Below are 144,179 nucleotides of genomic sequence, written 5' to 3' on the forward strand. Positions count from 1 at the left end.
TTAGTCAAGGGGTACTCGGTTCAGCTCGGGTGCATTCTCCGGAGCACCGTCTCGATCAACACCGAGAACCTAAGGCATAAGGACCGAGGGAATTTGCGCAACCTCCTCTTCACAAAGCTGCACGAACGATACAAGTTCCCTGCTGACTTTGCAAACACACGCCTCTCAGGGAATAAAGTGAACAGTGCCGCCCTCACGAAGATGAGCACGGCCCTGTCTACTTGGAGAAGCGCGGTGAAGAGAATGATTAACAAAGGTGATAGTTATGAGAAGATCAAGGCGAAAAATCCTTCGATCAGCGAAGATGACTACAAGGAGTTCAAGATCAAGTGCGAGAGCGGCGCATCCGAGGAATCAAGTCAGTGGGGGAAAGAGATGCGGGACTTGAACTTAGGGGTCCACAAACTCGGTCCCGGCGGTTACAGAGTGGCAGAACCTATATGGGACAAGGAGGACGTGGAGCGTGCCGAGCAAGGCCTACCGCCCCGCTTCGAGAAATACCGTGACAAGCAGACCAGGAACTATGTCAGGGCCTGGTACAAGGAGGACCCGGTAACAAAGGAGCTTACCATGGATCCGAAGACCAAGGCGCTTGAGCATGTTCTGGTAAGGAATACACCCCCGCGTAATTAGCTCCATATGGTTGCATTCTAATTAATGAAGCCAAATTTCTAAATGGTTCACATTCCTTCCGCAGGAGACTGAAAGCAGTAGTGCGGGGTCGTCTCAGAGCTCCCCTTGGGACAACACTCTAAATAGGGCGTTGAACATAATGAAAAACAAGGATAAGCTCAGTATGCTGTCGTCAGCTGGTCGTGTGGCCGGCAAAGGCTTGTCCACAAAATGGTCGTCATACTATAACGCTGGTGGGCGAAAGGAGAAAAAGACCAGCTCGGAAAGCCAGTCGTGCGAGGTGGCGCGGATTCCGGAGATTGTCCAAGAGCAAGTGCAACAACAACTGGGAACGACGCTCACCGCCATTGTGCCTACCTTGATTCAGGGGCTGCAGACGTGGATTGCGGGCGGCCAACAGGGGCCGCCCCCGGTTCCCAGCTTCACGGCCAGCAACTCGCACAACGCGCAGGCGGCGCCATTGGTGTCTCCGGCGGAGGCGGTATTGGTGTCTCTGGCGCCGGCACGGGCATTGGAGCTTAATGCACCCGGGTGTATGCCGGCCGGCACCTCGGCAGCAAGCGGCCCCTCCGTCTGTGCACGCCCGCCGTTGGCGGTGCCTCGACATTAGCCGAGCTCGACGCCATCACGGTAACTAAGCCTCTCGGCCGATGACTTCATCTCCTTGCCTTTGACTGGGCATCCCTGGCGCCCTACATGTTTTTGCAGGGCGTCGCCGACGTTCCATGCACTCTCCTGCACTTCGTGGGCGGCGAGTTGATCGATGTCGCCAAGGGCAGAATCGTTCAACCGGGCAACCCCGTGTTCCACGGTAATCCGATGCCACCCACCGTGTATAGGGTTGAACTGGTTCGGGTGCTGCCAGGCTGCGATGAGTTGCTACCTCCGATTCGACCCGCTGGCACTACAAGAAATATGTCAACTTGTGACCCTCACTATTGGCTGCTGAAAGGTCATAGTTTTTCATTTGCGACCTTTTTGTGACCAAAAACAGAAGGTCAAAAGCTGGCAGTCGTAAACTGAAATTAACGACCTTCTGTAAAAGGTCGTTGGTTCTTCGACCAAAATTTTGGTCACTAGCAGCCTCCCCAGACCACGTAGGATCCAGCGTGGCAAGCTGACGTGGATAAGAATCAGCCCGGTCCAGTTCGGTGTTTTACATGGGCCAAGCCCAACAATTCAGCCCATTTAGTACATTTATTTCTGTTAATTTTTGTCAGCTACATGGGCCAAGCCCAACTATCCAGCCCATCAATTTTTATGCACGTTTGGCCTTCCAAGAATATAGGTACTATTTTGTGCAGCACATTTTCTCGTTTACATTCAGCCTTTTTATACAGTCAAATAATAATTCAATCTTGGGAGTTGGTCCAGTACACTTCTCAGCCCATTCACATATATGCGGCCCATATTCATACAAATGATTCTCCTTTTCGATAAATTTTGCAAATAATTTCATAATTCATCACTAAATATGTTTACATCACAGGCCATAAATCCCTACAAAATAGTATCACATGTTCCTATACAAAACTATCAAATCATATGTACAACAAACATAATACAAAAAAAATAGTTCAAAATAAATAAATTTTCTTCCTCTTCCATCTTCCAGAACACACAACACCTGGCATTGGAAGGATCAGCCATTAGAAGCATATAGAATACAAATGGAAACAATCAAAATAAAGAAATGAAAGGCACACACTATGAAAATTACGACAACACCAATATTTTTTTACTACCATAACAAACAGAAATGTAATCTGATTGCATAGGACATATGGCATTATCAACAAGACAAAGCAAAATTTATAGTGCCAGCTCATGAAGAAGGCAAAGCATATTTTACAGTGCAGGCTCAGGATGCCACCATGCACACTCCAACAAAAACTAAACGGAGGGCAAGAGAGCAGGACACAACTGTACCTGGAAATGCTGCTAGCCAGCGACAAAAGTAAGTTGGTCGGAGCCAAAGAGGGGTCTGCCAAAGGAGCCAACCATGCCGACGAGGATGAGGTAACCGGTGATCGTCTCCTGGTTCTCCTTGATCTTGCCCTCGAAGTTCTTCCGCTACAGGTTGTCCTGCTGCAGCTCATCCAACACCCCCCAGAAACAAACAATTCAGATCAACAACTGCATAGATCATACCTTGTTTGCTTATCTAGACCAGACACTACTACAGTACTTATTTGCTTATCTAGACCAGACACTACTACTATTTGTGAATATAGCAAATGTAAAAACAATGTAAATGGTAAACAACACTTGAGAATATAGCAACAGATTAAGAGCGTATTGTTTAGCATCACACAAAGAGTAGCACAATGCTACATGCAACTATTAGGATAAAGTAGAGCTTCTACATTACATAGTCAGATATGAAGGACCAAGCAAACCGTTCTGGAAAAGACAAATTACAGAGCAATCATGTATAGACCATTCTACTGGTAGCAAGGGCATAAAGATAATCACTTAACAAGCAGTACCAACATGAGTAAATCACATAAAGAAGTGCAATCTAATATCCCAGCTGCCAAAACACCATATCAAGATTCCGTACAGACCGAAAAAGAGCATGCGCTGCAGGACATATAAATATACCATGAGCATTATTTCTACAAGTAAAATCCCTGTAAATATTACAAACATGCCACTGGCCGGGTACTAATCAGCCAGAGTAGTGTCATGGCTACCCGAGGAATCACCTAAACACAGCCTCGAAGAGGATGGCCAACGATGCCTGTACTAGATTCACCATGTTGCCTATAATTCCATCAAGACAAATACAATCAGTATCAGGATCAGAGGTTCAGAGCAAGAATAGTGAAGGCATTTATGCTATAAACGACAAGGAGATGATGCAAACTATAACGAAGTAGGCATAGAGTAACAAAACAGCTCCATTACACTTAAGCTGCTACTACCTGCATATACTAAATGGAACCAGAAGTATGTCGACTACTAGACAGCCATGAATGATGCCCAGGAGTATTGATTTGGAAACAATCAATCCTCCAATAGTGATAAATTTTGGAGTATTAATTCAAAAGATGGCCTATATTACAGTACAGTGCAGTGCGTAAGAAGGAATGAATCCATTTCCACAATCTGAGGAAGAATAAGAAGGAACCAAGCATATGAAGGAGTATTCAGTTTACTCATGCTGCTGCTACAATACAGTACTGCTGCTATAGTACAGTGCTCCAAGAATAATATGATATGTGGACTAATCGGAATAATCTGGTCTAATGTTAGACAAATGTGGACTACCCTACTCCAAGATGCTACTCTAACTATCAGTACTGGAGTATAGACTGTTTAGTCTATTGGAGTACAACAATACTCCAAGATGCTAATCCAGTTTCAAACTTGCAAATACAACAAGACAAGAGATGTACCCATTTTACCTTTGATGTTAGATCTTGGGATAACAAAGAGTGCTCCCAGTACAAGAAGCACAACAAGTGAGATGAGAACTAGCAGTACTAGATAGTGTATTAACTGAAGTAGTGTTCTGGACAGCAAAATTGGCTGCAGTCAGGAAAATTTACAAAAATATAAGTATCTTCTGTCTAGAAATGATAGAAATCGAGCCGGAGCTTCCAAAACTACACCAAATTAATTGGGAACATCACTAATCCTCACTGTCAAACTACTCCACCAATGACAAGTACTGGCATGCTTTGTTGTAACTGGATTCACTATTTAGTCACAGGAATACAACACAGTTCAAGAAATACTCCACCAAAGACAAATCATAAATTAAACTACTGCAAGCAAGAAGATATAAGAACAGGGAACTACTGCTTGCAAGCACTACTGCTTGCAAGTCCCAACTTAACAACATCTATCATCAATTTAGTTAATCGAAGATGCTAGTCTAACTACTCCATTTTGCAAGATGCCACTGTAACTATCAGTACTGGTGTAATCGAATGTGTTGCAAGATGCTACTCTAACCAGATGCTCCAAGTTGATACTCCAAGATACTGCAAGCAAGTTCATACTCCCACAAGAAGAGAATTCAGACAAGAATCTGTTCCACACACACTGTTCATTCGAGCCTGTGCTCTCTTCAAAACTTGAAACAGTACCACACAGACGTCCAACCAGCGGCAGAGAGGTCAGCCACAACACAATAGACCTAGAGCTACAACCTGACAGTAACAATAACCGCACAACACAGCCATTCCTCACGCATGTGACTGAAAAAGTAACAGAAATTCGTTTAACGGTGCTCTGGTAGGCGTACCTCTCGCCTAAGCTCCTCATTTGTGTCATTGCCATCTGCCAACTGCTGGTTCGACAATGTGCTCTCTGCAAAACCTGAAACAACACCACACAGACATCCAACCAGCGGCAGAGAGGTCAACCACAGGTACACATCACACCAAACCAATAACGCGAAATCACAAATCTGACCGAGAAACCCAGGGCACCTTTCTCTTTGTCCGAGGCCGGGAGCACCTCCCCTGTCCAGTCCTTGGGCACAAGCGGATCCTGCACAAACACGAATGCACCAAAAAAATAAAAACATCACCGCCTGGGATCGAAGAACGAACAAACTGAGGAGCCGGACGCGAGGGAGAGGGAGAGGGAGAGGTAGGGTTGGCTTACCCGGTGGGCGGAGGCGGGGTTGTCGGGGCGGGGGCGGGGGCGGCGGAACCAGAAGAGGAAGCAGTCAACGAGGAAGGCGTCGAAGAAGGCCACCACCGCCCTCACGAGCGCCTCCGCACACCCGCACATAGAGCTCCTCGAAGGAGAGACTTCGACACGGTGCTTGACGGGCTAGATCTTGGGGATGCGCTTCCGCCGCCGCCCCTTCCCGTGTGCCCGCGCAGCGGCGATCCGCCCTCCCTGCCTAGGGTAGGGGCCGCGCCCGGTTGATCTGGCCGGAGAGGATGAAGGCCCGGAGCGAGGGGAGCGTCGGGGAGAGGAAGGCAGGGGGTTGGGGTGGCGATGCGGTGAGGAAGGGCGCGGGGGAGGCCATAGATGCTGATGGAAGGGCGCGGGGGATGCCATGGATGGGCGTGGGGGTGGCGATGCGGTGAGGAAGGGCTCGCCGGTGGAGCTGATGGGGAGGCGGCGGCGGCGATCTGGAAGGGGAAGGGAGGAGGGGTTTGCGTGGGGTGGAGACAAGTAGGGGTTTGCAGTGGGGAATGGATGGGTGGATGGATGGATGGATGTGGGATGAGGAGATGGATGGATGGATATGTGCCATGTCATCGATCCATGGCACAAACGTCTCCACCAATCAGAATTAAGCGCATGTAATTGTATTTCTTCTTTAGTTTCTCTTATATATTTTCTCATCAATGTAAAGAATCTATCAAATATTTACTGCAAAATGGCACCATTTCATTTTTCAAAAATAATAGACCATATTTATGTCCAATTAACCAGATGATTGTGTGTTAAAAACTTTTCATCAACCTCCCATCAAATTGACAAATTTTTGCCGATTCAGCAGGAAACGGGTCAAATTTGAACTACCCCCATCGCACAATTTGCTATTTATTTTTTCCAAAAATTATTTCTAGGTACATAAGTATCTATTTAATCAGAGAAACACAAAAAGTTTTCCAAGATTCAACCACTACCTAGGAACGGTCATGCCCGCCGTTTTGACCGCATTTTGAAACGGACATAAAAAATTCAAAAAATTCAAAAAATTTGAAAACCTTCGCATTGTGTCATTATATGTGACCAAGTTACCAGGAGAAATAATAAACTTGTAATACGGTAATTATTTTTAAAAAGTGTTCTCAGAAACGAGTTATCATGCGTGAAGATGCATGGCTTTCAAGCCAAATGATCAATCTTATGGCCACATTCATGGCATAGTTTGTTAAAATGATCTCATATTGTGCACAAGGGTGCATATTGGAATGGCAAACAATGTTGCCTAAGGAAGTTTTCATTTTCTTTGGACGAAAAAACCATTTTCCATTTTTCGAGTGCCCAAAAGGAGGTTTTTTTGTGAAGGACCTCCCAAATAATTGTTGCAAAATTGTAACAAATCAATTTTCTAAAATACTAGGACATATTTGATGCACAATTGACCAAATGGTTGGGTGTAAAAAGTTTTGATCCACCTCTCGTGAAAAAGACAAATTTCCGCCGATTCAGGTGGAAGCGGGTCAAATTTGAACTGTAGCTGCCTTGTAGTTTGCTATTTATTTTTTTCAAAAATCATTTCTAGGTACATAAGTATCTATTTAATCAGAGAAACACCAAAAAAATTCCAAGATTCAACCACTAGCTAGGAACGGTCATTCCCGCCGTTTTGCCCGCATTTTGAAACGGGCATAAAAAATTCAAAAAAAATCAAAAAATTGGAAAACCTTCGCATTGTGTCATTATATGTGGCAAAGTTACCAGGAAAAATAATAAACTTGTAATACGACAATTCTTTAAAAAAAAATGTTCTCAGAAATGAGCTATCGTGTGTGAAGATTCATGGCTTTCAACCCAAATGATCAATCTTATGGCCACATTCATGGCATAGTTTGTTAAAATGATCTCATATTGTGCACAAGGGTGCATATTGGAATGGCAAACAATGTTGCCTAAGGAAGTTTTCATTTTCTTTGGACGAAAAAACCATTTTCCATTTTTCGAGTGCCCAAAAGGAGGTTTTTTTGTGAAGGACCTCCCAAATAATTGTTGCAAAATTGTAACAAATCAATTTTCTAAAATACTAGGACATATTTGATGCACAATTGACCAAATGGTTGGGTGTAAAAAGTTTTGATCCACCTCTCGTGAAAAAGACAAATTTCCGCCGATTCAGGTGGAAGCGGGTCAAATTTGAACCGTAGCTGCCTTGTAGTTTGCTATTTATTTTTTTTCAAAAATCATTTCTAGGTACATAATTATCTATTTAATCAGAGAAACACCAAAAAAATTCCAAGATTCAACCACTAGCTAGGAACGGTCATTCCCGCCGTTTTGCCCGCATTTTGAAACAGGCATAAAAAATTCAAAAAAAATCAAAAAATTGGAAAACCTTCGCATTGTGTCATTATATGTGGCAAAGTTACCAGGAAAAATAATAAACTTGTAATACGACAATTCTTTAAAAAATGTTCTTAGAAATGAGCTATCATGTGTGAAGATTCATGGCTTTCAACCCAAATGATCAATCTTATGGCCACATTCACGGCATAGTTTGTTCAAATGATCTCATATTGTGCACAAGGGTGCATATTGGAATGGCAAACAATGTTGCCTAAGGAAGTTTTCATTTTCTTTGGACGAAAAAACCATTTTCCATTTTCTGAGTGCCCAAAAGGAGGTTTTTTTGTGAAGGACCTCCCAAATAATTGTTGCAAAATTGGACCAAATCAATTTTCTAAAATACTAGGACATATTTAATGCGCAATTGACAAAATGGTTGGGTGTAAAAAGTTTTGATCCACCTCTCGTGAAAAAGACAAATTTCCGCCGATTCAGTTGGAAGCGGGTCAAATTTGAACTGCGGCTGCCTCATAGTTTGCTATTTATTTTTTCCAAAAATCATTTCTAGTTACATAAGTACCTATTTAACCATAAATACATGGTTTGGTGGCGATACATCGAGGTTTGGGCGGTGGCCGAGGGCCCCAACTCTAGAGCGCGTAAACTCGCATGCCCGCCGCGTGGTCACCGCGTGACCGTGGCGTTGCCATGTGTTCTGGGCGACCTAGGCATGTCTAGTGGGTTGGGCACTCCCCAGGTAGGTGCTAGGAAGAAAATTACAACAAAATATTCTCACGAGGAGACCGATCGATGCTCAAACATGAATTAGCAGCCAAGTGTTTGATTAGCGGTACGGGAAATGTACATGGCTAATGGTCGTGAGTTTTGGCTGAGAATGATCAGTTACTAAGAAGACCGTCTTCACAAATTTTCAGCTCAAAAGGAGGAGCCTAGGTGGTACTTGCTTTGCAAAGTACCACACTGGACATAAATACGAATGTTGAAGCTGGGCTCAAAATAATGAATGGATTGAGCTGGCATTTGGTGGAGGATGGTTATTTGGGCATAGGAAAGCACTGTAGAAAATGGATACTATTTGGACATGCCAAAGTGGTACTTCCTTCACAAAGTGTTGTTTTGAACAGAATAGGAAAATGAATATTGTTGAATTATTTTTGAACTAGGCAGGGAAGGTTTTTTACATATTTGACGAAGATATGACCCAAAGAATTTATGAGATTTTTTTGGGAATTTTGGGATTGACAGAAATATAGGTTGCTTCACAACTTGGGGCAAAAAATGCCACATGGACATGACACATAGGCAAAACTGATGAGGTGGCGCCTAGTCATAGCAACCCACCACAATTTACAAGGTTATGACCACCTATATTGGTCGTGATCAGCTAGAAATAAGGCAGCGGACCAGTGCTATCTGCTTTATGACCATTTCATGTAAGGAAATTACGACCTTTCTAACCAAAATGGTCGTTATAGTTTAGGGTTTGGAGCCCCCCGAACAGCTTTTGACCAATTGGTATGAAATGGTCATAGATCTATGACCAATTCTTCCAGGGTCACTGACAGAAGGTCACTAGTTGACATATTTCTTGTAGTGTGGGGCCGACAAAGATGATGTGATGACCCTTAGCGCCTGCGTAAGCTGGCCCCTGCTTTGGCCGAAGAGCCAGATTCGTTTGGGGGCGGGGGACACCACGCCACAGACAACACTGCCAGTCGTGCCGACGCCAAGCCATGGCAAGACCGCCGCAACGCTACCGGACATGCCGGACATCCCTATGGCATAGGATCCGGACATGCATATGGCACAGGATCCGGACGACGACGACAAAGACGACTGTACATTTACCAACGTCGATAAGTACTTGCCGAACATGGGTACGGTGACGAATTCTTCGGGCCTCCTTCTCAAGAACCCAACCCTGAAAAAGACGACCGCGATCTAGCTGGTACTGTGGAGAAACCCAATTGCAACAGGCGTCGTCTGGCGTTTAGTTCTCAGGAGACGCCTCCAGCTGCCGCCTTCACCGAGCCTCAGATAGCCGAGGTGCGGAATATTATCAGCCCCAACACACTCAAGAAGGCGGTCTCTGAGCAGAACTCGATCCCATTACAGCAGATGAGGAAGAAGGGACGGAAACGAAAGAATAACAAGGGCGGTGCGAGCCAGCCGGCACCGAGTACGATCCGTGCTCAGGACGGGCCACCTTCACCTAAGGATATCTCGAGGAGGGTGCATGTGGCGGGTAGGCTGATGCTACCGACCTCAATGCTGCAACCGGTGCTATGCGGAGTCTGCATGACAGTGTTCTTTCTTTGGAGAAGCGGCGTCTCTCCGAGAATGATGTGGCATACCCGGTTTTCGTGGCCAAGGTGCCAGAGGGCAAGGGCTTTGTGGATAGCGCCATCGGGGGTACGATCATCCTGTGGTTTGATGACATCTTCGCTATGTTTAACCTTCATCCGCTGCACTACACCTTCGTTCGACTATTTTTGCTGAATATGGAGATGCGAATCATTAGAGACAAGACCCCAGACATCGTGATAGTCGACCCCTTCTACATGCGTGCCAAGATCTTGTGCAGCGCTAGGGACCGGCAAGTCACGAGTTCATACCTCGAAGGCGTTATTCGGGCAAACCCAGATAAGGATAACTTCCTCGTGCCTTAGTTTCCCGAGTAAGTCATCCCCTCACCGCCCAGTAACATATGATTTCTTAGATTTTGATCGTTCTTTTTTCTAACATTCCGTGTTTTGTGCAGTGACACACATTGCACACTCATCCTCTTAAGCCCGAAATATTCCATGGCCACGTATTTTGAGCCGGACCGTCAGTCGAAGAAAGACTACACAAATATCAAGAAAGTTCTTGATGATGTTCTCCCCGGCTACGCCAGATCTGGAGGCACCTTCAGCAGGCCAGTTCGTAGGTACGACAAGCACATGTTCACCCACAATACGACGTTCCCCTGCGTCAAGCAGCCGCCTGGCGGTCAGAAGGATGCCTACTACGCCCTCCATCACATGCGGGCGATCGTACGGGACCATAATTACCTTCTGCTACCAAATAATCTCAAAGATTGGGCCGCACGCTTGTCGGCAATCCAGGACGCGGACATCAGACAAGAATTCTTTCGCATCCAGTCGGAGTTTGCGGAAATCATCCATCAAGATGTCCTTCGTACCTCGGGGCAGTTCTATCTCAGATATCAACCGTCCAACAGTGAGATAGAAACAACGCTACAAATGCAGGCTGACAACGCCCGCGATTTCATGACCATCACGAAAGACGGCGGCTTCATCCACGCTCCGGTCCCTGAGTCGAGTCGAAAGTAGTGATGCTATGTAGTTCTAAAATGTCGATTGGCTCATGTTGTAATATTAAACTTTAATGAACTTGTATGTCTCTTTGGTTTGGACAGTCGTTCAACTTATATGTAATCGATGCTATTTATTAGTAGGACCATGAATCGTGCTATTAATGTGTTGCTTTTCTCTTCCGATCCTTTTGTTGCATACTTATATATTGCTTATGTATTGTCTGTGAATTGCTACTAACGTTTTGTTTGGCTAGTGCAGAGAGATGCCATCGTATGTCGTGTACAAGGGTAAGGTTTCCGGAGTCTACGACGACTGGGAGGAGTGTCGGAGACAGGTTCACCGTTTCAGCGGTAACATTTACAAAGTGTACACCACTAGGGCGGAGGCGGAAGCTAGATACGCGCGCTATCTAGCGGGAGAGAGGAGGGAGCGGAGGAGGAACCGAATGAAGACCAGTTTCATCGCGATGATGCTAATCGTGATGACCGCAACTCTCTTCTATGTGATGGTAGTTTAGATGATCGATATCGACTTGTAATGTGAAGACAAACTCGCTACTCGCAGTCTCGAGACTTGTAATGTTCTAACTTTGTTCGGTCTTTTGAATTCAGAGACTAATATGATGAATTGTATTCGGAGACTAATCTTCTATTGTATTCGATAAATCTGCTGTTTATATGTTGTGCTGTCTATATTCTGTGCAGTAATATGTTTTGTAACCTGTGCAAATATCAGAAAAGAAAAAAAACAATCCCTAATATTCATACTAGTGGCGCACCACCCAGCACTTTAGTGGCGCACTGCAAAATGCACAATAGTGGTGCATCATCAACAAGTGCGCCATTAGTAAGCCAGAGCACATGGTTAAATATGCCCCCCTGGGAGGCATACTAATGGCGCACCGTATGATATACTAATGGCGCACTCCCTGGTGCGCCATTAGTATCTGGTATACTAATGGCGCACCTGTGGTGCACCATTAGTAAAAAATTCTAATGGCGTGATGCTAGTGGCGCACCTATAGTGCACCATTAGTAGGCAAAACAGGTGCGCCACTAGCAGGCCTTTTCCTAGTAGTGAACCTTCTTCTTGTAGACGTTGTTAGGCCTCCAAGTGCAGAGGTTTGTAGGACAGTAGCAAATTTCCCTCAAGTGGATGACCTAAGGTTTATCAATCCGTGGGAGGCATAGGATGAAGATGGTCTCTCTCAAGCAACCCTACAACCAAATAACAAAGAGTCTCTTGTGTCCCCAACACACCCAATACAATGGTAAATTGTATAGGTGCACTAGTTTGGTGAAGAGATGGTGATACAAGTGCAATATGGATGGTAGATATAGGTTTTTGTAATCTGAAAATATAAAAATAGCAAGGTAACAAGTGGTAAAAGTGAGCGTAAACGGTATTGCAATGCTAGGAAACAAGGCCTAGGGTTCATACTTTCACTAGTGCAAGTTCTCTCAATAATAATAACATACTTGGATCATATAACTATCCCTCAAATCGCATGATGAACTTATCCACGGGCCATCTCTCGACGTACAACTTCCCACCCGGCACCTGAGCCGCGTAAAGCAGGTATCCTAGTTTTTCCGAGACGAGAAGGCTTTTCTCTCTGGCCAACACATCTTCATGAAGTCTCCTTAGATCATTGTTCAGTATGTGCTCTAGCGCTTTCGGAGGTAGGATCGGGTGGCCGACGACATGGAAACGCTCCGCACCTTCGACAGGTATTCTGTCTACCTCCCGGGGCTTCAGAGGCTGCTGGCTGCTTGAAGCAACTCTAGCATCTTTAGGGTCTTTCTTGTCCGGTCTCCTCCTTTACTTCTTGGAGGGTGGCAGTAGTGAGCCCACCATACCTTCCCTAAGCACCACCCCCAGTGTCATCGAGGTAATCAGTGGACAGCCCTCGGGTTGTTGCTGGGAGAGGCGACATCTGGAGGCGTCTCCTGCGAGGATCGCATGAAGAGAGACTTTTTGCATTCCGCCTTAGGACGTTCCGGCTCCGGCAAATCAGGCAGCATCAAGTCATCATCTTCACGCTCATAGCCTGAGTCATAGTCCCGAGCCACCAATCCTCCATCGTCATAGGCGGTATTGACATACTTGAGAGGGTCATCATCATCCTCCTCCATGAAATCATCAGCATTTGCTTCTTCGACGGGGGCGACGTCATCTGGCACTAATGGAGGCTCTTCCTCGCGTCGTCCGCTATCACCCGCCATGGCAGGTGCAGCAAATTTGGTAGGTGGGGTGGTGTTCATACCTTCTTGAGAAGCTGTCGTTGGTGTGATACTAGGCGCCTCGACACAAAGAAGAGTCTTCGGCCAAGGCAAGAACCAGCTCTTGCATGCGCCAATCTGTTTAGGGGTCTCCTCGTCATCGACTGGTACCGGAGGAGGCAAATCCTTGAAGCCCGCTAAGACACTGGCCACGTTAACCTTGAAGACGCCATGGGGCATCTCTCGGTTGTGGAACATGCTGTCCTTCGGCTTCACGATCGTTGCCTTTCCCACGGCCACCTTCTGGCCATTGATGTCGTACAGTAGGGTGCACGAGGTATCGTCGGCCTACGAAGACATGTTTGCGACGTCAAACATCCGAATGGCAACTGAAACGGAAGACTATAGACATGCTGGTGAAAAGGGTATGACACGTAATTACCGTGAGGGCGTCGAGCTTAGCCATAGACGAAGACGGAGGTCGGGCTGCTATGAACAGGAGCGAGACCTTTTGCGGTTGCTTGAGCAGGTGCTGGTGGTGTGATGTTCACCAAATTGTTCCCGACGTAGCTGGGAAGGGGAAAGTCCGCTGGCCCTTTATCTGGATTGCTCTTCGACCAATCGATAATTGCCGGAATCAAGCTGGTAATAATTGAATATTGGAAGTGAGCCGTGACGCCAGCCAGCGCTTCATTGACCGCTGCATTGACTACCCCGAGCAACTCTTCTTTGATCTCAGTTTTGGTCTTATTGAATGCAATCTCGACCTTCTCGTCGATGGTCTGTTGAGTAAGAAACCGTCTCTTCCTTCTTTCCTCGGGCTGCTCGTGGTACTACGTTTTCCATGAGGCGCCATCTCCGACGCCATGCACACGTCCATAGGACGGTGGTTTGTCCTCCGGGACCTTTTTCAGTATGTTCAGGGACCGGTTGAAAGGGGCCCCACTTGGGCCTCGTCGACGACCGTAACGACTCGTCGCTTTCGGTTGCCTTTTGGTGCTGCTCTTTCTGCAAAAGGAACGTGGATGGTTTACTAATGTGACAAAACTTGTAGTCGAATTGATTAGAAGCAAATATAATAAGGTGGGTGGTAACAGCGCTACTGCTAACTGTTCCAATTTTTAGTTTTTTTTAATTCTAAAATACACATAGAATCCAGCGCTATAGCTAACTTAGCTATAACACTGGTTCCCAATCCAGCGCTACCGCTATTTTTCTTTTCTTTTTATTATTTTCCTTTTCTAGTTTTTAGTTTTCTTTTCTTTTTATTATTTTCCTTTTCTTTTCTATTTACTTTCATTTTTGTTTTGTATTGCTTTCTCCCTTTTGTTTTTGTTTTTGTCCCGACGACGGCGTCTCCCTCCCACACTGCGCGAATATCACCGGAACCATGCATGTGGTGGTAATTGAAGGGGATATGATGTATACATCATTTGACCGATAACGGTTACTTAAGTGCGTACACAAAATAGACACACACACACACACACACACACACACACACACACATAAACGATGGTTTCTTAGCTGCGTCGACGACATTTCACATTGAGCTTCTTCCCTTTCTTGTTCATTGTCGAATAATTGAGCCCCTCCTTGTGACTTTTCCGACACCATGGAGTACGATCTTTCTTAGGTAATGTAGTATTGATTCTTCTTTTCACGCACGTATGCTTCATCGTCATTGTCATCTTCCCTCATCGGGTTGCCGTATTGGTCGTAGTCTTCCTCGTTGGCGACTCCATCCATTCCGACGATGCTCCTTTCGCCTCTCCTCACGAAAACACGGCTGGGATTGGTTGGGTCGGTTATGAAGAAGCATTGTGTCACGTGCTTAGCGTGTACCCATGGCTCAGTTTCGGCGATGACGTTAACGTTCATGGTAGCGCTCTTCGAGTCGGGTATAAACATGGTAGTGAAATACTTGTTTTCTCTAACGAGGGCGGCGGCGAGCATGGCTGGACGGCGGCTCGGGCGCGTCGTGGTGCTGCAGCGGCTACACGGGGTCCGGTGGGTGCATGGCAGCACTCGCACGGTCATCATCGCCACCCTGGATCCATGGTCGGGCGGTGGTGTGCAAGTGGGCTTCGACGGTGGTCTGGGGCGCTAGTGGCTCCCGTGCGCGCCCGTTTGGAGGGGGCCAGTTGCTGCCGCGGCGCAGCCGTGCGCCTGGCTACCTTGGGCAGCCCTCGCTTGATCTAGAGCTGCCAGATCTGGCGGACAACGACGGTTGACCCTCCAGCGGTGCTGGCCGGCGGCGGCCGGTGTTGTGGGCATGGACACCGGAGCTCCCTTGATGTGTGGCTGTCCCCGTGCACGCCGTGCTCGATGTTGGATTCCTCTTCCCCGTTGAGGTGGCCATTGGTGGTAGATGGGTGGAGGCATGTGGTTCGTGTGGTGGCGTTGAGGTCTGGCGGGGTGATGGCGCTCGCCGGCGAGGCGGCCACTACGGCTTGGGTGGCCGTGGTTGGCGTTCGGCGACAGGGTGCGAGTGGTGGTGCTCCTCTTTTCTCTTAGGTCCTGGTCGGCGGCGATGGACAGGACTTTAGGCTCATGCTCGGGCGGACCAGCTTGGGGCCCGGGGCGGGTCGGAGCTTTGGCTCCTGGTAGGCGGTGGTGGGCGCGGTCCGGGTGGTGCCCGCGAGCAGTAGGATCCCTCTCCTTGCGGGTACGGTGGTCGAGGGTGGTGGTCGGGACTACACTCTTCTGTCCGGCAGATCAGAGCCAGAGGCCACTGGCATGGCGTCGTGGGAGTTAGCTCGGCGACGGTCGTCGATAGCCAGAGGGTCCTGTCTTCCCAGGTCCACCGGGTCTAGTTGGGGACACATGCGCGCCCCCCTCCCATGCTGGAGGCGCCGACTTAGATTCCGTGGCTAATGCTGGGCTAGGAGTGAAAGCAGTCACCTTTCACTCTTCCTACCATGGTGGGTGCTCCGTGATGTGGATGGGGGCGGTGTCTGCGACATGGATGCTGGGGTGGCGGCCCCGGATGGCGGTCCGCATGTTGGCTCTTTGGAAGGCATCATGGCGGTAGTGATGGTTGTCCTCTTGGTCGTGTGTGCGGCAAGAGGTGTAGTGGCGGGTAGCTCGGCTGTGCTCTCTGTCATTGGCAGTGGGGACACCCCGATCCAGACCCCGGGGATCGGACCTCATTGCGCGCGCCCTGAAGACCTCATGGTGTCATGGTGGATCTGCCGAGCGAAAGCTCTGTGCTTTGTTGCCGACGACGGCGACGCCCGCGGGCCCCAATCTCTTCCCGAAGACGGCGTTGTGGTGCTCCTCTTCGTGCAGGGTTCCAGGTGAAAATCCTTGTCCATGGTGGACTCGGCAGCGGCGTCGCTTCGCATCGCTTTCCCTCCAGAAGGCGTTGTCGTGGAGCTTAGGTGTTTAGGGTGTTGCGTGGCATTGTACCCTGATCTTCCTGTGCTCTCTTTCGGTAGCTTACTTGCATGCGCCTTGCATGGACCGGTGATCCTGGGATTGGCATTTGAGGGTGATGTCTACTACACAACCTTCTTCTTGTAGACGTTGTTGGGCCTCCAAGTGCAGAGGTTTGTAGGACAGTAGCAAATTTCCCTCAAGTGGATGACCTAAGGTTTATCAATCCGTGGGAGGCGTAGGATGAAGATAGTCTCTCTCAAACAACCCTGCAATCAAATAACAAAGAGTCTCTTGTGTCCCCAACACACCCAATACAATGGTAAATCGTATAGGTGCACTAGTTCGGCGAAGAGATGGTGATACAAGTGCAATATGGATGGTAGATATAGGTTTTTGTAATCTGGAAATATAAAAACCGCAAGGTAACAAGTGGTAAAAGTGAGCACAAACGGTATTGCAATGCTAGGAAACAAGGCCTAGGGTTCATACTTTCACTAGTGCAAGTTCTCTCAACAATAATAACATATTTGGATCATATAACTATCCTTCAACATGCAACAAAGAGTCATGCCAAAGTCACTAATAGCAGAGAACAAACGAAGAGATTATGGTAGGGTACGAAACCACCTCAAAGTTATTCTTTCTGATCAATCCATTGGGTTATTCCTATAAGTGTCACAAACAGCCCTAGAGTTCGTAGTAAAATAACACCTTAAGACACACATCAACCAAAACCCTAATGTCACCTAGATACTCCAATGTCACCTCAAGTATCCGTGGGTATGATTATACAATATGCATCACACAATCTCAGATTCATCTATTCAACCAACACATAGAACCACAAAGAGTGCCCCAAAGTTTCTACCGGAGAGTCAAGACGAAAACGTGTGCCAACCCCTAGGCATAGGTTCATGGGCGGAACCCGCAAGTTGATCACCAAAACATAAATCAAGTGAATCAATAGAATAACCCATTGTCACCACGGTTATCCCACGCAAGACATACATCAGGTGTTCTCAAATCATTAAAGACTCAATCCAATAAGATAACTTCAAAGGGAAAACTCAATCCATTACAAGAGAGTAGAGGGGGGAGAAACATCATAAGATCCAACTATAATAGCAAAGCTCGCGATACATCAAGATCGTATCACCTGAAGAACACGAGAGAGAGATCAAACACATAGCTACTGGTACATACCCTCAGCCCCGAGGGTGAACTACTCCCTCCTCGTCATGGAGAGCGCCGGGATGATGAAGATGGCCACCGGTGAGGGATCCCCCCTCCGGCAGGGTGCCGGAACAGGGTCCCGATTGGTTTTTGGTGGCTACAGAGGCTTTCGGCGGCGGAACTCCCGATCTATTCTGTTCCCCGATGGTTTTAGGGTATATTGGTATATATAGGAGGAAGAAGTACGTCAGGGGAGCCACGAGGGGCCCACGAGGGTGGAGGGCGCCCAGGGGGGTGGGGGCGCCCCCCCTGCCTCGTGCCTTCCTCGTTGATTCCCTGACGTGCACTCCAAGTCCCCTGGATTGCTTCCGTTCCAAAAATAACTTCCCGAAGGTTTCATTCCGTTTGGACTCCGTTTGACATTCCTTTTCTGCGAAACACTGAAACAAGGGGAAAACAGAAACTGGCACTGGGCTCTGGGTTAATAGGTTAGTCCCAAAAATAATGTAAAAGTGTATAATAAAGCCCATAAACATCCAAAACAGATAATATAATAGCATGGAACAATCAAAAATTATAGATATGTTGGAGACGTATCAGCATCCCCAAGCTTAATTCCTGCTCGTCCTCGAGTAGGTAAATGATAAAAACAATTTTTTTGATGTGGAATGCTACTTGGCATAATTTCAATGTAATTCTTCTTAATTGTGGTATGAATATTCAGATCCCAAAGATTCAAGATAAAAGTTCATATTAACATAAAAGTAATAATACTTCAAGCATACTAACTAAGCAATTATGTCCTCTCAAAATAACATGACCAAAGAAAGTTCATCCCTACAAAATCATATAGTTCAGTCATGCTCCATTTTTGTCACACAAGAATGCTCTCATCATGCACAACCCCGATGACAAGCCAAGCAATTGTTTCATACTTTAGTAATCTCAAACTTTTTCAACCTTCACACAATACAGGAGCGTGAGCCATGGGCATAACACTATGGTTGGAATAGAATATAATGATGGGGGTTATGTGGAGAAGACAAAAAAGGAGAAAGTCTCACATCAACGCGGCTAATCAATGAGCTATGGAGATGCCCATCGATTGATGTTAATGCAAGGAGTAGGGATTGCCATGCAACGGATGCACTAGAGCTATACATGTATGAAAGCTCAACAAAAGAAACTAAGTGTGTGTGCATCCAACTTGCTTGCTCATGAAGACCTAGGGCATTTGAGGAAGCCCATTGTTGGAATATACAAGCCAAGTTCTATAATGAAAAAGTCCCACTAGTATATGAAAGTGACAAAACAAGAGACTCTCTATCATGAAGATTATGGTGCTACTTTGAAGCACAAGTGTGGTAAAAAAGGATAGTAACATTGTCCCTTCTCTCTTTTTCTCTCATTTTTTTGGGCCTTCTTCTTTTTTATGGCCTTTCTCTTTTTTTATTCCTCACTTGGGACAATGCTCTAGAAAATGATGATCATCACACTTCTATTTATTTACAACTCGATACTAGAACAAAGCATGACTCTATATGAATGCCTCCGGCGGTGTACCGGGATATGCAATTAACCAAGAGTGACATGTATGAAAAATTATGAACGGTGGCTTTGCCACAAATACTATGTCAACTACATGATCATGCAAAGCAATATGAGAATGATGAACGTGTCATGATAAACTAAACGGTGGAAAGTTGCATGACAATATATCTCGGAATGGCTATGGAAATGCCATAATAGGTAGGTATGGTGGCTGTTTTGAGGAAGATATAAGGAGGTTTATGTGTGAAAGAGCGTATCATATCACGGGGTTTGGATGCACCGGCGAAGTTTGCACCAACTCTCAATGTGAGAAAGGGCAATGCACGGTACCGAAGAGGCTAGCAATGATGGAAGGATAAGAGTGCGTATAATCCATGGAATCAACATTAGTCATAAAGAACTCACATACTTATTGCAAAAATCTACAAGTCATCAAAAACCAAGCACTACGCGCATGCTCCTAGGGGGATAGATTGGTAGGAAAAGACCATCGCTCGTCCCCGACCGCCACTCATAAGGAGGACAATCAAAGAACACCTCATGTTTCAAATTAGTTACATAAGTTTACCATACGTGCATGCTACGGGACTTGCAAACTTCAACACAAGTATTTCTCAAATTCACAACTACTCAACTAGCACAACTTTAATATCACTACCTCCATATCTCAAAACAATCATCAAGCATCAAACTTCTCTTAGTATTCAACACACTCATAAGAAAGTTTTTACTAGTCTTGAATACCTAGCACATTAGGATTATCTAAGCAAATCACCATGCTATTTAAGACTCTCAAAATAATCTAAGTGAAGCATGAGAGATCAATAGTTTCTTCAAAATAAAACCACCATTGTGCTCTAAAAGATATAAGTAAAGCACTAGAGCAAACAACAAACTACTCCAAAAGATATGAGTGAAGATCAATGAGTAGTTGTATAATTATGTAACTATGTGAAGACTCTCTAACATTTAAGAATTTCAGATCTTGGTATTTTATTCAAACAGCAAGCAAAACAAAATAAAATAAAATGACGCTCCAAGCAAAACACATATCATGTGGTGAATAAAAATATAGCTCGAAGTAAAGTTACCGATGGAAGTGGACGAAAGAGGGGATGCCATCCGGGGCATCCCCAAGCTTAGGCTCTTGGTTGTCCTTGAATATTACCTTGGGGTGCCTTGGGCATCCCCAAGCTTAGTCTCTTGCCACTCCTTATTCCATAGTCCATCGAATCTTTACCCAAAACTTGAAAACTTCACAACACAAAACTCAACAGAAAACTCGTAAGCTTCGTTAGCGAAAGAAAACAAAACACCACTTCAAGGTACTGTAATGAACTCATTCTTTATTTATATTGGTGTTAAACCTACTGTATTCCAACTTCTCTATGGTTTATAAACTATTTTACTAGGCATAGATTCATCAAAATAAGCAAGCAACACAATGAAAACAGAATCTGTCAAAAACAGAACAGTCTGTAGTAATCTGTAACTAACGCAAACTTCTGGAACTCCAAAAATTCAGACAAAATAGGACGACCTAGACAATTTTATTATTGATCTGCTGAAATTGGAATCAGCATTATATCACGTTCTGGTGATTTTAAACAATTGTTTTCGTGAACAGAAAGTTTCTGGAATTTTCAGCAAGATCAAATAACTATCATCCAAGAAGATCCTATAGGTCTTACTTGGCACAAACACTAATTAAAACATAAAACCACATCTAAACAGAAGCTAGATGGATTATTTATTCCTAAACAGAACCAAAAAGCAAGAAAGTAAAATAAAATTGGGTTGCCTCCCAACAAGCGCTAACGTTTAACGCCCCTAGCTAGGCATGATGATTTCAATGATGCTCACATAAAAGATAAGAATTGAAACATAAAGAGAGCATCATGAAGAATATGACTAGAACTTTTAAGTCTAACCCACTTCCTATGCATAGGGATTTTGTGAGCAAACAACTTATGGGAACAATAATCAACTAGCACAGGGAGGCAAAACAAACATAACTTCAAAACTTTAAGCACATAGGGAGGAAACTTGATATTATTGCTATTACTACAAGCGTATATTCCTCCCCCATAACAATTTTCAGTAGCATCATGAATGAATTCAACAGTATAACCAGCACATAAAGCATTCTTTTCATGATCTACAAGCATAGAAAATTTACTACTCTCCACACAAGCAAAATTCTTCTCATTCGGAATAGTGGGAGTATCATAAGAGACTTGAATACTATAATTTTTTTCCACATTAAAAGAGTAATGCTCAGAAAAAGGGTAATCATAATCATGACAAGTTTTATAAATATAATCATCACTACTTTTTATAGCATAAGTTTCATCACAATAATCATCATAAGTAGGAACTTTGTTCTCATCATAATCAATTGAAACCTCTTCCGAAATAGTGGATACATCACTAAATAAAGTCATGACCTCTCCAAATCCACTTTCAGAAATATTATAAGATTCAACATCCTCCAAAATAGTGGGATCATTACTTCCTAAAGTTGACACTCTTCCAAACCCACTTTCATCAATATAATCATCATAAGTAGGAGGCATGCTATCATCATTATAAATTTGCATATCAAAACTTGAGAGGCTAAAAATATCATCTTCATTAGACATAGCATCCCCAAGCTTGGGACAAACATTAATTGCAGCAAATATATTCTCAAAAACATCATCTTCTTCAAACTAGCATCCCCAAGCTTGGGCCTTTTCATATCATAAGCATAATCACTCTCATCATTAATATTACGGATAGCACCACTAGTATAGCAATTGTCATATTCCAAGCAAGTGCCAAAAAGATTTTCAAGATCATAAGAAGTATCATTATCTTCCCAATCATAATCATCACAACAAGCAATAGGCATAACGAGATCATCATTAAGTGCATCATCTTCATTTTCATGAGGCACAACAATAATAGGAGCAACATTATTTGGGAGAGATATCTTTTTACCTCTCCTCCTTTTTCTTTTCTTCTTCTTCACCACATCATGTGTGGGTTCAATCCTCTTTTTGGAGCTCCTTATTAATGAAATTGGTTGAATAGAAGGCTCCTCCTCGTTACCTGATTCATCATAAGAAATAATAGGAGGATATTGGGAAGTCTCTTCCCTTTCATTAGTATTATCTTCATCTTCTATTTGCTTTGTTTTCTTTATGTAGTTGGCAACATAAGGATTTTCAATGCAATTCACCGCGCAATACATATAAATTTCCTCTGAATCAAAATGAAGGACTCTATCAAGGGCAAATTCTGGAATAACCTTAGTTATACGTTTCATATCTTCATAACCCAAGAGAAAACTAAGTTCATTATGATGTGCAAGGGAAATCAAGTCATCACAATTTTTGGACACGATATGATCATGAAACAATTTGCATTGGGTACTGAAATGATCATGTTCATTGCAAAGTTCACAAGTACGTTAAGAAAATTTAAATTTTCAGCACAAACATCTAGCCTTTCTTGCAACCATTTAGTTTCTAAATGCTTATGCCTCTTGCAATATCTATCTTCCCTATTTGGTGTGTACTTGCAAACCCAATGCACTCCACAAAAATTGACATGTTTATAGGAGACATTTTCATCATAACTAGTGCAATCATCATTAGTACTATGGATATTCAAGGAGTTCCTACTAACAACATTGCAATCATGCTCATCGTTCAAAGATTTAGTGCCAAACATTTTAATGCATTCTTCTTCTAACACTTTGGCACAATTTTATTTTCCATCATACTCACGAAAGATATTAAAAAGATGAAGCGTATGAGGTAAACTCAATTCCATTTTTTTAGTTTTCTTTTATAAACTAAACTAGTGCTAAAACAAGAAACAAAAAAATTCGATTGCAAGATCTAAAGATATACCTTCAAGCACTCACCACCCGCCAACGGCGCCAGAAAAGAGCTTAGTTGACGGGGTGTGAGTGCCGCTTACCTAGCCTCCCCGGCAACGGCGCCAGAAAAGAGCTTGATGTCTACTACACAACCTTCTTCTTGTAGACGCTGTTGGGCCTCCAAGTGCAGAGGTTTGTAGGACAGTAGCAAATTTCCCTCAAGTGGATGACCTAAGGTTTATCAATCCGTGGGAGGCGTAGGATGAAGATGGTCTCTCTCAAACAACCCTGCAATCAAATAACAAAGAGTCTCTTGTGTCCCTAACACACCCAATACAATGGTAAATTGTATAGGTGCACTGGTTCGGCGAAGAGATGGTGATACAAGTGCAATATGGATGGTAGATATAGGTTTTTGTAATATGAAAACATAAAAACCGCAAGGTAACAAGTGGTAAAAGTGAGCACAAACGGTATTGCAATGCTAGGAAACAAGGCCTAGGGTTCATACTTTCACTAGTGCAAGTTCTCTCAACAATAATAACATACTTGGATCATATAACTATCCCTCAACATGCAACAAAGAGTAACGCCAAAGTCACTAATACCGGAGAACAAACGAAGAGATTATGGTAGGGTACGAAACCACCTCAAAGTTATTCTTTCCGATCAATCCATTGGGCTATTCCTATAAGTGTCACAAACAGCCCTAGAGTTCGTAGTAAAATAACACCTTAAGACACACATCAACCAAAACCCTAATGTCACCTCAAGTATCCGTGGATATGATTATACGATATGCATCACACAATCTTAGATTCATCTATTCAACCAACACATAGAACCACAAAGAGTGCCCCAAAGTTTCTACCGGAGAGTCAAGACGAAAACGTGTGCCAACCCCTATGCATAGGTTCATGGGCAGAACCCGCAAGTTGATCACCAAAACATACATCAAGTGAATCAATAGTAACCCATTGTCACCACGGTTATCCCACGCAAGACATACATCAAGTGTTCTCAAATCATTAAAGACTCAATCCGATAAGATAACTTCAAAGGGAAAACTCAATCCATTACAAGAGAGTAGAGGGGGAAGAAACATCATAAGATCCAACTATAATAGCAAAGGTCGCGATACATCAAGATCGTATCACCTCAAGAACACGAGAGAGAGATCAAACACATAGCTACTGGTACATACCCTCAGCCCCGAGGGTGAACTACTCCCTCCTCGTCATGGAGAGCGCCGGGATGATGAAGATGGCCACTGGTGAGGGATCCCCCCTCCGGCAGGGTGCCGGAACAGGGTCCCGATTGGTTTTTGGTGGCTATAGAGGCTTGCGGCGGCGGAACTCTTGATCTATTCTGTTCCCCGATGGTTTTAGGGTATATTGGTATATATAGGAGGAAGAAGTACGTCAGGGGAGCCACGAGGGGCCCACGAGGGTAGAGGGCGCGCCCAGGGGGGGTGGGCGTGCCCCCCTGCCTCGTGCCTTCCTCGTTGATTCCCTGACGTGCACTCCAAGTCCCCTAGATTTCTTCCGTTCCAAAAATAACTTTCCCGAAGGTTTCATTCCATTTGGACTCCGTTTGATATTCCTTTTCTGTGAAACACTGAAACAAGGGAAAAACATAAACTGGCACTAGGCTCTTGGTTAATAGGTTAGTCCCAAAAATAATATAAAAGTGTATAATAAAGCCCATAAACATCCAAAACAGATAATATAATAGCATGGAACAATAAAAAAATTATAGATACGTTGGAGACGTATCAGAGGGCTACCTGAAGGAAATATGCCCTAGAGGCAATAATAAAGTATTATATATTTCCTTATATCATGATAAATGTTTATTATTCATGCTAGAAATGTATTAACCGGAAACATAATACATGTGTGAATACATAGACAAACAGAGTGTCACTAGTATGCCTCTACTTGACTACCTCGTTAATCAAAGATGGTTATGTTTCCTAGCCATAGACATGAGTTGTCATTTGATTAACAAGATCACCTCATTAGGAGAATGACGTGATTGACTTGACCCATTCCGTTAGCTTAGCACCCGATCGTTTAGTATGTTGCTATTGCTTTCTTCATGACTTATACATGTTCCTCTGACTATGAGATTATGCAACTCCCGTTTACTGGAGGAACACTTTGTGTGCTACCAAACGTCACAACGTAAATGGGTGATTATAAAGGTGCTCTACAGGTGTCTCCAAAGGTACTTGTTTGGTTGGCGTATTTCGAGATTAGGATTTGTCACTCCGATTGTCGGAGAGGTATCTCTGGGCCCACTCGGTAATGCACATCACTATAAGCCTTGCAAGCATTGTGACTAATGAGTTAGTTGCGGGATGATGTGTTACGGAACGAGTAAAGAGACTTGCCGGTAACGAGATTGAACTAGGTATCGAGATACCGACGATCAAATCTCGGGCAAGTAACATACCGGTGACAAAGGGAACAACGTATGTTGTTATGCGGTCTGACCGATAAAGATCTTCGTAGAATATGTGGGAGCCAATTTGGGCATCCAGGTCCCACTATTGGTTATTGACCGGAAACGTGTCTCGGTCATGTCTACATAGTTCTCGAACCTGTAGGGTCCGCACGCTTAACGTTACGATGACAGTTTTATTGAGTTTTGATGTACCGAAGGAGTTGGGAGTCCCGGATGAGATCGGGGATATGACGAGGAGTCTCGAAATGGTCGAGAAGTAAAAATCGATATATTGGACGACTATATTCGGACTTCGGAAAGGTTCCGAGTGATTCGGGTATTTTTCGGAGTACCGGAGAGTTACGGGAGTTCGTATTGGGCCTTAATGGGCCATACGGGAAAGGAGAGAAAGGCCTCAAAAGGTGGCCGCACCCCTCCCCATGATCTGGTCCGAATTGGACTAGGGAAGGGGGGCGCACCCTTCCTTCTTTGTCCTTCCCCCTTCCCTTCTCCTACTCCCACAAGGAAAGGAGGAGTCCTACTCCCAGTGGGAGTAGGACTCCCCCCTATGGCGTGCCTCTCCCCTTGGCCGGCTGCCTCCCCCTTGCTCCTTTATATACGGGGGCAGGGGGGCACCCCATGGACACAACAATTGATCCTTGAGATCTCTTAGCCGTGTGCGGTGCCCCCTCCACCATATTACACCTCGATAATACCGTTGCGGAGCTTAGGCGAAGCCCTGCGTCGGTGGAACATCATCATCGTCACCACGCCGTCGTGCTGACGAAACTCTCCCTCAACACTCGGCTGGATCGGAGTTCGAGGGATATCATCGAGCTGAACGTGTGTAGAACTTGGAGGTGCTGTACGTTCGGTACTTGATCGGTCGGATCGTGAAGACGTACGACTACATCAACCGCGTTGTGATAACGCTTCCGCTGTCGGTCTACGAGGGTACGTGGACAACACTCTCCCCTCTCGTTGCTATGCATCACCATGATCTTGCGTGTGCGTAGGAAATTTTTGAAATTACTACGTTTCCCAACAGTGGCATCCGAGCCTGGTTTTATGCATTGATGCTTTGCACGAGTAGAACACAAGTGAGTTGTGGGCGATATAAGTCATACTGCTTACCAGCATGTCATACTTTGGTTCAGCGGCATTGTGAGATGAAGCGGCCCGGACCGACATTACGCGTACGCTTACGCGAGACTGGTTTCACCGTTGCGAGCACTCGTTGCTTAAAGGTGACTGGCGGGTGTCTGTCTCTCTCACTTTAGTTGAACCGAGTGTGGCTACGCCCGGTCCTTGCGAAGGTTAAAACAGCACCAACTTGACAAACTATCGTTGTGGTTTTGATGCGTAGGTAAGAACGGTTCTTGCTAAGCCCGTAGCAGCCACGTAAAACTTGCAACAACAAAGTAGAGGACGTCTAACTTGTTTTTGCAGGGCATGTTGTGATGCGATATGGTCAAGACATGATGTGATATAATTTGTTGTATGAGATGATCATGTTTTGTAACCGAGTTATCGGCAACTGGCAGGAGCCATATGGTTGTCGTTTTATTGTATGAAATGCAATCGCCATGTAATAGTTTTACTTTATCACTAAGCGGTAGCGATAGTCGTAAAAGCAATAAGTTGGCGAGACGACAACGATACTATGATGGAGATCAAGGTGTCGCGCCGGTGACGATGGTGATCATGACGGTGCTTTGGAGATGGAGATCACAAGCACGGTGCTTCGGAGATGGAGATCACAAGCACAAGATGATGATGGCCATATCATATCACTTATATTGATTGCATGTGATGTTAATCCTTTATGCATCTTATCTTGCTTTGATTGACGGTAGCATTATAAGATGATCCTTCACTAAATTATCAAAGTATAAGTGTTCTCCCTGAGTATGCACCGTTGCGAAAGTTCTTCGTGCTGAGACACCACGTGATGATCGGGTGTGATAGGCTCTACGTTCAAATACAACGGGTGTAAAACAGTTGCACACGCGGAATACTCAGGTTAAACTTGACGAGCCTAGCATATAACAGATATGGCCTCGGAACACGGAGACCGAAAGGTCGAGCGTGAATCATATAGTAGATATGATCAACATAGTGATGTTCACCGTTGAAACTACTCCATCTCATGTGATGATCGGACATGGTTTAGTTGATATGGATCACGTGATCACTTAGAGGATTAGAGGGATGTCTATCTAAGTGGGAGTTCTTAAGTAATATGATTAATTGAACTTAAATTTATCATGAACTTAGTCCTAATAGTATTTTGCAAATTATGTTGTAGATCAATAGCTCGCGTTGTTGCTTCCCTGTGTTTATTTTGATATATTCCTAGAGAAAAGTATGTTGAAAGATGTTAGTAGCAAAGATGCGGATTGGATCCGTGATCTGAGGATTGTCCTCATTGCTGCACAGAAGAATTATGTCCTTGATGCACCGCTAGGTGACAGACCTATTGCAGGAGCAGATGCAGACGTTATGAACGTTTGGCTAGCTCAATATGATGACTACTTGATAGTTTAGTGCACCATGCTTAACGGCTTAGAATTGGGACTTCAAAGACGTTTTGAACGTCATGGACCATATGAGATGTTCCAGGAGTTGAAGTTAATATTTCAAGCAAATACCCGAGTTGAGAGATATGAAGTCTCCAACAAGTTCTATAGCTAAAAGATGGAGGAGAATAGCTCAAGCAGTGAGCATGTGCTCAGATTGTCTGGGTACTACAATCGCTTGAATCAAGTGGGAGTTAATCTTCCAGATAAAATAGTGATTGACAGAATTCTCTAGTCACCATCACCAAGTTAGTAGAACTTCGTGATGAACTATAGTATGCAAGGGATGACGAAAGTTATTCCCGAGCTCTTCGTGATGCTTAAATCGACGAAGGTAGAAATCAAGAAAAACATCAAGTGTTGATGGTTGACGAGACCACTAGTTTCAAGAAAAGGGCAAAGGAAAGAAGGGGAACTTCAAGAAGAACGGCAAGCAAGTTTCTGCTCAAGTGAAGAAGCCTAAGTCGGGTCCTAAGCCTGAGACTAAGTGCTTCTACTGCAAAGGGACTGGTCACTGGAAGCGGAACTACCCCAAGTATTTGGTGGATAAGAAGGATGGCAAAGTGAACAAAGTTATATTGGATATACATGTTATTGATTTGTACTTTACTAGTGTTTATAGCAACCCCTCGGCATTTGATACTGGTTCAGTTGCTAAGAGTAGTAACTCGAAACGGGAGTTGCAGAATAAACAGAGACTAGTAAAAGGCGAGGTGACGATGTGTGTTGGAAGGAGTTCCAAGATTGATATGATCATCATCGCACACTCCCTATACTTTCGGGATTAGTGTTGAAACTAAATAAGTGTTATTTAGTGTTTGCGTTGAGCATGAATATGATTTGATCATGTTTGTTGCAATACGGTTATTCATTTAAATTAGAGAATAATTGTTGTTCTGTTTACATGAATAAAACCTTCTATGGTCATACACCCAATAAAATGGTTTGTTGGATCTCGATCGTAGTGATACACATATTCATAATAATGAAGCCAAAAGATGCAAAGTTAATAATGATAGTGCAACTTATTTGTGGCACTGCCGTTTAGGTCATATCGGTGTAAAGCGCATGAAGAAACTCCATACTGATGGACTTTTGGAACCACTTGATTATGAATCACTTGGTACTTGCGAACCGTGCCTCATGGGCAAGATGACTAAAACACCGTTCTCCGAAACTATGGAGAGAGCAACAGATTTGTTGGAAATCATACATACAGATGTATGTGGTCCGATGAATATTGAGGCTCGTAGCAGGTATCATTATTTTCTGACCTTCACAGATGATTTGAGAAGATATGGGTATATCTACTTAATGAAACAGAAGTCTGAAACATTTGAAAAGTTCATATAATTTCAGAGTGAAGTGGAAAATCATCGTAACAAGAAAATAAAGTTTCTACGATCTGATCGTGGAGAAGAGTATTTGAGTTACGAGTTTGGCCTTCAGTTAAAACAATGTGAAATAGTTTTACTACTCATGCCACCTGGAACACCACAGTGTAATGGCGTGTCCGAACATCGTAACCGTACTTTATTAGATATGGTGCGATATATGATGTCTCTTACCGATCTACCACTATCGTTTTGGGGTTATGCATTAGAGACAGCTGCATTCACGTTAAATAGGGCACCATCAAAATCCGTTGAGACAACGCCTTATGAACTGAGGTTTGGCAAGAAACCAAAGTTGTCGTTTCTTAGAGTTTGGGGTTGCGATGCTTATGTGAAAAAGTTTCATCCTGATAAGCTCAAACCCAAATCGGAGAAATGTGTCTTCATAGGATACCCAAAGGAGACAGTTGGGTACACCTTCTATCACAGATCCGAAGGCAAGACATTCGTTGCTTAGTATGGATCCTTTCTAGAGAAGGAGTTTCTCTCGAAAGAAGTGAGTGGGAGGAAAGTAGAACTTGATGAGGTAACTGTACCTGCTCCCTTATTGGAAAGTAGTTCATCACAGAAATCTGTTCCTGTGACTCCTACACCAATTAGTGAGGAAGTTAATGATGATGATCATGTAACTTCAGATCAAGTTACTACCAAACCTCGTAGGTAAACTAGAGTGAGATCCACACCAGAGTGGTACGGTAATCCTGTTCTGGAGGTCATGTTATTTGACCATGACGAACCTACAAACTATGAGGAAGCGATGATGAGCCCAGATTCCGCAAAATGGCTTGAGGCCGTGAAATCTGAGATCAGATCCATGTATGAGAACAAAGTATGGACTTTGATTGACTTGCCCAATGATAGGCGAGCCATTGAGATTAAATGGATCTTCAAGAGGAAGACGGACGCTGATAGTAGTGTCACTATCTACCAAGCTAGAATTGTCGCAAAAAGGTTTTCGACAAGTTCAAGATGTTGACTACGATGAGAGTTTCTCACTCGTATCTATGCTTAAGTCTGTCCGAATCATGTTAGCAATTGCCGCATTTTATGAAATCTGGCAAATGGATAAACAAAACTGCATTCCTTAATGGATTTATTAAAGAAGAGTTGTATATGATGCAACCAGAAGGTTTTGTCAATCCTAAAGGTGCTAACAAAATATGCAAGCTCCAGCGATCCATCTATGGACTGGTGCAAGCATCTCAGAGTTGGAATATACGCTTTGATAAGTTGATCAAAGGATATAGTGTTATACAGACTTGTGGTGAAGCCTGTATTTACAAGAAAGTGAGTGGGAACACTACAGCATTTCTGATAAGTATATGTGAATGACATATTGTTAATCAGAAATAATGTAGAATTATTCTGCAAGCATAAAGGAGTGTTTGAAAGGAGTTTTTCAAAGATAGACCTCGGTGAAGCTGCTTACATATTGAGCATCAAGATCTATAGAGATAGATGAAGATGCTTGATAAGTTTTTCAATGAGTACATACCTTAACAAGATTTTGAAGTAGTTCAAAATAGAACAGTCAAAGAAAGAGTTCTTGCCTGTGTTACAAGGTGTGAAATTGAGTAAAGACTCAAAGCCCGACCACGGCAGAAGATAGAAAGAGAATGAAAGTCATTCCCTATGCCTTGGCCATAGGTTCTATAAAGTATGCCATGCTGTGTACCAGATCTATTGTATACTCTACACTGATTTTGGCAAGGGAGTACAATAGTGATCTAGGAGTAGATCACTGGACAGCGGTCAAAATTATCCTTAGTGGAATAAGGAAATGTTTCTCGATTATGGAAGTGACAAAAGGTTCGTCGTAAAGGGTTACGTCGATGCAAGTTTTGACACTAAATCTAGATGACTCTAAGTCTCGGTCTAGATACATATTGAAAGTGGGAGCAATTAGCTAGAGTAGCTCCGTGCAGAGCATTGTAGACATAGGAATTTGCAAAATCCTTACGGATCTGAATGTGACAGACCCGTTGACTAAAATTATCTCACAATCAAAACATGATCACACCTTAGTACTCTTTGGGTGTTAATCACAATGAACTAGATTATTGACTCTAGTAAACCCTTTGAGTGTTGGTCACATAGAGATGTGAACTATGGGTGTTAATCACATGGTGATGAGAATTATTGATGTTAAATCACATGGCGATGTGAACTAGATTATTGACTCTAGTGCAAGTGGGAGACTGAAGGAAATATGCCCTAGAGGCAATAATAAAGTATTATATATTTCCTTATATCATGATAAATGTTTATTATTCATGCTAGAATTGTATTAACCGGAAACATAATACATGTGTGAATACATAGACAAACAGAGTGTCACTAGTATGCCTCTACTTGACTAGCTCGTTAATCAAAGATGGTTATGTTTCCTAGCCATAGACATGAGTTGTCATTTGATTAACGAGATCACCTCATTAGGAGAATGACGTGATTGACTTGACCCATTCCGTTAGCTTAGCACCCGATCGTTTAGTATGTTGCCATTGCTTTCTTCATGACTTATACATGTTCCTCTGACTATGAGATTATGCAACTCCCGTTTACCGGAGGAACACTTTGTGTGCTACCAAACGTCACAACATAAATGGGTGATTATAAAGGTGCTCTACAGGTGTCTCCAAAGGTACTTGTTTGGTTGGCGTATTTCGAGATTAGGATTTGTCACTCCGATTGTCAGAGAGGTATCTCTGGGCCCACTCGGTAATGCACATCACTATAAGCCTTGCAAGCATTGTGACTAATGAGTTAGTTGCGGGATGATGTGTTACGGAACGAGTAAAGAGACTTGCCGGTAACGAGATTGAACTAGGTATCGAGATACCGACGATCAAATCTCGGGCAAGTAACATACCGGTGACAAAGGGAACAACGTATGTTGTTATGCGGTCTGACCGATAAAGATCTTCGTAGAATATGTGGGAGCCAATATGGGCATCCAGGTCCCGCTATTGGTTATTGACCGGAAACGTGTCTCGGTCATGTCTACATAGTTCTCGAACCTGTAGGGTCCGCACGCTTAACGTTACGATGACAGTTTTATTGAGTTTTGATGTACCGAAGGAGTTCGGAGTCCCGGATGAGATCGGGGATATGACGAGGAGTCTCGAAATGGCCGAGACGTAAAAATCGATATATTGGACGACTATATTCGGACTTCGGAAAGGTTCCGAGTGATTCGGGTATTTTTCGGAGTACCGGAGAGTTACGGGAATTCGTATTGGGCCTTAATGGGCCATACGGGAAAGGAGAGAAAGGCCTCAAAAGGTGGCCGCACCCCTCCCCATGATCTGGTCCGAATTGGACTAGGGAAGGGGGGCGCACCCTTCCTTCTTTCTCCTTCCCCCTTCCCTTCTCCTACTCCCACAAGGAAAGGAGGAGTCCTACTCCCGGTGGGAGTAGGACTCCCCCCTATGGCGCGCCTCTCCCCTTGGCCGGCTGCCTCCCCCTTGCTCCTTTATATACGGGGGCAGGGGGGCACCCCATGGACACAACAATTGATCCTTGAGATCTCTTAGCCGTGTGCGGTGCCCCCCTCCACCATATTACACCTCGATAATACCGTTGCGGAGCTTAGGCGAAGCCCTGCGTCGGTGGAACATCATCATCGTCACCACGCCGTCGTGCTGACGAAACTCTCCCTCAACACTCGGCTGGATCGGAGTTCGAGGGACATCATCGAGCTGAACGTGTGTAGAACTCGAAGGTGCCGTACATTCGGTACTTGATCGGTCGGATCGTGAAGACATACAACTACATCAACCGCGTTGTGATAACGCTTCCGCTGTCGGTCTACGAGGGTACGTGGACAACACTCTCCCCTCTCGTTGCTATGCATCACCATGATCTTGCGTGTGCGTAGGAAATTTTTTGAAATTACTACGTTTCCCAACACTACCCCATCACCTTGTACTGTGTTTGGTTGTTGCTTTATATATAAAGTGGGGCGAAAGCCTGTTTCGAGGAAGAATCCTTAGGATTTTTCCTACATTGGTCGCTTGATTCATAGAATTGAATCCTATGAGAATTTTTTTCTATGGAATCATGTGTACTAGATTTCATTGGAAATCTAGCATCCACTCCAACATCTTTTTTCACTTCCTTTGTTTTCCTGTGGCATCAAACACTTTGTGCTAATCCTATGGGATTCAAGTGGGCATGCAACTCCAATCTTTTATTTTTTCTATTCCTGAGTTTTGAGAGTCCTACAAATCAAAGAGGGCCTAAAGTACTGCTCGAGAACTCGTGGTTGGTTCTGAGCTCTTGCAGCACATGTACTTATAGTGCCGTGCAGCATGATGGAGACATGGTCAATCGATGGACATGAAGTACATCTGATGCAATGATCATGAGAACCATCCCGTTTTTGCAATTACATATACACTATCCAAAACTTGATGTGTGTCATTTTGCCCTATTGTGACATACGATGAACGTGAGTTGCTACAGAGAGTTTGCTGTAACTAGTTACAGGTATAAGCTTCCTTACAAGATTCAAGATCAAACTTGTCTGGATTTTGTCCTATTTTGAATGCAGGTTTTCATGTCTGTTTTTCAGGAAACCGCACATCCAGCAGGAGTGAGTATATGTTTCCTTTTGTATGAAATTCTTAGGGTCCAAATAGGTTATAGGAGAAGTAGATCTAATGCAATGATCATGAGAACCGTCCCCTTTTTGCAATTACATATACAATATCCAGAACTGGTAACAGGTATAAGCTTCCTTACAAGATTCAGGATCAAACTTGTCTGGATTTTGCCCTATTTTGAATGCAGGATTTTCATGTCTGTTTTTCAGGAAACCGCACATCTAGCAGGAGTGAGTATATGTTTCCTTTTGTATGAAATTCTTAGGGCCCAAACAGGTTATAGGAGAAGTAGATCTGATCCAATGATCATGAGAACCATCCCCTTTTTGCAATTACATATACAATATTCAAAACTCGATGTGTGTCATTTTATCCTAGAACAAAGAAACTATGGTTCATAATGGTGGCAGTGCACGACAACTAGAAAAATGTTCTGCTGCACACAAGGTATCTTCATAATCTCATATACAAAATTATGATCAAACTATAGTGCTCCCATGTTTATGTGTTTACTTGTTGCTATCAGAATGTTGTCCAGAACCAAGAAACTTCTGATCAGAATTTCAGTGCACGACAAAGGGAAATAAGTTTTGTTGCACATAAGGTATATTTCTTTTACCATACACAATATGTTCAAAATATATTGCTCAGGTGGTTATGTATCTAAGAAACTTTGGTTGAGAATATTAGTGCACGTTAGAGAGAAAAAACTTATACTGCAAACAAGCTGTATCTTTTCATAATCACATACAAATTTTTGTTCAAACTATAGTACTAGCTTGGTTATTTGTTTATCACTTCTTCTTTGCTGTCAGATTGTTGCCCATCTAGACCAAAAAAACAACAAAAGGTGCTAATGCAGGGAGTAAGAGTGCTCAAAGTGGTTCTCTGAGTTGGTTGGTTGCCAGTCAACTACATGTAAGAGTGCTCAAATTCATTTAATATGTCCCCTGTTTTGTTTTTTTTTTTTCATATGGTAACTTTGATTTTCTTTAACAGGCAGGAACTGAAGTATTCTTGAAGAGCCTGAAAAATCATAACAGGGACGTAGCCCTTGCTACAATTGTAAGTTTTGATCCTAAATTTAAATTTGATGGTGCCAAAATTAGAAATGAATTCTAGGCAGTGCATGTCGATATGACACTTGTGAAAATTGAAAATTTGGTACGGAGTCGCAAAAAGTGAATACGCTCAGTAATGCATAAAAAACAAAGATTGCATGGCTTTCAACCTTTGTAGATGACTAATATCTTGCCTCTATTACTACTTGCATCATGTCAATGTTTTGTGTTAACAGTTCATTTTGTTTTCTGTTTTGTAGATTCAAAAGATAAATGGATGAGTATATGGGTGCCTGGCAAGTATACTGCGATGATGATGTTGATGTCCCGTTTCATGATGATGATCCATGCTTTCAATTTTAGTTATGTTTGTAGGAATGACGTTCATATTGGCTGTTATTCCTCGGTTAAGTTTTAGTTTAAGTTGTAGGGATGTTGATGGATATTTTCAATTTAAGTTTTGCTGGCAAGAAAATAGTTAGATTATGCATCACATTTCGATGATGTTCCTCCTGTAATATCCACTATTGTAATCCAACAGTTTTATCAAATATATGATTTCTTCCTCTCGTGAATATATTCTCTTGTTTTTCCATCACTTCTAATACATAATTATCACCTTTACATGGAGCATTAATTTAATTGCTAGCAATATCTATACAATAATATTATTATTATTCACACTATATATGTACCAACACTTGAAGCGTTGGAAATTCTTCGTTGCCAAGCAATGGGATTTTGATTCCTAATCATTAAGCACCAACGTATAAAAATGTTGGAAAAGTCTGTTTTATCTGTTGTAGTCTTGCAATGGTCCCTTTTACCGACGGCAGTATAAGTGTTGCATTATGCGCTAGCAACACTGGATAACGCTACGCATTCCAAACCGTTGCTAAAGGTACTAACAACGCATATATGGACATTTAGATACGGAAAAATGCGTTGCTGTAGCAGGGTCCTAGTGAAATACAAAACCTCGGCTTTTGAAACAATAAAAGGATCCAAATAAGAATACTAACCATATCATACAATTCACAAATACCTTTCTTGCCATGCTAGAGACAGTCTTAACCAAACTACGACATGTTCTGCATGTGCGGAAGTCAAGTCAACAGTTATGTAATTAAAAACAAATACCCATGAATATTGTAAGAAATCTATAAAAAAAGGTAAAAAGAAAAGGTATATAATCTAGATAAGTTGGACATATTTCTAAAATGGCACTAAGATTTTGAGATTTCAAAAAGAAGGAACAACAAAAAGTTTGATCACACCATGAGTTTACTAGAAGTTTTTTTATGCAATCGAAAATCCAGAGAAAGTTTTGATAGCTTCTCTAGAATATCTATGAACTTTCACCATTGCTGTATTTGGTTTTACTAATATGTTTTTTTACTCACTAGACTACAATGTGTGAGAAGCATTGTCATGTTCTCATTAAAAACTACTTTTTGGGTGGTGAGGAACCAAATCTAGATGGTTTTAATACATGAAGAATAAAAAGATGTCTATTTTTCTAACATCTATCTTTATAACAATACTAACCATATCATAGATCACATGGATTTTGTTACGGTAATAAAGACAATCTTAACAAACATCCGCACCATTTTTGGTACCCGTGGAAATCTAGTCAAGAAATTTGCAATAAGAAGAAGCACATGAGTAATTTGGGAAATTTTGATTATTTAAAAGTTTATATAAATAAGTCAGGCATATTTCAAAACTGGTACTATAAGTTATGAGATTTTAAAAAGAAGAAACAGTGAACAATTATATAGCTCTTTGATTTTACAAAGGAAAACTGGCATTCTTGCTTTATCCAACATTACTAAAATGTAAATCACCCCTGAAAAACTAAAATGTCAATTTGGTACCTCAACTTCTCGACAAGGCCTTGGTTCCTCGAGTGCCAGAATAATTAGATTCCTTATATTGATGTAATAAAGGCGGTCGTAACTATCACCCTTTGTGATTTTGCACACGTGAAAGTAATGCCAACAATCTTGTAAGTACGAATACGAACAGAAAAGCCCATAGTTTCATTGGAGCTTTAGAGTATGTTTAGAAAAAACTAGAAAAATGCATGCATGGTTTAAAAATTGCACTACAATTGTGAGGGTTTTTAAATTCTAAACAACTACAAGCCAGGTAGCACATGCTTTTATATGAATGTTTCTGGATTTTATGCAATTTAGAATTCATAAATTTTGTTTAAGACTTCTATATGATACTAATGTACTTATACATATATGGGTTTGGTTTTAATATTATTTTTACTCACCTGGAAATGTGTGAGAAGTCCCATCATAGGGTCATTAAATTCTTTTTTTGGTGAGGTGAGGAACCGAAGGTCCAGAGCTATACATTTTTAATACATGAGGAGTGAAGAATGTTGGTTTTCAAGTTGAAATACCAAACCTCGACTTTGGAAACAACAAATGGATCCTAATAAGAATACTAACCATATCATACAATTCACAAATACTTTTCTCGCCATGCTGGAGATGGTCTTTTTTTTTTTGAAGCACCAGCTAGAGATGGTCTTAACCAAACTACGGCAGGTTTTGTAGGTGCGGAAGTCAAGTCAACAATTATGTAATAAAAAGCAAATACGCATGAATATTGTAAGAAATCTATAAAAAAAAAGTAAAAGAAAGGTATATAATCTAGATAAGTTGGACATATTTCTAAAATGGAACTAATATTTTGAGATTTAAAAAAGGAGGAACAACAAAAGGTTAGATCACACCATGAATTTACTAGAAGGTTTTTATGCAATCGGAAATTCAGATAAAGTTTTGATAGCTTCTCTAGAATATCTATGAACTTTCACCATTGTTGTATTTGGTTTTACTAATATGTTTGTTTACTCTAGACTACAATGTATGAGAAGCGTTGCCATTTTCTCATTAAAAACTACTCTTTGGTGGTGAGGAACCATATCTAGACGGTTTTAATACATGAAGGATAAAAATGTCCGTTTTTCTATCATCTATCCTTATAACAATACTAACCATATCATACAATTCACATGGACTTTTTTACGGTAATAAAGGCGGTCTTGACAGTGATCTGTACCAGTTTTGGCACACGTGGAAATCTAGTCAAGAAATTTGCAATAAAAAGAAGCACATGAGTAATTTGGGAAATTTTGATTATTTAAAAGTTTAGGCATATTTTAGAACTGATACTATATATTATGAGACTTTTAAAAGAAGAAACAATGAACAGTTATATAGCTCTATATGATTTTACAAGATTTCTAAATCTAATAAAATTGGGAACTTAGGGATTTTTTTATCACTTCGCTAGAATATTAATGAACTTCAATTTCAATATTTGGTTTTACTACTATGATATTTTATTCACCAGGCTGTTGTGTGCGAGAAGTGTTGTCATGCCATCATTCAAAACTACTCCCTCCGTTCCTAAATAATTGTCTTTCTAGAGATTTCAACAAGTGACTACATACGGAGCAAAATGAGTGAATCTACACTCTAAAACATGTCTACAGAGATGGCTAGAAAGACAAATATTTCGGAACAGAGGGAGTATTTTTAGTGATGCATGTAAATCAAAGCTAGATAGTTTTGATGTATGAAGGATCAAAATTGTCTGCTTTTGAAAGTTGAAATAGCAAACTTCGACTTTTGAAACAGCTGAAGGATAGTAAATGGCATTTCTCCTCACAATACTTACCATATCACACAGTTCACACTGTTAAGAATTAATTAGATATAATTAATTATGGATAATCCCCACCTTGTAAACCGACAGGCGGTTAGCCTTTTCTAACTGTCGCGTCTCTCCTCGCTCCCTCCCGAACGCGTCCTTTCAGGGATATATAATGTACAGAGATCATCGATGAAAGAGATAGAGATTCATTTGTCTTCCTTGTTTCACATCACGTTATCAGCACTTTGCCTAACGGAGAGCGATTAGGCCAGAGAGAACAGCGATGCCTCGCGGATCCCCGGCTGTGCCGGCGCTACGCTCAAGCGGCGCTATACGGTGCGGCGGAGTGAAGCATCAAGCCCCGGTGCGGATGGCGACATCAGTCACGGCGGCGACGGCGTCTGCGCCGTACCCGCAGTGCTCATGGGCTACGCAACGGCGTGGACCTCGCCCCCTTCTTGAGGACCGGCGGCGGCTCACGCGGCCCTGCACATGGCGACATGCAACAGAAAGAGAAGACATGCATGCATCGGCACGGGAGAAAGCGTATGGCACCTTCAGCGTCGACAACGGCCATCCACGACATGAACATGGCCGATGGTACCTTCGGCATCAGCAGCGGTCGTGAGTCCACGCCCAAGATTATAGAGGGGAGGAGATGCCTCTTGTCGGCGCTCTCTACACAAAGGGCGGCGACGCACCAGCCCCTCCATCTCCATGCCAAAGAAGATCATGCAGCCCTACAATATATGAATCAGGAGTTGTCTTCTGTGATTAAATCAAAGACCTACTAGTACTAACTAATCGGCGTGTAGCCTGTGCGCAGGAGATATGATCGGCACTCCCAAGCAAGAAAAGGAATTCGCTAGCCACATCACGCATATGCAGCCGTAAGGTAACAGGCGACATCCACTCAGGCACTCACCCGCATAAGCGACCGTGGCGGCACCGCGTGCATAGCGCGCGTAGGCGGCGCCCAGCCCGCGTTGCGGCCCTCGGCACAACCGTCGGGGCCCAGTGAGGCATTCCTGCGCGGGCGCGCAGCTTCGGTAGCAGCAGTCGAACGGCGCGACGGCGCACGGCGTCGGCGTGCCGCTGATCGTCGAGGCAAGCGTCAGGCAGTTTCCTTGCGCGGCAGCGAGATAAATTCTTCTTCAGAGGAGAAGTACGGCGCGCCGGGACCCTCTGTCCAGCGACGACGGCGGATGGCCGGGAGGCGGCCGAGGCCGCCGTTTGGACAAGGAGATTGGGGGCGGTTGGTCGATGGGATCGGAAGCCGCCCCGTCGCCTCTCCCTTATCCGATCTCTGGGGCGGTGCGCACCCGTGGGCCGGCCAAAGGCCCATCTCTGTCAAAAAAAAAAAGGAAGCGAGAACGAAGAAAAAACATGTGCGTTGTGCCCACTGGTTTGGGCTGTGCAGATTCGGCCCAGGACCATTTTTTCTAATGTTTTCCTTTTCTGTTTTAGCATTTGGCTATGCAGTTTTCGCATGTATGTGTATTTACAGTAATTTCATGTATATTACTGTATCATAAAGCACACTAGTGTATCAACATATTTGATCAAGCAATTTGATGGTTGCTACATGTTGATGATTATTGAAAATTAATTTACTAGAGAGTAAATTAATGGGCATGAATATTTCATGCAAGATATGTTGGACATATCGAGAATGCATTTGCTGAGTTTGCCTGAATCTCAATTCCACCATAGCCGCACCTGCTCAGGGGCTCCTGCTATAGATGATATAGCGTAGTATGTTGTATTGCACTTCATGTCACATCACCTACACTCTGATCTGTTGGGATCAATAGAGAGTGGTGATGATACCTATAGTGCATAGGGAATGGACGCTCGTCATTCCATGACTTCGAGTCAGTGGCAACATACAACTCTGATATGCATCAAAACAACTGAAAGTTGTGATTCTGCAATAGTGTAGTTTTAGATGCCGATCTCATCGCATAAATGATCTCCACTTTCAATTCTTGTATGAAGATTTTGACTTAACAATTTCGTCATTTGTGAAAGGAAGTGGAGACATGCATTGATGAGAAGCTGAGTAATAATGGAGCTTAAAAGAGCAAAAGTTGTTTAAAAAATGACAATGCTAGCAACTCTGGTGGTTGCTATACGAGTGGTTGTATAACTGATTGCAAGGACAAGTGATATTCCCAAGCATTTGGTGGATCTGTGCATGCAATCAATTGCCAAGGGCAAAAGTGGGCAAAAGTCTCATGGGAACCAATGTGAAGCTTACTTCACTGAACATAGGGATGATTTCCCAATGGTTGAAAGTTTCCTAAACGTTCCTCAGAACGTTGGCAACCAGGAGCATGCTTAGCGAAAGGAAGGTCCACTACTAAATATCGATGATATTTTAGTGGACTTCACTTCTAGTGACATATATGGAGACCAGATTTAGTCTCTTGGATTTGTCAGGCATTGGAATTATATCCACAGACATATTACATAGGGTAAAAAAAGAATTTATGTCCATCGACATAATATGATAACTATGTCATTAGACATGATGCTTGTGGTATGTCCTTTGACATATACATTTTGTAATGTATGTAGTATTTCTATCTGAGTTCATTCATATGTTGAAATTGATTTGTTTCTCTTTAGAAACCTATGTAAATGATCTAGCAGAGAAGCAAATGTGTTAAGTGGAAACTGGGTCTACTAACATGATGTTAAGGGAGAGTAAGTATTTCCATACCCCTCAGAAGAGTACTGGAAGTGTCATGGCAATTGTTGGTCGCGATGAGGCAATTGTTGGTTCTGGTCAATCCACAGTTGCACTCCCAATGGGTACTACATGGTATTCTTGGATGCATTGATGTATCTAGATTCTACTCATACCTTGTTGAGTTTTAAGGATATCCGCCATGGTTTGTATGTTGAAACCCATAAAGCGAGTGAGGTTGGAAACCTACTCATGGCTCGACAAAAGGGATTTGAATGAAATCCTAGAGTAAATGCCTTCTTTATCTTTTGGATTGTACTATACATACATTAAATTGGATACACATTTGGCGTATAAGATAATTTGCTAGAATCTTGATAAGTTCAAGATATGGCAACATTGCCTGGATCATCTTGGTATTGGGATGATGAGAAAATTATTGATGGTTCCGTTGGACACAATCTAATGGTTTGAATTTTCCAAATCCATTGGATTATGTATGCATGATATGTGCAGACTCGGAGATTGATCACAAGCCATCGTATCAAAGATAAAGGATGAGCGACTAGATTTCCTTGTACAGGAGATGCATGTGATCCAATTCAACCATTACATGGAATATTCGGATATTTCATAGGGCTTTTGGACTCATTGATGAGATGGTCTAATGTGTGTCTTACAACTGTAAGGAACCATATGTTTGCAAAGTTCATTGCTCGGATCATTAATTTGAGAGAAAATCATCCTTCGGACAGGATAAAATCCATTAAAATGGAAAATGCTGCGGAATTCAGTTCATGAGCATTTGATGATTACTGCCTAGATTTAGGCATAGTTGGGGAGCATTTTTGTACTATGTGTACATACCGAGGATGATCTTGCGGAATCACTTATCAAGAGGATAGTTGATAGCAAGATTGCTCCTACAGAATTGTAATCTCCCAATATCTTGTTGGGGCCATGCAGTTTCTCATACTGCATTGATACAAATTCGATCAACTGCATATTATACGGTCTCCCCGTTGCAGTTAGTACGTGGAAATCAGTAAGTATTTTCCATCTGCGATAATTCGGTTGTGTTGGATACATACAGATTTTACCACCGCAGCGTACATATATGGGCCCTCATAGAGAAATGGGGATCTATGTGAGGTACAAATTCTCCGTCAATCATAAAGTACCCCTTCTAAGGACTTCAGTATGGCCCGATACACTGGTTCTATTTTGATGAGGACATTTTTCCGGCATTAGGGGGAGATAATAACCACATTGAATGCCGGGAAATAGAATTAGATGTGAATAAACATCTAGTCCTTAGGTCCACGTACGAATGAGTCTAAACCGGAGGTTTAGAAGATATCAATTTGCAAAGGATCGCAAATAATGTGCCAGTTGCATTTACTAAGTATATAAGTGTCACAAAGTAAAATGTTCCCATAGTGAATGTGTCAGAGAGAGTGGATGTGACCCACAGGTCCACTCGGCCACCGAAGAGGGGGAGGAATCTGGACACAAGAGGACAAGGCTTCATGGAAGCGTCCAAGGGGAATGAGGAATCCTCAAACAGTAAATGCAGGTCAACTTCATGTTGACATTCAACCTAGGGTTGAAGGACACCTGAAGGATGTGGGAACATCTAGGACCCAGCACGAGTGCGCACACAATTTTGGTGCTGGGATATCGGAAGACCTTGACTCAATTGTTGTGGGAAATCACGAAGAGTCAAAAGGTAATGATGAAATCTCCACTATGTATATGGATTCGGGAGAATCATATAATAAAGACTAGATTATGTCAACATTTATTTCTCCTGGAGAATTGCAAAAGACCTTGGATTGGATCTAGAACCTAAATCCATGCATGGTGAGTGCCTTTAGCACTCTAGTTGATTCAAAGGAAGGCAGCAATTGAGAAGGCACTCGCTCTCAAGAAGAGGGGGTATTGACCTGATCAGTAATACCCACTCCTCTGAATGTGTTCTCTAGGGGAACACAATGGGTTTCTGTTCATGCGATGAACGAAAACAATGAGGTGGTGAGACATGAAGCGAGGCTTGTTGCACATGGGTTCACGCAGAAACCCGTCATTGTTTAAGATGGAACATATTCTCCTGTTGTGAGTGGAATAACGTTCCAATATTTTATATCACTGGCAGTGAATAATGAATTTGTATATCAAACTGATGGATGTTGTGACTACATAGTTGTATGAGTCACTTGATTCGGATATCTCAATGATAGTTCCTGAGGGAACGAAGATTCCGAGTTTTATCACAACATGTGTTGCGTAAAGCTTCAGAAGTCATCATGACTTGAAGTAGTCGGCAATGTGTGGTAGAACCGACTGAGTGAGTTCATTTATTAGAAGGTTACTCAAACATTGATTATTGTTCATGTATGTTCATCAAGAAATCCAAAGAGGGATTTTGTACAAAACTTTTGTATGTTGATGATCTAGTATCATTGGAGCTACACAAGAGATACATGATACAATCATATCATCTTAAGACGGAGTGTAAGATGTAAGATTTGGTTGAGACCAAACTTTGCTTGAGTTTGGAAGTTGAGCGTATTCCTTCGGGAATACTTGTTCATCAGTCTATATTTTTCCAAAAGATTGTTGAAACTTCAACCATGGATAAGTCATATCCATTAAAGAACTATGGTTTTGAGATCTCTGGATTACTAGAGATAAGGACTCATTAAGGCCTAATGTCAGTGATGAAGAGATATTTGGACTTGAGTTTCCATATCACGGTGCAATGAGAGCACGTGTGTATCTAGCAAACTGCATTAGGCCTGGTATTTCATTAGCAGTAAATTTATTGGCTAGATACAATGCATCACTGATTAAAAGGCGTTGGGTTGGTGTGAAGAATATTTTTAGATATCTTCTGGACACCATAGATCTTGGCATATTCTATGAGAAATAAAATAAAGATATGACCATGGTTGGATATTGTGATGCTGGGTATATATTAGATCCCCATATTCCTAGATCACAGACTAGTTTTTGTCTCCTCGAATGAAGGTGTGACCTTCTCTAGGAAGTCGAGAAGACATATTTTAGTGACTGCATCCACTAATCATTCTAAAATCGTTAATTTGAATGAAGCATCAAGTGAATGTGTGTGACTTCACAGAATGATGAACTTTGCTAATGTTCAAGTGGGATTGATTGGTAGGAATCACCCACCATTATCTATGAAGATAATGTTGTTTGTATTACACAAATGCAGACAGGTTGTAAGGAGCAATTAGAAAGTGTATTGCTCTGAATGTATTTTCTTCACCATAAGTTAAAAGGAGGTGGGAAGATAAATATTTTGCAAACAAAGTCAAGTGATAATCTCGATTATCATGTTAATGGAAATGGTATGAGATGACTTTATGTTTTGCAAGATTGAGGGGGAGTGTACTCCCATATGATAACCTGTTCGAGATCTCCCGATCCTGATATTGCACTCTTTTTCTTTATGAGTTTTTCCTATATGGTTTCTCATGGAAGGTTTTTAATGAGGCAATTGTAATACAAGAACTATGATATGTCATTTTCTCCTTATTTTCCCACTAGGTTTTTGAAAGGAGTTTTTCATGGCATATTATGAATATCTCTTCATATTTTTCCCACATGGTTTTTGGAGGAGCATTTTTCAAAATGATGACCTACATAATCAAGGCGGAGATTAGGAGGAGTGTTAAGAACTAATTAGATATAATTAATTATGGATAATCTCCACCTTGTAAACCGACAGGCGGTTAGCCTTTTCTAACTGTCGCGTCTCCCGAACGCGTCCCTTCAGGGATATATAATGTACAGAGATCATCGATGAAAGAGATAGAGATTCATTTGTCTTCCTTGTTTCACATCACACACAACTTTGTGTGGATTGGGACAAAGTAAAGCAGGCTGAGTCGCTGACAAACCATGGGGGCATTTATTTATTACATTAACACGCGTTGGAAAACTACAGCAAACTTAGGACGTCGTACGAAAAACCATCGATACCTGCATACAGCTCAACTACGAACAAATAACAAGACGCTTTTCACCTAAAGGCAGACGAGATGAGAAGACATATAGGATAATCGACGTACGCACGTAGGTTTTTACCGTACTATCTTTTTTTTGAAGCTATTTTTTTTTACTCCTCGCAAAAAAAGAAGAAGCTATTTTTACCGTACTATCAAAGCGCCGAAATGAACCACACGCTAAATCACGTACGCACGCTTTTTTTACGCGACTTTAATGTGTGTGTTACGCTCTGCGCACGTACGTGCTCGCGGCCTACTTTGGCTGGAACTTGGCCCTGATGCTCTCCACCACGCCGCCGTCGGTCTGCAGCGCCCGGGCCAGCACGTCCGTGGGCACCCCCGGCCCCGCCCCGAACATGGCCTCGCCGAGCCTCTGCGTGCCGGGGAGCTGGCTGTCGAACGCCGAGATCGCCACGGCAGGCGCCTCGCCGACGCTGCGCTCGTAGTGCATCATACCGCGTGGGAACACGAAGACCCCCTCCCCCCCCCCCCGGGCACGCCACGGGTGATGTGCCTGCCGGAGGTGGTGACGAAGCCCACCTGCAGGGTTCCCTCGGCGACGAAGAGGATCTCGGTGGCACACGGGTGCGAGTGAGGTGGGTTCGTGCCGCCCCAGGGCGCGTAGTCGATGCGGGACATGGAGATGCCCAGTGTGTTCAGCCCCGGGAGCCTCTCCACGTCTGCCGCGGTCAGCACGGAGCCCATCGGATTGCCGCCGCCGTACACGTCGGCCGCGCTCGCCAGCCCACCGTAGAAGAAGTCGTCCGCCGTCACGTTCTCCGCACGCTTGCACGGGTATCCGTTCACCCTCAGCGCTGCACACACACACACGCATGCATTCCGGCCGGTCAGTGGTCGATCGTTCAAATATTGCATGCACGATGAAATGAGAATTGCTCGGTCACTCACGGCCGTGAAGGGATATGTAGTCGGCGACGCAGACGTCCTGGAGCATGTTGGGGTCGCCGGCGAGTGACGGCACGGCACCGAGCGCCAGGAGGGCGGCGCAGGCGGCGAGGAGGACGGCGCAGAGCTTGGCCATGATTAGTGGTTAGTCTGCCTGGTCCTTGGACTTGGCTCGATGGCTAGCTGGCTGGTAGTTATATAGCTCGTGAGCTAGCTAATTAGATGAGAGCAACTTTCGGCTTGGTGAAGAGGGGGTGCTTGGGAGGTGGTATTTATAGATGTGACGGTCAGGGGCGGAGCCAGGATTTGAACATAGGGGGGCGAACAGGACAATGCGGATGAAATGCAGCCCCAAAGTATATCAATACTTAAATATATTTTGACGAAATGTGGCCTAAGCTAATTTCATTGCAATATCAAACAAACAATGACAATATTTGTTTTGCAATTACATTGAAATGGCTACAATTTTTTACTAGCCTAGATGTATATTTACGCACAATAGGCCCATCAAACCATCAAACGTCAAGTTTTGTAGTGTTATCACTCCCAAAATTTATACATGTCGTTTGCATTCTCATCAGTAGAGTGGGTGATTAAAACAATGGCTTCAATTGTTAGTTATTGGTGGTCTCTTCTTCTTCTTCATGTTTTATGCAATTCTAGACTTCTAATTAGTACAAAAATAGGTATATCCTTTATAATTGATTCTAACTAATACTCCCTCCGTAAACTAATATAAGAGTAATCTAAACGCTCTTATATGAGTTTACGGAGTAGTTTGCATAATCTAAATGTAAAATTAATATATCTATGTGGCATACCTTGGTTGAGATTAGACAGGCCCACAAGCCGTGCTGTGAGAGTCTGAGAGGCGGGAGATGTTTGCCAATTAGTAGATCAGCTAGCTTGTGGTAGACTCATAACGGCGTGCGGAATCCACACCTTGGTCGGTTCAGGTTGATGCTGGTGCTGATGCGACATGTATGCCGCTCGATTCAGACCTAGGTCCGCGGCGGCGGCGGAAACGATCGAGGATGGTGTCGAGCAAACGGATGGCAAAAGCGATGTATTGTCTATACCCTCAGATCGACCTGATTGTATGTGGCTGTGGGCTAACAATTTTGGGCTTGGGCTATCCAACACTAGGTACGTAGAAGGTCTACGTGTTTGGTAATGGTCAGATTTGCCTAAAAAGAAAAACTAATGTCCAGATACTAATTAGCGATAGGCGTCAAACTAGGCCCTCCCGTAAATCCAGCCTTTTTTTTTTGATAAAAGAAAGCATTCTCTCCGGTTTACATTAAAAGAAATCACCATATCTTACAGCAAAGCGGGAAAGAAACTAAAGAAGCATCATATAACTTCACTCCCCTACGCAGCTATCACTAACCTACAGGAGTGGTCCAAGGTCTGGGTTCAAAGAAACCCAGCCCTGGAATGGAAACATGTCTGAACACACTAGTGCAGAACCGGGCTTTAGCGCCGGTTCGTAAGGGCCTTTAGTGCCGGTTCTGCAACCGGTACTAAAGAGTGGAGACTAAAGGCCCCCTTTACTACCGTTTCGGCACAAACCGGCGCTAAAGTGCCACCACGTGGCACGAGCCAGGCCCGGGTACTGGTAGACCATTAGTACCGGTTGGTAGCACCAACCGGTACTAAATGTTGTGGGGGGGGGGTTGGTTTTAATTTTTATTTTTCCATTAATTTTGTGTTTTCCATTTAATTCTTTTTGTTTGCTGGTATTTTACGATACTACATATTGTACACGTTATGCATATATATAAATAGATTTTCTCGTAGAACCGATCATATATATATATAATCGAATGTCTCACAACCACCATTAATTATTCACACATACACATGTATATATATATATATACAATTTCTCCTACATGTTGCCTTGGTGCCTTCGGAGCACGATGACAAGTGGTTCATGGGGGCGGTAGCGGGTAATAGTATTCTCCTTTGGGATCTATGACCTGGTCGAGCAAAAATCCCGCTATTTCCTCTTGAAGTGCTCGTATGCGCTCTGTTGGTAGGAGCTGGTCCCGCACCTCTTTGAACTGTTAAGAAGGAGATCAATATGCATGTGTATTAGTTGTGTGACTAGATATCGACAATCATGTAAGATTTGTGAATAGTGTTCTGGCAAACGTACCCAGTCCTGTCTATCAGATCTGCTCCTTTCGGACGCCATCATGCGAATGTTCTCGCAAACGTAGTATGCACACACTTCAGTCCCCGGCGCCTGCTTCAGGGCCTTTACGAGAATAGAATTTAATCAGATAATAATTAATCAAGCATGTTAATTAATTAATGGTATTGAAACAAGAATTAAAGAGATGGTAGCTAGCTAGCTAGTACTACTTAATTACTTACCTTGGGTCGATACCAACATAGCTTTTGTCGCCATTTTCCTGGAGTCACCTTGATGTACTTTGCCCAAGCCCTGCCCGCCGGCAAAGAAAATTAATAAAGGGGTTATTAAAAATAGTTCATATCAGGAAATGACGAACTAAATAGGCCGAGATATAGTTAATAATGATTGAAATTACCTGTTGACTATCCCCTTCACGATGCTGTAGTCACTATCTTTTTTAAGTAGTGAGTCCAGTACTTCAACTTTTCCTTCGTCAACTTTAATGTCTAACAAGATCCAGTGGAACCTGCATGCGCATACGTTTGCATGTATAAATTAAGCGGGCATGTGCATAACACTAATCAACTATAACCCTAAACCCTATACACTTATTAACATCTAGCTAGTAAGCAAAAACAGAATTTGTAGTACAAGACAGTGTGACTCACTCGAAGTTGTAAGGAAGTAGTATATCTTCATTGCTATTGAGGCGCTTCAAGAACTCTAGCATGTTTTTCTCTACATCTTGTCTACACCATTCCAATTTCCATGTGTATTCATTAACGGTATTTGGGTCAATGAACCCAATGCCATAGCGTCCAGCTTTTTTCATTTCATACATCTTCATCCTGCATAATACCACAGAAAAGAATATATAGTGAGGATATATAATTACAGGTAATTAATGATCAATCAATGAGCACTAGAGCTAGCTTGAGACTTAAATTACAGAAAGAAATCACTTACAGACAATAGCAACTGACGATAGATTTGTCGAGTGCATCTTGATTGAATAACTGAAATAGTTCTGAATACTCAACGGACAGAGCTTTCTTATTGAAGTAATGATCTTCCTCGACTTGCACCATGAGGGACTCTCGATTGGAAATCTTGGTAATTTTCATGTACCAATCATGCAATTCATACATTCTCGTTGGGAGGTTCTTGACCTCCTCGGGCTCGACCAAAGGTTGGCCCCGGACATATTTCCGTTTTATTTCCTCCTCTCTAAGCGGAGACATGGGCTCGATATCGAGGAGTTGTCCAACAGTGATCTTGAGCATTTCAGCCTGCATTATATGCTCCTCGGTTATTACCACATCGCCCAGCTCGGGAACGTAAACGGTTTGCCCACAATAATATTGGGCGCGCGTACTCTCATGTGTTGTTGGCACAACAAGCGGGGGGGTCGATTGCGCCGCCTGTTCTCCCAGCTGGGGAACGGTTTTCCCGCATTTTTTGACAGCTGCTTGTTGGCTCGAGCTCGAGCTCGCTTCTTTCTGTAGTCGTGCTCGATGTGCCTTCCTGATTTGGCGCTCATAGTCTGAGTCAACAGGCTTGGGAGCTGGTGGTCTAGCCATACGAATGAAGTGGTCAATCTTTTCCTCAGGCACTTTCTCCCTCGGCGGCGGTGCCGGTTTCGGTCCAAAATGGGCGTCCACTTCGGCCCGCACTATGGCATCGTTTTGCTCCTCGGTCATGTCGTAAGGCCTCTGAGGAAGAGGAGCGAGGCTGCTTGGACCATATTTATATCGCTTGTCTCCGCCTGTACTTCCTGTACTACCTCGACTCGTACCGCTACGCACCATAGCTGCGGCGTGTCTCTTCTGCGATTGCTTAGGCGGCGGAGACGGCTGACGTGGCTTAGTTGGAGCAGGAGGAGTGGCCTGACGCTGTGCCGGACTTGAAGCAGGAGGTGTGGCCTGACACGGTGTCGGACTTGAAGCAGGAGGTGTGGCCTGACGCTGTGCCGGACTTGAAGCAGGAGGTGTGGCCTGACACGGTGTCGGACTTGAAACAGGAGGAGTGGCCTGACGCTGTGCCGGACTTGAAGCAGGAGTCTGCTCACGCGTTCGTGGACTTGGAGGAGCGGGAGTCTGCTGACACGGTGGCGGACTTCGAGGAGGAGTCGGCAGACGCGGTGTCGGTGGACTTCGAAAGATGATGCAATCCTTTCTCCATAGGATGATACGATGTATGGCCTCTCCCAGTGTGTGCTCGTCGTCACCTCCAGGAATGTCAAGCTCTAGCCCCGAATATGGGTCCACCACCTCATCAACCAAGACACGAGCATAGCCCGCTGGAATCGGGGCGCAATGGAAGGTTGCTTCGGGGGTAATTGTAAAAGCAACGGCGTCCGCCACCTTCATGGATATGTTCTTCATTTTGAAGTGTAGCTCACAGTTAGTGTTCTCTATGATGTCATCCACAGGGTATGTATCCAGCAGTGCGTCGCCCGGGGCGGAACCAACGCTGCTTCTCGGCATGGATGGGACGGTGCTATCCAATGCTGGATGATCATCCGCTTGCTGCTGCCGCTGCTGAGACCCCCTTTCCTGGCTAAGTGAGTCGATCTGCTGCTGCTGGAATTTGAGTGCCAAGTCCGCGTGCCTTGCTTCTAGGCCTTGAAGGCGTTCCGCGTCCTGCTTCCTCTGCTCCTCCTCCAGCTTCCTCTTCTTCTCCTCCTCCATCTTCTTTCTTGCACGGGTCCTGTAGTCGTCGTTCCATTCCGAAAAGCCCTCATACCAGGGAATAACGCCCTTGCCTCGTGTTCTTCCCGGGTGTTCAGGATTTCCCAGGGCGCGCGTAAGCTCGTCGTTCTCTCTGTTGGGCGTGAACACCCCCTTTCGAGCATCTTCTATTGCGTCAAGTAACTTTTGTTCTGCTCCTTTTAGACTTGCCTTCTTCGAAACCAGGCCTGTCTTCGGGTCCAACGCCCCCCATGCGCATAGAACCAAGTTCTGCACCTGGGGGGCCAGCTCCTAGTAACCGGAGTGACCCCTGCATCCTCCATCTCTTGCTCAGACTTATCCCACTTAGGCATTGCCACCGCGTAGCCACCTGGACCCAGCCTATGGAACTGCGTCTTTTTTGCGGCATTGGCCTTGTTTTTTCTCGACCGTTCCTTAGATAATTCTGATTCCTTGAATTTCACGAAAGCGGGCCAGTGTTCTCTTTGCTTCTCCAGTGTTCCCTTGAATTCTGGAGTCTTCCTTTCTGCAGCGAGGTAGTTGGCCCATACAGTTTTCTTGTGGGTGTTGAATGCAATTGCCATCTTCTTAAGAGCAGCGTCCTTGACTTTCTGCACATCTGCATCAGTGAAATAATCTGGTAGGGTGAAATGTTCCATCAGAGATTCCCAAAGCTTTTGTTTTGCTCTGTCGTCGACCCAAGTAACATCTGGGCGTTTAGTTTTTGGCTCTTTCCATTCTTGAATGGAGATCGGGAGTTGGTCCTTCACAAGAACTCTGCACTGACGAACAAACTTGTTCGCAATGTTCTTAGGCGTGAGGGGTTCGCCACTAGCTTTGATGGAATCGATGTTGTACTTTACACCCTCCTTCAACTTTTTGCCCGGGCCGCGCTTTGTCCTGCTGTCTGTAGAAGCAGATTTGCTCGATCCGGAGGGCTGAAAGAAGAAAGATCGATTCGTTAATATATCTTCAAATAAAAAAACATGTGATGATCACTAGATGCCTGCTTATATAAATATACCTCGCCGGTAGTCTTTGTTATTTCAAGATCAACATTGTATTCGTCATCATAATCATTGTCTGCATCATCATAATCAAAATTACAATTCATGACTTCATCAGCTCGGTCGTCGAGATCGAATATCTTATCATCACCCTCCCCGGTATTGTTCAGATATTGGGAGCCGTCATTTGCTTCATTCAGATCATCTGGCCTGTTAGGGCTGCGTATGATCTCGAACAGGGCCTCTTCTCCCTCTCTGCCGGTATTGTCCGCCATAGCTTTTATTTAACTAATACAGAAGAAATATAAAACAATTTAGTATTCAAATTACAATGCATGGATGCAATCAATAAGGAAAAACTGAATCATATAGTACATAATATGCATCGTCTCGAATAATATATAATCTCGAATACATCGTCTCGAATAATATATAATCTCGAATACATCACTGGCTAGGTAGCTAATAAAGATCGAATACTACAGAAGAATCTAGGCCACTAGCGGTTCCTGGGGCACGGGCGGTGGACACCCAAAGACAAGGAACCATCACAGGATCATATCTCCGGTCATCTGCCTAAAGAACCTGCCAGGTATTGGAGAACCTGACGTCCATAGTAGCCATGTAGCGATGGACGTGCTCGTCCTCCTCCCTGACACGACGACGCACCACCTCCGGCGGGGCCGGCTCCCTCTGCACCGAATGTGGCCCACGCGAACGCCACCAAAGGAGATCAGGGTCGACGACGGGACCCGAGGCCGGATTCCTCACCAAGCGACGCGCCCCTCCAGGTAGCACCTCCCAGTGCCAGCCCGGCGGAGCCCAGTCCCGGACATGGGTCAGCCGGACGTCGTGGCGAACGGGTCGACAGCGAGGATGCGGGCCGGGCATCATCGAGAACAAATACTATATGCCCGCAAAAAGTAACATTTTTTAAATGATTGGATTGTGATAACTAAAATTCTATATGCAAATCTATTATATATAAAAAGTATTTGACGGGTTAAAAAAAGTATTTGACGGGTTAACTAGAAAAAAGAGAATAAACTACAAAATCTTATAAAAATCAGAAACATCTAGCCATTAATTTTGTGCATTGGAAAATTACAGCCATTAGATATACTTCAAAGCTAGAGAAATTACCCACCAATGCCATCTCACCGACCCCACCATTACATAGAAACATATCCTCTCAAGTCTATCTCGTTATTCTTAGATAAAAAAAAGATACATCTCCTTCGCGAGTACTAGAAAATATGGGGAAATCCCTCTCCCTCACGATACACTCCTGGGCCATGGAAGCAGTGGATGCGGCACCATTGTTTCTCCTCTCTATACGGACTTCATCAGGCAGCACCTGAAATTGCACCATCCATGCACAACAAGTTATTGACCCATCTGGTCACATGTACAGCCCATGCGGAGATGCAGCTGATGACCCATGCGGCGACCCCAACACAGGTACTTCCCATCTAGGTTTTGTGAATCATCAAATTCGACTCATTCATGTGTGTTACGTCCATGGATTATCTGGCATTTCCGGCCGGCGGCCAGTTGATTAGCTTGCGTGCCTAGGCTTTCTGGCTGTGTACGTGGCTGTGTTGCCAATCAATTGGAATATATAGACTCAGATTTATACAACCAGCAGATCCCAAATCATGTTAGCTTACTTCATCCCGGTTGTTGGAATTAATTAGCGAACTGAGGCATGCACAACCAATGTTCATATATCATTATTCACTTGCAATCCTTATGCAGCCACGCCTGCGGACAATCCATAAAGGTGAGCCCGAAGGAGTAGGGAAGAACCATGACATCTCTACTCTCCGCTTCCTATTTGTATTGAGGTGCACACCCAGAATCTTCGACAATGCCGGCAAGGACAGGTTGTTGGGTATTATGGTGGGGTGTACACATGTAGTTTGACGAGCTGTCGCGGCTGCTTCCGCAGAAGACCAATGTCACACGCCCACAAGTGTTCTTCAGCTGCGATGCCAATCATCAGCGGTAACCTGTCTACTTTCCTGATCAAAGGTTAGATGTACAATCCAAACTCTATGCCATTGGTTGATCTATGGCTGGAATTTTTTTCCAGCAAGCAATGTGTGTTGTTTTTGCTCATAATTTGTCATTAATAGATCGCTGCTGACCAATTCCATTAATCCCTTAATCTCAAGTCCACATCTCTTTCACATTCCTAACGGAATAGCAATTCATTATCTCCCTCAACCAAAGGAAAAACGTATCCATCTTTCGAATCCTCTCATGGAAGCCAGATCGGGCAATTGGGTAACCACCAAGATCAATCGAGCCTCTCCTTGGCGTGAGGATGTGTCCTCAACCTGAAGAAATCGTACCCCTTCCCGCAGTCTCCTCTCTATGCCATCGTGGATGCATACGGGAGGCCAACCATGGTGGAAGCCTGGCAGGACTGGATGACCCTTTACGGAATAGATCTAGGTATTATTGTTCTTCACTGCCTGTTATATCTATTTTGATGCATAAAAAGAACGGCCACTAAGCAGCAGAGATTGGCGGCAGGGATGCCAAGCAAAAATTAATGCATAAATATGCAAGAGATTGTCATAGATGGCTGCCGGCGGATGGTTGCCGGAGGAAAGGACATCAACAGACGAGCAATAGAACAAAATATGGGACTGGGAAGGTTTAATCAGTTCTGATCTGTTCGTACCATGTGCAAACAGAGTTGCACAAAACAAGGTTGCCAACTGCTGTGTGTACCCCACCTGCTAAAAAAGGTATTATCCTTGCGTATGATATGCAAGCTATAGATCTTCTAAATCTCATGCGTTGGATGGTTGTATTGCTCTTAGACTGCTATTATTGGCCTTTGATTTCGGGCAAGCTTATTATGGTCTTGGAGTTCTTTATATTGGCAACGCCATAATGACAAGTTGAGGTCAAGGATATATCAACAAAATCTTGCAGCAAACCAGCACAAATAATCTTCAAAGAGGTGGTAGATGATAAGCAATAGTGATTTGTCGTGAAATCCATCCCATAAGCCAGTCGTAATTCCTAATACCAGCTTCCAACGTTGGACTAAGATTACTTTTTAGCTGATCAATATTTATATAGAGATTTTATCATTTGGTTGTTTCAGAATTGCAGATTTATATAGAGATGGGAGACATTAATTTATTGCAGTATGCCCTGTCCTTTAGCAGCCTAAAAACGGCAGTACTTACACAAGCTGGACAGTTATTCTTTGTATGCCCATCACAACGCCACTCGACCCCTTTGATCTACAAAAAGATTGGAAGAATAATGTAAACCATTTATGGTGGCCAAATTCTCCGAACTACAACCAAAACTATGTCTTAAAGCTAAAAACAAATGTAGAACAGAATAGTATTTTTCATACAGGACACAAAAAAAACTTCTGATTTTACTTTTCAACAAGATGTATCTGCGTGTTGGTGGAAATTCGAAGGTATATCCATGAGCACACTCCCAGGTGAAAAAGAACAGAATAGTATTTTTCATACAGGACACAAAAAAAACTTCTTTCTTTTGGACTAGGTGCATGTGTTATAGGCATATTAAAACTCACAACACGTACATGTGTTATTTCTTATAGAATTTTTTATGTTGTAAGTATTCCTTTTCTTTAGATTAGGCAATTCACTCTGCGACTAGGTGCACCTAGGAGTCAGAACACATGTCTCGTATCTGCTTTGTAATGATGTAGTACACCATAAGGGTCAGGCTTCCATTACTGAGCCCGTTATCTTCCTAAAGAGCTACTGGGAGAGCCTCACTTCTACCGAACCTGATGTACAGAATGCAAAAGGTAAGAAATGCGCATATGGAAGGATTGCAGAACCTGGTGTCGTACTTCAGCAAGCTGACCAAACTGCATGCAGCGTGGTCCAAACCAACAGAAAATGATGCAAATATGATTTGGATGACGCGACTGGTCATAAAATGTTAGTACATCATGCACCATTAGCAGGTAAATGATAAATGGACAACCCATTTATATATATCAACAAAAAACCAAACATACCTATGATAAAACTATGATCACAAGTCTTATATTTCTAAACATCATTGTATTCGGTTCAATTTTCTTTAGACAAATTAAAATTCTAGCCCGCACATCGGGCGGGCCACTTTGCTAGTTCTAACAATTTGACATTAATCTAATTCATCTAGCTAAAACTAACTCTAAAATTTCTAACATTTCTATATATATAACTAACATTTCTAATATTTCTATAACTAAAAAACAGAAAAATTGCTAACATTTCTACAAATATTTCTATAATTAAAAAACAGAAAAATTTATAACATTTCTATATAACTAACATTTCTAATATTTCTATAACTAAAAAACAGAAAAATTGCTAACATTGCTATAACAATGTGTGTGTGTGTGGGGGGGGGGGGGGGGGGGGACATGGCGGCCGGGGCAGGAGCTCACCGGCGAGGCGCGGCGACGGGGACGGAGACGGGCGGTGACGACGGGGATGGGGACGGGGCGGCGACGACGGGGACGGGCCGGGCGGGGACGACGGGAGGACGGGGCGGGGCGCAGCGACGGGGACGACGGGGACGGCGACGGACGGCGACGGGGGCGGCGACGAGGGGCAGCGGCGACGGGGCAGAGGAGAAAGAAGCAGAGGAAGAGATGAGAAACTGATTTTGTTAAGTGTTTTTTTATATAGAACAACCTTTAGTACCGGTTGAAGCCACCAACCGGTACTAAAGGTCTGTTTTGGCCAGGCCAAGCGGCGGGAAGCGCACACCCTTTAGTACCGGGCGGTGGAACCAACCGGTACTAAAGACCCACCCTTTAGTACCGGTTGGAGCCACGATCCGGTACTAAAGGGTGTGCGCTGCCAGGCGAGGGGCGCAGAAGTTTAGTCCCACCTCGCTAGTTGAGGACCGCCAGGACCAGTTTATAAGCCCTGGCGCGGGCACTGCATTGAGCTCCTCTCAATAGCAGGCCTTCTGGGCCTACCTCTCCTACTCTGCCTGTGGTCCTACTAGGCTTGCGGGCCTGCATCCTGGCCCAACTACAGGTTGGGTTTCTAGTCGTATGCAGGCCGCTCTGGCCCAGTAGGTCGGCTTTTTATTTTCTTATTTTTTTGCTTTATTTATTTTTTGCTTTATTTATTTTTGAGTTGTTTTTTGCTGTATTTAGAGTTTCTTTGGGAATATTTTTGCTTTAGGTACAAAAAATTACAAACTTTCTATTAGTGCCGGTAGTTTACAAATTTGAATAGTTTACATTTTGAATTATTTGAAATTTGTGTGAATCACTAGTTTGTGAATAACTTAACTTTGAAAATAGATTTTTTAGTGATTCTTTTTTTATGTTTAATTAGTGTGTTTTATCATTCTATTCAATTTGGTAATGCTTAGGTTATTTAAAAAATGAAATGCCTTTGTAACGGATGAGTTTTCGTCCGAAACCTTGATACTTCGAAGGAGATTGTCCATTTTGTACATAAAGTGCATCCAGTTTTTGCGGTAACCCTCTCTACTTTTTTGCACATGCTATGTGGGTGCAATTAAGATACCATGCCAACTTTCAACCTTTTCTGAGTTCATTTGAAATGCTTTTCAATTTCAGGGTCATTTAGCTGAAAAAATCAGTAAATGCATGAAAAAATTTGTTTGCACATCAAATTTCTTCGCGTTTCAAATGCCAAAACACATAACTACCCTAACTATTACAGAGATTCCCTCCTGGGTGTGAAACACAGAAGAAAGTGATGATAGTGAAGCTGATCACATCCCAGAACTTTGGGTGTGAAATTTTTTCTTCGCGTGGGTCCCTTTGCGCTGTAGCCATGGAAAATCTTCATCATTTAACTGGATGTTCGGGTCAATATTCACTGTGAATGGAGCAATTTCATCAAACTTTTCATAATCTTCTGACATGTCTGTCTTGTCATCCACTCCCACGATGTTTCTCTTCCCAGAAAGAACTATGTGGCGCTTTGGCTCATCGTTTGATGCATTCGCTTCCTTATCTTTTCTTTTTCTCGGCTTGGTAGACATATCCTTCACATAGAAAACCTGTGCCACATCATTAGCTAGGACGAATGGTTCGTCTGCATACGCAAGATTGTTGAGATCCACTGTTGTCATTCCATACTGTGGGTCTTCCGTTATCCCGCCTCGTGTCATATTGACCCATTTGCACCGAAACAAAGGGACCTTCAAACCACGTCCATAGTCAAGTTCCCATATCTCCTCTATGTAACCATAATATGTTTCCTTTCCCGTCTTGGTTGTTGCATCAAAGAGGACACCACTGTTTTGGTTGGTGCTCTTCTTATCTTGGGCGATTGGGTAAAATGTATTACCATTTATCTCGTAATGCTTGCCTTTCTTTCTTACGGGATGCCTGCTCGGAAGAAATCGACCATGTCCCAGGTACACATTCTTCCTACAATTGTCCAAACATATACTGTCGGTATCATCCAAACAGTGCGTGCATGCGCGGTATCCCTTGTTTGTCTGTCCTGAAAGGTTACTGAGAGCAGGCCAATCATTGATGGTCACGAACAGCAAGGCCTTTAGGTCAAATTCTTCCCATGTGCTCATCCCACGCATGTACACCTGTTTCATTCCACAGCTGTAAGAGTTCTTCAATTAATGGCCTTAGGTACACATCAATGTCGTTGCCGGGTTGCTTAGGGCCTTGGATGAGCACTGGCATCATAATGAACTTTCGCTTCATGCACAACCAAGGAGGAAGGTTATACAAATATAGAGTCACAGGCCAGGTGCTATGGTTGCTGCTCTGCTCCCCAAAAGGATTAATGCCATCTGCGCTTAGACCAAACCATACGTTCCTTGCATCATCTGCAAACTCCTTCCCGTACTTTCTCTCGATTTTTCTCCACTGCGACCCGTCAGCGGGTACTCTCAACTTTCCTTCTTTCTTACGGTCTTCTCTGTGCCATCGTATCGCATTGGCATGCTCTTTGTTTTGGAACAAACGTTTCAACCGTGGTATTATAGGAGCATACCACATCACCTTGGCAGGAATCTTCTTCCTGGGGCGCTTGCCCTCGACATCACCAGGGTCATCGCGCCTGATCTTATTGCGCAATGCACCGCATACCGGGCAAGCGTTCAAATCCTCGTACTCACCGCGGTAGAGGATGCAGTCATTAGGGCATGCATGTATCTTCTGCACCTCTAACCCTAGAGGGCAGACAACCTTCTTTGCTTCGTACGTACTCTCGGGCAATTCGTTGTCCTTTGGAAGCATATTCTTTATCATTACTAGCAACTTTCCAAATCCCTTGTCAGATACACCATTCTCTGCCTTTCATTGCAGCAATTCCAGTGTGGTGCCCAATTTTTTCTTGTCAGCTTCGCAATTCGGGTACAACAATTTCTTGTGATCCTCTAACATGCGCTGCAACTTCTTCTTCTCCAAATCACTTGCGCAGTTTCTCTTTGGATCGGCAATGGCCCGACCTAGATCATCAGCGGGCTTATCTGATGCCTCTTCTTCAGCTTCTTCCCGCATTGCCGGCTCAGCTTCTTCCCCCATTGTTGTATCATTGTATTCAGGGAACCCATGGCCAGGATAGCTGTCTTCGTCCTCTTCTTCTTCATTGTCTTCCATCATAACCCCTCTTTCTCCGTGCTTGGTCCAAACATTATAGTGGGGCATGAAACCGGACTTAAACAGGTGGACGTGAATGGTTCTTGACGTAGAGTAATTGTGATCATTCTTACAGACTAAACATGGACAAGGCATAGAACCATCTGCCCGCTTGTTTGCCTCAGCTGCAAGCAGAAAAGTTTGCACGCCATTAATAAACTCGGGAGAGCATCGGTCATTGTGCATCCAGTGTCGGCTCATCTTCATTACACAACACCGAAAAGACCAAATTAATACAAGTTCATACATAAAGTTCATACAAGACTTAAATGCAACAAACAAATAACTCTCTAACTAAAGCCTTTAAATGCAACAACAAATGCGATCAAGATCGCAACTAAGGTAACAATTGATCCAACAGCATAATGGTACCAAGCCTCGCTATCAATAGCATATTTTCTAATCTTTCTAATCTTCAAGCGCATTTTCTCCATTTTGATCTTGTGATCATCGACGACATCGGCAACATGCAACTCCAATTCCATCTTCTCCCCCTCAATTCTTTTCAATTTTTCTTTCAAATACTCGTTTTGTCTTTCAACTAAATTTAACCTCTCGACAATAGGGTCGGTTGGAATTTCCGGTTCAGAAACCTCCTAGACAAAAATATCTATGTCAACTTGATGGGCATAATTTGTCATAAACACGAAATGCAACAACTAGTTTTAAAAGAGAAGATACCACATCCGAATCATAACAAGGACGAGGGCCGACGGGGACGGATATGAAAACCATGGCACTATGTATAACAAACAACGTACGGGTAAGATAATTATACGAGTAACTATATATCCAAATCACACAAACATCAATTTTGTAATGTAAAACATTCATGAACAAGAGGCTCACCACAAGATGGTGCCGGCGACGGAACGGTGCTGGCGATCGACTGTGGTTACGACGGAGATTTAGAAGGCACTAAGTAAACCACACCTACATATGCAAACTAAGTGTTATTTTTGACCTCAAATTGCATATAAATCAAATACTAGCACATATATTTCCTCCCAAATTACTAAACTCATAAATTAATCACTATACAAAGCATTGCAAGAGCTAATCTAGCAATGAGAGATGAAAGGACAAAGTTGCTAACGTTTGTGATTATTTGAATGGATGGGGGCCTTCAAATCTTGACAAATTTTGGGCAAAATGTGTGATGAGCTCGAGAGGAAGAGGGGAAGAACAGAGAGGAGAGGGAAAAGGGGAAGAACAGAGCGAGCTCGGGTGGCGAAGGGTTTATGTAGGACGACCTTTAGCACCGGTTCGTGCCACGGACCGGTACTAAAGTTTCTGGAGGGGCCTCGGACTGACAACATCCTGTCACCACTCACTTTAGTACCGGTCTGTGGCACGAACCGGTGCTAAAGGTTAGCCACGAACCGGTACTAATGAGAGCGGCCGGCTAGCCGTTGGAACCGACACTAATGCACACATTAGTGCCGGCTCAAAATCAAACCGGCACTAATGTGGTTGACATTTGACCCTTTTTCTACTAGTGACATTCTTAGACAGAGACATACATCCTGATTAAAGTTTTAACATCAACAAAAGATCATAGGCTGACTGGAGAACAGAAGGAAGCAAGCAAGATTGCAGTGAAAGTAGTTATTCATCGCAGCAACAGATTCGTCCTGAAGTTGATTAGCGTCACCCCAGGATCCTCCCAGTCTTCACGCGCCATCCGTGAGCTGCTTTGAACACTTCTTCCGCCACCTCGCTTACTTGTTTCACTCCAGCCTCCATCATCTTACTTCTTACGAGGTTTGTCTGCAAAACATTCCAATCATTTAGATTTTTGAGAAACAGGTTAACACGTACACAAGGATCATTCACCCTGTTGTTATAAAAAATAATGTCGTTCCTTAGCTTCCAAATAGTCCAGCGATCGCTGAAATCCCTATCATGACCAAACCCTTTTCATCTTTTCCAAAGGTCTTTACCCAGGTTTTCATTATTACATCCAGGTTTTCTGGAATGTTTCTCAAATTGAAAGCACATTTCAAAATGTTCCACAACAATCTAGCAACTGAACAGGATAGGAAAAGGTGATTAATATTTTCTTTACGGCCATAGAAAGGACATCTGTCATCCCTTTCCACCCCCTGCGAAGCAGATTGTCTTCGGTAAGTGTACTGTTCCTAAGAGCCAACCACATGAAAACCTTGATTCTGGGTGGCATTTTGATCTTCCACATGTAAAGGTGTGGATATTTGACACCATTTTCAATCAAGTGTCTGTAAAAGGATTTTACAGTATATATCCCTTTTTTGGTCAAAGACCATTTTACCTCATCTTTATCCTCGTTTAGAGTTATTGAACTACAAGCTTCTTTAATATGTTCCCATAATTCTCTAGCATCTCCTATCAGAGTTCTTCTAAAATGCACATTATCTAAGCTGTTTTCAAACACCTCCTTAACTGTTTTCTTTTTATCAAAACAAAGCTCATAGAGTCTAGGGAAGTTTTTACTTAGTGGGGCAGAGCCAATCCACCAGTCTTCCCAAAAGCGTGTTCTATCTCCATTTCCAATTCTAAATTTGCACAAAGAGGCAACGTGATCTCTATATTTCAGTGCCTCCCTCCAAAACTGGGAATCTCCCTGTTTGGCTAGTACATTACCCAGGTTTTTATTTTTAACATATTTTTTCCAAATAATATTTTGCCACAACCCCTCAGTTGTGTAAAGTTTCCACCACCATTTACAAAGCAATGCTTTGTTCATACATGCAATATTTTGAATTCCCAAACCCCCCATATCTTTTGGTCTGCATACATCAGACCACTTTACTAGATGGTATTTTCTTTTTTGGTCATTCTCCTGCCACAGCAGTCTGGCTCTAAAGAAATCCATGCGTTTTTCTACCCCAGCGGGGAGCCCATAAAAGGACATCATAGAATATGGTATGCCCGTCAGAGATGACTGAATCAGTATGACCCTCCCTGCGCTAGCAAGCAGTCTGCCTTGCCAGGTTTCACACTTTCTCTCCATCTTATTCTCTGGAGGTTTCCAATGTTTATTGCAAATTCTATTTTTATCTATAGGCAGTCCTAAGTATTTCATGGGCAAGGCACCCACTGGACATGTGAATTTTTTTGCATATTCATCTTTCTTATTAACGGCTTCTCCAAACAGGAAAAGCTCACTTTTATGAAAATTAATCTTCAGCCTTAACATTTGTTCAAACAAGCACATAATGTATTTCAAATTATGTGCACTTTCTATATCATCTTGTAATAGAAATATGGCATCATCTGCATATTGTAGCATATTAACCCCATTTGGAATATATTCATTTAAAACCCCCTTCAATAGCCCACTCTCTCTGGCATTGTCTAACATGATTGCCAGGGCATCAGCAGCCAGGTCAAAGTTCAGAGGGGACAGGGAATCCCCCTGCCTTAAACCCTTGTGAGTAGGCAAATATTTCCCTAGATTCTCATTGACTTTGACACAAACTTTCCCCCCTCTAATAGTTTCCATAACCCAATCAATCCATTTGTCTGGAAACCCTTTCATTCTCAACATTTGAAAGAGGAAAGACCATTTGATTTTGTCATATGCCTTTTCAAAATCAATTTTCAAAAGCAGAGCACTTTGCTTTTTCTTTTTTATGCTATTCAAAGCCTCATGGAGGATCAAAACTCCTTCCATAATATATCTACCTTTAATAAAAGTAGTCTGAACAGGGGAGATAACATCAGCAGCCACCAAGTTCAGCCTGTTCATTAATACTTTTGTAATAATTTTGAAGCAAACATTCATCAAGCAAATTGGCCTGAATTTCTGCATTTTATTAGCATCTTTTCCTTTTGGGACTAAAGTTATAATCCCATAGTTTAATCTACTAATGTCAATTTTCCTACTAGCAAAGTCATCCAGCAAAGCTTTTAGGTCATGTTTCACCAGTTCCCAGTAGTGCTGATAAAATTCAGCAGTGAAGCCATCTGGTCCAGGTGATTTATTGTGTGCCATTTTAAAGACAACCTTCTTAATTTCCTCCAAAGAAAATTCTTCAATCAGAATTTTTTCATATTTCTTCTGAATCTTAGTTGGGTTATCAATATTTAATGAGACAGAGGAGTTATCAGGTGGACCAAACAAATTTTTATAGAAAGTGGTGATATAATCTTTCAAATTCTGTAAATCCAGCCTAGTCCCCGTTGAATATCGTTGAGGGGGGCCGATCGATAGGGGGTGTCTGGCCCCCGCTCGCCCCCCCTTTGGCTCCGCCACTGGACGGTAGCCTAATGAAGACGCGTGAACGATGGGTCTATCTGTCATGTCTCATGTGATCAGTACACTTAATGACCAATCAAGTGTGAGCTAGAAGAAGAGGAGGCAACGTACGTACTACGAGCTTGATCGATCGTATGGGTTGGCGGTGTTTGTTAGGGATGTACGTAGTACGTGGGAGGTGCGACGGTGAGCAGTGCTTAATGCTTCCTTTTCAGGACAAACATCGTTGCTTGTCACGTTTTTTGACGGTGCAAACCATATCGTACATACGAACTATCCATGCAAACCCCCCACGCATGCATGCATCTTGTACATAAGTGTCAGCACATGGCACACATCTTTAGTTATATAATACTCAACTCGCATGCATGTCTCTTTCTTTTTATTATATGGTGGCGTGCACGCTATATTTGTGTGCACGTTCACATGTATTTTGTGTACAGGCCTATTCACGTAAACGCAAAATGTTCAGTATGTACTGAAGTCTAGCAGAGTTGCAATATTGGACCAATCGTCCTAATAACCATCAAAAAAGAAATTGGGCTAAAATGGCACCCGCAAAGTCTCTATATGCCTCTGGATCGCCAGAATTTATGATAGACGCTCCATAAACAACCTCGTAACCTCTATATTTGGAGAATGTGAAGGTTCGGTATGAAGCTCGCTAAAAATCCCAACCGTCGGTGGGAAGTTTCAACTTCCTCCTCGAGCCACGACCAAATTTTGAGTTGTGCGACCTGCAATACACCATAGGCGAGCAACCACCTAGCCGTTAATGCCACACTCGCGCTCCATCGGATTTTCTTGGCGGCCCGTCGGATGGACAAGTTTCTTACTGGGAAGCGTGCCCCTTGAAGGTGCCCGCAGTGGCCTATAGAAGGTTGCCACCCTCCCTTCTCTCCCTTACTCGAACCCACCCACCGGTCCATCCCAATCCCCTCTCTCCTCAATTCCAAGCCACCTTCACCCATGGTGCAGCAGTACGAACTGCCCCTTACCTCCAGCTTTGGGGATGAGTAATCTGAGCCAGGTGAACCAGATCTCCTGTTGTCGCACTGGGCCTCCTCGAGGCGATGGGCACGGACCCCGTAACCGCACTCGTCTCCATCTCCACGCCCGTACCCAGCCCCATGGCACGAAATCCGGTTGTCGAGGAAGAATTCCAGGCCATACATGCCCTTGTTGAAGCATTCCCGAACGTCCCCGACAAAGCACCAACAACCAATCCCTTCATCGCAATCGCCATGGCTACAAGTAGTCTAGTATAATTAATTTAGTTTTATCGATGTAAAATCACTGATCAACTTTTCTGCCCCTATGTAATGCAATATTATCTTAAAATGATGTTTTTGATCCATTCAATCGAGGCATTTACTATTGAGTTAATGCAACAAGAGAAAAATAGATAGAGGCTGTCGTTTTGGTGACTGCACGTTTGTGCACGAGCCCGGCATCCTCCATACCCATATCAAGTGTGCTTCATAAATGTTGGATGGTGATTACAAATATGGCGGCTCTGGTAGAGTTGCTATAAGAAGTGAAGCTAAATGTGTATATGAAAGTGTTTAGTGTATGGTGTACAACATTAATTTACTGCTCACGTTCAAACTATGTTTTCTGTTTTGTGTTTGTTTTTGCTGTTTTTATTTTGCGTTCAATTTCCTAAAGACGTAATGTTTTGTTAGTTCTTTCTGACTTTGTGTTGTTTAATACTAAGCAAATATATCAATCTTATGGGAAATAACTTAGAAGGTCAGTTACACAAATCCGCTTCGGAAAAGTCCATAGGTGTAGCATTGCTAGTAATTTTTTTTGAACACTGCATATATTAATTAGGATAAAAGATTACAATCGTTCGTTACAAATTTTGTAACGCATGACGGGTCATCCCCATTTACCAATCCATAACTCTATGATTTGAACAAAACCTAGCAATCTCATAGGCCACGTTGTTCTTCTCTCAGTTGATTTCTCGTATAGTGCATTGATGACTTGGAGCAAGAACTCCTAACGCTTCTAGTGCTTCCTTCTTCGTGTCAACAAGAGCCGGCCCATCTAAGGCATTATTGACAAGTAATATTCCTGAACCGGCAGGCATTCTTCAGAACGGAAGGCTTATGCAAAGTGACTGAAATGTACAATCCTGCAATACAAGTCTGGTTCTCCGCTTCCTCCACAGGTGTGGAGCACGGCAGGAAGTCCCAAAATGAAGGGAGCACCACTCCGTCATAATCTCTTACTACCACATCAACGCTAGTAAGATTCTAAATTTAACCAAACACATAGAAAAAAAATATCATCCACAATACCAAATCATCCGCCATATATTTTCATAGTATAAATTGGATATCATATATATGGTACTTTTATCTATAGTTTCTTAAACTCAGAGAACTTTAAATTCTCCCTCTAGTACAAGGTCACTATCAAAAATATAATGTGCATCGATATGATGCCACTATCTCTTCTCTACAAGAATTAATTAGTTTTCTGCTTCGTACGACGATGTTTATTAATGCAAATGTTGCATGCAGCCGTACAAAAAGAGGCACCACATGTACTAGCATGTTCAATTAGAGTGAAATTAAATTATGTGCGTAGAGTTCCATACTATGTTAAAATTTGTGTGGAGAAAGAGGCACCACTATCTCTTCCTGGTTTGCCTTGGGAGTGGGGCTAGTGGGGAGTAACATAGACTAGTAACATATGCATGTCACTAGTCTATGTTACTACCTTTATAATGGGTAGTAACATATGGATGATAACATGCAAACCTTCATTAATTGAGGTATAGATTCATTTTACCTCAGGGTGTGTTATGTTACAGTAACATATTATGTTAGCACAAGCATCTCTCTTCTCATTAACTCCATGCCACATAAGCAAAATTATCTTGGAATGTGTTATGTTACTACCTAAGTTACTCCCACTATGACTAGCCTGAGGAGAAATGGATAAGACATGTGCATCGCGGGGAGACGGAAGCATACGCGACAGCCCCTTGATTTTCTGAGCGAAAAATTCGATGACGTGGCTGCTCTCACATGCTCCAAGATTCACGTTGGATCCAATGGTCCAGGATACGTTCGATCCCAATAGCTAAAAATCTGACGTAAGATTTTGAGTGATTCTGACAGTTAAACACTACTAGCTAGTGAAACTGACAAGGCTCATTGCATTCACGAAATTAACACCCACCGACACAATAAAAATCAACGAATAAAAGCGAGTATACGGCATCCAGAACAATTAAAATCACACTTGTACGAGGTCCTTGATCATCATTTTTACTTTATTAGTACATCACGAACAAGCCAGGTCATTATAGATAACTTCTATGGAAAAAACTGGAAACTGATGGTGTGTGGACGACCTAGCCAGCCGCCACCTACCCAAAAACCTAGGGTTCCTCTGCCTTCCGTCAACGCCGGCGCCAGTTTGCCTCGTCTCACGTGGCCTTAGGGCCATGGGGGCGGAGTGGATCTCGACCCTTACCGGTGGGAGGGCTCTGTTTTTAGATTTTTTTAAAGATTTGTTAGGTTTATGTCCTATTCGGGAAGGCGAGACGGCGGTGCCTCCTCGATGATGAAATACAGGTCTCCCCGCCTAGCCCCCGTTCCGGTGATGCGTCTAGCATCGTCGGTGGGTGTGTGAAGGTGTTTCTTCGGTGGATTTGTCTTTGATGAATTTGCTCGGATCTGTTCGTCGTTCGTCTTTGTTCGTGTGTCTTCAGGTTGGATCCTTCCTATCTACACTCTCATCGGTGGCGATTGCTGTTCTGGTGCGTTGGTTCTACGTTTAGCACGGCTACTTCCTGACTGCCTACTACAACAAGGCTTGCCCGGCTCCGATGAGGAACGGGGCGATGACAGCGACGCGTCTTCGGCTCACTTCAATGCTTATAATCATCGCTAGATGGTCTACGAATTGGGATGTAATTTTAATTATTTCTAGTGTTCGTTGTACTCTCATGATCGAACATGAATAAAATGGAAGTTTATCCCGCAAAAAAAGTACAACACCAATACCATGCAAGCTTGGCCGGCCGGCTACTGCTTTGGGAACTTGGACCTGATGGACTCCACCACCCCACCGTCGACCTGGAGCGCCCTGACCAGCATTTCCATGGGCATCGGCGGTGAGGCGGCGAACATCGCCTCCGCAATCACACTTACGGCCGTCGAGGGACGCAGACGTCCTGGAGCATGTCGGGGTCCAGCGATGGCACGGCGAGGGACAGGAGGACGGTGCAGGCGGTGAGAAGGACGGCTGGGAGCTGCATGGGCGCCATGGTAAAGTACTGCTCAAGAACTTGTGGTTGGTTCTGAGCTCTTGCAGATGATCGATGAGGATGGAAGCATGCAGCACATATACTTATAGTGCCGTGCAGCGTGATGGAGACGCGATCAATCGATGGACATGTGACGAAAAGTTAGTTGGATGTACGCTTTCTGTATCTGGCTTTGATCCATGGCAATCTGTTTTATACAAATTAAGCAAAGCAAACATCGATTAGAAATTTATGTCAGTGTAATGTGACCATATACACGGATGATAACATGTGGAGGTTAGACAGTCAGCAACCATACATCGTAATTTTCCCCTCATTTTGGAGATGATAATGAATGCACAATTGCTAAGCGGGAGAAGGGTACAAGATTACAGATCGATAGTCGAAGAACGACGCCGCATTTTTTTTGTTAAAGAAACTGTTGTTTTTGCCAAATGGATACCATTAATAGCAACTTTGTGATTACTATTTTGGTAACAAAACGATTTCTTGATTTTATCGACAAAACCACCAAGCTCCTAGGAAACCGAAAAAGAAGGCTCAATGCAACCATATGCCTCAGACTTGTGATATCATATATTTTCTCTAAATAGTTGTAACTCATGACCTAATTTTCCTCTCCCCGCAGTCACACCACATCAGGAAGTCATGCATGCAGTCATAAGTTACATTTATTGCATTGATCTATCCATGCAAACAAATGCCACCTCATCAATTCAAGCATGCCTTTCCTGTCGGGAAACAAGTCATGAATGTGAGTCACAAGTTTGGAGCAAATCTATGTACTTGATGCTTCACATTTTTATATAACATGGCCTTTCATTGAAGTTCAATCCAAAAGCTTTATTTTCTTATAATTATTTGGTCACATACTACATTTTTTTTAAACTGAGAACAATTGCGCGCGGTTGCTTTTGCACTAGCTATACTTATTTTCAGAACATATTTATGCATTTCTTATAACAAGCTTTCCGCAACAAAGGCGTGGAGTCTCTATCTAGTTGTGACAAAGTCGTGCCATTTCAAACAGAATGCCTCATTTCACCGTGGAACTTTTATTTCTTTTTCTATTATCCAAAAATGAAAAGACAGATCTAGTTATTAGTACGATATGTTAACTCAGACGCGTATTCATTATCGGCGTGCCAAATTCAATTTTTCTCAATTTTATCAATTTCAGTCAACTTCAAGTCATGACATGACAAGGTGGAGGGTGAGCCTGCAGAGGAAGAGGACGTGGGCGAGCGTTGGGTGCGGAGGCTAGAACCGTAGTGGAGTCGTTCTATGAGCATGAAGGGAGAAGGGGAAAACAGGCATGCGGACAAAAGGAGGCGGTCTATGCTGTCAGTATAGAAAGAGAATGTGTGGGTCACCATGATCTGTTTGGCAGACTGAAAACATAAGATCTTCCAAGACTGCTCTCAAATCACCTATTCACTCGAGTTGAATGAGCTGTGCACCCTGTGCTTCTAAGATCTAACCCAATTCTAACCGTATACATCGCTTTGGGCCATTGGATCTTCACGAGTAGATAGCCTGTATTTATTAGAGGGTTCTCTAAAGTTTAGTCCAAAGGATAAAACCAAATAGACAGCCAAAATTGTCCAGCTCCAGTTCAAACACATTTAGAGTTTTTTCTCTTACCAACTCATTGAACTAAAGATTTACCGGTTTAGTCTCTTGAAGGTGCTTATAGGGATATAGGGATAGGATGTGTGAGCATGCGTTCATAGCGTGAGTGTACGTCTGTTGTTTATAAGCATGGGATCTGCATTTGTATTGTGTTTCTAAAAAAACTGTTTAGTCAAGCACACTCTATGATTTTCCATGCTACCTATGTTTCATAAAGTTACATTTTGGTCGAACTCTCGACACAATCATTTCAAAAATAACAATTAATAAAATCTGGGGTAGTACATATATATAAACCAAAACCATGCATACATATATATCACCAGCAGGCCATAAGGAAAAAGCAACAGTAAACAGCGAAATGACAAAAATTGGCATAAACATCATAAATAAAGTATACAAAAGGTGTCGAGTAAATTCAAGTGCTGGGCATGGACATTAATAGTTGATTATATTACGCACGGCTCGACCATGCAGTCGTTGACATCGAGCGCCCTGGCTAGCACGTCGGCTGGAACCGGCGGCAAGGCAGTGTACAATGCCTCAGCCCACTTCTGCGTGCCCGGAAGCTGGCTGTTGAAGGCCGATATGGCGGCGGCGGGAGAACCGTTGTTGTTCCTCTGAAAGTGGACGAGGCCGCGTGGGAAGACAAACATTTCCCCTTTGCAGACGGTGCGACCGACAAACTTGCCGGTGGTGGTGATGAATCCAACGTCGAGGGAGCCCTCGAGGACGAGGAGGAGCTCGCTGGCCCCCGGGTGGGTGTGCGGCGGGTTCGCGCCCCATGGTGCGTAGTCAATGCGAGACATGGACACGCCCATGGTGTTGAGCCCCGGGACCTTGTCCACGGTCGCCGCCGTTACCACGGAGCCTGACGGGTTGCCGCCCGTGTTGCCAGGGACGGACAGCACGTCGGAGAAGAAGTCGTTCGCCGTCGTGCTCTCCGGCCTCTTACACGGGTACCCGTTCAGCCGCAGCGCTGCACATTCTGATCCATTCATTATCCATAGAAGCAAGTAGGAAAGATAGTGTACATGGACGATCACACTTACGGCCGTCGAGTGATTTGTAGTCGGCGACGCAAAGGTCCTGGAGCATGTCGGGGTCGCCAGCGAGGGCCAGGACCGCGGCGTAGGCGGCGAGGAGGACAGCCCGGAGCTGCTTGCTCGCCATTGTCAAGTACTGCTAGAATACTTGGTCTTCACTCTTTAGCTTAGCTGTGTGGGTGTAGCGAGTAGTTCTGCTAGCTCGACTAGTGAGAGTGGAGATGAGAATGGAAGCATGCAGCGCGCATGCACATATAGTGCCGTGCAGCGTAACGGAGACGCGACGGATGGACGTATGGGGAAATTAGTTGGACGTGGAGTACGGTTTTAATGTGGCTTCGATCCATGGCAATCTTTTGCATCCAAATTAAGCAAAGCATGTATAACTAAATGCAACCATCGTGTCAGTGTAATACGACCGTACGAACGATAACATGCATGTGGAGGTTGGACGTACAGTTTGGACATGACAATGCATGCCAAGTTTCTGAGTTGGGAGAAAGGTATATGTCACAGATCAAGGGTTTGTGGAAGAATGGTTACTTATGATTGTGGCAATGTACCCGTAAGTGGAGTGACTTATGATTGTGGCAATCGCACCATGGCACACATCATCAGTGGTTTTGTTACCAGTGGTGGCTGAAGTTTTTGTTGCCTATCAGTCATAATTTGATAAATGCTCTTTTACTGCAGAGTATACATCACATTTTGCATTGTAACCATGTTCTGTTGAATCTTCTTTTCTTAAGCATTATGTTGATATAGGCATGTGTCCACTTAAATAAAGACGAGAACAAAGAGAAGGCAACGACATGACCAAGAAACCGACTGAGAATAGTGTAATGGGCGACCTAAATTTAATTGTCTTTCTTTCTAAGACTTCAATGTATCTCTTGACTAACATCGATGTGTGAGTCACAAACTCACAATAATGTTGTCTTTGTCATGTGTGTCAAATGATCAATGTGAAATGATGATGTGAATGTGACATGCAATTGTATTTATAGTGATGTGTGCAGAGGATATAGCTACAGTTTGACAATTTTCATGTACCCTGAATCCTAGTTCACTGGAGATTCATCCACCTCATATAAATTTATAGCTCTTGAAGTTAATATTACAAATGACATATATAGAACACTTATTTCTGGCAGGTAAAGGAGATGAACATCTAGAGATGCACTCTGTGTGAGGCGGTTCAGCATGACGGCTTTAATGGGCTGATCTATCACTGGCCTACGTTGTCTGTCGGGTGGTACAACTGCCATAGATTGCCAAATTGCGAAAAATATGAACCTTTAGGAGAAAAGCAAGTAAACTACTTGGGAACTCTTGGAAGCACCATACTTAACTTTCCTATAGGGATTTATTGAAAACTCTCAAATCCCAAAAGCAAATTCCGGCATGCCCCTTTGGTCTAGTTATCTTGTCCCAAGATAGCCAATGAGCTTTCCCACGCTCTTTATCACTCCACATCAGAAGTCATTAAAGATATGAACTAGGTCAACAGAAAGGCATGCATGTGATTTTAAAACACCCACACATATATTAGAGGACTGAAGAACTTATTCGATCAAAACTTGTTTGCCCCCAGAAGATAAGTATTTCTCTATCCAATTAGCTAACCGCTTCATAAACTTGCCTTTTATGCACCGAAACTTCTCCACTTTCATATTTCCCTCCAGAGAAGGTAAGCCCAAGTGACCCAAAGGCATCTGCTACCAGGCAAAACTTGGAGTCACGCTTTGAGAGCTAAAATGAAAAAAAGTTGGTTATTGACACTGCATCTACTACCAGGCAGAACTAAACACATATCTTGAAAGCTGTTATTAAGTGTTAGTTGCATGCATCCTCATTTCTTGTTTTTATCCAATAATAACAAGGATTTATTCCCAGAGAGATGGTGAGAAGTCACTAGAGCTTGTGTGCAAATCTTACACTCTTGAAGCGAGTACCTTGCAAAAACATCAAATACAAAGAGAGAAGTATAGAGTGATAAATGAATCAATTTGGGAAACCCCTCATGTGAAGGAAAGCAAGTCGAACATCTGGCTATGACAATGCATGAAAAACTTCACAGACGTAACACCTTGCATGATCACCAAGATAGTAGACAAACCCAAAATAGTAAGTATTCGTATACATAAATAATCAACACAATCATACCTCATCATGTCAGGTTTGTAAGCACAAAACTACGTTCCATCATCTATTCATCTTGGAACTCTAGTTGAATGGAGAGCATGAAATCACTAAAAGGCAATGAGTTTGAGTAAGAGATATTGTATCATCCAAAACAGGTATAGACTGTTCACCGTATTTATATTTATATTTACATCTGTATCTGTACCAATATAAAAAGACCAAAGAAGCAGATCCAACTAATCTCGGCGATCAAAGCTGGTCAATCCAACAACCGAGACTGCTCCAATGGCGAACACTTAACATGTTTACATGCAATTAATATCATAAGAGATATCAATGCCAGTGCTAATCATATAATTAATGCAAAAATATTATCCTACCAAATATATACGTGCAGATAATATACTGCCTATTATTAACTATCATATACTCAGTTCTAAAACACATTTAAATGTGCCCTAAGTATTGCACATCTAAGTCATATACCATTGATTTTACATGAAGATTCGAGCAGACAATTTCTTTTGTCTTTTGTCTTTTTTTGTAGTGTTATTGGGCCACTTAAATGTGCAATAACCAGGGCACATCTTGATGTGCCCTAGACAACACCTGATATCTCCATGCTGCCTAATATCAATGAGCATTGCACGTACACATTTACTACACCCTCCTCCTCAAATTATAATAAGTTCTAACTTTTTTTTCTGAGTTGGATATATATAGACATGTTTTACTATGTTTGCACTCATTTCAGTGTGTATGTAGTCCATGCTGACATATCCAAAACATCTTATATCATGAGACGGAGTATAGTAGATGTAAAGACCCTGTGTAGTAGGTACTCCTACTTTAATAAACTTGATGATAACATGATCGATGGCCGGACCGGTTGATCCGATTAGGTGTGAGAAGAGGAAGGCCCTCAGCTTTGGTGTACGTGAGAGGTTGGTAGAGCCAGCTACCCAAGTGATGTACGATGAGAGGCGCGACAGTGAGCAGTGTTACTTTTTTTTTCGGGCCAAACAGTGTTGCTTGATACGCTAACTGTCGGGCAAATGATCGTATTATCCATGCAAACTAGCACACATGCAATTTAATTATATCAGTGTCAGAAAATGACACAGATTTTAATTGTTCAACTACATGCATTTTCTTTTCTTTATCACGTGATTTATGATACTGTACATATTATTTTGCATAGCTATTTCGCATAAACATAAATACCTGAGGTGGACGTGAAGCCAGCCCGTCGATGGGTTTTCAGCCACCCTAGCTGTTGTTGTTTTTTCCCCATTGATTGTAATTTTTTGTTGCTAGCTTACCAAGGTGGCCGCTTGGTAAGCTAGCTTTTGTTTTATTGTTCTCCTTCGGCATTTCAAACATAGATCCGAATCTTTTTGCAAAAATAAAATAAAAAAATTCAAGCTTCGGGCCCGGATCTTGTTTTCTTGTTTAACCTCAACTGTTTACTTGCCGGTGCCTCATATTTTCCACTCCAGGCCTTAAATGGTTTGGAGGGTATGTGGATGTAGCACGTCACTTGACTGAAATCCTCAAAAACAAAAACAAAAAGTTTTATGCCCCATGAACTATGCACAAATCTTATCAATTACACCCTAGGTCCATAAATAGTAACATTCTAGAAAGTGTGTGTACTCAAACCTTTGTATTATGAAGACGAATAGGTTCAGGGGAGGCATTTTGGCTCCCAGGAGCATTGCTCCCGCATGAACAGTAACTAGAGAAAATAGTAATTATAAAAAAAAAACTGATTTTCAGCAGATGTTCGTGTTAGTGTTGCAAGGATCCTTGACATTTTTCATCTAAAAGGAGCAGCAATGCTTCGTCAGTGACAAAAAACAAATTTGGGGTGACATTTGGGGTTAACAGTTGGTGTTTAATTTGTTTTTTTTTTCACAGGCCAAAATGCTTACCATTTTTCCTAAAAAAATTTAGGTAGCACTTGGGTGTGACTATGAACACTTGGAATTTTTTTTGGAATTTTTTTTGAAATTTCAAAAATCATTTTCATGCGCAGGAGCATGTGCACCCGGAAGCCAAACTTGATTTCGAAATAGGTTCTCCCTATATCTTATATTTTATAAAGTTTATAAGTTTTTCTAAAATGTTGAACTTTTTGTTTATCTTTGATCAAGTATATAGAAAAACTATCATCATCTACTATACTAACTTAGGATCATTATGGTTATCATGAAATATATTTTCATTTTTTATTTATTTAGTATTTTATTTGCTGATAGTTTTTCCTGTAAATTTGAGCAAACATGAACAAGTTCAACTTTTCAAAAGCCAAATAAACCTAATAAAAAGGAATGATGGGAGTATGACATGATTTATACTAGTAAGATCAAAATACAACCCTCGCAAAAAGGATACAAATTCTAGCCAAAAAAACATGAAAAATATTTCCACAATCCGAACTATTACCTAGTTAGTTGAGATATATCAAAATATCAACCAATTTTCTCGTATGTTTAGCACAAGAATTACCTTTGCCCTAAGAGAGAACTGAAGGACGAATCACAAGACAAAATCTCAGGCGATTGCCTTATGAAAATCTCGGTCAACTGAGCAATAGCAAATTTTATTAAACAAAGATTCCTGAGTACATAATGGCCCACTGGATGTTGTTATACAACTGAGGTTGGAACTAAGCATAAGAAGGATTTTAGCCTTCACGTTAATGCTCACTCGGTAGTTAAAATGCATTTTATTTCTGCTTCACAATGTTTCGAAACAAAATATCATGGACAAAAATAAACGAATAGCCACTTACATATACTTTTAGAGAAGGGGCCAAAGGCCAGAGAGCTTAATATTTATTGGGGATAAAAGCTACAACCAACAACTCCAAAATCTTCCAGCTAACCGGTACTTACAATATAGTGTACATGTTCAAGATGCATCAAGTTGTTGTTATGTGGACACATATGGTTATAATTTTGCATACAATCTTACGTCAGTATATTAACTAACATAATTTATACTTGAAGTTTTTGACACATTACAAAGACTTTTTTAGATATTGGGTAGACACGTGAAAAGTATGCTTTGGAACGATATGCAAATGTGGAACTCCACCAAAATAACACCAGCTATACTCGATGTGCTACAATGAATATATGAAAATTTTGATCCACTAAGATTTTTTTTCAAATTTGTACATGGGACAAAAACCCACCCAAACAATATTTCTAGCAGACGAAAGGTGAAGGCTCAACCTTGCGGTCCCGATTCGTCGCAACACAGCGAAACTTTGAAATAAAGTCTTGGGAGATCGACAAAGCGTGGGAAATTGACTATATCTTGTTCATTGCCTAAAAATATCATGAAATTCAAGCAATGAGGCGCATTAATTCACCAATAATGGACACATACAAATTAATCACCAATAGGTTAACGAAAAAAGCAAAAATTAATAGTAAAACCGATGAGGCCCATCTCAAAACATGCACCGACACAAAATAATCAAAATATATAAAAGATAGTTTCCAGCAAATGAACTAAAATTGCACTTTTACGTGCTCCTTCGTCATTATTAGCAGCACGTACACACGTAGAGCTGAGCCAACCATATCTTCTCTTCACGCTCTTCTCCACGGCTCTGGCCACCTACGTGCAAGCTCAGCCCCCTCGGCCAGTAAGATCAAAATAAAAGCCTCACAAAATGGATTACTACCAGAGAAACCATGAAAACTATTTCCATAATCCAAAAGTTATAATTTTTCTACCAACATGGATTGCAAGAGGAGGAGGGGGGGGGGGGGGGGGGGGGGGAGGACATCGCCCCCACCCTTTGTATATTCATTGAAGAAAAATAACTTGGGTGCTCGTATTTTGGTCCAGATCTTCTTCCTTTGTTTAACCTCAACTGTTTAGTTGCCAGTGGCCCGTAATTTTCACTCCACGCCAGGGTACTACCGCCTTATGGCGATGCTGCAGCCATATCTTCTCTTCACACTCTTCTCCGCGGCTCTGGCCACCTACACGGTGACGTGCAAGCTCAACAATCTTTACCTGTAAGATCAAAATAAAACCTTCACAAAAGGATAGATTACTACCAGAAAAAACAAGAAATACATTTCCATACTGCAAAATTTATATTTGTTTTACTTACATGCATTGTAGGAGGGAAGGGGGGGGGGGGGGGGCACCGCCCCCATCCTTGGTATATTCATTAAAGAAAACCAACTTGGGGGCTTGGATTTACGAAACTACACTCATTTGCCTCACCCCCACCCCCGCCACGCAAACATTTTATGTTCTTACTTTTGACCCCTGGCATTCTCAGCGGGGTCTGCCACTACTGTATAAACAACATCATTTCTGAGGAACATAATGATAATTCTTTTTTCTCAATGTAATCGGGTTTATAGGGGCCGTATATTACCTAGATGGTTGAGATATAACAAAATATCAACTAATTCTCACGTATGGTCAGCACAAGAATTACCTTAGCCATCAGAGAGAAATAAAGCAAGAACCGCAAGACAAAAACTTGGCCGATTGCCTTATGAAAATTTTGGTCAACTGAGCAATGTAAAAAAATTATTAATCAAATATTCCTGAGCACATAACGGCCCAGTTGAATGTGCATAAGAAGGAATTTTAGCCTTCACGTTAATGCTCGCTCGATAGTTAAAATGTATTTTGCTTCTGCTTCACAATATTTAGAAACAAAATGCCATGGACAGAAAGAAACGAATAGGTACTCACATATACTTTTAGAGAAAGGGCCAAATTAACGCCAAAGAGCTTAATATCTATTGGGGATACATGCTACAACCAACAGCTCAGAAACCCTCCAGCCAACCGGTACTTACAATATAGTGTACATGTTTAAGATGCATCTAGTTGTTTTTTGTTGGAGGACACATATGGTAATTTTGCATACAATCTTACGTCACTATATTAACTATCATAATTTATACTTGGAGTTTGACACATTTCAAAACCTTTTCTAGATATTGGGTAGACACGTGAAAAGTATGTTTTGGAACTAAACGCTAATACGGAACTCCACCGAAATAACACCAGTTATACTCGATGTGCTACGACGTACATAAGAAAAGATCGATCCACTGAGAGTTATTTTGAACTAAGGTGTACATGGGGCAAAAACCCACCCGAATAATATTTCTGTTAGACCAAAGACTAAGGCTGAATACTGCGAGCCCAACTCATGGCAACACAGCGAAACTTTCAATGAAGTCTTGGGAATGGATCTGCAAAGAGAGTGAGACAGGGCGACAGACTATATCTTGTTCATTGCCTAAACGTATTATGACAATTCAAGCAATCAGGCACATTCATTCACCAATAATGGACACATACAAATTAATAACCAGTAGGTTCGTGAAGAAAAAGCAACAATTAACAGTAAAACCGACGAGGCCCTTCACTAAACATGCACCGACACAAGATATTGTCAAGCAAATGAATTAAAACTGCACTTTTACGTGGTCCTTCGTGTTTATTAGGAGCACGTAAGCACGTAGACATGCATGCATGCTGTTTACTTTGGCGGGAACTTGGACTTGATGGCCTCCACCAGGCCGCCGTCGATCTGGAGCGCCCTGGCCAGCACGTCGGTAGGAACCGGTGGTGAGGCTGCGAACATCGCTAGGGCGAGGGACTGCGTGCCCGGAAGCTGGCTGTTGAAGGCCGAGATGGCGGCGGCCGGCGCGCCTCCGTTGTTCTTCTGGTAGTGGACGAGGCCGCGGGGGAAAGCGAATAGCTCGCCCTTGCAGACGGTACGGGCGAAGAGCTTGCCGGTGGTGGTGACGAAGCCGACGTCGAGGGAGCCCTCCAGCACGTAGATGATCTCGGTCGCGCGTGGGTGGGTGTGCGGCGGGTTCACGCCCCACGGTGCGTAGTCCACGCGCGACATGGAGACGCCCAGCGTGTTGAGCCCCGGGAGCTTCTCCACGTTCGCCGCTGTCACCGCAGAGCCGACCGGGTTACCGGTGTTTCCCGGTAATGCCAGCGCGGCGGAGAAGAAGTCGTCCGCCGTCACGTTCTCCGGCCTCTTGCACGGGAAACCGTTCAGCCGCAGTGCTGCACAAATACATACATGCATGCATGCATTACTTTCTATTCAGGCATGATCTATTCATGTGCACACGAAGTATGGATGGAAGAGCTAGCACAACTTACGGCCGCCGAGGGACTTGTAGTCGGCGACGCAGACGTCCTGGAGCATGTCCGGGTCGCCAGCGAGCAACGGCGCAGCGAGGGCCAGGAGCGTGGCGCAAGCGGCGAGGAGGACGGCGGGGAGCTGCTTGGGCGCCATGGTCGAGTGCTGCTTAATTGACTACTGGTTGGTTGGTGCAGCGCTAGGTCGTTAGCCGTGTGGTGGTGAGGTAGCTGAGGCTGACTGGATGATGATGCAAAGCAAGGGGTGCATGTTTTTATAGTGCAGTGTAGCGTAAGGGGGACGTGATCCATCGGTGGTTGATCGATGGACATGTGAGGAAGTTAATTGCACGGTTTCTCAAAGGACGATGCATGCGTGCTCTACCATTTTAGCTTCAGATTAGGGATCTCAAATTGTCAATCAATATACCATTTGTGTCATGCGTGTACTCTTGTGGTCAGAGAGGGATCTACTGTAAGATGGAGGAGAAGTTAGGTATCGCACTTAGCCACTTACGGGTGATGCGTTCATCAACGAAAATAGTTTATAGGTTTCCCAAGGTAGGGATATTTCAGGTCTCACGAAAATTTTCGACATTTCAATTTCCAGCAAATTTTAACCAACTTGAATTCACTTTGAATCTAGCCAGTCTAATATTTCAAGGTACAAAATTTGGTACTCAGGTGAAATTACCTGTGCACCTGAAATTTTGTTCGATTTGTAGCTTATTTTCAAATATTATAATTATAAAAAAGGAGTTTTTGTGGAAGGCAGGGCAATGCGAAATGCCCAAAATATAGCTTGAATAAGAATGGATAGATAGACGTTTTTTTTTACTTCTCAAATAATTACTGTATTGCATGCACCACAAAATCACTCTAAAGTTGAAACTAAGAGAAAAAACCAGACATTAATTGTACTCCAGCAGTAGTTAATAAACTGTGTCATGGCATGAATTTTTTGTATTGCCAACGCCCTATTTACATGAGCATGCATGCGTCGATGATCGGCTAAATCAAGACACATTTCCCCAGTTGTCCTCTAGAAGATCAATCAAAGCGCTGTCCACCCAGGTTGAAGCCTTAGAATTTCGATAGGTGGTCATATTTTTTTGAATTTGTTTAGTTTAACGACTTTATTCTTTCAGTGGTAAGCAACAATACTTCGTTTGTCTCAAGACACTCTCGAAAGAGCTCATAGAGATAGGATGTGTCTGACTTGCGTTCATAGGTATGAATGCGTGAACATATCTGTGAGTGTTTACATCTGTACTGCGTTGCTATTTTTATTTTTTTTCCAACAGCACAGGGTTCATTTTCCGGCAACTAGCTAGCTTGCTTGCACGTCAGATTGAATTAAACGGATGCGTGTAAGGAGGAATTGTGGCATCGATCGATCTTTTCACCACGAGATCTGAACTACTCCCTCCGTTCCTAAATATAAGTCATTTTAGAGATTTCAAATGGACTACCACATACGGATGTATATAGACATATTTTAGTGTGAAGATTCACTTATTTTGCTTCGTATGTAGTCACTTGTTGAAATCTCTAGAAAGACCTATATTTAGAAACGGAGGAAGTAGCTACTGTTAAAGTATGATTTTGTATAGCTAACCACGCGTATTCCGTTTGTATACGGTTGTACATATATGCGTATAGGATTATTTCTTGGTCTCCAAGACTTGTAATCTTGCTATATATATATGAGCCGATCGTCCCTTGAGAGGCGTCTTCCCTCAAACTGATTCTCATTTATATGATATTAGCCTTTCTTTCCTAAAACCCTAGCTTCCGCCGCCCCACCCTCAACCGCCGCCGCCCTAAACCCTAGGCGCCGCCGCGGTTCCTCCCACCTTCCCAGATCGCCGCCATGTCCACCTCCGCATCGTCATCGTCCATGCTCGGGGCGCAGACCTCCGGGACCCTCATCAACTCCACCTCCGCCGCCACCGCCGCTGCCACCGCGCCCGCCCTCACGTCGCCGGCCTCCCAGGCCGTCCACGTCGCCAGCGTCAAGACGCACGTCCCCGTCCTCGACCTGCAGCAGTCCAACTACGCCAAGTGGCGCATGCTCATCACCGTCCTCCTCGGCAAGTACGAGCTCATGGATCACATCTCCGCCGTCACGCCGCCGGACGCTCGCACGGCCGAGTGGCAGCGCCAGGACTACGTCGTCCGTTCGTGGCTCTACGGCTCCATCAGCGACGACATCCTGGACACCATCATGGCCCAGGATCAGACTGCGTACGACGCCTATGCGCTGATCCGGAACCTCTTCCTCGACAACCAACTCACCCGGGCCGTCTACCTCGAGGCGCAGTTCCGGGCCATCGTTTAGGGCGACCTCACCATCACCGCCTACTGCCACCGCCTGAAGGCCCTCTCCGACACGCTGGCAGACGTGGGGCAGCCCATGCAGGACCAGACCTTGGTCCTCACATGCTTTCGGGGCCTCAACCCGCGCTTCTCCGACATCACCACCCTCGTCACGATGCAAGTTCCGCCTCCGACCTTCCTGCAGACGCGCTCCATCCTCCTTCTGCGCGAGAACCAGCTCGCCAACACCGTTCCCGGTGGCTCTGTGCAGTCTCAGGTCACTCTCTACGGCAACACCGCCGGCTCCTCCACCGGCGGCAACCCAGGCGGCCACGGCAACTCAGGCGGCCACAACAGCAACGGTGGCCGCTGGTCGAAGAAGAAGAAGAACGCCGGCGGGGGTGCGGCCAACTCCAACACCACTCACCCCCCGCGGCACCCGGCCCGTGGTTCTGCTTCAACCTGTACACCGGCCAGACCCAGCCGATGCAGCCCGCCTGGCGCCCTTACGCCGCCCCGGCTCCTCCCACCGGGGGCGCTAGCATCCTTGGGCCGGCCCCGCGGTCCGCCGCACCAGTGCCGCCGCCCCGCCAGTCAACCTGGGTCCCCCCAGGACAGGTCGCTTACACGACCCAACTGGCACCGCTGCACGGTCAGGCCTGGGGCACTAACTCGCTACCACCTGCGGCGCCGTACAACCCCGGCCCGGCAAGGGACTGCTCCGCCCTCGTCGGCGCCCTGAACGCCACTGCCGGCTCTCCAGCCGCCGGCCCCTCTACACCAGGCGCATGGTTGATGGACTCCGGCGCAACCTCGCACATGGTCTCCGACCCTGGTATACTCTCCACCTCCTCATATCCTCCCCCTTCCCTCCGTGTAACCGTTGGCAACGATCCTCTTCCCATCACCGCCACCGGCCACGTTACTCTCCGCACACCTAGCCACACTTTCCATCTTAACAATGTTCTAGTTGTTCCCAATATCATCAAAAATCTTCTTTCTACTCATCAGTTTACCATTGATAACTCCGTTTCTGTTGAATATGACCCGTGTGGTTTCGCGAGATTATTCGCTGCAGTAGCCCCGGTCCATCCACGAGTTCTTCGCCAACACCACCACCACCACCTCGCCATTTGGACTCGTCGCCACCACCACCGCATCGGAGCTATGGCATCGTCGCTTAGGACATCCGGGTCGTGACTATGTCACATTTATCATCAGAATTTGCTATCCCATGTAATAAAAGTACTCAAGTGTGTCATGCATGTCAGCTTGGCAAGCACGTGCGTCTACCGTTCTCTAGATCATCCACATTTTGTGTCGTTCCGTTCCAATTACTTCATTGTGATTTGTGGACATCACCCGCTGCTACTAAATCTGGCTTTAAATATTATTTGGTCATTGTCGATGATTTTTCTCATTTTATGTGGACCTACCCACTCTGCCAGAAATCCGACACATGTGATATTCTCATTAACTTTGTCGCTTACGCACACATACAATTCAACCTTCCGGTCGTGTCTTTCCAAACCGACAACGGCACTGAGTTTGTTAACTCCACCTTTGTCGAGTTCCTTGCCCGCAACGGCACTCACCTACGCATGTCTTGCCCGTACACTTCTCCTCAAAACGGCAAGGCTGAGCGTGCTATCCGCACCCTCCTCTTCCAGGCTTACATGCCTCCTTCTACTGGGCCGAGGCTCTCACTGTGGCCACCTTCTTACTTAATCGCCGTCCTAGCCAAGCCCTGCAGTTTCGCATCCCATATACCCTCCTCTACCAACAAAAACCCTCCCTCTTTGACCTTCGCGTCTTCGGGTGCTTGTGCTACCCAAACCAATCCGCCACGGCATCTCACAAACTGGCTCCGTGCTCCACTGCGTGCGTGTTCCTCGGTTACCCTACATCACATCACGGCTATAGATGCCTTGACTTGTCATCCCGCCGCGTCATTATCTCCCGTCACGTCGTCCTTGACGAAAACACCTTTCCCTTTGCCACAGATCGCACCGACACATCCCCGGCCGACCTCGACTTTCTGCTCGACCTCGCCGCCACGCACCCGGCTCCCGCGGTCATCACAACCCCACCGGGCCAGCCCAGCATGGCGCCGGCCTCCCCGGCCCAGCCCACTATTCATGGCCCGGCCTCCCCACCCCCCACGCGCATCACCGACGCGCCTGCCTCACCCGCGCCCACGCCACCCGCGTCCCCCGGCCGGTCCCCTTCACCACCACCACCGCCACCCCTCCCCCTCCCCGTCGCTCCCGTAGCAGCACCGCTCCTGCCATCAACACTCACACCATGCTCACGCGCGCCAAGCATGGTATAGTTCAGCCGATTGACAAACTCAACCTGTCTGCCGAGCACTCCGTCATCTCACCTATTCCTAAAACCTATCTCTCGCTCTTTAGGACCCTCTTTGGCGTGCTGCTATGTCCGAGGAGTACGATGCTATCATTCAGAACCGCACTTGGTCTCTGGTTCCTCGTCCGGTTGGTGCTAACGTTGTTTCAGGCAAGTGGATCTTCAAGCACAAGTTTGGCGCTGATGGTGGTCTTGCTCGGTACAAGGACAGGTGGGTGGTCCGTGGATTCTCTCAGCAGCCTGGTATTGACTACGACGAGACTTTTAGTCCTGTTGTCAAACCGGCTACGATCCGCGTTGTGCTCAGCATTGCCGTCTCCCATGACTGGCCGGTTCATCAGCTGGATGTCAAGAACGCTTTCCTCCATGGCGATCTTGATGAGGTGGTTCATTGTGAGCAGCCGCCTGGCTTCATCGACCCCACGCGGCCTCAGCATGTCTGCCTGCTTCACAAGTCCCTCTATGGGCTTAAGCAAGCGCCCCGCGCGTGGTACCAGCGGTTCGCTCATCATGCTCATCGCCTTGGGTTCATGGCTTCCCAGAGCGACGTGTCTCTGTTTGTGCTTCGGCACGGTACCGAGATGGCCTACCTGCTTCTCTACGTTGACGACATCATCCTCACCGCCTCCAGCGCCGGGCTTCTCCAACACATCACCGACCAGCTCCACCGCGAGTTCTCCATGACCGATCTCAGGGACTTGTCCTACTTCCTCAGGATCTCGGTGTCCCGCTCTACTTCGGGGATGCTTCTCTCACAGCGTCAGTACGCCATCGACCTTCTTCAGCGCGCCGGTAAGATGGACTGCAACCCGTGTGTGACGCCCATCGACAGTCGTTGCAAGCTCTCTACCGATGAGGGTCCCCTCGTCACTGATGCTACTGAGTACCGGAGTTTTGCCGGGGCGCTTCAGTACGTGACACTCACCCATCCCGACATTGCTCATGCCGTTCAGCAAGCGTGCCTCTACATGCACGCTCCTCGGGAGCCACATCTCAACCTCGTCAAGCGGATTCTTCGGTATGTTCGTGGCACTCTCGACCTCGGGCTTCAGCTTCACTCCACGCCCGCCTCCTCGCTCACCGCCTACTCCGACGCCGATTGGGCCGGCTGCCCCGACACACGACGCTCCACCTCTGGCTACTGTGTCTATCTCAGCGACAACCTGGTGTCCTGGTCCTCCAAACGCCATGCCACAGTATCTCGCTCCAGTGCCGAGGCGGAGTACAGAGCCGTGGCTCATGCCGTGGCTGAGTGCTGCTGGCTTCACCAGCTTCTTCTCGAGCTTCATCGTCCCCTTCCGTCCGCAACAGTTGTCTTCTGTGATAACGTCAGTGCTGTTTACATGGCTTGTAACCCGGTCCAGCATCGCCGCACGAAGCACATCGAGATCGACATCCACTTCGTTTGTGAGAAGGTGTCTCTCGGTCAGATTCGGGTTCTTCATGTGCCGTCTTCGCAGCAGTTTGCCGATATCATGACGAAGGGCTTGCCGTCACACCTCTTCGAGGATTTTTGGTACAGTTTATGCGTTCGCCCGACGCACAAGCTGCGGGGGGGGGGGGGGGTGTTAAAGTATGATTTTGTATAGCTAACCACGCGTATTCCGTTTGTATACGGTTGTACATATACGCGTATAGGATTCTTTCTTGGTCTCCAAGACTTGTAATCTTGCTATATATATATGAGCCGATCGCCCCTTGAGAGGCGTCTTCCCTCAAACTGATTCTCGTTTATAGCTACTAGTTGCAATTTAATTTGACCCGGACATATCGAGCGTACAACTACAAGGTATAGTGACTGCATGCAGTTTGCACGTCTAGGTACATTAAACTTGAGTGATCACTTCATTACGATTTGCCAGCTACTGCAGTCAGGACAGGCTCAACTTCATTAGGAAAGAAGGATTAAACTGACGCTGTAGTAGTCAAGGCGTGGAAGGATTATACTAACGTAAGTATTGGATGTGCCGTACGTAAGGACATGGGTATAGACATGCATGCACACCCATTTTCTTTCAGAAAGAAAACCTCATTACTCTCTACCATGCAAAAAAACAAAAAAACTCATTACTCTGATTTGATCTCTGTATAATTAATTAGTTCTTTCAGCCCCACTTGAGCGAGTTGGCGGATTAAGGTTCCCCTGCCGCCAGCTTTCTCAATCCCCTTCCGATTCCCTCCCAACCTCTGTCTTTCCCCTTCCCAAAAATGTTAGGCCTTCCATACCGACCCCCTACGTACTTTGGGCCGGACGTGTTCCTACGTATGAGATCCACCCAGGCCGGCCCCAAATTGAGGGGTCGGGTAGGGGAGTCCGGACATTCGCCGCGTTAGCTCAACAGCCGGGCCCAGCCCCCAATTTTAACCAGCCACCACCCTCATTATGAGTCACTCAACTCTGATTGTCTCAAAAAAAAAAGTTACTCAACTCTGCTTCCCTCCAAAGATCCTAGCCACCACCTACCACTTAGTCACCGGCCTCCTCCCGACGCGATGAGAAAGAAGATGACCGAGGAGGAGCGCAACCAATGCTAGATGATATAGCTGCCCCATGCCTATCACTTGACCATGCCGCCGCCCTGCCGCAACGATTGATCTTGCAGGAGCTCAGACTCCAATCCGTGGCAGAGCAGACACATTACCACTGCTTGCTCGTTCGTCCGCTGGGCCTCACCGTCACATGTCGCCAAGGCCCTTGTCCTCCACGGCGCTGTATGTTATTAACGAAAGCCCTTCGATGGAGTCAACGTCGGCATCGCCGGTGCCCTTGGAGGCCATACCTATGAGGTGACCGTCCGGTTTGTGCGCTAGGCCTTAATTTAGACTAGTATAATATTTGTTAGTTTGGATGTAATGTATCGAACTCGTTAAATCTTGTCTAGTTTTCATGTAATATTTCAAATTCCGTTAAATTTCTTCTGGTTCTGTTTCAATTTCATATCTGAAAATTTTAAATTGGAAGATTTGCGGGGGGTGGGGGGGCGGGGGGGGGGGGGGGGTCGGCGTGGGTGCCAGAATGCAGCATTCTTAAATCTCCTATTTATCCGCAGACAGACGTGCGGGCGCCGGCCCTCCAATGGTTGGTAGCGAGGGCGACCGCGGTGGCAGGCAGCATTCTTCTTTTTATCCTTTTTCTGCTTGTTGGATTGCGTTTTCTAGTACTGCTGATGAGCACCATGTATTCGGTTTCGGCTGTCCGATGTTTCATCCTCCGCTGTTCTGTACCATGTAGGTTTGCTTAATATACGCATGCATTAGTTGCCAACTTGCTCAAATCGGCGTACGGATAGAGACGAATTGTACAGCCGTGCGTGCATCAGTACTCTATTTGGCAGCTACCTGATCTCTTGTATCCACATGGATCGTACGTACAAGGTGTACTGACTGCGTGCAGCACATATGTCTTGCTGAGAGGAACGGAATGCATGTAAGAGGCAGCCAATATTAGGAAAACCAAACTCTTAATATTGACCGATAAAACTCTGCATAAGTTGGACTGCCTATATAGTACAACATATGCATGGAACAAAACTGCATCATTTTATATTCTAGGCCATTGGATCACCATCCAACGGACATGATCGCGGCACCACCTCCTCATCTTCAACCTCATTATCTTCTTCCTTCGGCACGCCCCCGACCTGCCCCACCCTAACCGCCTGCCTCCAGCCCCGCAGTCGACGGGGGCTGCCGCATACCGCCCCATCCTCCCCTCGATCTCTCCTCATTGCCGTTGCTTACCGTCGCCACACCATCCCTCTAAGTCCCGCCGATCTGTATCAACACCGAAGGGCAATGACCCCCGTACCCCCTCGAACCGCACTTGTTAACATGTTTCCTTGTTTTCAACTAAATAAATTATCCAATTAATCTACCTTTTTACATGTGTAACCATGTAAAAATGGTCAATTTCAACATGCATGATTGTATTGCTCATCATGTTAAATATATATTATGACGTATAATCGTAAAATAAATATATATTACGATGTATAATCATGACAAGGCTGGTTTCAAAAAGTTTGCTCTCCCAAGCCGGAGGCCCAGAGGTGGCACCAAGCTTTGCTCAATGCATGACGGCAATGGACGTGGGAGGAAGAAGATTTCGACACCCGTAAAGCTTTGATTGTAATTTTATAATTGTGTATGGGTGTTCGTAAGTTCCTATGATTCATAATAATGGCCTTAAGCCTTTTCGCAAAAAGAAAACGCAAATAATATATCATGGGTGATGATTGGATATATCATGCATGCATATACTATGTGACAATCTAAACATCGACAACAGTGTTAAGACACACCCTGCAAAAGTCTTTCAAACAGATCTCAAATCCGTTGCTCTCTTTGTGTGGTCATATGTGTGCATGCATATAGTATGTCTGATGTCACCAACCTTCATTAAAGCTAAAGTGCAAGATTTTATTAATCCCAGCTGGATGGTGGCATAGCTGAATATGGCTAGTCTCAGCCACCATTTACGGCCGGATATAAATAAACCGTTCCGTGCCTCGGCCGGTATATCTCCGGCCAGTACGTACGTACTCCGTGTAGGACAGTAGGAATACGATTCATTCGTGATGCGTATTGATTAGAATTAGTTACGTACGTAGATGTGCATGCAAGCGCGCTGTACACAAGCTAACTATGCATGCATGAACAGCAGGAACGTACGTACGTGCATGAGATATCGAGATCGAGATAAGATATGCCTTCTCGCAAAAAAAAAAGAAAAAGAAAAGAAGAGAGAGATAAGATATGCCGCTTCATTGGTTGCCCTATAAACATGAGCGGAGTGGTATATAGGTAGCCAGCTACGCCATCACATTATGATGACCATTAATCACTAATGACTACTGTACTACGCTGTCATACGCTATTTGTGTGAGCAAGAGAGAGCGCCATGTTAATGGAAAGTACGCAGGCATATGCTTATTCGGACGTGGCTTTGGTGTCTCTTAATGTGCAGATGGATGTTTAGTCTTTCTTGCACGTCAGCGTGCATCAATGGAAAATAGTTTGCATCCAAATTAAGCAAAGCAAAATTGGAAGGACACTATCTTTAATGGTTTGACAACGAAATGTAAGTCCTTTCACATGACCGTGCGACAACATATGGAGGTTAGACATTTCACAACTGAGCTTGAAAAAATAAACAGAGAACAAACGGCAGCAGAACTCACAACACGCACGTAGTGTTTTCGATTTCGGCCCAAAAAACGAATTGCAGTCGAAATTCGGCCATTTCGCCCAGGACTGGTAGATATGTTTGCCGGCCCAAACATTTGGGTCTTATTTGAATTTTTGGCCCAACCCAGCTTCCGGCCCAAACCTTCATTGGCCTTCCAGTGACGTAAAAGGAACCAACAGAGCCCTGAACTTTTCATAGGGTTTATCTCTTTCCTCTTCATTATACAACTGTTCTCTCTCGTTAGGGTTTTATGCTCTCCGAGGCGTTTGGCGGCCGCCGTTGAGATCTACCCTGTTCCCTCCCGCCGATCAGTCTGTAAGGTGCGGCTGGGGCTTCTGGTCCCCGTCGCCCCTCTCCTGGAAGATGGCCCGGTGTAGGGCACCTGGTTTTTCGGAAGCCCGGCGATTCACATATGCGGGCTAGGTTTTGACGTATGACGGCGAATACGGGACATGGATCGGCGACGGCCGATGCCTCCTCATCGGCGTCATAGAGAGAGAGAAGATGATGGCGGAGCTTGGGCTGCGTGAGGATGATATTGATGATGTCATGGTCGATGAGGGTTCTATCCCTCAGGACACGGCTAGGTGGATGGCGGTGGCTAGGGTTCATATTGATAAACCCTACAGTCAAGGCTAGTTCTTCAGAAACATGCGAGCAACTTGGGATCTTGCACAGGAAGTGAACTTCAAACCCCTGGAGGAGAATCTATATACACTTCAATTTAGTTGGCTAGGCGATTGGGAAAGAGTGATGCAGGAAGGGCCATGGAACTATAGGGGGCATGCTGTGATCATAACCCCCTATGACGGGGTGACTCAACCATCCCAAGTCAAGCTTGATACTTTGGATATATGGATTCAGATACACGATGTCCCAAATCTTTATGCACATCTGGTGCCTTCTCTTGCGGCCAAGGTAGGGGAAGTTCTGTTCTCCGAGAAAGGCTCACATGATGTCACGGGATTTTTTTTACCGAGTATGGGTTAAGATCAATGTACATAGGACCCTAAAGAACGCGGTGTCATTAATAAGGGACACAAGGAGACAAATTTATAGGGTCAAGTATGAACGATTGCCGGATTGGTGTGCAGTTTGTGGTCACCTGGGCCATACCTTCAAGGAGTACGGAGATGGAATCCATCCTAAGTCTGCACTGGTGTTCAAGGATTTGCGTGCATCATGGTCCATGAGGAGAGGACGAGGCCCGGGAGGTGAAAGGGGTCGCCGTGGAGGCCGAAGAGCGGGCCGGGGTAGAGGAAACAGAGGTGCAGCCAGAGATGAAGAGGCGGAGTTCTACAGAGATGAAGAACGTGATGAATAGGTATACCCGGGGATGGAAGATATGACTGTGGATGATCCAAGTAGGAAGAGGGCTGAACGGGACGACCTGAGTAGAGGCAACATGTTGAAGGAGCAACAGAAGGTAGATCCAAAGGCACTAGCTCTCGTTCCTGTCGGCACCAGCATTGTTAGCCCCCCTCCGAACAGAGACCCGAAGCGTTCGAGGACAGAAGGCGAGGAAAAGGAAAGCTCAAGTATTCCAGTAAAGAATTTGGCGGGCTCCTTCGAGGAGGGCCGCCGGGCCCAATGAGTGCTTTATGTTGGAACTGTCGTGGTGTGGGCAACGCCGCGACGGTCCAAGAACTTCGCAAGTTTGCGAAAAAGTTTGCCCCTACCCTCTTATGCATTGTTGAAACACAGATCGAAGGATCTAGGGTAGAAAATTTAGCAAATACGTTGGGGTATGATAAAGCTTATGCAGTTGATATCCAAGGGAGAAGTGGTAGTTTATGTTTGTTCTGGAAAAATGAAATAAAGATTGAAGTTCTGTGTTAATCTTGTTATCATCTTGATGTGTCTGTTGAGGAACCAGAACAGGAGATATGGAGAATGATGTGTGTATATGGAGAGTCCCAAACTCACTTGCGGCATCAGACGTGGACAGTGTTAGAAAATATAAGCACTTTGAGCTCGTTGCCCTGGTTATGCATGGGTGATTTCAACAAGGTGCTATGTCCAAACAAACATGAGGGGATTGGACAACGTAGCAACCCACAAATCCAAGCTTTCCGCAAGGCTACGAATGTTTGCATGTTGATGGACATTGGACATAAAGGAAGATTTTGGACTTCTGAAAAAAAAGGTGGCTGGCGGTACCTACACTAGATGTAGATTAGACAGGGTGTTGGTTAACCCTCAATGGCTGACCCGATTCCCTTTAGCGAGCCTGGAGAAACATGCAGCGGCTACATCTGATCATGGCCCAATCGTTTTGGACTTCGACCGAGCTCAAGCTGCAACACGAACAAGATTGTTTCCGTACGAGGCAATGTGGGAAAAACATGAAGGTTTTGGAGGGGTTGTAAGCTCAGAATGGGAAGCATCGGGCCCGTGTATGACTGTCAAACAGTTGCACGATAAATTGGCCACTGTTTCCAAAGGGATAACTAGGTGGAGCAGGCAATCTTTTGGAAGTGTGATACGGGAGATCAACGATCTTAAACTGAGATTAGAGGAACTAAGGGGGGACCCTCTACGATCGACACCGTCACATGTGGAGCTCAAGATTAATGAAAGACTGGTAGAGCTTTATCATCGAGAGGAGATCATGTGGAGGCAGCGAGCCAGGGTGGAATGGCGTTCATCGGGTGACAAGAACACAAAATTCTTCCACCTTCGAGCTAGCTTGAGAAGAAAGAAGAATATGATAAGGGCCCTTGAAAATACGCTGGTGGTGGGGGTAAGTGACCCAGCTGAGTTGAAGTCGATGGTGAATGCATTCTATCAAAATCTGTACACATCAGAGGGGGTGCAAGGTGTTGAACATGTACCATGCAAGGTCACAGCTGCAATGAACGCTAATCTTTGTGCTCTGTACACTCGAGAAGAGGTCAAAATTGCACTCTTCCAGATGTTCCCTACAAAAGCTCCAGGTCCTGACGGCTTCCCTGCTTAGTTCTACCAAAAACACTGGGATGTGTGTGGAGATGATGTGACTAATGTTGTCTTAAGGATTGTGAGAGGGGAGGAGAGTCCCGAATTCATTAATGAGACCATCTTGGTTCTCATTCCAAAGGTGAATAACCCCACTCTCCTTTCGCAATTCAGACCGATAAGCTTATGCGATGTTCTGTACAAAATAGCCTCAAAGGCAGTGGCCAACAGATTGAAGCAGATACTACCAGACATTATATCTCCTGAACAGTCAGCTTTTGTGCTAGGGAGAGTGATTACAGACAATATAATTTGTGCTTATGAGTGCTTGCACTTTATGAAGAGGAAAAAGTCAAAAAATAATAGTTATTGTGCTCTAAAATTGGATATGATGAAAGCTTATGATAGACTGGAGTGGGACTATTTGAGAGCAATTATGGTCAAGCTGGGTTTCGCACAGGCTTGGATTGACACAGTCATGTCTATGATCTCCAGTATCTCTTTTTCAGTCTTATTTAATGGGGAGAAACTTGAGAATTTCCACCCATCTAGAGGACTTCAGCAGGGAGATCCTATCTCCCCTTACCTTTTCTTGATTGCAGCAGAGGGCCTTTCGTGCCTCCTGAAATTCAGTTCTCAGTCATCATTGTTGGCAGGTATTAAGGTGGCACCCACGGCTCCTGCCGTTAACCATCTTTTATTTGCATATGACAGCCTATTGCTTTTCAAGGCTAGTGTGGAGGGTGCAGAGAAGGTATCAAACCTACTCATTTCCTATTGTGGGGCTTCCGGACAGAAAGTAAACAATGCAAAGTCGTCCATCTTCTTTAGTAAAGGTTGTCCTCAAACAATAAGGGACGGGGTTAAGGACAAACTTCAGGTGTATAATAAGAGTCTCTCAGTGATCGTTATCTGGGTATGCCAACTGAGGTGGGACACTCCAAGAATGGCACGTTCAAATATTTGAGGGATAGAGTGTGGGAGAAAGTGAAAGGATGGATGGGAAAATTACTGTCAGCGTCCGGGAAGGAGGTGCTCATAAAAGCAGTGGCCCAGGCAATACCGGTTTATTCTATGTCTTGTTTCAGACACCCAAGAGGGCTGTGTGAGAGTGTCACAGCTATAATCCGGCAGTTCTGGTGGGGACGCAAGGGAGGAAGAAGGAAACCGGCATGGGTTGCATGGGATACAATGACCATGCCAAAATATATGGGAGGTATGGGACTCCGTGACCTGGAACTCTTTAACTTGTCTCTCTTGGCTAGGCAAGCATGGAGGGTGATGGATGATCCAGAGTCTTTGAGTGCGAAAATACTGAAGGCAGTATACTTCCCAGATCGATCTCTTTTGGATGCAGAGTTGGGATCTCATCCCTCACAAATCTGGAGAGGTATTCTTGATGGAAGAGACATAGTGGCTCAGGGCATTATTCGTCGCATAGGAGATGGGGCAGATACGGTTATTTGGAATAATAACTGGATACCAAGTGAGAGTTTCAGAAGGCCGATCACTTCCTTGGTTCAGGATCCGCCTCGGCGTGTTTCAGAGCTCATAGAAATAACAACAGCTACATGGAAAGAACAGCTTGTGCGGGCTGGTTTCACACCATTTGATGCGGAGGCAATTGTCAAGATACCTTTATGCACTCGTCGGGTTGCTGATTTTTGGGCGTGGAGTGAGGAGCCCCGTGGCCACTTTTCAATCAGCTCAGCTTAGCGCATGCTCATCCACACGAAGCTTAACAGAGAAGCGTGGCTAGAGGGACGCGAGGGCTCATCAAATGAAGAAGTAGAAGGAGCAGAATGGAAGGCGCTGTGGAAGGTGCAGGTCCCTTCAAAGATCAGGGGTTTCTTGTGGAGATTGGCAAAAAACTCGATTCCGTCTAGTGCAGTCTTACATAGGCGAAACATGGCCACATCTACAGCATGCAATTTATGTGGAGTTCATGACTCATGGAGACATGCATTGTTGGACAGTCCTATGTCGTGAAGTACGTGGGCGCTATCATCGGAAGCCATTCAGGACCAGCTAAGTATTGCTACCTTTTGAGCATGCGTTGGTTTTCCCTTGAAGAGGAAAGGGTGATGCAGCAAAGTAGCGTAAGTATTTCCCTCAGTTTTTTAGAACCAAGGTATCAATCCAGTAGGAGGCTACGCGCGAGACCCTCGCACCTACACAAAACAAATAAATCCTCGCAACCAACGCGATAAGGTATCAATCCAGTAGGAGACAACGCGCAAGTCACCTAGTACCTGCACAAGCAATGAAGAACCTTGCAACCAATGCGATAAAGGGGTTGTCAATCCCTTCACGGCCACTCGCAAAAGTGAGATCTGATAAAGATAATAAGATAAATATTTTTTGTATTTTTGTTGTATAGATTGTAAAGTAAAGATTGCAAAGTAGTAAACGAGATGCGATGTGAATAAAGGAGATGGAATATAATAAGAAAGCGACCCGGGGGCCATAGGTTTCACTAGTGGCTTCTCTCAAGATAGCATGTATTACGGTGGGTGAACAAATTACCGCCGAGCAATTGATAGAAAAGCGCATAGTTATGAATATATCTAAGGCAATGATCATGAATATAGGCATCACGTCCGTGTCAAGTAGACCGAAACGATTCTGCATCTACTACTATTACTCCACACATCGACCGCTATCCAGCATGCATCTAGAGTATTAAGTTCATAAGAACGGAGTAACGCATTAAGCAAGATGACATGATGTAGAGGGATAAACTCAAGCAATATGAGATAAACCCCATCTTTTTATCCTCGATGGCAACAATACAATACGGGCCTTGCTGCCCCTGATGTCACTGGGAAAGGACACCGCAAGATTGAACCCAAAGCTAAGCACTTCTCCCATTGCAAGAAAGATCAATCTAGTAGGGCAAAATAAACCGATAATTCGAAGAGACTTGCAAAGATATCAAACCATGCATATAAGAATTCAGAGAAGAACCAAATAATATTCATAGATAATCAAGTTCATAGATCCACAATTCATCGGATCTTGGCAAACACACCGCAAAAGAGTATTACATCGAATAGATCTCCAAGAACATCGAGGAGAACTTTGTATTGAGAACCAAAGAGAGAGAAGAAGCCATCTAGCTAATAACTATGGACCAGAAGGCCTGTGGTAAACTACTCACGCTTCATCGGAGAGGCTATGGTGTTGATGTAGAAGCCCTCCGTGATCGATTCCCCCTCCGGCAGATCGCCGGAAAAGGCCCCAAGATGGGATCTCACGGGTACAGAAGGTTGCGGCGGTGGAAAAGTGGTTTCGTGGCTCCCCTGATGTTTTTAGGGTATAAGAGTATATATAGGCGAAAGAAGTACGTTGGTGGAGCTCCGTGGGGCCCACGAGGGTGGGGGCCATGCCCTCCTGCCTCGTGGCCGCCTCATGGAGTTCCAGGCTTCAATTCCAGGTCTTCTGGATTGCGTTTGTTCCAAGAAAGATCATCGCGAAGGTTTCATTCCGTTTGGATTCCGTTTGGTATTCCTTTTCTGCAAAACACTGAAATAGGCAAAAAAACAGAAACTGGCACTGGGCCTTCGGTTAATAGACATCCAAAACAGATAATATAGTAGCATGAAACAATAAAAAATTATAGATACGTTGGAGACGTATCAAGTATCAACCAACAGAAAGGTCCCAAGGAGTGGATATTTGTAGTGGGCAGAACATTATCACCGGAGGAGTTTATCAGGTTCGCAATAACCCTATGGGCCATCTGGGGGCGAGGCGCAAGGCAATACATGAGGATATCTTCAAAAGCCCATTTGCAGTTCATGGCTTCGTTAATACTTACCTGGGAGAGCTCCTTTCGTTACCTCAGAAGGGTTAATCTCGTGGGAGTGCAGTGTCGGGACGATCGGGATGGCTAGCACCACCTGAGAATTTTATGAAGCTTAATATGGATGCAGCAGTGAGCAGAGGAGAAAACCATGGAACGGTGGGCACGATCTGCAGAAACAGCGAAGGTTCTTTCTTAGGTGCGTCGGCCTATGTTTTCGAAAATAACAGTGATCCAACGACTCTTGAAGCTTTGGCTACCAGTGAAGGTTTGGCTCTAGCTCAGGATCTGAATCTGAACCTCATACATTTAGCTTCAGATTGCCAAGGCGTTATGTCAGAAATCAAGACGGGGAGTGGATCAGCCTACGGAGCTATAATCGAAGAGATTAAGCTGACGGCTACTTCTTTTATTTCATGTAATATAGTTCATGAGTTTAGGAGCTCCAATAAGGAGGCTCACAATCTAGCGAAGCATGCTTTAAAGTTAGGGCCTGGTCGTCATGTATGGCTAGGTCAGCCGGAGGGGATTTCCTTCGTCCCTGTAAACATTGTGACGGTTTGAAATAAAAGCTTCGCGAGATTGCCTAAAAAAACAGAGCCCCGAACTAAGAATAAACAAATTCTCCACAAGTCTCCTCTATAAGCGGCGACGCCTACCTGGCGCATGATGTGCTCAGTCGCCGCCTCCTCCTCAAGCACACCACCCTCGGCTTGTCCATGACGCGATTGGCGATCTACCCATGCTTGTGCGGCAGCCGGCAAAGCTGGTGAGGCGGATGGGCTTCGTGGTTGAGTGCCCGCTGGCTTCTCTCATCCACGACGCGTTGAATTGAAGCCATACGTGAATGTATAAGCAATCAAAGAACTGTTATTGTTCATTTTGCTGCAAGATTTCAATTTTGGGTACAATTTCGGTATTTTTTGTTCATATTTCGCCATTTTTCTTGTAAAATTCAAATTTTGGATTGTTCTTTTCGTCTGAAATTTTCTAAAAAATACGAAATGCGAAATTTCGTCCCTTTCTTTCAGAGGTGGTAAAATTGGCAAACCGAAAACCAAATCCTTGTCCCCATGGAATGAGTAAAAACCAAAGTTACTCATGGTCGCTCTGAGTCCCCGACACGGCCTCCTTGTACACCCCCACGACCCGCCGTTCCCACAGGGCAAAATTTCGTGTTTTGACCCTTTTCTGATATCTATTCGAGATCTGACCCTAGTTTGAATTTTTTTTCGAGATCTGACCATTTTGCTACCGCCAGGGTCCATGGCGGTAGGGTGTAATAGCCTACCACCAGGGACCTTGGCGGTAGGAAGCATCCCTACCGCCAAACAGAATGGCGGTAGCATGTACAACCCTACCGCCAATGTGCTCGGCGGTAGGCGCGAGCACACACTATGTTCAATACTTAGCAAAATTTCACGGTAGGGCATGCAACCCTACCGCCAGGGACCTTGTCGGTAGGCACTTATAACCTACCGCCATGGACCCTGGCGGTAGCAAAAGGGTCAGATCTCGAAAAAAATTCAAATTAGGGTCAAATCTTGAATAGGTATCGAAAAAGGGTCAAAACACGAAATTTAGCCTTCCCACGGCGCCTAACCACGACACGGCCTCCTCCTTCAACGATGATGCCTTCCCATGGTCCCACCCCACGTCTCCACCGATGCCACGTTGGAGGCGGCAAATCTAGGTGGTTGCGGCATTCGTCAGCATTGCTATGGGCATTCGAGGGAGCCGCCGGGAGTCTCTGCTCTCGTGACACCACTTGTTGGTCGCACATCGAGAGCTCTGCATGTTTGGCATACCATGGTCACCGGAGGAAGAAGAGGACAGATGGTTGTGGGGGATGGGTATACACCATGAACGCGTCTGGGCACAATCTGGTGCATCGGCCCAATAGCAAGAGTACGGCTGCGTGCCTTGGCAGACCAATGTTCGAGTCCTATGGATGGAATTTATTTCGTGGATTTAAAACTTGGTGTCTCACATATTAATTCCGCGGGGCTCCTTCCTTGTTGGTCTATTTTTTTGGGGGCATCGGCCGGCAGTGATTTGCCTTCTGGCTTTTGGCGCCAGGGTCGTGGCTGTTAGAAAAAAGGGCGCTAATAGGTGCCGGCGAATCGACTGAAACTTTTGGCCGGTCCCGCTTGGGCCACTGGATCAGTCTAACATGGAGCGTGCGGAACCGCTCGATCATGCACGTATCAGACGGGCTCGATGTGGACTTGATGGTCGTCTTCCTCATCCGCCGCGCATCGTTGACTGTAGCCGCCGGCGCCGTCTGCCGCACCCCGTGTTCCTCGTGGCTCGCCGCATCGTTGGCTCGCCATGGCTGCCGCTCGCCGTGCCGCTCGCCGTCGCCACTCGCCGTCTCTGCTGCAGCAAAAAAGGTACCAGCTGCATCAAAAACAGGCGGTAATGGCGGCCGCTAGGTCCAATAATGGCGGGGCCGCCGGTTCCAGCATCCGTCGCAGCACCATTGGTGCATAGAAACAGTCATGTGCATCAACGGCTCGCCGCTGCAGCTTTTTCGTCGCCGGTCTCTGGTTGAAGCTTTTGAAATATATAGTTGAAACTTTTGTGTTAACGATTGTAGCTTTCTACGTTTCCTGTCACCGGTTGAAGCTTTCTATATCACCGGTCGAAGCTTTTTTTCTAGCGGGTTGAAACTTTTTTCGTCGCCGGTTGCAACTTTTCTGATTTCCAGTCACCGGTCACCGCCGTGAATGGTGGTAACAATTACTATCTATGGCAGTAGCAAACATTCTGTGTGGTTGCAGCAAAACGTTGTCGTGGTTGTCAAAGGGTTGCATCTTCTTCATGAATGATGTAGCGAATCCTGTGGTCGGTAGTAGCAAAACATTGTTCGGTTGCAGCAAAAAAATGTCTCTGTCGTCTGGGTAGCATCGTATTCACAAATGAATGTAACAAAAATCGCCGTTGGAGGTAGCAATTTATGTCGCTGGTAGTAGCAAAAACACTACGCTGTTGCAACAAAAAAAGCGTTGTCACTGTCATCGGGGTCGCATCATAGGCGCATAATGGTTGTAACAAATTCCACCGCTGGTCGCAGCTCCTCTGTCGTCTGGTTCTAGCAACTTGCGCCACAGTTGCAACATCACCTGTCGCGCGGTCGTAGCAATCCGCCGTCGAGGTCGCCGCAGTCGCCATGCGCCGCCGTCGCAACTCCTCGCTGCGCCCGTGCCTCCGTCCTCGTTGTCTTATGCAGAGAAACATGGATGGGGGAGTGATACGTCTCCAACGTATCTATAATGTTTGATTGTTCCATGCTATATTATATTCTGTTTTGGATGTTTAATAGGCTTTATTATACACTTTTATATTATTTTTGGGACTAACCTATTAACTGGAGGCCCAGCCCAAATTGCTGTTTTTTTGCCTATTTCAGTGTTTTGCAGAAAAAGAATATCAAACGGAGTCCAAACGGAATGAAACCTTCGGGAACGTGATTTTCGGAACAAACGTGATCCCGAGGACTTGGAGTGGACGTCAAGCAATAGACAAGCAAGCCACGAGGTAGGGGCGCGCCTACCCCCCAGGGCGCGCCCTCCACCCTCGTGGGCCCCTTGTGGCTCCACCGACCTACTTCTTCCTCCTATATATACCTACGTACCCCCAAACCATCGAGGAGCACCACGAAAACCTAATTCCACCGCCGCAACCTTCTGTACCCGTGAGATCCCATCTTGGGGCCTTTTCCGGCGCTCCGCCGGACGGGGCATTGATCACGGAGGGCTTCTACATCAACACCATAGCCTCTCCGATGATGTGTGAGTAGTTTACCTCAGACCTTCGGATCCATAGTTATTAGCTAGATGGCTTCTTCTCTCTCTTTGGATCTCAATACAAAGTTCTCCTCGATTCTCTTGGAGATCTATTTGATGTAACTCTTCTTTTCGCGGTGTGTTTGTCGAGATCCGACGAATTGTGGGTTTATGATCAAGATTATCTATGAACAATATTTGAATCTCCTCTGAATTCTTTTATGTATGATTGGTTATCTTTGCAAGTCTCTTTGAATTATCAGTTTGGTTTGGCCTACTAGATTTATCTTTCTTGCAATGGGAGAAGTGCTTATCTTTGGGTTCAATCTTGCGGTGTCCTTTCCCAGTGACAGCAGGGGCAGCAAGGCACGTATTGTATTGTTGCCATCGAGGATAAAAAGATGGGGTTTATATCATATTACATGAGTTTATCCCTCTACATCATGTCATCTTGCTTAAAGCGTTACTCTGTTCTTATGAACTGAATACTCTAGATGCATGCTGGATAGCGGTCGATGTGTGGAGTAATAGTAGTAGATGCAGAATCGTTTCGGTCTACTTGTCACGGACGTGATGCCTATATACATGATCATACCTAGACATTCTCATAACTATGCTCAATTCTATCAATTGCTCGACGGTAATTCGTTTACCCACCGTAATACTTATGCTATCTTGAGAGAAGCCACTAGTGAAACCTATGGCCCCCGGGTCTATTTTCCATCACATTAATCTCCCAACAACAAGCTATTTCTATTACCGTTTATTTTGCTTTCTTTACTTTTAGTCTTTACTATAAAAATACCAAAAATATTGTCTTATCATCTCTATCAAATCTCGCTCTCGTAAGTGACCGTGAAGGGATTGACAACCCCTTTATCGCGTTGGTTGCGAGGTTCTTATTTGTTTGTGTAGGTACGAGGGACTTGAGCTTGGCCTCCTACTGGATTGATACCTTGGTTCTCAAAAACCGAGGGAAATACTTACGCTACTTTACTGCATCACCCTTTGCTCTTCAAGGGAAAACCAACATAGTGCTTAAGAGGTAGCAGGGAGGTGCCCGCGCGAAGGAAGAATTACCTCGGGGGGGGGGGGGGGGGTGGGAGGGGGGGGTTGGTAGCCACCTCCGCTGGCAGCTCATCTCCGGTGAGATGCTGTCGGGCCTAGTCGAGGAGGTTGCGGCGAAAAAAAACTGCAGCGCAGCGCGAGGGGGGCTCAGGCGAGAAGATAAGGGAGAAAATAGGACGAGTGGAGAAGAAAACAGGACAATGGAAGTGGTGGCCCCTGCACCTTACGTGTCGCGTTTGGATTTGTTACAGCGTTCGCGTGTGGGACGCGACTGGCCGAAGCTTCGGCCGGCGCACCGTCCCCAAATGTTTCCCTAAAAAATGGAGGACCTGGAGAGGCACAGGTGAGAAGAGTCTTCTTGTCCATGGCACTTCTCCAGAAAATCTGATTTGATAAACTTGTTGTCCATGTATTTTCCGTCTTTGTTTAGTGTAATCCCACAATAAATGTGTAGAAAATGAGGCTTAAGAGTATGCTGCTAGCAGGGACGCGTGCGTGTTAATATAGGCACAAAGGCCGCAGGATTACAAGTTTGTTATGGCGTGGATTGATCTCCAAGTTACAAACAAGGATAAGATCTGATCTCAACAGCCTAACTAGAAGTACAACAACTACACGCACACACACAATATACGGTTTATTGTTATACCATATGTACAATGTTTAACACTCCCCATCAATCACAACTTATCTAAGTTGAGGTTGCGTGGAAATGCCTCCAGTTGCCTCAAAGAAAGGGATTTAGTAAACCCATCTGCAACTTGATCACCAGTAGGAACAAAACGAACATTCAACAGCTTATTGACTACCCATTCTCGAACAAAGTGACACTAGTAGAAAACGACCCATTTGACCCGGTTCCAGAGGTTCATTAGCCCCGGTTCTGGAACCGGGACTAAAGGGTCGGGACTAAAGCCCAACACCTTTTGTCCTGGCTCGCTTACGAACCGGGATAGATGGTGCTCCACGTGGCTGCTGCAGCGAGCCCAGGCAGGAGGGCCTTTAGTCCTGGTTGGTAACACCAACTGGGACCAAAAGTCATCCATACGTCAGCAGCTCAGGAGCTGGGGTTTTTGTTTTTTTTGAAAGGGGGGGGGGTTAGGTGGTTTTAGAGGGTTAATTTAGGGGTTTCATATATTGTGTTAGCTAGCTAATAGAGAGAAGTGACCTCTCTTATCTCCGTTGCTTGGTCGATGCTAGCTACAATACGTATAGAGAGAACTCCACACGCTAGCTAGTAAGCAAATGAAGGAACCATTAAATACACAAGATCTTCATGAACATATACAGAGAGAAGTGATCGACCTCTCCTTCTCCGAGAGATTGGTCGAACAACAAGTTTTCGTATATCTATCCGATGCTACTAGCAATATAAGATCTCTTACAATGCCTAACATCTCATCTCTATATTAATTTCCACATGGTATTCTCCTGCTTTATTGATAACATGGTATCCAGTTCCTCTTGAATTGCTCGTATGTGATCTTGTGGTAGGAGTTCATCCCGCATTTGCCAGATCTAAATTGAAGAAGAGGGTCAATACATGTATATGAATGAAACTCAACACAAATGATGGTAATAAAATAAAATTGTGAATATTTTTGCTTACGCTCTTCATATTGTTTTTCAGAGTAGCCCCGCTCACAGGTCCAGTGGCGGATGAACTCGCAAAGGTAGTATCCACAAGAATCATTCCCACGTTCCTGCCACAAGCACTTTACAAGAAATAAAGGTCAATCAAACTGATAAGCAAGAATGCTAAATGGTATTGATGAAACTAGTTAGAATCAATGGGAGATACGCGGAACTAGGTAGTAGTACTTACTTTCAGGTGTGTAAATCGCAGCTCGCTCGGCAGTCCCGGAGTCCTTTCGGTGAACTCTTTCCAAACCCTGCCAGACAAAGAAAATAATTACTTGATATCAGGAAATGAACAAAGTTTGCGATATGGTGCAATAATGATCGACTGAACTTACTTCTGGAGCATTTGAGTCTTGTCCGCATAGTCCTAGGGATCTTTTCGTCTCGAGTCTAAGACGGTTACTACTCCCCGCTCAAGCTTAGTCTCTAGGAGAATAAAGTGGAAGCTGCACATGCATGCATAACTCATCAGTTACATTACTATAACCTCGAGTAATAAGGGAAATAATATGCACAAGACAGTAACACTCACTTGAAGTTGTAAGGAAAGAGTACTATATATTTGTTTTGATTTTTGAGCAACGATTGTAGCAACTTGTGCTCGGTTTCTTTGACATTATTTTTAACCATCCATTCATGTATGATATTTGGGTTAATGAACCCAATGTCATAGATTTGTGCTTTTCTGCATTCGACGATCTTCAGTCTGCATAATATAGTGAGGATAATTATATATACACATGCAATGAAAGAGCTGAGCTATATAAAGAGACTTAATTATAGAAGTAGTACTTACAGACAGTAGCAAGTCACGAGTGTTTTGTCGAGGGCCTTTTGATTGTATAATTGGCATAACTCGTCAAATTCAACATAGACTAGACTAGTTCCAACAAGGTCGTGCTCCTCTTTAATTTTCATCGTCAAAACATCCTTCCCAGACTCCCTGCAGGTTTCCAAGTACCATTCATGGAATCTTCACATCATCATTGTTAGAGGAGGACTTCCATCTTTGAAGAGAGGCTTCCCGTACTGGTATCTGAATTCTTCCACCTCCATTGTTTCAAACACTATATCATCGTTCAGGTAATCAGCAGGATTGGTACCGGGCACCATCCCCGGCAGATTAGCAACGATATCGCTAGACACCTTGAGCGGGGGGCACGATTGGTCCGCCTATTCGCCGAGCTGAGTATTTTTCCCACTTCTTTGTTCTGCTAACCTTTTATCACTGGAAGTAGTTCCCGAGTTCCGCGCATCTTGATATGTCTTTTTAAGACAGCGGACATAGTTGGAATCCGGCGGAGGCGGTGGTGGTCACTTCAGGGCATCGATAGTGCGCTTCAGTTTCACCGGATCTATCATCTCCTTCGGAGGTGGAGGTTTCTTTGCAAAAAAAATCCCTCACTTGGGCTTCATAGATCTTCGCGGTTTCCTCCTCGGTCCTCTCGTATGGTAACTTTTCCGGAGCCTTGAGAGATGGACCGTATCTGTATTGCCTCCCGCCTCTAGCTGTACTGCTAGTCGGCGGAGCGGTGGCGTCTCTCTTCCGTTGTTGCTTACGAGGCGGAGAAGGAGGCGGAGTGCTCCGACGCGCCGGAGGAGCCAGAGCGGCGACGTCTGTCTTCCGCCGTTGCTGACGAGTTGGAGGAGGAGGCGGACTCCTCGGACGCGCCGGAGGAGGCGGAGTGGCCTCACGCGCTGGGGTAGCCGCAGAAGGAGGCAGAGTGCCCTGATCACTCGCTGGAGGAGGAGGAGGCGGAGTGCCCTGACTCGCCAAAGGAGGAGGAGGAGGGCGGAGGCGTCCAGTTTGGAAGCTTGATGTACTCCTTCCGCCATAGACCTGGAGTCTTTAGAGCAAGAGCCAGCTGAATCTACCCTTCACCTGTAGGGTGGTCAAGCTCGAGCTCATCAAATCCCTTCATTACTTCATTCACCATCACAACAGCATAGCCATGTGGAATCAGACGGTAGTGAAAAGTCCCGTCGGGTTGAGGAGGTGCAACTGAGCCGATAATAGCCTTCAAGGTGAGGTTCTAGCATTTCGTCATAAGCTGGCAATGTTGAGCCTCCGTGAGAGCATCCACGGGGTAGCTAGGAGCCGTGAAGTCAGGCTGCTGAACAAGCTCCGTGGAAGCCACGCTGCTTCTCCGCTAAGATGGCGGGGTAGCTTCGTGCCGCTGAGATGGTTGGTCGGTAGCTCGTTGGCTCTCAACTTGTTCCTCTACCTTTAGTACTCTTGCATTGAGCTTCTGCATTTCGCTCAGCTCCCGTTTCCTCTTCCTCTCCTGGGTTTTGTAACCACCTGCGCCGGGAAACCCAACCTTCCATGCAACGGAGCCTGACGTGCCTCGTGTTTGTCCAGGGTGCTCTGGATTCCCGAGGTCCTCAGTCATCTCGTCCTTCTCTCTGTCGGGAATGAACATCCTGTCCTGCGCTGCGGCGATATACTTCTGAAAATTCTTGACGGGTATTGCATGTTGCTCGTCCGTCCAAACGCACTTCCCTGTTTCAGGGTCCAAAGTTCCCCCAACCCATAAGAACCAAGTCCTTGAACTGTCTAGCCAGTTCAATGTCTCTGGTTCGACCCCTTTAGCAATCAGGTCATTCTCGGCTTTGTCCCACAACCGCCGGGCTTTCAAGAAGCCGCCTGACCCCCTGCGATGGTGATACAACTTCTTTGCAGCATTTATCTTGTTTGTCTTTGACATCTTCTTACTCTTGTCCGATGTCTTATAGGCCACTAATGCGGGCCAGCGATCTCTTATCTTCTCAAATCGGCTGGTGAATTATGGAGTCTTCCCTTTGTCGACGAACGTTTATTTTAACTCATTTTTCCACCTCCTGAATAGATCTGCCATCTTCTTAAGAGCACACGCCTTGACCAGTGGCTCTATAACTGGCTTATTCGGATCCTCCTCTGGAGGTAGGGTGAAATTTTCCTTCAGCGAGATCCAAAGATCATCTTTCTGTCTATCGGTGACATAAGAAACTTGAGGGTCTTAGTTCTTAGGCTTATTCCATAGCTGGATGCTGATCGGGATGATGTCCCTAACAATGGCTCCGCACTGAGCAGAAAATGCTTCCTTGGTCCACCTGGGTTCAATCGGTTGGCCATCGTCCGAGATTGCTGTGATCGTGAACCATTCATCCTGGCGCAACATTTTCTTCGGGAATCGTCTCGTTACCGAAGTTTGGCTCAATCCGGAGGGCTATAAAAGAAGAAAGAAGAGTTAATATATGTACATACCAAAACAATTAATGCATCAATTAGCTAGTCAACACAGGCTTAATTAATATATATACCTCGCCGGACTTTGCAACAGCTCCCTCCTCCGTTTGGTCACCGGAGCCATCATGATCATGTCCTTCCTCCTCCATTGTTCGTTCACCGGAGCCTTCACCCTCTCCGTCCAGACCATCGGTGTCATTGAGAAACGACAAGACATCATCTTCGCCGAGGATTATGTCCCCCAACAACTGTTCTTTTTCCAAGTCTTGTTCGCTCCATAGTTTCTGCAAATATTACAACATGGCAATTAATATACAAATGTGAGAGCTGGATATATTAGTGGCAAACATAGACCTAGCTAGCTAATCACAACAAGGAATATTAATTAGTGGCCTCGACGCTTCTAGGGTTTGGGGTGGCGTCGACAACGCTTCTAGGGTTTGGGGTGGCCACGGCAACGCTTCTAGGGTTTGGGGTGGCCTCGATGCTTCTAGGGTTTGGTCGGGCAAGAGGGGGTTGATCGACGTCCCCCCACATGTTTAAAGAGTTACTGGAGTTCTCACATGAATGTCCGACGTCCGGACCGCCTCTCTCATGAATGTCAAACAAGGGATTTAGCAAAATGGCGCCATTCTGGATGTGCAGAAAATGGTCCATATTTTTGCGGATCTCATCTACCTATATGTCACGTTGTCTAGTGTCGAAGGATTCAAGAAAACCATGGCTTCATCATTAGTCGGAAGTAACAGGCGCATAATGATACGAAGCTCTCCAAAATTGTTTCGGAACGGAGTCCCGGATAGGATAATTAGCTTTTTGGTACGAAGTTCAGCAAGAGCCTTCCGAATATCGCTATTTGTCAGGCCTTTGCTGAAATTCGTACAAAAAAGTGAATTATTCTATCCGGAACTCCTATCCAAAACAACTTTGAAGAGCTTCGTAGCATCATAGGTCTGTTACTTCCGGCTAATGATGTAGCCATGGATTTCTTCAATACTTTGACAGACAACGTACATATAGAAGAATATATATATATATATATATATATATATATATATATATGAGATCAGAAAAAAATTGGATCAACTTGTGCACATCCATAATGGGGGCATTCTTGATAAATCTCGACCCTCGACCCTTGACTCTTCGACGACCCTCGACCCTCGACCCCTTGGCCATCCTCGAACCTCGACCCTCGACCCCTCGGCGATCCTCGAACCTCGACCCCTCGGTGACCCTCGACCCTAGTTCCCGACCCTGAACTGCTCGGCGATCCTCGACACCCTCGTTCCCCATCAAAAATAAGAAGAGGAAGAAGAAGAAAAAAAAGAGGAGAAGAAGAAGGAATAGAGGAGAAGAAGAAAAAATAGAAGAAAAAAAAGAGGAGAAGAAGAAGGAATAGAGGAGGAGAAAAAAAATAGAATAGAGAAAAAATAGAATATTACTATTTTTCTCTATTCTATTTTTTCTTCTCCTCCTCTATTCCTTCTTATTCTCCTTTTCTTTCTTCTTCTTCCACTTCTTTTTTTTTCTCCTCTTCTTCCTCTCCTCTTCTTCTCCTTCTTCTCTTCTCCTTCTTCCTCTTCTTATTTTTCTTTTTCCTCTCCTTCTCTTTCTTCTTCTTCCTTCTTCCTTCTTCCTCTTTTCTTGTTTTTCCTTATTTTCCTTTTTCCTCTCCACTCACCTAAAATCTACTAATCTAAAATGCACTAACAGTACAACTACCCTAAAATGCACTATATCAACTAACCTAAAATGCACTAACCTAAAAATGCACATATGAAAATATACAGATAACATACATAGATAAAACTTTTCTAAAAATTTAACTTTTGCATATACATGAACATATACGGAGAACATACATACATATATACATTTTTCTAAAATGCAAAAAAATCATCATATGAACAAAAAAGTTATATGAACGAAAAAAGCATACATCATCTATCATCAACATCATCATATCTATCATCAACATCATCTAACAATCATATGAAAAAAATGTATATGAACGAGCAAGCTAGCTAGGGAGGAGGACGGGGATGAAATAAGGGGGGCGGCCGGACCGTCGGCGAGGGTCCTGGGCATGGGCGTGGTGACAGCGTCGGGGGAAGGGGCACAGCGACGGCGTCGGGCGCATCGGCGAGGGCTCGGGGCAGGGGCGCGGTGACGAGGGCCCGGGGCAGAGGCGTGGCAACGGTGTCGGGGGCAGGGCGCGGCGACGACGACGCCAACGATGTGGCAGGGGCGACGACGGCGTCGGGGGCGTCGGGGGTAGGGACGGCGACGACGGGGCATGGGCAGCCTGGCGGCGTCGTCGGAGAGATCGAAGAACTGAATGGAAATTTTCACAAGTGCTGCTTATATACACGAAGCATTGGTCCCGGTTCGTGGCATCAACCGGGACCAATGCACCCTGATACGTCTCCAACATATCTATAATTTTTTATTGTTCCATGCCATTATATTATCCATCTAGGATGTTTTATATGCATTTATATGCTATTTTATATGATTTCTGGATCTAACCTATTAACCTAGAGTCCAGTGCCAGTTTCTGTTTTTTCCTTGTTTTTGAGTATTGCAGAAAAGGAATACCAAACGGAGTCCAATTGACCTGAAAATTCACGGAGATTGTTTTTGGACCAGAAGAAGCCCACGGAGTACCAGAGATGGACCAAAAGAGTCCCGAGGCCACCACAAGGGTGGAGGGCACGCCCTACCCCCTGGGCGCGCCCCCTACCTCATGCACCCCCTGACTTGTTCCCAATGCCAACACATCTTATATATCCCCAAACATCCAGAACATAACCTAGATCGGTAGTTCCGCCGCCGCAAGCCTCTGTAGCCACCAAAAACCAATCGGGACACTGTTCCGGCACCCTGCCGGAGGGGGGATCCATCACCGATGGCCATCTTCATCATCCCGGTGCTCTCCATGACGAGGAGGGAGTAGTTCACCCCAGGGCTGAGGGTATGTACCAGTATCTATGTGTCTGATTTCTCTCTCGTGTTCTTGATTTGGCACGATCTTGATGTACCGCCAGCTTTGCTATTATAGTTGGATCTTATAATGTTTCTCCCCCTCTATCTTCTTGTAATGGATTGAGTTTTCGCTTTGAAGTTATCTTATCGGAATGAGTCTTTAAGGATTTGAGAACACTTTATGTATGTCTTGCATGTGCTTATCTGTGGTGACAACGGGATATTCACGTGATCTACTTGATGTATGTTTTGGTGATCAACTTGCAGGTTCAGTGACCTTGTGAACTTATGCATAGGGGTTGGCACTCGTTTTCGTCTTGACTCTCCGGTAGAAACTTTGGGGCACTCTTTGAAGTTCTTTGTATTGGTTGAATAGATGAATCTGATATTGTGTGATCCATATCATATAATCATACCCACGGATACTTGAGGTGACATTGGAGTATCTAGGTGACATTATGGTTTTGGTTGATTTGTGTCTTAAGGTGTTATTCTAGTACGACCTCTAGGATAGATCGAACGGAAGGAATAGCTTCATGTTATTTTACTACGGACTCTTGAATAGATCGATTAGAAAGGATAACTTTGAGGTGGTTTCGTACCCTACAATAATCTCTTCGTTTGTTCTCCGCTACTAGTGACTTCGGAGTGACCTTTTGTTGCATGTTGAGGGATTGTTATATGATCTAATTATGTTATTATTGTTGAGAGAACTTGCACTAGGGAAAGTATGAACCCTAGGCCTTGTTTCAACGCATTGCAATCCCGTTTGTGCTCACTTTTATCATTAGTTACCTTGCTGTTTTTATATTTTCAAATTACGAAAACCTATATCTACCATTCATATTGCACTTGTATCACCATCGCTTCGCCAAACTAGTGCACCTATACAATTTACCATTGTATTGGGTGTGTTGGGGACACAAGAGACTCTTTGTTATTTGGTTGCAGGGTTGTTTGAGAGAGACCATCTTCATCCTATGCCTCCCACGGATTGATAAACCTTAGGTCATTCACTTGAGGGAAATTTGCTACTGTCGTACAAACCTCTGCCCTTGGAGGCCCAACAACGTTTACAAGAAGAAGGTTGTGTAGTAGACATCAAGCAATTTCTGGCGCCATTGCCGGGGAGGTTAGTTCTTGAAGGTATATCTTTAGATCTTGCAATCGAATATTTTTGTTTCTTGTTTTATCACTAGTTTACTCTATAAAAGAAAACTACAAAAAAAGGAATTGAGGGTGCCTCATATGCTTCATCTTTTTAATATCTTTCGTGAAAATGATGGAAAGGGAAATTGTGCCCAAGTACTAGAATAAGAATGCATTAAAATGTTTGGCACTAAATCTTTGAATGATGAGAATGATTGCAATGTTGTTAGTATGAACTCTTTGAATATCCATAGTACTAATGATGATTGCACTAGTCATGATGAAAATGTCTCTTATAAGCATGTCATTTTTGTGGAGTGCGTAGAGTTTGCAAGTACACACCAAATAGGGAAGATAGATTTTGCAGGAGGCATAAGTATTTAGAAACTAAATGGTTGCAAGAAAGTCTAGATGTTTGTGCTGAAAATTTAAATTATCTTAGCCATCCTTGTGAACTTTGCAATGAACATGGTCATTTAAATATCCAATGCAAATTGTTTCATGATCAAATCATGTCCAAAAATTGTGATGACTTGATTTCCCTTGCGCATCATAATGAACTTAGTTTCTTCTGGGTTATGAAGAAATGAAACGTATAACTAAGGATCTTCCAGAATTTGTCCTTGATAAAGTTCTTGATTTTGATCTAGAGGAAATTTATATGTATTGTGCGGTGAATTGCATTGAAAATCCTTATACTGCCATTTACATAAAGACAAGAAAACAAATAGAAGATGAAGAGAATACTAATGAAAGGGAAGAGGTTTCCCCGTATCCTCCTATTCTTTCTTATGATGAATAAGGTAACGAGGATGAGTTTTCTATTCAACCAATCTCATTAATAAGGAGCTCCAAAAAGAGGATTAAACCCACACATAATGTGAAGAAGAAAAATAAAAGACTGAGAAGCAAAGGTAAAAAGGTATCCCTCCCAAATGATGTTGCTCCTATTACTCATTGTGATGATGATAATTGCTATATTATTGGTGCTATCCATACTATTAATGATGAGAATGACATGTTTGAGAATTTATTTGCTGCAATTAATGTTTGTCCCAAGCTTAGGGATGCTAAGTTTTATGAAGATGATATTTTAGTCTCCCAAGTTTTGATGAGCAAATTTATTATGATGATAGCATGCCTCCTATTTATGATGATTATATTGATGAAAGTGGGTTTGGAAGAGTGTCAACTTTAGGAAGTAATTATCCCACTATTTTGGAGGGTGTTGAATCTTATTGTGACAATTATGAAAGTGGATTTGGAGAGGTCATGACTTTATTTAGTAATGATTCCACTATGTTGGAAGAGGTTTCAATTGATTATGATGAGAACAAAGTTGCTCCTTATGATGATTATTGTGATGATACTTATGTTATAAAAAGTAGTGCTGATTATATTTACAAAACTTTTCATGATTATGATTACCCTTTTTCTGAACATTACTCTTTTAATGTGGAAACAATTTATAGTATTCGAGTTTCTTATGATACTCCCACTATTCCGAACGAGAAGAATTTTGATTATGTGGAGAGTAGTAAATCTTCTATGCTGTAGATAATGAAAATAATGCTTTATGTGATGGTTATATTGTTGAATTTATTCATGATGCTACTGAAAATTATTATGAGGGAGGAATATATGCTTGTAGGAATTGCAATAATATCAAGTTTCCTCTCTATGTGTTAAAAGTTTTGAAGTTATGCTTGTTTTGCTTTCCTATGCTAGTTGATTCTTGTTCACATAAATTGTTTGCTCACGAAATCCCTATGCATAGGAAGTGGGTTAGGCTTAAATATGTTAGTCATATTCTTCATGATGCTCTATTTATGTTTCAATTTTAATCTTTTATGTGAGCATCATTGAAATCATCATGCCTAGCTAGAAAGGCATTAAAGGGAAGCACTTGTTGGGAGACAACCCAATATTTACCCTTACTGTTTTTGCGTGTTAACATGATTATTCTACTGTAGAACCTTTGGGAAGACTTGGGTGAAAGTTAATGTGATCTTGCTGTAAAAACAGAAACTTTGTGCTCACGAGATTAGCTGTCATTTTTTACAGAAGAGTGATTTTAAGTTGATTCCTTTTGAAGAAGATTAATAGACAAATTCCTCACGTCCACCAATTTATTTCAGAATTTTTGGAGTTACAGAAGTATTGAGTTACAGATTACTACAGACTATTCTGTTTTTGTCAGATTCTGTTTTCTATGTGTTGTTTGCTTATTTTGATGAATCTATGAGTAGTATCAGAGGGTATGAACCATAGAGAAGTTGGAATACAGTAGATATTACACCAATATGAATTTATAATGAGTTCACAACAGTACCAAAAGTGGTGATTTATTTTCTTATACTAAGGGAGCTTACGAGTTTTCTGTTGTGAAGTTTTCAAGGTTTGGGTACAGATTTGATGGACTATGGAATAAGGAGTGGCAAGAGCCTAAGCTTGGGGATACCCAAGGCACCCCAAGGTAATATTCAAGGACAACCAAGAGCCTAAGCTTGGGGATTCCCCGGATGGCATCCCCTCTTTTGTCTTCGTTCATCGGTAACTTTATTTGAAGCTATATTTTTATTCACCACATGATATGTGTTTTTCTTGGAGTGTCATTTTATTTTATTTTATTTTGCGTGCTGTTTGAATAATATACCAAGATCTGAAATTCTTAAATATTATAGAGTCTTCACATAGTTGCATAATTATTCGACTACTAATTGATCTTCACTTATATCTTTCGGAGTAGTTTGTCGTTAGCTCTAGTGCTTTACTTATATCTTTTAGAGCACGGCGGTGGTTTTATTTTATAGAAATTATTGATCTCTCATGCTTCACTTATTTTATTTTGAGAGTCTTTTAGAACAGCATGGTAATTTGCTTTGGTTATGAAACTAGTCCTAATATGATAGGCATCCAAGATGGGCATAATAAAAACTTTCATATAGAGTGCATTAAATACTATGAGAAGTTTGATACTTAATAATTGTTTTGAGATATAAACATGGTGATATTAGAGTCGTGCTAGTTGAGTAATTGGAAATTGAGAAATACTTGTGTTGAGGTTTGCAAGTCAAGTAGCATGCACGTATGGTAACCGTTGTGTGACAAATTTGAAGCATGAGGTGTTCTTTGATTGCCTTCCTTATGAGTGGCGGTCGGGGATGAGAGATGGTCTTTTCCTACCAATCTATCCCCCTAGGAGCATGCGCGTGGTGCTTGGTTTTGATGACTTGTAGATTTTTGCAATAAGTATGTGAGTTCTTTATGACTAATGTTGAGCATGGATTATACGCACTCTCACCCTTCCATCATTGCTAGCCTCTTTGGTACCGTGCATTGCGCTTTCTCACCTCGAGTGTTGGTGCAAACTTCGCCGGTGCATCCAAACCCCGTGATATGATACGCTCTATCACACATAAGCCTCCTTATATCTTCCTCAAAACACCCACCATACCTACCTATTATGGCATTTCCATAGCCATTCCGAGAAATATTGGCATGTAACTTTCCACCGTTTCGTTTATTATGGCACACTTCTTCATTGTCATATTGCCTTGCATGATCATGTACTTGCCATTGTATTTGTGGCAAAGCCACCATTCATAATTTTTCATACATGTCACTCTTGATTCATTACACATCCCGGTACACCGCCGGAGGCATTCACATAGAGTCATATTTTTTGTTCTAAGTATCGAGTTGTAATTCTTGAGTTGTAAGTAAATAAAAGTGTGATGATCATCATTATTAGAGCATTGTCCGAGTGATGAAAGGATGATGGAGACTATGATTCCCCCACAAGTTGGGATGAGACTCCGGACGAAAAAAAGAGGCCATAAAAAAAAGAGAGAAGGCCCAAACAAAAAAAATAATAATAAAAAATATTAAAAAATGAGAGAAAAATAGAGAAGGGGCAATGTTACTATCCTTTTTCCACACTTGTGCTTCAAAGTAGCACCATGATCTTCATGATAGAGAGTCTCTTATTTTGTTACTTTCATATACTAGTGGTAATTTTTCATTATAGAACATGGCTTGTATATTCCAATGATGGGCTTCCTCAAAATGCCCTAGGTCTTCGTGAGCAAGGAAGTTGGATGCACACTCACTTAGTTTATTTTGTTGAGCTTTCATACATTTATAGCTCTAGTGCGCCCGTTGCATGGCAATCCCTACACCTCACATTGACATCAATTGATGGGCATCTCCATAGCCCGTTGATTAGCCGCGTCGATGTGAGACTTTATCCTTTTTTGTCTTCTCCTTACAACCTCCATCATCATACTCTGTTCCACCTATAGTGCTATGTCCATGGCTCGTGCTCATATATTGTGTGAAAGTTGAAAAAGTTTGAGAATGCTAAAGTATGAAACAATTGCTTGGCTTGTCATCGGGGTTGTGCATGATGGGAGCATTTTGTGTGACAAAAATGAAGCATGGCCAATATTAAGAGAAGACATAATTGCTTGGTTAGTATGCTTGAAGTATTAATATTTTTATGTCAATATTAAACTTTGTCTTGAATCTTTTGGATCTGAACATTCATGCCACGATAAATAAAATTACATTGAAAAATATGTTAGGTAGCATTCCACATCAAAAATTATGTTTTTATCATTCACCTACTCAAGGACAAGCAGGAATTAAGCTTGGGATTGCTTGATACGTCTCCAACGTATCTATAATTTTTGATTGTTACATGCTATTATATTATCAATCTAGGATGTTTTATATGCATTTATATGCTATTTTATATGATTTTTGGGACTAACCTATTAACCTAGAGCCCAGTGCCAGTTTCCTGTTTTTTCCTTGTTTTTGAGCATTGCAGAAAAGGAATACCAAACGGAGTCCAATTGACCTGAAAATTCACGGAGGTTGTTTTTGAACCAGAAGAAGCCCACGGAGTACCGGAGATGGACCAGAAGAGTCCCGAGGCCACCACGAGGGTCGGGGGGGGGGGCCTACCGCCTGGGTGCGCCCCCTACCTCATGCACCCCCTGACTTGTTCCCAATGCCAACACCTCTTATATATCCCCAAACTTCCAGAACATAACCTAGATCAGGAGTTCCGCCGCCACAAGCCTCTGTAGCCACCAAAAACTAATCGGGACCCTGTTCCGGCACCCTGCCGGAGGGGGGATCCATCACCAGTGACCATCTTCATCATCCCGGTGCTCTCCATGATGAGGAGGGAGTAGTTCACCCTCGGGGCTGAGGGTATGTACCAGTAGCTATGTGTTTGATCTCTCTCTCTCTCTCTCTCTCTCTCTCGTGTTCTTGATTTGGCACGATCTTGATGTACCGCGAGCTTTGCTATTATAGTTGGATCTTATGATGTTTCCCCCCCTCTATCTTCTGGTTATGGATTGAGTTTTCCCTTTGAAGTTATCTTATCGGATTGAGTCTCTAAGGATTTGAGAACACTTGTATGTCTTGCATGTGCTTATCTATGGTGACAATGGGATATTCACGTGATCTACTTGATGTATGTTTTGGTGATCAACTTGCGGGTTCCGTGACCTTGTGAACTTATGCATAGGGGTTGGCACGTGTTTTCATCTTGACTCTCCCGTAGAAACTTTGGGGCACTCTTTGAAGTTCTTTGTCTTGGTTGAATAGATGAATCTGAGATTGTGTGATGCATATCGTATAATCATACCCACGGATACTTGAGCTGACATTGGAGTATCTAGGTGCCATTAGGGTTTTGGTTGATTTGTGCCTTAAGGTGTTATTCTAGTACGAACTCTGGGATAGATCGAACGGAAAGAATAGCTTCGTGTTATTTTACTACAGACTCTTGAATAGATCGATCAGAAAGGATAACTTTGAGGTGGTTTCGTACCCTACAATAATCTCTTCGTTTGTTCTCCGCTATTAGTGACTTTGGAGTGACTCTTTGTTGCATATTGAGGGATTTTTATATGATCTAATTATGTTATTATTGTTGAGAGAACTTGCACTAGTGAAAGTATGAACCCTAGGCCTTGTTTCAACGCACTGCAATACCATTTGTGCTCACTTTTATCATTAGTTACCTTGCTGTTTTTATATTTTCAGATTACAAAAACCTATATCTACCATCCATATTGCACTTGTATCACCATCTCTTCGCCGAACTAGTGCACCTATACAATTTACTATTGTATTGGGTGTGTTGGGGATACAAGAGACTCTTTGTTATTTGGTTGCAGGGTTGTTTGAGAGAGACCATCTTCATCCTACGCCTCCCACGGATTGATAAACCTTAGGTCATCCACTTGAGGGAAATTTGCTACTGTCCTACAAACCTCTGCACTTGGAGGCCCAACAACGTCTAAAATAAGAAGGCAATTGTCGTACGTCGACTTCTTCCCCGCGGATAAGTTCTTCCTTTGATTCGATTACATATTCGACATGTTTCACGTGAAGAAGCTGGATTTTACGTTTGTCCGCCTTTATGCCTTGCACATGAACTACATCATCGGGGTTGAGCAGATAGCTCATATATGTGTCGCTGACCCGTACTTCATGCACGAGGGCTTCTTGGGAGTCTGCGCAAAGCACCGTGAATACGCGAGGGAATACATCGTCAATTTCATGATCACCAATAAGGACAAGGAGGCGATTCTCGTGCCTTATCATCCCCTATAAGTCATCCGCGCGGATATCCTTCCTTTGATTTGCACGGTTGAGGCTAATTAATTTGAGGTGTACTTATTTTGCGCAGCGGCGGGCGCGTCGTCCTCATCATCCTCTACCCCCGATACTCCCACGCTCTTTACTTGGACTTGTCGAAGAACATTCACAAAAAGGAGTACACCCACATCAAGGATGTTCTCGACAGTGCTATGTTTTACTACGAAGCACGGGGTGGAGAGGTCAAGGACAAGAAGAGAAGGGGCGGCAGGCTCGCCTTCGGCCATAAGACCGACTTCTGCTGCATCCAGCAACCGAGTGATTCTCTTAATGATGGATTCTATGTCCTACACCACATGCTGGAGTACAGACGGAATCACGAGAACCTTCGCATGTCACCTACATCCGGCGATGCCCATATTCTGCAATGGGCAAAGAACGTAGGAGATATCGAGGATCATCGACTTCGAGCTGAGTTCTATCACATCCAGTGTGAACTTGCCCAAATCATCGTGAAGGAGGTCGTCGGAAAACAGGGATGTTCTACGAAGAAGGACAAATGTCACGGGAAGACGTCCGAACACGGGTAGCCTCTCAGCGTCTCGACCTGAAGCCTTTCACTAGGCTCGGGGACTATCTCCCTGACTTGGATGGATGGCACGACATGTTGGAGTGATTTTCGATATATGACAATGTGTCCGTTTAGTCCATACTTTCTGTATGACGAAACTTTGAGTTATGCACGACGAAACTCTATTTGTGATGTAATTAAACCGTCCTCCCCGACTAGCGACGATCACTCTAGTTAGGGCATTTTGGGTACGATCAACTTTGTTATTTATGCTTTTGATATGTTGCTTCTATTTTTGCCAAGTCTGTCTCTTTCTGTTGCTCAACTATATATGTTGCATATCATCGACTCATGTGACGATGCAGGTGCATAGATCATTGATGGGGAAGAAGTGCTACGCCAGGAGTATATATACGACGAGTGGCCGGAGTGTCAGGCCCAGGTGTACCGGTTTCCGGTTTCCAAGCGACAGGCAGTAGTTAGTTTAGGTTCACGCTAATGCGAGAGAGGGATACGACCTCATGTACTGCATAGTTCCGCTCTCACTCAAAGTGATAGCTCTTCTCGCATATATCATTGTTTAGATATGGATGACGATGTAGTTGCAAATAATCGAGACTTGTATCGCTATTTTCGAGATGATGACGAGAGACCACTTTGTGTTGGATGATGATTATGATGATGACATGATTTGATGAGACTAGTTGTATGTATATGCTATGATTACATTTGTATGTGTATGATATGCTAAAGATTATTGTATAAAGCCTATTCAAATACAAAACAAATATGCAGAAAATAATAATAAAACTAGCAGTAGCGAGTGGAAGAAAGTTAGCAGTAGCGCTGCCTTACCAGTAGTGCTTCCCTCTAAAAATCACTGCAGATATTAGCAGCAGTGCTCTTCACCAAAGCGCGCTACTGCTATCCATGTATAGCAGTAGCGTGGGACAACATGCGCTACTACTACACGTTAGCTGTAGCGCCTTATCAGTAGCGCGACGTCCCGCGCTACTGATATGCAAAATACCCTTGCTACTGCTACGGTTTTCCCTATAGTGAATAAACATTTATCATGATATAAGGAAATATAAATAACAACTTTATTATTGCCTCTAGGGCATATTTCCTTCAGTCTCCCACTTGCACTAGAGTCAATAATCTAGTTCACATCGTCATGTGATTTAACACCAATAGTTCACATCACAATGTGATTAGTTCACATCGCCATGTGACTAATACCCAAACGGTTTTACTAGAGTCAATAATCTAGTTCACATCGCTATGTGATTAACACCCAAAGAATACTAAGGTGTGATCATGTTTTGCTTTGTGAGAGAATCTTAGTCAATGGGTCTGCAACATTCAGATCCGTATGTATTTAGCAAATTTATATGTCTACAATACTCTGCACGGAGCTACTCTAGCTAATTGCTCCCACTTTCAATATGTATCTAGATCGAGACTTTTAGAGTCATCTAGATCGGTGTCAAAAGCTTGCATCGACGTAACTCTTTACGACAAACTCTTTTATCGCCTCCATTACCGAGAAATATTTCCTTAGTCCTCTAAGGATAATTTTGACCGCTGTACAGTGATCCACTCCTGGATCACTATTGTACCCTCTTGCCAAACTCATGGTGAGGTACACAATAGGTCTGGTACATAGCATAGCATACTTTATAGAACCCATGACTAAGTTATAGGGAATGACTTTCATTCTCTTTCTATTTTCTGCTGTGGTTGGGTTTTGAGTCTTACTCAACTTTACACCTTGCAACACAGGCAAGAACTCCTTCTTTGACTGTTCCATTTTGAACTATTTCAAAATCTTGTGTAGGTATGTACTCATTGAAAAATCTTATCAAGCGTCTTGATCTATCTCTATAAATCTTGATGCTCAATGTGTAAGCAGCTTCACTGAGGCCTTTCTTTGAAAAATTCCTTTCAAACACTCCTTTATGCTTTCCAGAAAAATTCTACATTAGTTCCGATCAACAATATGTCATTCACATATACTTACCAGAAATGTTGTAGTGCTCCCACACACTTTCTTGTAAATACATGCTTCTCAAAAAGTCTGTATAAAATCATATGCTTTGATCACACTATCAAAGTTTATATTCCAACTCCGAGATGCTTGCACCAGTCCATAGATGGATCGCTGCAGCTTGCACACTTTGTTAGCACCTTTAGGATTTGACAAAACATTCTTGTTGTATCATATATAACTCTTCTTTAAAAAAACCATTAAGGAATGCAGTTTTGACATCCATTTGCCAGATTTCATAAAATGTGACAATTGCTAACATGATTAGGACAGACTTAAGCATCGCTACGAGTGAGAAAATCTCATTGTAGTCAACACCTTGAACTTGTCGAAAACTTTTTGCGACAATTCGAGCTTTGTAGATAGTAACACTACTATCAGCGTCCGTCTTCCTCTTTAAGATCCATTTATTCTCAATGGCTTGCCGATCAATGGGCGAGTCCAACAAAGTCTGCACTTTGTTCCCACACATGGATTCTATCTCAGATTTTATGGCCTCAAGCCATTTTGCGGAATCTGGGCTCATCATCGCTTCCTCATAGTTTGTAGGTTTGTCATGGTCAAGTAACATGACCTCCAGAACAGGATTACCGTACCACTCCGGTGCGGATCTTACTCTGGTTGACCTACGAGGTTCGGTAGTAACTTGATCTGAAGTTTCATGATCATCATCATTAGCTTCCTCACTAATTGGTGTAGGAATCACTGGAACTGATTTCTGTGATGAAGTACTTTCCAATAAGGGAGCAGGTATAGTTACCTCATCAAGTTGTATTTTCCTCCCACTCACTTCTTTCGAGAGAAACTCCTTCTCTAGAAAGGATCCACTTTTAGCAACAAAGATCTTGCCTTCGGATCTGTGATAGAAGCTGCACCCAACAGTTTCTTTTGGGTATCCTATGAAGACGCACTTCTCCAATTTGGGTTTTGAGCTTATCACGTTGAAACTTTTTCACATAAGCATAGCAACCCCAAATTTTAAGAAACGACAGCTTGCTAAACCACAGTTCATACGGTGTCGTCTCAACGGATTTTTAGATGGTGCCCTATTTAATGGGAATGCAGCTTTCTCTAATGCATAACCCCAAAACGATAGTGGTAATTCGGTAAGAGACATCATGGATTGCACCATATCTAATAAAGTACGGTTATGACATTCGGACACACCATTACGCTGTGGTGTTCCCGGTGGCATGAGTTGCGAAACTATTCCACATTGCTTCAAATGAAGACCAAACTCGTAACTCAAATATTTGTCTCCGCGACCAGTTCGTAGAAATTTTATTTTCTTCTTACGATGATTTTCCACTTCACTATGAAATTCTTTGAACTTTTCAAATGATTCAGACTTATGTTTCATCAAGTAGATATACCCATATCTGCTCAAATCATCTGTGAAGGTCAGAAAATAACGATGCCTGTCGCGAGCCTCAACACTCATCGGATCGTATACATCAGTATGTATTATTTCCAATAAGTCAGTTGCTTGCTCCATTGTTCCGGAGAACGGAGTTTTAGTCATCTTGCCCATGAGGCATGGTTCGCAAGCATCAAGTGATTCATAATCAAGTGATTCCAAAAGCCCATCAGCATGGAGTTTCTTCATGCGCTTTACACCAATATGACCTAAACGGCAGTGCCACAAATATGTTGCACTATCACTATCAACTTTGCATCTTTTGGCATCAATATTATGAATATGTGTATCATTACGATCGAGTTTCAATAAACCATTTATATTAAGTGTATGACCATAGAAGGTTTTATTCATGTAAACAGAACAACAATTATTCTTTGACTTAAATGAATAACCGTATTGCAATAAACATGATCCAATCATATTCATGCTCAACGAAAATACCAAATAACATTTATTTTGGTCCAACACTAATCTCGAAGGTAGAGGGAGTGTGCGATGGTGATCTTATCAACCTTGGAATCATTTCCAACACTCATCGTCAGTTTGCCCATAACTAGTCTGTGTTCATTCTGCAACTACTGTTTTTAGTTACTACTCTTAGCAACTAAACCAGTATCAAATACTGAAGGGTTGCAAAAAAAACTAGTAAAGTACACATCAATAACATGTATATCAAATATACTTTTGTTCACTTTGCCATCCTTCTTATCCGCCAAGTATCTAGGGTAGTTCCACTTCAAGTGACTATTTCCTTTGCAGTAGAAGCACTCAGTTCCAGGCTTGGGTCTAGCTTTGGGCTTCTTCATGGGAGCAGCAACTTGCTTGCTATTCTTCTTTGAAGTTCCTCTTTCCTTCCCTTTGTCCTTTTATTTGAAACTAGTGATCTTGTTAACCATCAACACTTGATGCTGTTTCTTGATTTCCACCTTCGCCGATTTCAGCATCGCGAAGAGCTTGGGAATTACTTTCGTCATCCCTTGCATATTATAGTTCATCACTAAGTTCTAGTAACTTGGTGATAGTGACTAGATAACTTTGTCAATTACTATCTTATCTAGAAGATTAACTCCCACTTGATTCAAGCAATTGTAGTACTCAGACAATCTAAGCACATGCTCACTGGTTGAGCTATTCTCCTCCATCTTGTAGGCAAAGTACTGTCAGAGGTCTCATACCTCTCGACACGGGCATGAGTATGAAATACCAATTTCAACTCTTAGAACATCTTGTTTGCTCCGTGACGTTCAAAACATTTTTGAAGTCCCGGTTCTAAGCCGTAAAGCATGGTGCACTAAACTATTAAGTAGTCATCATACCGAGCTTTGTCAAACGTTCATAACGTGTGCATCTGCTCCTGCAATAGGTCCGTCACCTAGCGGTGCATCAAGGACATAATTCATCTGTGCATCAATGAGGTTAATCCTCAGATCACGGACCTAGTCCGCATCATTGCTACTATCATCTTTCAACATAGTTTTTCTCTAGGAACACATCAAAAAATAAACGGGGAGCTACATCATGAGCTATTGATCTACAACATAGTTATGCAAATACAACCAGGACTAAGTTCATGATAAATTAAAGTTCAATTAATAATATTACTTAAGAACTCCCACTTAGATTGACAGCCCTCTAATCATTTAAGTGATCACGTGATCCATATCAACTAAACCATGTCCGATCATCACGTGAGATGGAGTAGTTTTCAATGGTGAACATCACTATGTTGATCATATCTACTATATGATTCACGCTCGACCTTTCGGTCTCAGTGTTCCGAGGCCATATCTGCATATGCTAGGCTCGTCAAGTTTAACTCGAGTATTTTGCATGTGCACAACTGGCTTGCACCCGTTGTATGTGAACGTAGAGCTTATCACACCCGATCATCACGTGGTGTCTCGGCACGACGAACAGTAGCAACGGTGCATACTCAGGGAGAACACTTATACCTTGAAATTTAGTGAGAGATCATCTTATAATGCTACCGCCGAACTAAGCAAAATAAGATGCATAAAGGATAAACATCACATGCAATCAATATAATTGATATGATATGGCCATCATCATCTTGTGCCTCTGATCTCCATCTCCAAAGCACCGTCATGATCACCATCGTCACCGGCTTGACACCTTGATCTCCATCGAAGCATTGTTGTCGTCTTGCCAACTATTGCTTCTACGACTATCGCTACCGCTTAGTGATAAAGTAAAGCAATTACAGGGCGATTACATTTTATACAATAAAGCGACAACCATATGGCTCCTGCCAGTTGCCGATAACTTTGTTATAAAACATGATCATCTCATACAACAATTTATATAATCACGTCTTGACCATATCACATCACAACATGCCCTGCAAAAACAAGTTAGATGTCCTCTACTTTGTTGTTGCAAGTTTTACGTGGCTGCTACGGGCTTAGCAAGAACCATTCTTACCTACGCATCAAAACCACAACGATTTTTCGTCAAGTTTGCTGTTTTAACCTTCAACAAGGACCGGGCGTAGTCACACTCGATTCAACTAAAGTTGGAGAAACTGTCACCCGCCAGCCACCTGTGTGCAAAGCACGTCGGTAGAACCAGTCTCGCGTAAGCGTACGTGTAATGTCGGTCGGGGCGCTTCATCCAACAATACCGCCGAATCAAAGTATGACATGCTGGTAAGCAGGACGACTAGTATCGCCCACAACTCATGTGTGTTCTACTCGTGCATATAACATATACGTATAAACCTGGCTCTGATGCCACTGTTGGGGAACGCAGTAATTTCAAAAAAATTCCTACGATCACGCAAGATCTATGTGATGCATAGCAACGAGTGGGAGAGTGTAGTCCACGTACCCTCGTAGAACGTAAGCGGAAGCTTCAAGTCACGCGGTTGATGTAATCGAACGCCTTCGCGATCCAACCGATCCTAGTACCGAAAGTACGGCACCTCCGCAATCTGCACACGTTCAGCTCGCTAACGTCCCACGAACTCTAGATCCAGCTGAGGCCAAACGAGAGTGAGCTCTGATAGATATGATAGGATAATATTTTTGGTATTTTTATGATAAAGATGCAAAGTAAAATAAAAGAAAAGGAAATAACTAAGTGTTGGAAGATTAATATGATGAAGATAGACCCGGGGAACATAGGTTTCACTAGTGGCTTCTCTCAAGAGCATAAGTATTTTACGGTGGGTGAACAAATTACTGTTGAGCAATTGACAGAACTGAGCATAGTTATGAGAATATCTAGGTATGATCATGTATATAGGCATCACGTCCGAGACATGTAGACCGACTCCTGCCTGAATCTACTACTATTACTCCACACATCGACCGCTATCCAGCATGCATCTAGAGTATTAAGTTCATAAGAACAGAGTAACGCCTTAAGCAAGATGACATGATGTAGAGGGATAAATTCATGCAATATGATAAAAACCCCATCTTGTTATCCTCGATGGCAACAATACAATACGTGCCTTGCTGCCCCTACTGTCACTGGGAAAGGACACTGCAAGATTGAACCCAAAGCTAAGCACTTCTCCCATTGCAAGAAAGATCAATCTAGTAGGCCAAACCAAACTGATAATTCGAAGAGACTTGCAAAGATAACCAATCATACATAAAAGAATTCAGAAGATTCAAATATTGTTCATAGATAAACTTGATCATAAACCCACAATTCGTCGGTCTCAACAAACACACCGGAAAAGAAGATTACATCGAATAGATCTCCACGATAGAGGGGGAGAAGATTGTATTGAGATCCAAAATGAGAGAAGAAGCCATCTAGCTAATAACTATGGACCCGAAGGTCTGTGGTAAACTACTCACACTTCATCGGAGGGGCTATGGTGATGATGTAGAAGCCCTCCGTGATCGATGCCCCCTCCGACGGAGCTCCGGAACAGGCCCCAAGATGGGATCTCGTGGGTACAGAAGGTTGCGGCGGTGCAATTAGGTTTTTGGCTCCGTATCTGATCGTTTGGGGGTACGTAGGTATATATAGGAGGAAGGAGTACGGGTGTGGAGCAACAGGGGGCCCACGAGGCTGGAGGGCGCGCCTGGGGGGGGGGGGGGTAGGCGCGCCCCCCTACCTCGTGGCTTCCCTGTTGGTTGCTTGACGTAGGGTCCAAGTCTCCTGGATCATGTTCGCTCCGCAAATCACGTTCCCGAAGGTTTCATTCCGTTTGGACTCCGTTTGATATTCTTTTTCTGTGAAACTCTGAAATAGGCAAAAAACAACAATTCTGGGCTGGGCCTCCAGTTAATAGGTTAGTCCCAAAAATAATATAAAAGTGAATAATAAAGCCCAATAATGTCCAAAACAGAATATAATATAGCATGGAGCAATCAAAAATTATAGATACGTTGGAGACGTATCAAGCATCCCCAAGCTTAAATCTTGCTCGTCCTTGAGTAGGTAAATGATAAAAACAGAATTTTTGATGCGGAGTGCTACTAGGCATAATTTCAATGTAATTCTTCTTAATTGTGGTATGAATATTCAGATTCGAAAGATTCAAGACAAAAGTTTAATATTGACATAAAAATAATAATACTTCAAGCATACTAACTAAGCAATTATGTCTTCTCAAAATAACATGGCCAAAGAGAGTTATCCCTACAAAATCATATAGTCTGGCTATGCTCTATCTTCACCACACGAAGTATTTAAATCATGCACAACCCCGATGACAAGCCAAGCAATTGTTTCATACTTTTGACGTTCTCAAACTTTTTCAATCTTCACGCAATACATGAGTGTGAGACATGGACATAGCACTATATCTGGAATAGAATGGTGGTTGTGGAGAAGACAAAAAGGGAGAAGATAGTGTCACATCAACTAGGCGTATCAACGGGCTATGGAGATGCCCATCAATAGATATCAATGTGAGTGAGTAGGGACTGCCATGCAATGGATGCACTAGAGCTATAAGTATATGAAAGCTCAACAAAGGAAACTAAGTGGGTGTGCATCCAACTCGCTTGCTCACGAAGACCTAGGGCATTTTGAGGAAGCCCATAATTGGAATATACAAGCCAAGTTCTATAATGAAAAATTCCCACTAGTATATGAAAGTGACAAAATGAGAGACTCTCTATCATGAAGATCATGGTGCTACTTTGAAGCACAAGTGTGGTAAAAGGATAGTAACATTGTCCCTTCTCTCTTTTTCTCTCATTTTTTTTATTTGGGCCTTTTCTCTTTTTTTTATGGCCTCTTTTTTTTCGTGCGGAGTCTCATCCCGACTTGTGGGGGAATCATAGTCTCCATCATCCTTTCCTCACTTGGGACAATGCTCTAAAAATGATGGTCATCACACTTTTATTTACTTACAACTCAATACTTAGAACAAAATATGACTCTATATGAATGCCTCCGGCGGTGTACCGGGATATGCAATGAATCAAGAGTGACATGTATGAAAGAATTATGAACGGTGTCTTTGCCACAAATACGATGTCAACTACATGATCATGCAAAGCAATATGACAATGATGGAGCATGTCATAGTAAACGGAACGGTGGTAAGTTGCATGGCAATATATCTTGGAATGGCTATGGAAATGCCATGATAGGTAGGTATGGTGGCTGTTTTGAGGAAGTTTTATGGTGGGTGTATGATACCGGCGAAAAGTGCGCGGTATTAGAGAGGCTAGCAATGGTGGAAAGGTGAGAGTGCGTATAATCCATGGACTCAACATTAGTCATAAAGAACTCATATACTTTTTGCAAAAATCTACAAGTTATCAAAGCAAATTATTACGCGCATGCTCCTAGGGGGATAGATTGGTAGGAAAAGACCATCGCTCGTCCCCGACTGCCACACATAAGGAAGACAATCAATAAATAAATTATGCTCCGACTTCATCACATAACGGTTCACCATACGTGCATGCTACGGGAATCACAAACTTTAACACAAGTATCTCTCAAATTCACAACTACTCAACTAGCATGACTCTAATATCACCATCTTTATATCTCAAAACAATTATCAAGCATCAAACTTTTCTTAGTATTCAACACACTCATAAGAAAGTTTTACTAATCTTAAATACCTAGCATATTAGGATTATTTAAGAAAATTACCATGCTATTTAAGACTCTCAAAATAATATAAGTGAAGCACGAGAGATCAATAGTTTCTATAAAACAAATCCACCACCGTGCTCTAAAAGATATAAGTGAAGTACTAGAGCAAAACTATATAACTCAAAAGATATAAGTGAAGCACATAGAGTATTCTAATAATTTTCGAATCATGTGTGTCCCTCTCAAAAGGTGTGTACAGCAAGGATGATTGTGGTAAACTAAAAAAACAAAGACTCAAATCATACAAGACGCTCCTAGCAAAACAATATCATGTGGTGAATAAAAATATAGCTCCAAGTAAAGTTACCGATGGAAGTAGACGAAAGAGGGGATGCCTTCCGGGGCATCCCCAAGCTTTGGCTTTTTGTGTCCTTCGATTATCTTGGGGGTGCCATGGGCATCCCCAAGCTTAGGCTCTTGCCACTCCTTGTTCCATAATCCATCAAATCTTTCACCCAAAACTTGAAAACTTCACAACACAAAACTCAACAGAAAATCTCGTGAGCTCCGTTAGCGAAAGAAAACAAAAGACCACTTCAAGGTACTGTAATGAACTCATTACTTATTTATATTGGTGTTAGACCTACTGTATTCCAACTTCTCTATGGTTTATAAACCCTTTTACTAGCCATAGATTCATCAAAATAAGCAAACAACACACGAAAACAGAATCTGTCAAAAAACAGAACAGTCTGTAGTAATCTGTAACTAACGCAAACTTAAGGTACTCCAAAAAATCAGCCAAAATAGGACGACCTGGACAATTTGTTTGTTGATCAGCAGCAATTGGAATCAGTATTTTATCACGTTCTGGTGATTTTTAAAAATTATTTTCATGAACAGAAAGTTTCTGGAAATTTCTGCAAGATCAAATAACTATCATCCAAGAAGATCCTATAGGTTTAACTTGGCACAAACACTAATTAAAACATAAAAAAACATATAACCATAGGCTAGATCAAATATTTATTCCTAAACAGAAGCAAAAAGCAAAAAACTAAAAATAAAATTGGGTTGCCTCCCAACAAGCACTATCGTTTAACGCCCCTAGCAAGGCATAAAAGCAAGGATAGATCTAGGTATTGCCATCTTTGGTTTTAGGGAAAAAGAGAGCAAACTTGTTATCTATGGAATTAATCTTTCTATTTTGACAAAGTACATGGCCATTAATGGTAGAAGAAAGATTAAGTATGTTGCGGAAATTGGCATCTAGGCTAGCTTTTATCTCTTTGATAGATTCGTTTTGGTAAGAAAGCAAAAGAGATGTGATTTCAACTTTCTCATTAATGGGGTGCCCAAATATTGTTTTCATCTTTTCATAGGTATCTACGGGGTCCCCTTCGAGGAAACCCTCTTCAATCATAGAATCTAAAACTTGTTTGAACGAAGCGGGCAACCCAACATAAAAGCTCTTTAAGTAAACCTCAATTTGGTATTGAGGTACATAGCTAGCCCGGATCCTTAATAGCCTATCCCAAGCATCTTTCAAAGATTCATCGAGTAAATAACGAAAAATTCCAGAATCATCTTCATCAAAAATTACTAAGGTTTTCATTGATAACTTCGGCAGGCTTTTCCATAGTATTCTTATTTATGAGCTTAGATAAGATAGCAGGATTGTCTAAAGCGCTAAAACTCGGGAGAGAAACCCCAACTCTCTTTGGTGCCGACATGGCAAGGAAAAAGTGAATGAAAAGAGGCAACCGGAAAAGAGGTGGCGAATAAAACGGCAAGGGTGAAGTGGGGGAGAGGAAAACGAGAGGCAATTGGCAAATAATGTAATGCGGGAGATAAGGGTTTGTGATGGGTACTTGGTATGTTGACTTTTGCGTAGACCTCCCCGGCAACGGCGCCAGAAATCCTTCTTGCTATCTCTTGAGCACTGCGTTGGTTTTCCCTTGAAGAGGAAAGGGTGATGCAGCAAAGTAGCGTAAGTATTTCCCTCAGTTTTTGAAAACCAAGGTATCAATCCAGTAGGAGGCTACGCGCGAGTCCCTCGCACCTACACAAAACAAATAAATCCTCGCAACCAACGCGATAAGGGGTTGTCAATCCCTACACGGTCACTTACGAGAGTGAGATCTGATAGATATGATATGATAATATTTTTGGTATTTTTATGATAAAGATGCAAAGTAAAATAAAAGAAAAGGAAATAACTAAGTGTTGGAAGATTAATATGATGAAGATAGACCCGGGGGCCATAGGTTTCACTAGTGGCTTCTCTCAAGAGCATATGTATTTTACGGTGGGTGAACAAATTACTGTTGAGCAATTGACAGAATTGAGCATAGTTATGAGAATATCTAGGTATGATCATGTAGATAGGCATCACGTCCGAGACAAGTAGACCGACTCCTGCCTGCATCTACTACTATTACTCCACACATCGACCGCTATCCAGCATGCATCTAGAGTATTAAGTTCATAAGAACAGAGTAACGCCTTAAGCAAGGTGACATGATGTAGAGGGATAAATTCATGCAATATGATAAAAAAACCATCTTGTTATCCTCGATGGCAACAATACAATACGTGCCTTGCTGCCCCTACTATCACTGGGAAAGGACACCGCAAGATTGAACCCAAAGCTAAGCACTTCTCCCATTGCAAGAAAGATCAATCTAGTAGGCCAAACCAAAATGATAATTCGTAGAGACTTGCAAAGATAACCAATCATACATAAAATAATTCAGAAGATTCAAACATTGTTCATAGATAAACTTGATCATAAACTCACAATTCATCGGTCTCAACAAACACACCGCAAAAGAAGATTACATCGAATAGATCTCCATGAGAGAGGGGGAGAACATTGTATTGAGATCCAAAAACAGAGGAGAAGCCATCTAGCTAATAACTATGGACCCGAAGGTCTGAGGTAAACTACTCACACTTCATCGGAGGGGCTATGGTGATGATGTAGAAGCCCTCGGTGATCGATGCCCCCTCCGGCGGAGCTCCGGAACAGGCCCCAAGAAGGGATATCGTGGGTACAGAAGGTTGCGGCGGTGGAATTAGGTTTTTGGCTCCGTATCTGATCGTTTGGCGGTACGTAGGTATATATTGGAGGAAGGAGTACGTCCGTGGAGAATTGGAGGCCCACGAGGTGGAGGGCGCACCTGGGGGGGTAGGCGCGCCCCTACCTCGTGGCTTCCCTGTTGGTTGCTTGACGTAGGGTCCAAGTCTCCTGGATCATGTTTGCTCCGAAAATCACGTTCCCAAAGGTTTCATTCCATTTGGACTGCATTTGATATTCTTTTTCTGCGAAACTCTGAAATAGGCAAAAAACAGCAATTCTGGGCTGGGCCTCCGGTTAATAGGTTAGTCCCAAAAATAATATAAAAGTGAATAATAAAGCCCAATAATGTCCAAAACAGAATATAATATAGCATGGAGCAATCAAAAATTATAGATACGTTGGAGACATATCAGAGGCGTACTAGTGACTCTATGTTTGTCTATGTATTCACACATGTACTAAGTTTCCGGTTAATACAATTCTAGCATGAATAATAAACATTTATCATGATATAAGGAAATATAAATCACAACTTTATTATTGCCTGTAGGGCATATTTTCTTCACATATTTATTATTCCCATTATATTCGACGAGAAGCCAGACAGGACCTTCATATTGAGCAGGCATTCAAAGAAGATTTCCTTCTCTTCTTGTGTAAGAGCGTAGCTGGCTGGACCTTCTTACTGCTTTGGAGGCATGCCATCTTTTTCGTGCTCACGTTGCTGGTCCTCCCGTGCCTTCGGTGTATCTTTTGTCTTCCCATACACGCCCAAGAAGCCTCGCAGGTTCACGCAAAGATTCTTCGTCACGTGCATCACATCGATTGAAGAGTGGGCCTCTAGGTCTTTCCAGTAGGGTAGGTCCCAAAATATAGATTTCTTCTTCCACATGGGTGTGCGTCCCTCAGCGTCATTCGGAACAGATAGTCCGTCGGGACCCTTTCCAAAGATTACTTGTAAATAATTGACCATAGCAAGTATATGATCACTGGTACAGATGTCGGGCTTCTTCCAGTGATCTGCCTCGCCTTTGAAATGCTTGCCTTTCTTTCGACATTGATGGTTGGTCGGAAGAAATCGACGATGCCCCAGGTACACATTCTTCCTGCGTTTGTCCAGGTATATACTTTCGGTGTCATCTAAACAGTACGTGCATGCATGGTTGATACGTCTCTAATGTATCTATAATATTTTATTGTTCCATGCTATTATATTATCCATCTAGATGTTTTATATGCATTTATATGCTATTTTATATGATTTTTGGGACTAACCTATTAACCTAGAGCCCAGTGCCAGTTTCTGTTTTTCCCTTGTTTTTGAGTTTTACAGAAAAGGAATACCAAACGGAGTCCAATTGACGTGCCAATTTTTGATGATTTTTTATGGACCAAAAGAAGCCCCCGGAGTAAAAGAGTTGGGCCAGAAGAGTCCCGAGCCGTCCACGAGGGTGGAGGGCGTGCCCATCCCCCCTGGGCGCGTCCCCCTATCTCGTGGACGACTCGGAGACCCCCTGACGTGAGACCTATGCCAAAAATTCCTATAAATACAGAAACCTCCAGAAAATAACCTAGATCGGGTGTTCCGCCGCCGCAAGCCTCTGTAACCACCAAGAATCAATCGGGACCCTGTTCCGGCACCCTGCCGGAGGGGGGGATCCCACACCGGTGGCCATCTTCATCATCCCGGTGCTCTCCATGACGAGAAGGGAGTAGTTCACCCTCGGGGCTGAGGGTATGTACCAGTAGCTATGTGTTTGATCTCTCTCTCTCTCTCGTGTTCTTGATGTGGTACGATCTTGATGTATCGCAAGCTTTGCTATTATAGTTGGATCTTATGATGTTTCTCCCCCTCTACTCTCTTGTAATGGATTGAGTTTTCCCTTTGAAGTTATCTTATCGGATTGAGTCTTTAAGGATTTGAGAACACTTGTATGTCTTGCATGTGCTTATTTGTGGTGACAATGGGATATTCACGTGATCTACTTGATGTATGTTTTGGTGATCAACTTGCGGGTTCAGTGACCTTGTGAACTTATGCATAGGGGTTGGCACACGTTTTCGTCTTGACTCTCCGTTAGAAACTTTGGGGCACTCTTTGAAGTTCTTTGTGTTGGTTGAATAGATGAATCTGAGATTGTGTGATGCATATCGTATAATCATACCCGCGGATACTTGAGGTGACATTGGAGTATCTAGGTGACATTAGGGTTTTGGTTGATTTGTGTCTTAAGGTGTTATTCTAGTGTGAACTCTAGGATAGGTCGAACAGAAAGAATAACTTCGTGTTATTTTACTACGGAATCTTGAATAGATTGATAAAAAAGGATAGCTTTGTGGTGGTTTGGTACCCTACAATAATCTCTTCGTTTGTTCTCCGCTATTAGTGACTTTGGAGAGACTCTTTGTTGCATGTTGAGGGATAGTTATATGATATAATTATGCTATTATTGTTGAGAGAACTTGCACTGGTGAAAGTATGAACCCTAGGCCTTGTTTCCTAGCATTGCAATACCGTTTACGCTCACTATTGTTACTTGTTACCTTGCTGTTTTTATATTTTCAGATTAGAAAAACCTATATCTACCATCCATATTGGACTTGTATCACCATCTCTTCGCCGAACTAGTGCACCTATACAATTTACCATTGTATTGGGTGTGTTGGGGATACAATAGACTCTTTGTTATTTGGCTGCAGGGTTGTTTGAGAGAGAGCATCTTCATCCTATGCCTCCCATGGATTGATAAACCTTAGGTCATCCACTTGAGGGAAATTAGCTACTGTCCTACAAACCTCTGCACTTGGAGGCCCAAAAACGTCTACAAGAAGAAGGTTGTATAGTAGACATCAAGCTCTTTTCTAGTGCCGTTGCCGGGGAGGTGAGTTCTTGAAGTTATATCTTTAGATCTTGCAATCGAATCTTTTAGTTTCTTGTTTTATCACTAGTTTAGTTTATAAAAGAAAACTACAAAAAAATCGAATTGAGGGTGCCTCATATGCCAATAAGGATTCCAATAATTGTGCCAAAATGCTAGAAGAATAATGCATTAAAATGTTTGGCACTAAATCTTTGAATGATGAGCATGATTGCAATGTTGTTAGTACGAACTCTTTGAATATCCATAGTACTAATGATGATTGCACTAATCATGATGAAAATGTCTCTTATAAGCATGTCAATTTTTGTGGAGTGCATAGAGTTTGCAAGTACACACCAAATAGGGAAGATAGATTTTGCAAGAGGCATAAGTATTTAGAAACCAAATGGCTGCAAGAAAGGCTAGATGTTTGTGCTGAAAGTTTAAATTTTCTTAGTCATCCTTGTGAACTTTGCAGTGAAAGTGGTCATTAAATATCCAATGCAAATTGTTTCATGATCGTATCGTGTCAAAAAATGTGATGACTTGATTTCCCTTGCGCATCATAATGAACTTAGTTTGCTTGTGGGTTATGAAGAAATGAAATGTATAACTAAGGATATGCCAGAATTTGTCCTTGATAAAGTTCTTGATTTTGATCTAGAGGAAATTTATATGTATTGTGCGGTGAATTGCATTGAAAATCCTTATATTGCCAATTACATAAAGACAAGAAAACAAATAGAAGATGAAGAGAATACTAATGAAACGGAAGAGACTTCCCAATATCCTCCTATTATTTCTTATGATGAATTAGGTAACGAGGAGGAGCCTTCTATTCAACCAATCTTATTAATAAGGAGCTCGAAAAAGAGGATTAAACCCACACATAATGTGAAGAAGAAAAAGAAAAGACGGAGAAGCAAAGGTAAAAATGTACCCCTCCCAAATGATGTTGCTCCTACTACTCATTGTGATGATGATACTTGCTATACTATTGGTGCTATCCGTACTATTAATGATGAGAGTTTTTTTTTGAAAGCTCACTGACAGTAGGAGAGGCTCCTACTGACTTTTAAATTAATGCAACACCAGGATCAGGGGAGGTGTGGCCCCATAGTTACAAGGTATAGAGATGAGTATTACAATGCAGACTAGTTAGAGCAAAGAGGTGTCAAAACCTACTAGAAAGAAGCAAACTAGGGGGTGGTATAGATTAGGTAGCGGCCACCAATCCTCTGATGAAGGGGTGGAGAGAGTTTCTGGTGCGGTGTACCATCATGGACATATCATTTTTGAACCTGTCTCTCCAGGATTCCATTGATGGCCTCACATTTCTAAAATGTTTATTATTTCTCTCTTTCAATACCCCCCAAGCTGCTATGCTGAAGGTTTCCATGAATAGTGGACCACCCTAGGATCTTTTTCCCTCATGGATGAGATCCAGCCTGCATTGGGAATCATGCCAGTGCATTCCAATCGCAGTCCAACACTCAGTTGCAAACGGGCATTTGAAGAACAGGTGGGTCACTGTTTCCTCCGGGGGGGTCACAAAGCAGACAGGTGTACACATCATCTTCCAGTTTGTACTGTCTCCTTATCAACATGTTTCGAGTATTCAGACGATCAGCAAACAGAAGCCAAGCAAAAACTTTCCATTTGTTCGTGCATTTGGATTCCCAGATCCAGGGAAAAACTGTGTCCACAATAACATCTTTAAAGCAGAACTTATAGTAGTCACTTGATTTGAAAGCACCTAGAGCTCTAGCATCCCAGACACAGCACCATTTGTCATTCGTGTCACTGTCAGGATTAATCCCCACAGTTAAGGCCTGAATCTCTTCAACTTCTGCTCTGGCCTGAGGAGAGAATGGTATGTGAAAAGCCTCTCCAATGGTGCTAGATCTCAGCAATGTCTGTATTGACACGTCCTCGTCTCTCGCAAATGAAAACGCCCTCGGGTATGCAGTCTCCAGTGGTTGATCACTCCAAAGATCCTTCCAGAACAAGGCTGTACTACCGTCCCCAACTTTGATCTCCGTCACTCCTCTGAAGATGTCTGAAAACTGCATGAGATCCCGCCACCAGAAGGAGCCACAGGGTGTCGAGGCATGCGGTACAACGACTGAATAATATGAACTCCATCTCAGGTTCACCCATGGCACATTTAGTTTATTGTAGAACTTGTATAGCTGCTTGAGCAAAAGGCCTTGATTCTGAAGTTTAAGGTCCACAATCCCAAGTCCCCCTACCGCCTTGGGGCGGCAGACGAGTTCCCAAGAGGCAAGAGAAGTGCTTTTTGTCCCATCCTCCGTCTGCCTGCTCCAGAAGCAATGCCTACGGATTTTATCCAGGTGTTCCACTATCTTAGGAGGGATTCTGAGGGAACACATGGCATACACCATAAGCGATGACACCACCGAATTAACATAGGTGAGTTTTGATCCGTAGTCTAGCAGATTAGCGGCCACAGAGACTCTTCTCTCAGCAGATGTCACAAGAGGCATGAAATCCATTATAGTGGGTTTAGTAGTCCCAAGCGGGAGCCCTAAATATGTGAATGGCATTTTCCCCACAACACAACCAAACATGTCCGCGAAATCCAGTGCCTCAGCGTGCGTAACATTAATCGGAATCAGGGTTGATTTCTGAAAATTGAGTCGTAACCCAATGGACGCGGCATAGTCTACCAGGAGTTTTTTCAGAGCCTCAACCTGCTCTTTCATAGCTGGAAGAAAGACAATCGTATCGTCCGCATACTGGATTACCGGGTAGTCTGTCTCAGCTGACGGGATTGGTTTCTGAAGTATCTCCTCACGGAAAGCATGGTTGATGGCAGATTGCAACAGGTCAGCCGCTAGGACAAAAATGAGCGGTGAAAGAGGATCCCCTTGGCGCACTCCCCATTTGCAAGTGAACTGCCTTCCTGGTGTGCCATTTAGAAGGACCGAAGATTTTCCTGATTGAAAGAGACAAGCAATCCAGTTTAGCCACTTCTCATTGAACCCCATCGCTCTCATGATCTCTATCATAGGGGCATGTTCAATTGTATCAAACGCTTTGGCTAAGTCCAGTTTTAGCAGCAAGACCTTTCTCCCTGACGCCTAACACTGATGAGTGTACTCAAACGCCCATGCTAAGCAGTCCTGAATCGATCTGCTCTTGAGTTACCCGTATTGGTTTGTATGAATAATGCGCAAGATGATCCTCTGAAGACGATTTGCAAGCAATTTTGTAATGATCTTCAGACAACAGTTTAGAAGTGTGATGGGGCGGTAATCATTTACTGTTTCCGGGGAGTGGCATTTAGGAATCAAAGTAATGAACCCAGTATTAATGTTGTCAAGATCTAGGCCCCCCTCATAGAAATCCATGACAAGCTTATAAAAGTCATGTTTTATAATAGTCCAACATGACTTCAGGAAGCAACCGTTGAATCCATCTGGCCCCGGTGCTCTATCTAATGGCATCTCTTTGACCACTAGCTCAATTTCATCAGCGGTGAAAGGAATTGTCAGATCATCAAGGCCCTCCACTTTCTTAATGATGTGATGTAAGTCAAAACGCATGTTGGGAGGGTCAGAGGAACCGAGACGCTGTTTATAGGAGGAAAACAGCAAGGACGCTTTACCTATATGATCCTCAATCAGCGTACCATCATCAAGTTTAAGTGTGGATATTGAGTTCTTGCGGTACCTCTCTGTGGCCACTGCATGAAAGTATTTCGTGTTACCATCCCCAACTTGGAATCTCCGGATTGTACATCTTTTCTGCCAATACATGCGTTTATACTCCAGTAACTATGATATGAAATGGCCCAAGCTTGGGGATGCCATGTTTGATGAGAATGACAAGTTTGAGAATGTATTTGCTGCAATTAATGATTGTCCCAAGCTTGGGGATGCTATGTTTTATGAACATGATATGTTTAACCTCCCAAGTTTTGATATGCAAATTTATTATGATGATAGCTTGCCTCCTATTTATGATGGTTATATTGATGAAAGTTGGTTTGGAAAAGTGTCAACTTTAGGAAGTAATGATCCCACTATTTTGGAGGGTGTTGAATCTTATTGTGATGATTATGAAAGTGGATTTGGAGAGGTCGTGACTTTATTTAGTGATGAATCCACTATTTCGGAAGAGGTTCCAATTGATTATGAGAATAAAGTTTCTATCTATGATGATTATTGTGATGACATGTATGCTATAAATAATAATTATAACCATGAAACTTGTCATCATGATTTTAGTTTTCAATTGGATTATGCCTCACATGATAGTTATTTTGTTGAGTTTGCTCCCACTACTATTCATGAGAAGAAATTTGCTTATGTGGAGAGTAATAAAAATTATATGCTTGTACATAATGAAAAGAATTCTTTATGTGATGGTTATATTGTTGAATTCATTCATGATGCTACTGAAAATTGTTATGAGGGACGAACATATGCTTGTAGGAATTGCAATAATATCAAGTTTCCTCTCTATGTGCTTAAAGTTTTGAAGTTATGCTTGTTTTGCCTTCCTATCCTAGTTGATTATTGTTCCCATAATTTTTTTGCTCACAAAATCCCTATGCATAGGAAGTGGATTAGACTTAAATGTGCTAGTCACATTCTTCATGATGCTCTCTTTATGTTTCAATTCTTATCTTTTATGTGAGCATCATTGAAATCATCATGCCTGGCTAGGGGCGTTAAGCGTTAGCGCTTGTTGGGAGGCAACCCAATTTTATTTTTGTCCTTTGCTTTTGATCCCGTTTAGTAATAAATAATTCATCTAGCCTCTGTTTAGATGTGGTTTTATGTTTTAGTTAGTGTTTGTGCCAAGTAGAACCTTTGGGAAGACTTGGGCGAAGTCTTTACGATTTTGCTGTAAAAAACAGAAACTTTTGCGCTCACCAGATTAGCTGCCATTTTTTAATGGAGAGTGATTTTAGGTTGATTATTTTTGCAGATGATTAATAGACAAATTCCTCAGGTCCACCAATTTATTTCATAATTGTTGGAGTTACATAAGTATTCTAATGAGACAGATTACTACAGACTGTTCTGTTTTTGACAGATTCTGTTTTCATTGTGTTGTTTGCTTATTTTGATGAATCTATGAGTAGTATCGGAGGGTATGAACCATAGATAAGTTTCAATACAGTAGATATTACACCAATATGAATTTATAATGAGTTAACAACAGTACCTAAGTGGTGATTTATTTTCTTATACAAACGGAGCTTACGAGTTTTCTGTTGTGAAGTTTTCAAGTTTTGGGTAAAGATTCGATGGACAATGGAATAAGGAGTGGAAAGAGCCTAAGATTGGGGATGCCCAAGGCACCCCAAGGTAAAATTCAGGGACAACCAAAAGCCTAAGCTAGGGGATGCCCCGGATAGCATCCCCTCTTTCGTCTTCGTTCATCGGTAACTTTACTTGGAGCTACATTTTTATTCACCACATGATATGTGTTTTGCTTGGAGCATCATTTTCTTTTGTTTGGATCTGCTTGCTGTTATTTAGAATAATGTTTTGCATCTTTATTTTCAATAAAAATGTCAAGGATAGCCTTTAGCATGCTTATTTTGCAAGTATACATGTTGCTGTTTCAAAACAGAAAGTTTACCGCTGTTGAGAAAATTCCCTAGAAAAGTCAGAATATGATAAAATGTGAAACTTTTTTGCTTATTGAGCTCTGATAAAATTTCTACAGTGTGGTAAATTTTCATAATTTTTGGAGTTAATTAGGGAAATTGGATGAATCATGCATTCTTTACAGACTATACTATTTTGGCAGATTGTTGTTATGTTTGCATTGTTTGCATATGTTTGCTTGTTTAATGATTCTATTCGAGGATAGGAGTATTAAATATGCAGAGACATTTAGTATGCAATGTGGAATAATAATTTTTGTGATTTTCTACAGTAGAGAATGATAAGGTTTTTTGCATTGGTTTATACTAACTTATCTCACGAGTTCTTGTTGAGTTTTGTGTGGACGAAGTTTTTGAGATTTAGGGAAACCGAGATATAAAAGGAATTAAGGAGACGCAAAAGTTCAAGCTTGGGGATGCCCAAGGCGCACCAAGATAATATTTCAAGAAGTCTCAAGCATCTAAGCTTGGGGACGCCCCGGTAGGCATCCCACCTTTCTTCTTCAACAATTATCGGTTAGTATCGGTTGAGCCTAAGTTTTTGCTTCTTCACATGAGTTGTGCTATCCTTGCAATGTCATTTTATTTTATTTTGCTTGCTGTTTTACTTAAGATATGAAATACTTAAATGAGAGAGAGTCCTCACATAGCTAAATAATTATTTGACTACTCATTGATCTTCACTTATATCTTTTTAGAGTAGTTTGTCATTTACTCGTGTGCTTCACTTATATCCTATGAGTAAATGGTTGAATGAGTTGAATATCATAAATCTGAAATTATATATGTTTCTTATGTTTATCCATGGGGAGTAATGACTTCACATATAAGAAGTAGAGGTGGTAAATTTATTGAAGGTTAGCAAACATTGTATTGGTCACTTGAACAATTCATGAAAGAATATTGAAGGAAGAGAGATGTCACATATAAATATACTATCTTGGACATCTTCTCTGATTGTGAGCCCCATTAATATTTTCAAACCTGAGCAAATTAGTTGAAGTTGGACAAGGAAGACAACATAATGAGTTATGCTTGGGTATATTTGTATAGAAGTGATAACCCACAAATATAGGGGATCGCAACAGTATTTGAGGGTAGAGTATTCAACCCAAATTTATTGATTCGACACAAGGGGAGCCAAATAATATTCTCAAGTATTAGCAGTTGAGTTGTCAATTCAACCACACTTGGATAACTAAATATCTGTAGCAAAGTATTTAGTAGCAAAGTAGTATGGAAGTAATGGTAACGGTGGCAAAGGTAACAGTAGCAGTTTTGTAGTAATTGTAACAGTGGAAACGGAGAAGTAACTAAGCAAAGAGCAATATGTGAAAAGCTCGTAGCCATTGGATAAGTGATGGATAATTATGTCGGATGCGATTATTCATGCAACAGTTATAACATAGGGTGACACAGAACTAGCTCCAGTTCATCAATGTAATGTAGGCATGTATTCCGAATATAGTCATACGTGCTTATGGAAAAGAACTTGCATGACATCTTTTGTCCTACCCTCCTGTGGCAGCGGGGTCCTATTGGAAACTAAGGGATATTAAGGCCTCCTTTTAATAGAGTACCGGACCAAAGCATTAACACTTAGTGAATACATGAACTCCTCAAACTACGGTCATCACCGGTAAGTATCCCGATCATTATCACTTCGGAGTTAACGGACCATAACACATAATAGGTGATTATAGACTTGCAAGATAGGATCAAGAACTTACATATATTCATGAAAACATAATAGGTTCAGATCTGAAATCATGGCACTCGGGCCCTAGTGACAAGCATTAAGCATAGCAAGGTCATAGCAACATCAATTTCAGAACATAGTGGATACTAGGGATCAAACCCTAACAAAACTAACTCGATTACATGATAAATCTCATCCAACCCATCACCGACCAGCAAGCATACGATGGAATTACTCACGCACGGCGGTGAGCATCATGAAATTGGTGATAGAGGAAGGTTGATGATGACGACGGCGACGGATTCCCCACTCCGGAGCCCCGAACGGACTCCAGATCAGCCCTCCCGAGAGAGTTTAGGGCTTGGCGGCGGCTCCGTATCGTAAAACACGATGAATCCTTCTCTCTGATTTTTTTCCTCCCCGAACGTGAATATATGGAGTTGGAGTTGAGGTCGGTGGAGCACCAAGGGGCCCATGAGGCAGGGGGCGCGCCCAGGGGCGTAGGTGCCCCCTCCCACGCTCGTGGACAGGGTGTGCGCCCCCTAGCCTTGATTCTTTCGCCGGTATTTTTTATTATTTCCAAAACTATTCTCCGTGAAGTTTCCGGTCATTCCGAGAACTTTTATTTCTGCACAAAAATAACACAATGGCAATTCTGCTGAAAACAACGTCAGTCCGAGTTAGTTCCATTCAGATCATGCAAGTTAGAGTCCAAAACAAGGGCAAAAGTTTTTGGAGAAGTAGATACGATGGAGATGTATCAACTCCCCCAAGCTTAAACCTTTGCTTCTCCTCAAGCAATTCAGTTGACAAACTGAAAGTGAAAAACAAAAACTTTTACAAACTCTGTTTGCTCTTGTTGTTGTAAATATGTAAAGCCAGCATTCAAGTTTTCAGCAAAGATTATGAACTAACCATATTCACAATAACACTTAGGTCTCATGTTTACTCATATCAACGGCATAATCAACTAGCGAGCAATAATAATAAATCTCGGATGAAAACACTTTCTCAAAACAATCATAATATGATATAACAAGATGGTATCTCGCTAGCCCTTTCTGGGACCGCAAAACATAAATGCAGAGCACCTCTGAAGATCAAGGACTGACTAAGCATTGTAATTCATGGTAAAAGAGATCCAGTCATATTCAATATAAATTAATAGTAATGTATGCAAATGACAGCGGTGCTCTCCAACTGGTGCTTTTTAATAAGAGGATGATGACCCAACACAAAAGTAAATAGATAGGCCCTTCGCAGAGATAAATAATATTTTGAGCGGCATACTTTCATTGTGAACATAGCAACCGAGAGATCTCGATATCTTCCATGCTACACACATTATAGGCGGTTCCCAGACAGAATGGTAAAGTTTATACTCCCCCTCCACCAACAAACATCAATCCATGGCTTGTCCGAAACAACGGATGCCTCCAACTAACAATAGTCCTGGGGGAGTTTTGTTTGCAATTATTTTGATTTGATTTGCTTAAAGCATGAGACTTGGCATCCCGGTGACCAGCCATTTTCTCGTGGGTGAGGAGCGGAGTCCACTCCTCTTGAGAATAACCCGCCTAGCATGGAAGATACAGACAACCCTAGTTGATACATGAGCTATTCAAGCATACAAAACAGAATTTCATTTGAAGGTTTAGAGTTTGGCACATACAAATTTACTTGGAATGACAGGTAGATACCGCATATAGGAAGGTATGGTGGACTCATATGGAATAACTTTGGGGTTATGGAATTGGATGCACAAGCAATATTCCCGCTTAGTACAAGTGAAGGCTAGAAAGAGACTGGGAAGCGACCAACTAGAGAGCGACAACAGTCATGAACATGCATTGAAATTAATAAACATTGAGCGCAAGCATGAGTAGGACATGATCCACCATGAACATAAATATCGTGGAGGCTATGTTGATTTTGTTTCAATTACATGTGTGAACATGTGCCAAGTCAAGCCACTTGAATCATTCAAAGGAGGATACCACCCTATCATACCACATCACAACCATTTTAATAGCATGTTGGCACGCAAGGTAAACAATTATAAACTCCTAGCTAATTAAGCATGGCATAAGCAACTATAATCTCTAATTGTCATTGCAAACATGTTTCATTCATAATAGGCTGAATCAGGAACAATGAACTAATCATATTTACAAAAACAAGAGAGGTCGAGTTCATACCAGCTTCTCTCATCTCAATCAGTCCATCATATATCGTCATTATTGCCTTTCACTTGCACGACCGAACGGTGTGGATAATAATAATAGTGCACGTGCATTGGACTAAGCTGGAATCTGCAGGAATCTGATATAAAGGAGAAGACAAGGTAATATGGGCTCTTCGTTAAATCAACAATAATGCATATAAGAGCCACTTCAACATTTTCATTATGGTCATCTCCTCTCGACCCCCAAAGAAAAGATATAAAACTATTTACACGGGAAAGCTCCTAACAAGCAAAAGAAGAACGAGAAATCTTTTTGGGTTTTCTTTTAATTATTACTACTACAGGCATGGAAAGTAAACTAGCTAAAAGTTATAACTAATTTTTTTGGTTTTTCTTAAGGTTATTCAAACACACAAGAAGAAAGCGAGAAAAAGGAAAATAAAGTAGCATGGATAGTACAATGAAAAAGTATGAGCACCGGCAACTAGAAGGAGTGTGTGAACATGAATGTAATGTCTGTGAGAAATACGTAATCCTCCAAGCTTAGGCTTTTGGCCTAAGTTGGTTTATGCCCATGGAACAAAGTTATATCTGAGGTCGTACTGAGATGCATCCTCGGGGTGCCATTGGTTGGCAATCTCCTCCGGATCCCACTGGTAACAGACTGACGGTGAGGATCAAATTATGGCTCCGGCTCTGGCTCTGGAGCTGGTGTGAGGTTCCGGTAGGGATGAATGGCCGCTGACAGAACAAGATACTTGCCTGAAGATAAGTTAAACAAAGAAGGAGCAAGCAAAGTAATAGTCTCAAAGTAATCTTTATCAAATATCAGCCTATAGTTAAGCATCTTTTTCTTATTCTTAACAATAAAATCATGTGCTACCATACTCTTATAGTCCAGAAAAACAGGGGGCACCAACTTTTCTTCTTTCTCATAGTGCCTAATAGGTATGTTAAAGTATGCAGCGAGGCGTGAGGCGAAGATACCTCCCAAGATGGGACCCTTTGTACGGTTCAGACTTAACCGCTTGGGAACAATAGCGCCAAGTCTAAAAGTGTTATCATGAAACAAGGCATGGCCCAAAATAACAATATCAGAGGCACTAAGGTTTCCATAGTTCCCGTGACAAATTAAACATCTACTAGCAAATATTGCAAAGTAACGCAGAACAGGAAAGTGTATGCTAGTAATTCTTGCATCGGAAACTTTCCTCGTTTCCCCTACAGCAATCATATCAATAAACCCTTCCACATCATTACGATGTGGTTCCTCTAAGCTGCCCGCAAAGGGTATCTTACAGTCCCGGCAGAAATAAAATAGTGACATCTCCTTAAACTCATCATATAGATAAAAATCCGCCGAAGGTGGTGATCTCCTAGCATGGAAATGAAAATTTTGCATGAAAATATTAGTGAGTAGGATATACTGTTCACGCTGGTCGCGGAGGAAGTCAGTGAGGCCCGCATTCTCAGCCAAATAATAAAAATCATCATGAATCCCGGCTGCCCTCAAGAAATCATCACAAGGCCATTCACACGGCCGAACCTCCGTGGTGCGAGGGAGATTATATTTGGGCCTTTTATCCTCTTCACTTTTCTTATCCTTCGAGCTTCGGCTCAAAGAGCCCCTCAAAAATCTCTTCATCAATTTCTGAAAATTTCTGAAATTTTTAGTAACTCAAAATAAAAGTGAACCAAACTCGACAAAATTGATAGGAACTACTCCCACAAGTGCCTAGAGAATATATCATGCATCAGAACTACTTGGGACCATATAAATTTGACATGCAAGCCCAAGAACAGGGTCACCTAGGCAGCAAAAATTTGCAATGAATAAAGCACTAGAACAAAAACTAATTGGACCATTGGAGGAGTCACATACCGAAGACCAATCCCCCAAAGCAGTTTTGTGAGTGGAGCTTTGAACAAGGAGATCGAAAAATCGCAGCAAGATGAGCTAGAACTCGTGCTTGAGCTGGTT

At 43.4% G+C, this 144,179-nt stretch overlaps 3 protein-coding genes, 1 long non-coding RNA gene and 1 pseudogene across 6 annotated transcripts; all 5 read right to left on the minus strand.

Moving 5' to 3' along the window:
* Nucleotides 1–2,044: 2,044 nt before the first annotated feature.
* On the minus strand, nt 2,045–5,785 carry LOC123080723 (uncharacterized). Of its 3 annotated transcripts, none has more exons than XM_044503660.1 (7): nt 5,254–5,776; nt 5,076–5,136; nt 4,889–4,962; nt 4,044–4,167; nt 3,342–3,399; nt 2,563–2,721; nt 2,045–2,260 (listed from the first exon to the last, which is right to left on the minus strand). In XM_044503660.1, exons 1-7 carry the CDS (start codon nt 5,380–5,382, stop codon nt 2,170–2,172), a joined length of 696 nt encoding a protein of 231 aa, XP_044359595.1. In that variant the 5' UTR covers nt 5,383–5,776; the 3' UTR covers nt 2,045–2,169. The 3 variants fall into 3 exon arrangements, 2 of the variants coding, with proteins under 2 accessions (XP_044359595.1, XP_044359594.1); XM_044503659.1 differs by having other exon boundaries at nt 2,563–2,733; nt 5,254–5,775; XR_006438528.1 differs by having other exon boundaries at nt 2,229–2,260; nt 2,563–2,738; nt 5,254–5,785.
* Nucleotides 5,786–39,069: 33,284 nt separating this feature from the next.
* LOC123080724 (uncharacterized) lies at nt 39,070–40,279 on the minus strand. Its single transcript, XR_006438529.1, has 2 exons — nt 39,825–40,279; nt 39,070–39,639 (listed from the first exon to the last, which is right to left on the minus strand). It is a non-coding gene; the product is annotated as an uncharacterized lncRNA (long non-coding RNA).
* A 5,236-nt stretch (nt 40,280–45,515) lies between these two features.
* On the minus strand, nt 45,516–68,562 carry LOC123076589 (germin-like protein 1-4; annotated as a pseudogene).
* A 1,901-nt stretch (nt 68,563–70,463) lies between these two features.
* Nucleotides 70,464–71,448, minus strand: LOC123075669 (germin-like protein 1-3). Its single transcript, XM_044498223.1, has 2 exons — nt 71,247–71,448; nt 70,464–71,173 (listed from the first exon to the last, which is right to left on the minus strand). Exons 1-2 carry the CDS (start codon nt 71,365–71,367, stop codon nt 70,644–70,646), a joined length of 651 nt encoding a protein of 216 aa, XP_044354158.1. The 5' UTR covers nt 71,368–71,448; the 3' UTR covers nt 70,464–70,643.
* A 7,248-nt stretch (nt 71,449–78,696) lies between these two features.
* Nucleotides 78,697–79,800, minus strand: LOC123075670 (germin-like protein 1-3). The gene is made up of 2 exons (XM_044498224.1): nt 79,563–79,800; nt 78,697–79,463 (listed from the first exon to the last, which is right to left on the minus strand). Exons 1-2 carry the CDS (start codon nt 79,696–79,698, stop codon nt 78,922–78,924), a joined length of 678 nt encoding a protein of 225 aa, XP_044354159.1. The 5' UTR covers nt 79,699–79,800; the 3' UTR covers nt 78,697–78,921.
* Nucleotides 79,801–144,179: the final 64,379 nt, after the last annotated feature.

Source organism: Triticum aestivum, chromosome 3D (genome assembly GCF_018294505.1).
Source record: "Triticum aestivum cultivar Chinese Spring chromosome 3D, IWGSC CS RefSeq v2.1, whole genome shotgun sequence".
NCBI classification, from domain to species: domain Eukaryota; kingdom Viridiplantae; phylum Streptophyta; class Magnoliopsida; order Poales; family Poaceae; genus Triticum; species Triticum aestivum.

Bases quoted from the DNA above. Each gene is read 5' to 3' on its own strand.
- LOC123080723 (XM_044503659.1), bottom strand. From the start codon at position 5,382: ATGTGCGGGTGTGCGGAGGCGCTCGTGAGGGCGGTGGTGGCCTTCTTC. The intron at 2,734-3,341 runs GTGATTCCTCGG...TGGGGGGTGTTG, and splicing joins CTCTTCGAGGCTGTGTTTAG to GATGAGCTGCAGCAGGACAA. The intron at 2,261-2,562 runs GTACAGTTGTGT...TTCCAATGCCAG, and splicing joins CTGGCTAGCAGCATTTCCAG to GTGTTGTGTGTTCTGGAAGA.
- LOC123075669 (XM_044498223.1), bottom strand. From the start codon at position 71,367: ATGGCGAGCAAGCAGCTCCGGGCTGTCCTCCTCGCCGCCTACGCCGCG. The intron at 71,174-71,246 runs GTAAGTGTGATC...CAGAATGTGCAG, and splicing joins CTACAAATCACTCGACGGCC to CGCTGCGGCTGAACGGGTAC.
- LOC123075670 (XM_044498224.1), bottom strand. From the start codon at position 79,698: ATGGCGCCCAAGCAGCTCCCCGCCGTCCTCCTCGCCGCTTGCGCCACG. The intron at 79,464-79,562 runs GTAAGTTGTGCT...GTATTTGTGCAG, and splicing joins CTACAAGTCCCTCGGCGGCC to CACTGCGGCTGAACGGTTTC.